Raw genomic sequence first — 128,576 nt, forward strand, 5'->3', positions numbered from 1 at the left:
GGGGGAAGCCCATTCCTCTGGTAAAAGTCCTGGGGTGTCAGGAAAGCACCCAGCTTCTGGTGTCCATTCTCCCAGATGGCTCGGTGTATGCGGGCAGGTCAGTGACTCTCTCACCTTGGCTTTTTATGCAGATTTGAGGGAGGATGGGGAAAAGCTGGGGAGGGTAATCCCTGGGAATGTTGTGGGTCTGGAGACCCTGGCAGGGCGGGCGTGGGTGCTAGAGAGCCCAGCAGGCAGTGCTGAGGTGGCTCAGGCCGAGGGCCTCAGCTCCGTGCGCGGCCCCGCGATACCTGCTGCCTTTGTGCGGCCTGAGCAGGCTCTTGACGCTGACTTTTCCTTGTATGTTCTGACGTGTGTAGCTCATCAGGCTGCCTGCTTCCAGTGCTCTCAGCATCCCTAAAGACGGGCCTCCTTTGCTTTGCCGAGGGAAGGGCACCTCTTCGTATTCGTTTCCTCTACTGCCGTGTCCGCCAGCACTACTTACTACAACAGTAGTAAGAAGTCTTCCCTGGTGTTGGGAAGGCATTCCAGTCTGAGGCAAGAGCAGCCTAGCCTCACTGTGACATGTCTCTCTTGGTCATTTTTATTGTTAAATGAAAACGTGTTTTCAATTCAGAAGTGTATATTTTAAGAGGCTGAATGGCACTCTCCCACTTAAAACCTGAGATGATGCCCCATTTTCAGCACGGTAAATTCCTCGGTATGAAATTGCCAACTCTTCGCAGTCTGGCCCAAGCCCTGCTTTCCCGTGTAATCTCTGTCACGCTCTCCCACTCCTAGTTTCCCGGGCTCCTTCAGAGGTCCTTGAACATGCTAGGTACTCCCATGCCTCTGTATTTCTGCTAACGTCGCCATTCCCCCTCTCTCCTCTGCCTGTAAAGTACACCACCACCATAGGTTTGGCAGCATTCCCTTGTTACCCCTCCAACCTCTCTCCTCCTCGAAAGGCACCTGTCCTCCCTGCTCCAGGCTCCCCAAATCCTACTCCATTTATTCTCATTTAACTTTGAAATATATCTCATCTTCCCAACTGCTCAAGGATTTAGGGCAATAGGGACAGTTCCTAACATTTCTTTTATACTTCTCATGGTGCTGGACATAGTACAAACGTGTAGCTGTTCAATAAATGTTGAAGTAAAATATAGAAAAATAAAACATACCAACCACCCCTTTGGTGATGTGCCACTCTTAGATTCTAAACCTGCCACATTTCATCTCTTGACCAAGCACTTTCCCACTGCCTTCACTGCCTTCACGGACAAGTCAATGGGCTGATGCATGTTCAACTCGTAGGCAAGAGACAAATGAAGCCAGTTTTCCAGTTGTGTACCAAGGAGAGCAAGATCTCCTGAACACTGTTTTCAGGACGACAATCTGTCCCACAGACGTTAAACTAGAATGTCATAAAAGAAAAACATGAGTGGCCTATAGAGAAGCTATGCCTATAGAGAATGTAGTCAAGACTTAGAATCTGTCTAGTTGTTAGTCTTTTAGATAAATGGTATTATTTAAAGCTTAAAATGGAGTTTTTGAGAAGGTTGACAAAGGAGATAGTTCAAATTCAAATTCACCTTTATTGTTTCTAGATGTCTTTTAAGTGACAAACTATGTCTTAGAAGTCTTAGTTCACCTACCTACTTGAAAAAAATCTAGAGTTTTCTCTCCCGTGGTTTCCCTCAGGAATAAGAGATGAGAGGGATAATGGGTAATTGAAGAATTGAAAGCCCAGTGATTTTTAAACGATAAAGGAAGCTACTGATAGCATTTGAGGCCATTCTTACCAACTATTCCCAGAACATATAAATTTTTACATAATATAGGTAGTAGTGTACATCAGAATATAAACATGTAGTGTTTGCCCTTAAATTGAAATGAATGCTGTACTTCTCTTGAACAAAGAAAACCTTTAATCCCAAGCCACAAAATTCTAAAAAATAATTAGCATTGTACTGGAGTAACCTTTACTCATGTTCTTTCCTGGCACTCCTCAATCTTTCAAAGCAGGACAAAAAAAAAACTGTCCTAGTTAGGGTAAGTTCAGTTTGCTGAGAAATACAAGTTTTTCCAAAGAAAAAATAAGCCATGAACTCAATCACTCATCAAGATGTGGGGATTATGAAGATTCCTGGCTCTTGGGTTATTACTTGTTTCCCAGAAATATCAAAAGACATGAGTTTTCATTATTCTTAGCATAAATAAAACCTATTTGATACAAAAACACTTTGAGAGGTAGTAATGCACATGATAATCAAATCTTAAATCTCTTCTGTTCTGGGAAGACACTGGACAGGATTGCAGAAATAGTCCATAACAGGTTTTAATCCTGAAGTCAAGTTACATTGAATAAAATTATCAAGAGGACTTCCAATTTTAAATTCCATCTGATTTTTTTATCTTATTGGCATATGATTTCCAAAAATGTGGACATTGAAGTATAGCATATGTTTTCTTATCATTTTACCCATAAAACTCTCATACCTACTCTCCCTAATTCTCTGTCTCTTACAGTCACTCTGTTCTCCACAATGCAGGCCAAAGTTTGTCTCTAAAATGCAAATCTGATCATGTCACTTCCCTATTTAAATCCCTCAGAGGTCTTCCATTGCTCTTAGGATGAAGTCCAAATTCCTAATCTTGGTTTACAGAGCCTGCTTGATTGGCCACAGCTCATCTCTCCAGTTTTCTGTCTTTTGCCCCTATTACCCTTGCAGTCACCTCACATCTCTGCTTTCCAGTTATATTGAAAATCTCTTAATCGTCTAGGCTCTCGTCTCTTTGGCATTTTGTTCCCTCCTGGTCCTGCTCCTATCTCACTACATATTCCTTTAGACTTGACTTCATATATACGTGTTTGCACAAACACATGGAAGAATGAATGAATATGTTGGGTTGTGTGAAGAACGAAATTTAATTCTTAACTGTTGCACACTACCAATTCTGTAGTGATTTTATGGACAAACATGCAACTGCCATATTTTTGGCTTGAGCTTTATCCCCACTCCACCAAGTCATTTTAAATGTTTGACATATTAGGAAATAAGTTCTGTTTTAGGTTGAAAGCAGCTCTAATATGTAGAGTGTCCTGGCCATCTCTGTATGCCTTTAATTGTACCCTAATGAGATTGGACGTGGTCACTCCATCTGTCTGTGTTTGATTTGGCTTGGTCTCGACTATGCCAAACATTATACAGTAACAGTAGCAAGATATTTAATTCATGGAAGAAGTCATTAGTTTTCTCATTTGCTAAATTAACAGGAAGGTAGTCTAGGGGAATAATGAAATGCAACTCACCTGCCTGATTTTTAATAGATTTCACAGTTTCCACAAATCTTTAGAAGTATCACAGCACTTTCTGTAGGTCTATAGGAAAATAATTTTGCATCTGGACACATTATCCTTCAACTTCTAAGCTATTGCTTTCAACTCTTGAAATTCAAGATCATATGTAGTAAGAATTCTGAACTTTTCTGGTTCTTGGTTATTGTCGGAATATCTGGTCAGTGGTCTGCATTCTTCAATTTTCAGTTGTTTTAATGCCAAGAAAACATACCCTTATATAACTCAACTTTAGTCCAGTAAGCTTTTCCTAAGCATTTACTATATTTCAAGACTTTGGTCCTTGGAAGAGCCCTTCTTTATATTGACCTATAAAAGTGATTATTATGTGTGCCCAGTATATAGAGGAGCAAATGTTCAAACACTGGCATTGACTCTAGGACACCCCTGGGTGACTGGCTCTCTAAAGGGTGGGCTTTCCCAAGCCTCCTGATGTTCTGTGTAATGCTGGCCCCCCTTCCTGGTGCTCATTCTTCAGAGGATGCATGCTTATGCCCAATAGCTGACATCATTTGTCCTACAACGGTTTCATAGACATACTGTCAGGATGCATCATGAAACTGAGGCTGAAAGGGGCTGATTAAATTGCCCAAGTTCATATACCTCACTAAGTGCTGGGACCAGGATATAAACCAGGGACTTCAGTGTTATATATGCATTGTGCAATTGTGTTCTACTCATCCTGAAGGAAGAGAAACAAAACGTATGGCTTCAGAGTGAAATTCCTTACCAAGGGCAGAAAAGAATTCAGTACTCAGTAGCCTAGGCTTAAGTCTGACATGGGCTAAAACTACAAAGAATTTATCCCAGTTTTGAAAGTTGTTTCCACTTAAAAGCTTGCTTCCTGGTCACATAACCCAAACCCACTCAAGATTGCTTTTCCATTTACCTTTGACCCTTCCAGTGCTCCCTGTAGATGGCCTTGTTCACACTTGGTTGCCTTTTGCGATTTCCTTGTAAGCTGTGATTTTAAATAAATATGTATTTCAAATAAAAATACATCAAATGAAAAATTCTAGAAGACAAACACACTGTTTCGTGTGTAGAGCCAATAACATGGCCTTGTTAAAGCTGCCAGGAGAGGGTCCCTTAATGGATACTTGGTGCCCTTGGAAGCATTTTTATTCTACCTCCGACTTCTTCTCACTAGTCTTGGCCACCAGAGCTAGAGTGTGCCCAAGCAGGAGTACTTCCCTGAACCCTGTGCCATTCCGGGCTACAGAGGGCTGCAGGCGGGGGTCACAAAGTAGGGCAATCATAGGAAACCCACTGTATTTTGAGCAGGAGTTAAGGTGGAGTGAATGCTTGGATAAGGAAAGGGGAAGGCCTTGGGATTTAAGTATTTTAAAAGTCTCTGTTGAAAACAAAATTAACCGTTCACCTTCCGACAAAGTGTCAGTGGATTCCATTTTCTTGTGATAGAATGAAAAACCCACAGGATCACCAAATAGCCCAAATGTCACACCCAATCCCTTCACCTCATGCCTGCAGGGGAAGTCCATGGCATTCAGGGACGAAGCTCACCCTCAGGAGAGGGGGGCAGGGGTGGAACCCGCCCCCTGCACAGACTTTTCTGACATGTGGGATCCTCTATGATCATTTTCCCTCCCTTGTCCCTTTGACAACTGGAGCCGCTGCGGGGAACCTGGGGAAAACTAGAGCCTCATCCCACCTTTTTCTGAAGTTCTGTTGTATCGTGGACCAGAGCCTCACTTTTCCTTTCCTGTTGAGAGAAAGCAGCAGCGCATAGGTGCGGAGCTCCCTGCTACCACCCATCTTTATTCAGCTGCTTGTTCTCCCTTTCACCGGGTGCTATTTCCCTGCAGTGACTCTACGTCGCTGCGTATTGTCAGGTAAAGGACCTGTGGTTTGATTTCCACATACGTATCTGTACCAACTCACCAGGATAGACATGCCCACATGCAGGGCTTCCCAATATGAAATATTACCAAAGAAACTGTGCCCTCAACACATATTGTACCATGTCTTTTGACTATTCTTTGCATGTGAAAAAGAGGAGACTAGCTTATCTGATGACTGACGAGAGACAAGCTGAGGAGTAACACCTGTCAGATGGCTCTTCCCAGCTTTTTGCTTACAAGTCTGGCTATGTCTTCCTCCTATGTGAAAGAAACACATCTTTCAAGAATACAAAAATCTTTTTTGAAGTGAATTTGAATGTAATAATGGTAACACCTCAGTGGTTTAGAAGGGTACCTGGCAAATGGGAAGCTGTCAATACCTTTTTCTTTTTGTTGCCTGTCCATTAATTTGTTTCTCTTTGAAGAGATTAACTGGGAATAAAGTGTGAGGGAGAGGTCTTTTGAAGTCTAACCAGAACTACATCGTTCTTTCCCTTCCCACGGTGGAGCTATTCTGCTGCTCCCACTCCTCATCATCTGTCAGGTCTTGCGGCTGAGTAATCTCACTTTCCAGCCTGAATGTCACAAGCACATGGTGTGAGGAACAGACCGCTTCAGAACTGAGAAAAACACATCTGTCAATTTTAAGGGTACTTCAGTGTCAATAAATATGGCTCTCAAGTCGGAAGCCCATCTTTCCTGGGTTCTTACCATCATAATCACTTCAAAGGCAGAAAAAAAATCACTTCAAAGTTTGACCTGATTCTCAAGTCAAACACCCTAGTGTTCTTTCAGCTCAGGTGAATATCATCCAATCTTTTAAGAATCTCTTTGAAACTTGCTATAATTCAGGGTTTGAGCCACAGGAAATGCCAAAGATTGAGGAAGAAACTGCTACATAAGATAAAGGTCTCTAGAGCAGGTAGGAAAATTGAGGTTTGTCTCTCCTCCTCTATCCCATCCCTTGGATTGGGAACTTCCCTCAAGAAACCCCAGCACTTACCTCTGTATTTCATCTTCTTTCTGGTGGATTTTGAGAAGAAGTTCCTGATTTGCTTCATCTATTCTTTGCAGATCTCATTCAAGGTCTCTGTTCAAACTGTCAATGTTCCTGTTTGACTGGGCCAGTCTTAAGATCTCCACCTCCTCTGACCTACAGATTCAGCCCCCGAAAGGAACAAGGGCCAGTTATCTCAGGGTCAGGGATCTTTGGGCCAGAAGGGGTATCTAGGAGACGTGTCATTCAGCAACCTGGCTGTTTCTGGGCGCACACCTTTCCTTTTTCATAGGAAATTGTATTTCTTAATCATGCCCTACTATTTGTTTCTGTAATTCTCAACTCAGGCAGCAAGAGAGGATTTTCCCAGGCTTTCTTGATCAAAGTGCTGAATATAATAGTACACCTCTTCCCTGGTTCCAGAAGAAGTTTGCTTCCTTAATAGCCTCTTGTATTGGAGAGAATGGTTTCTCAGCAAATGGTGCACAAAATCTGCTCATGAAATACACTCCCATTGAGTATTTTCATCCAGGCACCTGGCACATCACTTAGAGTTGGTTCCTGCCTTATGCCGCAAGAGCTCTCCACCAGCACACGGGGCTTCTGCTGTTCCCTCCCTCCTCGCATCTCAGAACTTCTCCATTGCCTGCTCCAAAGCTTGAGAATCTACCATGGGAGATACTCCACCGAGTACACACACATATGATCCAGGCATTCACTTTCAAGAATACAAACATCTTTTTTGAAGTGAATTTGAATGTAATAATGGTAACACCTCAGTGGTTTAGAAGGGTACCTGGCAAATGGGAAGCTGTCAATACCTTTTTCTTTTTGTTGCCTGTCCATTAATTTGTTTCTCTTTGAAGAGATTAACTGGGAATAAAGTGTGAGGGAGAGGTCTTTTGAAGTCTAACCAGAACTACAAGCCCTTGAGAGGCTTGGATGTCAGGTCCCCTCAGGTCTACCCACAGCCTGCTGTCCTGTGGTAACAGGAGAGCGGCCCCTCCCAGGCCCACTTGCCTCTGGCACAGCCACACTTTCAATGTGTCACTGTGGCCAAACAAATCACACTGTCATGCTGTCCCCCATGATGAGTTTAGAGAAAGTTCATTTCATGCAATTGTGATCCAAGATGTGGTCTTGACAGCATACTTTAAGGAATGTGCTATCAAGATGTGCGTGACTAAATGTGATGATTTTAGTTGTTTATAAAAGTGTGTTTTGATTTGACATAATTAATGTTTCTGCTGGGTTGTATAAAGGACCATGCCTGAAATATACTATGGCTGGAAGAGTTTAAAGCACTTCTTGTATTTTTTTTTTTGAGAGGGCATCTCTCATATTTATTGATCAAATGGTTGTTAACAACAATAAAATTCTTTGTAGGGGACTCAATCCACAATCATTAATCAATCCCAAGCCTAACTCTCAACAGTCTCCAATCTTCTGAAGCATAAGGAACAAGTTCTTACATGGTGAATAAATTCTTACATGGTGAACAGTGCAAGGGCAGTCATATCACAGAAACTTTCGGTTTTGATCATGCATCATGAACTATAAACAATCAAGTCAGATCTGATTATTCATTTGATTTTTATACTTGATTTATATGTGAATCCCACATTTCTCCCTTATTTTTTTTTAATAAAATGCTGAAGTGGTAGGTAGATGCAAGATAAAGATAGAAAGCATAATTTAGTGCTGTAAGAAGGCTAGTGTTATGATATGAAAGAGAACTTCCAACATCAGCACTCTCTGGAAGACTCATGCCAGAAGATGATCATCAAAAAACCCCAACAAAGATCCACGCACTGCTACAGCTGTAGATGCACTCATCCCACCAGCTCCTGGACTTGCCATGGGAATGAAGGAGATATCTAAGCTGGCCTGTGCATACAGTAAAACAACAAATTTGACTGGATCTATACTGTTGGAACTCAACCAAGAATTAGGAGAAGTGCAAATTGTAGCGCTCCAAAATCTTACAACTACAGACTATTTACTGTTAAAAGAACATAAGGGATGTGAAAATTCCCCAGGAATGGGTTGTTTTAATTTGTCTGATTTCTCTCAGACTGTTCAAGTTCAGTTGGACAATATCCACCATATCATAGACAAGTTTTCACAAATGCCTAAGGTGCCTAACTGGTTTTCTTGGTTTCACTGGAGATGGCTGGTAATTACAGGTATGCTCTGGTTATGTAACTATACTCGTATTATGTTAATGTATGTGCACAATTTAAGTAGTAGCTTAAAACCTATACATGCTGAAGTTACTCTCCAAGAAGGTATGTCAAAGAAATAATCAATCTTCCCAGGTTTTCTGCCACCTGCTACTTCTATAGCTTTTCTTCTTCCTTCCTAATTACAACCCTTAAATAGAATTCGTGCCTCATATCAAATTTACCGAGTATCATAATTCTTCCAAGTGGTAAAGATACCTCAAGACAAATGCTGGGCATAGAAGCCACAGGGCATAAATATGCAAAGAAGTAAAAAGCTAACCTTTTCAAACAATAAGGCTTCCCTCTCACTTACCAACTTCACACTTCCTTGTATGGCCCCGGACGATGACTGGTTAGCCAGAGACGGGTAAGATTCCTCAAGGGAGGAACAACCTAAGACAGGCACAGTCGCAGGGGGGTCATCAGGTGAGAAATTGGGGATCAACAGAGGTGAGGCTTAGAACCTCACCCCCCCATTCTGAGAGAAATCTTCTGCATACGTGGATGTTTTATTGCCCTTGTCTAGCTTGGATTAACATATAGTCTACAGGCACGCACCTGATCATCTACATTTGCTCTCTTACAACACTAAACTATGTTTTCTACCTTTATCTTATATCTACCTACCACTTCAGCATTTTATTAAAAAGAATAATAATAAAGAGAGAAATGTGGTATCCACATATAAATCAAGTATAAAAACCAAATGAGTATTCATATTTGAACTGACTGTTTATAGTTCATAATGCATGAGCAAAACTGAAAGTTTCTGTGATGACTGCCCTTGTACTGTTCACTATTTAACTTATTCATTATGTAAGAATTTGTTCTCCATGTAAGAACTTGATTGTTATGCCTCAGAAGATTGGAGACTGACGAAAATTAGGCTTGGGGTGGATTAATGATTGTGCATTGAGCATTGACTCCCCTATACAGAATTTTATTGTTGTTAACAACCATTTGATCAATAAATATGAGAGATTCCCTCACAAAAAAAAAAAAGGACAGACTTCCAATGGTAAAATAAATAAGTAACCAGGATGTAATGTATAGCATAAGGAATATAGTGAAGATATTGTAACAGCTTGGTAGGGTGATAGCTGGAACCTAGAATTATGTATATAAATGTTTTATCACTGTGTTGTACACTTGAAACTAATGTAATGTAATACTGTGCGTCAACTATCCTTCAATAAAAAATAATTATCTTAAAAAAAAAAAAAGAATGATCAGTTGTTGATCTGAAATTTAAAAAAAAAAAAGAAGGCTAGTGTAGATGATCATGTCTGTGCCTATAGACTAAGTATTAATCCAAGCTAGACAAGGGCAACAAAACATCCATGGATGCAGAAGATTTCTCTCAAAAGGGGGGGGGGTGAGGTTCTAAGCCTCACCTCTGTTGTTCCCCAATTTCTCACCTGATGGCCCCCCTGCAACTGTGCGTGTCTTAGGTTGTTCCTCCCTTGAGGAATCTTACCCGTCTCTGGCTAACCAGCCGTCTTCCGGGACTTTGTGTATTTTTTAAAATTTTTATTAAAGGATGTATCAAATTATGGATCCACAGTTGACTCCCTCTGTTGTCCCAGGTCCGGCCTGTGGCTCTAAGTGATTCACCAGTCAACCCCCCAAGTCCCCATATAGCATTCCCTAAGGAGCAGTAGCCTGATCAGTCCCTGGGGTCTGGGGATCCCAGGAGCGGCAGCTGGCAGGGCCGAGTCCTCCCCATGTGGGAAAATGAGTCAGCACATGGGGACCCAAGACTATTGAGCCATTTCTATGTTAAGTGACTCGTGGAAGGTGGGCAAAGGCATTGTAGCTGGGCATGGGGTTCAGGCTCAGAACTATGGGGACGTGGGTGATGGCCAAGCTCATGGGTCTTGTGGAAATGGTTACTCCACAGTCTCATCTGGTTCCCCAAACCCACTCTGCTCATAACCCTGGTAGTATAACGCCATTCCCACATTTCCCCAGAAAAGGGGTGCTTAGGTCTGAATATGAGTGGCAGAAGGTTGAGGGGATGATTCAAAAGCCACTAGATAATATGTGTATATTTTCCTGAAGAGTTCAATTGAACATTGTTAAAACTGCAGGATTGTTCCTATAGCCTGATTCTAAGAGGCCCCTGGATGTCTGAGCTGTGTTTGAAATCTCAGCTCTAAGGTCAGGAAATACTTGAGGCAGTGTTAGCCTGAAGAGGTCACACCAAGTGTGCGGTACTGGCCCCTCCTCCTGTGTCTGTCTGGTGTGACGCTGAAGGCGGCAGCATGAGCAGGGCCCCCAGCATGCGCCACCCGTCTGCAAGGCCAGGCTTGAGGGGGATGGTGTGTGGGCACTGAGTACCTGCTCCTGACCCACACTGGGGTCTGGAAGCTCAGACTGCCCCCCGTCACGGGGCATGTAGCTGTTCTCTGCTGCCTACCCTATTTGCCCAGACCCCTCTGTCCTTCAGAGAAGCAGACCTGTACGATAGGCCTGTGCCCAGTCTATCAACCTGACTCGCAATATGGGGGGAGGACAGAAATAAATATAGATATATCTTGAGGTTGCAAAATGTCCTGAATTTTAAGACAAAACATGGGGTTTCAAAAACAGAACCACTGCTTTGGAGCAGCTTTGGGCTGGCCTACTGTGAGATTCGGGAGAGTATGGCCAGGACCATGTATGGCAAGATGATATAAACTCATTCTTCTCTGCCCTCAGGCACGTTTTGGTGCAAAAACTTGAAAAGTAGTCCCCCAAGTCCAAGCTGAGAGCTCGCTCTCTCCGGAACAAATGATTGGGGCAAGCTCCTTGTGGGCCACAGTGCTGCACAGTCATGGAAGGCGGGCATGGGATTGCCATGGGGTTCAGACCAAGAGCTGCAGCTCCTCCTGCAGGGTTTAGGTCCCAACTCAGCTTTGTACTCTGTTAGCTCAGGCAAATTACATCGAGCAAATGGAGATAACAGTACCGGCTCCTGCCTCACAGAGTTGTTGTGAAGATTATATAGGTTAATTGTGTAAGGCTCTTAGAAAGTGTCTGGCAGACAGTAAGCGCTCAGTCACTGTTACCTAGTGGCCAGAATAAAAGCAGAAGCAGAAGTACAAACCACCATGCTTTCCAGAGACTTCAGCCTGCTTCCCAGGGAAGACGACAGTTGCCTTGCCAGAAATCCTCCTCTCCAGTGTGTCCTCCGTTTGCTTTCAGTGGTTTGTAGCATTATTATCCATGTCTTTAATCCATGAGCAATTGCAGGGACTTCCTGAGAGAAATACTTCCCAGCTCCCCTGGACCGTATGTGACAGCTGCTTCTCTTTCTCCTCCTCACAGGAGCACTTGATGCCCCTATTCATCTTCCCCATGTCAACAGAGCAGACACGAGGCTGAAAGGGGAAAAGCTGGCCTCTAAACACCACTTGATGTCATTTTCCATTATGTTCCCTTTCATCCAGATCCACAGCTCAAAGGCTTTCCGATACTAAATAGAAAAGAGAGAGAGAGAGGGGGGAGAGAAACAGAGAGGGAGAGAGAAAATTAAGACAGAAAAAGGGAGAGAAAACAAATTTAGCTTTTTGACTGGATCCCAAAATGGTCTCTTTAGATGCTGGGCAGGCTACATAGTCCTGGTTCAACAGGTAACCAGACATTGAAGGTCAAGAGTAGAAAACACATTCCTCCTAAGATAAGATTTTACATATGCTTTTCAAGTACACTCCTCATTTAGCATGTTAGTATGAGCCTTTGGAAGCAATAAAGGGCCAGCGTGCTGTAGAGCCCCAGCCACACGGGCTTCTGGTCTGCATTAGGGCCATCCCTCCCTCACCTCCTGCAGGCGGCCCACTGCCTCGGCAGTGTGACCCAGTGTTGCCAGGCAGCTGCCTCAGGGGAGGTGTGTCTCTGTGCACCAGGTAAAACCTCAACCTGGACGGCAGAGGGTTCTTGACTGAGCAAGAAAGAATTCTCGAGCTTGTGGGACAAGTGTAGGTAAGAAAGGAATTCATTAAAGAGAATAGAAATGAATGGTAGCTGCTGTGCAGGCCCTGAGAGCAGGGAAGTGGGCCTAAAGCCAGGGTCACTGGCCTCCCGGGTCCACTCACATCTGCAAAGTGTGGGGACTAGTCCCTACCACCCCAGAACTTGAGGGAGCTGTGGAGCACAGGATGGAGTGAGATTATGTTCTGAGAACTTCCCAAAGAAAGGAGATTGTCAGGCAGGTTACTAAACAGCAGATCACACAGCTGCAGTTCCATCCAGGTCACCCAGACAACAGGAACTTGAACTTGCAGGCCCAAATCAGAGCTGTCAGCAGCCCCTCCCTACTTAACAGGAGTAACAGAGACAGTGAAAACTTGGAAATAGAATGAAATGGCAAAGAGAGAAAGACACTTACCATTGGAAGAGCACAGAGACGAAATGCATTAAGCTGAGCAGTGAGAAAGCTTTGTTTAAAAGTATGCACTTGAAAGGGGAGAGTGGGTGACCTCAGGAGGCACACTAAAAGGCTGGGCATTCTGTCTTGAAAGAATTTTCAAGAATGTGACAAAGGGCCACGGGTGTAGACTTGTAAAGCGATCTCAAGATGCTAATTTCCAGTGAGAGACATTATGTCTCTTCTCCTCTATTATCAGCCCCCCAAGTAATTCTGCAAAATTAACACAAGATATTGATCAGTTCCTCTCTCCAGGATACAGGCTTCCCACTGAGAACTTATCACTCAGGACAACCTGCCCTGCACCCGAGGTGGGTGGAGCAGTTGTCTGTTTCTCAAAGAATATTTTAGGAATCTTACCTCCTAACTTCCTGGTTTTTGAAATAGGATCGTAACCTTAAAAGCAAATCCCTCCTGTTCTTACTATATTGTTTATATCTTGGCTTTTTTGGAAAATTAATCATGATGCTTATCTCCTGTCTCTGCCCTACATCAAAAGCACTCAGCAAAGAGAAGTGACCTCAGATTGCTGAGGGGAAAAGTGTCTTCCTGCCTTTTGAGTTTCAAAAGCCTAGACCTTTATGGGAATAGAAGTCTTTGGCTTTTAAATATTTGGGAGAAACCATGGTTGGTAAGGGCAAGATTCCGGCTCTCCTTCATGGCCCCAGTGATAGAAGAAGACACCTCTCAATGGGGTGGAAGAGAGAGGAAAGGACATGCAGGTTGGTGTTGGTGGGTCTCTGAAAGACAACCTCCTCTCTTTCAGAGAGGTCAAGCCCTGGGAGGCTTGTGGACACCATACACAGAAGGACCCTGTGCCCTATTACCCACGGCAATCCAGACAATTGGCAATACTCCAAAACACAGATGCATAAAGGGAGTGTCCAGAAATATGGAGCCTTTGACGGCCTCCAAAAACTTCCTTTATAGCTGCATATCTGAAGCTGGTTGGTTGTTCCACATTTGGGGCATGGTGTATCAGTGGAACCAAAAGGGGGCCAGAAAAGGGACTGCGGAGCATCCCTGCAGCACCCTCTGGGGGCCAACAGCTGTGGGTCCAATACAATAGTGGACAGCACAGTGGACAGCAGAGAGGTGACAGAGAGGACTGGTGGCCCTTCTGATCCTTTTGTAAAGTGCCTGGAACTTAGCCACGATCCTGAGCCAAAAGCATGAGAATCCCTGATTTAACTGGGATGATTTTCAAATAGCCCAATCAGACTGACAGCTACAAAGACATAATTCTGAAGTGTGTAGAAATTTAGACACATACATCCTAAATGTATAGAAAGTAGTATCTAACCATTGAGCCTGGGTTATCACTGCCGAAGACATCTCTTCAAGTGAAAAATTTGTAAGCCAGTAGAAAAGAAGTGAAGTTTGTTGAGGGTTGGTTATTCTGAGAGCTCATCCCACGTTGGTGTGGTTCTGCGCAGAGAGCAGAGAAGGGGGAGGAGCCACAGCAATTGCCAAGCTGCAGAACCTCACAGGGCACCCACCAACGGTTGCACAGAAAGTCAAGTAAACGCTCCCAGATCTTGGAGCAGACTTCGGCATTCTGAGAGGAAGAGTGGGCTAGAAGGGGCCTGAGGTCTGGAAGAGAATGTTACAGAGGAAAATGGTCAGGACTTTGGTCATCAGCAGAGGCTGGAGAGCCATGCCCGGATGGATCCCAGCCTCAGAACCTGATGCCCAGGTGTGGGTAAAATTGCAGTATTTGCAGAATCTCTCACCTGACCTTAACCATCTCCATATCAATAGGTGTTTACAAAGGGTGGAGAAAAGTAGTCTGTCTCCATATCAATAGGTGCTTACAAGGGACTGGGGAAGAGGGGAGCAGACATTGCACCAGAGAGTTAGTTTTTGTTTCTTCCCAGCCAGGATGGGGAGAGACACAAGCAAGCGGGAGTAGACAAATGGAGCCAGGGTTCTTGTAAGCAATAAATGGCCTTCTCCCAATTTATTTTTCCCTCTGATTGGTTTCTGCTTCCCAGGTTTCCCTGGTTTATTTTCCCGGGGCTGGAGCACACATTCCCCCCAGAGTCACAGCAGGTCACTGAACCACGCTCAGCAGATCCTGCAGGGACAGGCAGCCATGCCCACTGGAGATAAAATACCCCTTTCCAATGCCGGAAACTACTTTAACCGCCTTCCCTCAGGACCTTGATACTACCTCCAAAAAGAAGGCAGGTGAAGGTGGAGAGAAAAAATCCTGGGTAACAGTACATTTACCCCACAGTGATCCAGTTTGAACTTTGCAGTGATTGAGAAGATAACATTTGAGTGCAGCTGAAAAAAATCCCTGGATTAGATTGAACATGCCAAAATGGGAACGAATGAGCTCTGTGTTCTCAAGAGAGAAGTTGAGTTCAGTATTCAAAATAGTGTCATGTTTGCTCGCATTCAAATTCATCAGGTCTGATGTAGACGTGCAAGGCATGCCAAGGGAAGTAGAAGAGAAGAATTACTAGAAGGGTACTCTTGCAAGTGGGAAAGCAGCAGGCGATTGTAGTCATGGGAGGATATGTGGTCATGCAGGCAAGGTTTATAGCAGGGAAACATTGCCCTTCACTAGAAAGCCACTTTTCACAAAAGCAGCATTAAAAATAGTGCAGAGCATGTGATATTAGAGGTAGGCATCCAGAAAGGAGGCTGACTTTTACCAGCCCAGGAGGCAGGGGTAACTAGGTTGAGAAGAAGGGATAGATTTCAGAGAGGTTTAGGGCGTAAAAGCAAAAGAACTCCCTGTTTCATACTTGACTAAGTAGAGGGCAAAGGAAGGTGAAGGATGCAGGGTAACTTGTAGCCAGCATCTACAGACAACTGAATGCATGGGAGTGACATTCAGTAGTTTGAGCAGAAAAGGCAGGGGCTGAGGGGGCTGCCTTCTGGGTGATGAGAGGAAGCGAGATGCTGCATGGGAAGCGCCTGTGGAAGTGCCGTTGGATGGTTCTGCGGCCCCGGGATTCAGAACAGAGATCTCGAAGGGAACAGATATTTGGGAGTTAACATAGAGATGGTAGCTGAAGTCATGCTCTGTGTGAGATTGTCCAGGAGCCAAGCATAGAGGGAAAAGAGGAAAAGGGCCTGGGGACAGAGACGTAGGGAGGATGGACGCTGTGCAGAGTACGGAGAGAGCCCATGTCGGTGAGAAGCAGCCAGAGGGGTGGAGAGGGACTAAAACATGACCGTTTCAGGTTCAGCAGAATGACAGAGGGTTTCAGGAGGGAGTGGGCAGTGGGACCAGGCTCTCAGAGGAGCCTGATAAGCCTACCACTTCGGAGTCATAGGCTCTGCCTTACAACATGTCAGAATTTCTCCTCTTTTCCGTGGTTGCTTGAGTTTAGATGACCTCAAGGGTGCTGTGGACTGCCTGCCTGAACCACTGTATGTTTTTTCTTCCTCTGCTTCATTGAGTTTAGCTAATGACAGATAAATTAGCCTGACGGCGGCTGCAGAATGGCCAGAATGATGTGAGGGGCCCCAGCGCCCCTATCCCTGTGAGACGTTCACCTTGTCGTTGTCGCCCCTGAACTGCGGGTGCTGACTTCTCCAAGAGTCCGAGACACTCTAGGGGAATACGGGCAACACAGGGGCTCTCTGAGTGCCCTGGGAGTTATGCCCAGGCCGAGGGCCCTTTCCGTACGGTGTGCCCACCCCCACCCCCCAGACAGGGTACATCATGCTCTGAATTGTCTTCAAACACCTTCCGTGGCTGTTTGTCTCCTTAGGAGTCCGATAGCATTCAGTACTAACTTTATTTTGTTTTCTAAACTTGGGTAAATTTCTGTCCCCTTTCTTTCCCACTATACATTTCCCATTAAAAGGATGCCCAGTTGCTTAGTTTTCCAGTCACAAATGGAAACAAAATGAGTCAATCAAACTCTCCTTTGTGCAGTTTTCCTAGGGGATGTGTGTCTGGAGAGGCCTCCGAGACTCCTGTCCTCACTGCTGGTCTCCTCCAGCGCCCCAGATGCAAACACTGAAGGCCCCCAAGCTGTGAGCCCGGCTCCATGCCATTCCCGATCCCTCCATCCCCCTTAGCATGGTACTTGATGTCTGTTGGGCACTCTGAGATGCCCAGTGGCCCGCCAAATCTTTCTTTCATCTCTGCATGTTACTAGTCAGTGCTCCTTCGCCACGCCAGGCTGGGGACTCTCATCAACCAGACTCATCCCCACCTTGTCTCACAGCTTTGCCCGCTCATGGCCTCCTCCTTTTTTGTTCTCAGGAGACCCGCAAGAGGCACTGAACCCACATGGCTCTCCTACATGGAATCTAATGGTTCATCCATTCAACAAATATTTTCATGCCAGATACTGGGATCTAATGAGTCATAAAACACAGTCCTTGCCCCCTCGGGACTTGCACCCTTGCACGTACATATAACAGCGGGCTACAGTATAACAATGTGTATGACCTTGCCCTGGAAGTCAAGGAAGGTTTCCTGAAGGACGTCTAAGTTGTATAGTGAAAAAGAAGTGGTGGAAGGGAGTGAGGAGCAGAGAACGGTATGCGAAAAGCCCTGACCTGGTGCCTTGAGTGAGTGGGGTCCGTCGGGAGAGTCCAAGATCTCGGTCACCTGGTGTGACACAGAGTGGGGGCAGGGAGCAGGGACAGATGGTGAAAGGCAGACCTGTCGGGAGAGTGTGGACCTCATCCGGTAGGCAGTGAGAAGCTGTGAGAGAGTCGGCTGAAGAAAGGCAGTGAGCTTTTGCTTTAAGAGATCTGCGGATGACCCTGGTTCTCCTTCATGCAGGGTCATGGCAGGGAAGGGCGTGCCCCAGGGGCAGACTATAAAACCATCTCTTTGGGATGTCAGGCATGGACACTATGTTTTTTAAATGAACTTTACCTGCACTTTTGGATTCCTAGACTTGAAATTAAAATAATTACATTTCATTCTCCTAGGTAGAAAAAGTATGAATTCTGATTTATTTTTTTGCAAGTCACTTCATGTTCTCTGTCCTTCATTTTGAAACATTTATATGCATCACTTGTTATGCCCCCTGCATATCCTCATAGAAATCTAACAGTTATTAACTTCCTACTTTGAAACTTTCCAGTTTTTTACTTGGACTCAGGCCCCACATGGATTAGAATAAATGCATCTTGCACCGCGGCAGGGCCAGTGCCCGGGAAAAGAAGAATATCCAGAGACCTTAATGCAACTTGAACTCCAGCTGTGTGTACTCTGCTAGAAGGATATGAGGATGCTTGTGGTGGTCCTTCTTTGGTGCTGGAACTCCCTTCCCCAAGTGACCCATACCATACCCCTGTTTCATGAAAAATGTTCCCTCAGAAGGACTGGAAGATGGTAGAAATGGGTGCCGAGCCGTGAGGTCAGGGCCCTGCTGCACATGCTAGAGGGGCTGGCACGTAGGGACTGTAGTCAAGGAGCAAAGCCTTGCCAGAGTAACAGAGGGAGACTGTCCCTGGGTGTTAAAGCACACCCCCCCCCCCCTTGATTTGCACACACTGCCAAAAACTCTGTTGTGTGAGGTGGATGAAGGGGTCAGGTCAGCTGGAGGAGATGATACAGAAAGCTCTGAGTGTGTCCACATTCTGCTCTCATATTCAGGATATTAAAGAACATTTTCTAAAAGGGTAATGTTTCACACATTGTTTTTAAGAACAAAGTTTTAACTCTTGCCGATGTTACAGAATAAACAAAAATTCTCAATCTGATAAAAACAATGAACTGCAACAAAATATTCCAGCTCTCTGTGATACGTATGGTGTACCAGAATCACTCACTTCTCACATTCCTCTCATGCTAACCCACATGGAACCAAAGGTAAAGAGTCCTCTCAAAAGTCCGGGAATGCTATTTAGAAAAACAGTTGCAAAACAATGTATCTAAATCCAAAATAAGTGTAACAAGTAGAAGAAGCCAATGATCCTCTCTTTTTAAGAAAATGAACACCATTTTCAGGTATTCATGAAATAATTTGGTGTGACAGTACAGTCCTTTGGACTATAGCAAAGGTAAAAACAGTGACGTGGGAAGAAACACCGGCCTGAGCTTCTCCTACAGAGACAGTTATTTTGCTGGCCCATCTGGGTGCTCCCTAGAACGGGTAGTGGCGCTAGCCAGAAGGTTCCATGCACCATTAACAAAGTTAGTCGGAAGCATACCTGACTCTCGATCCACCTGATTGACCGTCTGTGGAGATGCGCATGCGCTTCATCGTGGCGGTCGTGGCCAGGGAAGCAGTGGGAAGGAAAAGCGGTGACTTGAGAGCTGGGGAGAGGTGGGGGAGGGTGATGGGAAAGGACGGGGGTGTCCAAGGAAGGACAGGGCATCGCAGAGGAGAGATTTGAGGCTGTGATGGAAGTGGGGGTTATAGAAGGTCATATGGAAGCTTCGAAGGTGGTGATTAAAGAGAGAATTTTTTAAAAAGAACCTCATAAAGTACATGACTATTCCTGGTAGACATCTCAGGCATGGCCTTCTAAATAACATGTGCATATCATCTTTGAAGCAGGCACCTGATACTCTTGAATCTGGTTTGTAAGTATTCAAAAGACAATAGAAACATTTTTAAAATTCTAAAATTATTCCTCTAACATTCCTCTATTACTAATTTTTTAGGAAAACTACATAAACATTGTAATGGATATGGATGTAGAAGCACTAAAGGTATCCAATAATCAGGAAACTCAGAGCACTGATATTTTCATCACTTGCAGCCTAGCATGCCATTGTTTTATGTCCCCAAATATTTCATAAAGGCTATGTTTGTGTCTAGGTTTCTTACAGCTGCAATACAGAGAAATCCTACATAGTCAGACAACTTGCTTTTAGCTTTATCAGCAGAAGCAGCCAAAAGCACAAATGGTTTTCTAATCATTCCACATAGAACTCCTTGATGTTGATTTCCCTAGGAGAGAAACAGCTGTTTGGAAATAAATTCCAATTAAAAAAGCAAGGAAATATGAATAGGACAATATCTGTCCTGGAAAGATCAGATTCAAATCTTAGTTCTTAAGATAGTTCCAAAATAACATCTCCAATTTGTTATATAATAAAATCAATAATGGTTTTATAGACTTTGTATAAATATGTCTTCGGTCTGATGGAATTTTTCAATTAAAAGGATAGCTTTTTATTAATTTTTCTCTCTCAACACTGTATTTGCTGAGCTGCCAACTTTTTTCTCTGTTTTCATTGATTCCTCACCCCTCCCAGTCTAGGTTGGACTAATGAATACATTTGAGAAATTAGAAACTTAGGCAAAGAGCTTTTATTTGTGGTTAGGCTTACACAGTTCCAAAGAGTAAACATAATTAACAAAACACCTAAAAGTACCAGAGGAGATGCTCCAGTATCAGTAGAAGGCACTGATTGATGGTAACACAGAAGAAAGCTTCATGTGGGTCCTAATGTACAGATGCTGCCTTGATGCCATCAAGCAACTACACTGTATTCTGAGTGTGACCCTTAGTAGGAAAGAACAGCAGGAACTGACCACTCCTTCTGGGGTTAGGCAGCTAGACCCTCTGGGGTGTTGCTGTAGACGACATGAAGGGGTGCCTGATCCATCCACGCCTGGAGAGGACACAAAATTCACTTTCACAAAAATGACTCCAATGCATTCAGTTTCACTGAAAACATACCAGTCCTGGTATTTGCTAACTTGGAAACATGATAAAAATACTATTTCATCATTTTGGAAATGAGTCAAACCTCAGCTACAAGGAAAATACATTACTAAAAACACTAATGGGTACTTCTGGTGGTATGGCTTCAAAACCCTGGGCTTGGCTATAAAAGCATTACAGGCAAAGCTAATGAATAGCAATTTTTATTTAAAAAAAGAGGAAAATATTTTACTATACGAAAATTAGTTTAAGACATACCAAAATCAAATTTTATGCAAATACCTTTAAGAAAACTGAATTACATGATTAAAACATTAACAGAACTTTTTACAAATCAATAATGAATGTGTTAAATTACTATACATTAAAGACATGATTTGAAAATTAGAGCTGCTTCAAAACACTACATTCGAATTTAATTCCTTAAGAACCCTGGGAAATGCCAGGTGACCATGCCGGCCTTCCACAAGGATTTCAGGGTACCCTGTGGGGGGTCTATTCTGAGTCAAGAGAAAATCATTAAGTAACATTCAAAGAAAAATGGGAGTAAAACATCGGGTATATATTAATTTAATTCACTTCCTGAGACTTACACAGAGCCCACCGACTTGACTGAGACACAACGACATTGTCTTTGACTGTTGAGAAGGCCATTTCCTGGCAGCGTCCTGTGCACACCCGTGCTAGGACCAGGCCATAAAGATCGGGCTTCAGAGGGAAATAGAACACAGACGGACCTCTAAAGAAACAGAAAGCTCTTGCAGAAGAGTTCTTATTCTCTTTTTATGAGGCCCAAACAGAAAAACAGATAAAACTGAAGAGCCCTGATTACAGACTACAGGGGAATTCGTATCTAGACTTTTATGATGTTTTACGAATGACACTCAAGATAGCATTATTCCTACCGAATTACCAGGAAATCGTTTTTTATCATCAATAACATGGTTAAAAAATTCACGTCATCATAATATCCATGTCAACAGACTTTCCCTCGTCTTTATATAGACGTCTGTCTGTCCAGTCTCATGCCCATATGAAACTTTCACTATAATGAAGAGAGAAAACAGGAAGGAGACGTCTGCACCACTTAGCTGTCTCTGGGGGTAATAAAGCTGCTGTATCACAGCCTGAAAAATACACGGTAACCAGGATGTACTTCAATGACTGCATAATGCCAAAGCAGGTTTTCTTTGATTTTTCTCAGAAAAAAAATGTTTCTCCTGTGACTCCATATTGTCCCTCCTCAAGAAATACCATGTACATAATTTCCACCTAAAGTCTGGAAGATCCCAGTGCCCCGTGGCACCCAGCAGGACAGGCCGGCTCTGCTTCCGACTCCTGCCCAAACCGTGCCCACTGTCCGCCACGCTTCACAACTCTTCTTTAAAGCCTTTCTGCGCCTCCTGCCTGGCTTTGTCTTCCTCGCTGGGTGCCAACCATGTGAAATACACCTTTACTGGGTCGATGTTCCAGTGTTTGTGGAATGAGACGGGAACTTGGTGAGAAAGGTAGTCCTTCGGGTAATCCATGGGACGAGCCTGCAGGAAGGAGGTCAGAATTATGCTCTCTTACTTAGGGAAAACAGTTTTGCTTCAGAATGGCATTCGAATCAAGCAGCTGCTTTCCTCCAAAAAGCAAAAAAAGGAAAAAATTTTCACTATCTTCCCTTTAATTGTAGGCTCTCTGATTTTGCATCTCCAATTACTTCAATATCCCAAATGCATCATTGTTTGCCTCTGTGTGCCATAGTTATGACTCTGGGAGATTCTTCAACCACAGTAGTAAGCATAAAAAGCTTTCTTTGGCAAGTCGTTTAAGTTACTATTATGACTTCTACAAAAAGAGAACTCATTATTTCCTGGGTCCCTCTGAAGAAATTCTGGTGTGTGGTGGGCAAGGACTTTGGGGGCTCCCTTTGTCCACTGCTCTCATGTGTAATTAGGTGCACGTCTTTCAAAGTGGAAAAGGTAGAACAGCCATCAGGGAGAAGGGTAGGGTAACTCACGCTCTCTTCCTACCACCTTGCCTGGCTCCAAAAGTGCCAGTGGCAATTTTCAGTGACCTGAAACAGTTTGCAAGAGAGGCCAAAAAGTTTTTGCATTATCACCATTTCAAAATTTTCTGGAACTTAAAGAAAGGAACTAAGCAGAGTCAGTGTAGAAAGAAGCTATTGAAGAAGTAACCCACAGGGTGTAGGAGAAAGCTTGCAATCAGATACTATTTTGTTTACCCTAAAGAAAGTATCCATCTTCTCTTGGTGTTCACTTTGTTTACAAATTTACATAGCCCATCTATGTTATGTAATAACTGGCCGGGTTATTAAAATAGTCTTCTGACTTTATTAAAACTAGTTGGATACATTTCAAAAACAAGTCTTCTCCAGGCTAATAACTCATTATATTCTGCTTAAGTTTTTTATGTGAATACTTAAATAAACTCACTTCAATGGTTTATAGAATACCTTCATTAAATTTTAGCTCACTCAATCCTTGAGACAACTTTGCAAGATAAGAGTAACAAGATTCATCCCCAATTTATAGATGAGCAAACCAGAGCTCACAGAGGTTAGGACTTTACTGGGGAAATGTGACCAGCATATGTTGGAACGGGGTGAGAGCAGGTGCCCCGATCCCATTCCAGGGTCCCGCCAGGACACCTGCAGCTGGGCCTCTGCCATGCCACAGGCCAGGCTCTGCAGCAGGGCCTCAACTGCCCTGGCCTCCCTGGGAGGCTTTATCCAGCCACCCAGCAAATGTCTTGCTCAGATGAGTGTTTAAACAATATGTGTGAGGGAGACTTCAAAATAACATAGCAGAGAGCTTTCTTACTGGCCATTTTATTGCCCTTAAAAAGTGCCCATGGAGTTAAAAACCTAAGAAAGAAATTTTAAAGGAAAAGACAGTGAGACATAGACCAAAAATAAATACTAGAATAAATTGAATTTAGTTGGGAGAGGTCTGAACATAAGCAGAGGGAGTACATATATTATGTGATGTTTATCTGCAAGCCGTCTGAGTTTACTGGCAGGACAGAACACCCAGGAGACACACGCTGACGTCAGTCCTCAGAACATTCCATGGTGGTCCCAGAAGGAAAGAAAGAAAACCAGTGGGAACAAAGCTTTGCCTGGATTTCACATTTAAAAATGAACTGTTGAGATACAAATGCATCTAACAGGAAAAAAACACATCCATACATCTCTCCCTCTGTCACAGCAGATTGCAGAAATGATCAACTGCATCTCAGGCGCCATGTATGCAAGCCAAGAGCTGGCTTAGGAAGCATTAGAATGTGCTAATCGTTTCTGATAAATGCAGTCACGGAAAAGAACAAGACAGAAGTAGAGAAGTGGAAAGTATCCACAGAGGCACCCGTGACACCAGGAAGTCTATCCAGCCTCCAGTAATGACAGCTGTGTGCCCAAAACGCCACAAGGGAGTCCCCGACGGGCAGGGCCAGGGCAAGGAAGGAGGCACAGGAGCAGCTGTGGAGCGTGCTGGGAGGCTGTCCAGGAAATGAGGTGGCTTACGTAGACCACAGGAGGACATACATTGGGTAAACGGTAAAGCCTTCGTATCTGTAAATATTACAGCACTGAGAAGGGCAGCAAATGGAGATTAAAACTGTATTTCCTTAGACATACACATTTTTTACAGCTGTATTGACATCTGATTTACATACATACAATTTATGTACAGTAACAGTATTTTGAAAAATTTTTAGTTAATACCCAGAGTCAGGCACCCACAAATCCAGTTCTAGAATATTATAGTTACTCCCCTAGAGTCCCTTCCATGCATCCCCTATAATCCCCACCCCCACTGGCAGACAAAGAAAACCACTGATTTGCTTTTTCTCTACACTGTAACTTTTCTAGAAATTCTTATCAGTGGAATCACATGATATGAATATTTTGTGCCTGGCGTCCTTCACTTAGCATTGCTGCATACATCAGCCTTCAATTGCTGAGCAGGGGTGTGTTGTATGGATACACCACACAAACAATACACAGCTTTCAGGGCTCAGGAGTCTGGGCACTACTTAACAAGGACTTCTGCACCGCAGTCTCTCACGGTGCAACCAGGACGTCAGCCCAGGCTCTGGTGGTCCCGTCTGGAAGCTCAGCTAGGAGCAGGTCCACTTCTGAGCTCACTCGGTAGCTACAGGTAGCATTGATTCCCTGGGGGCCACAGGCCTGAGCGCCTCCCTTCCCTGCCTCCAGGGCAGCTTGCTCCATCTGAATGGACAGGCCAGCAAGGCAACGGGGAGAGTCTGAGAGGAAGTCAGATGTCACAGTCCTTTGTGACTGATTACAGAGACGTCCCGTGGCCTCTGCCATATCCTATTGGCCACATTTGAGAGGACGGTATGAAAACCTGTAATCCCCACTCAAATTTTAGTTCTCATTTTTATTTTTTGGCTGGACTTGCTATAAGTCACCCTGGGACTGAAATGCTAATTGGTTAACTTAGGATCTAGGCAGAGGCTGTGCTCAAACACTGGGAGCCCAGAAGGCTCGCCCTGTGTGGGGGCCGGAAAGCACAGCGGAAGCTTTGGTGCATTCCCAGCATGCCTTGGCTTTTCCTTGCAGCGAGGCTCATCCCCTGCATGCACGTGGTTTCTCAGCGGCCAGATGGTTGTGAGCTATCCTAGCCCTACTCTTGCTGCCTTGCTTCCAGGGTACTAGGGGTTACGTTTCTGGTTAACACACCCTTCTCCTAATCCGAGACTGCAGCCTCAGGCCAGGAAAGGTACAGGCTGTTCTTGTTTGTTTCCTACAAAGTTTGACAATTTTAGCTGACATATCTGTACGTTTTCAGTTCTTGCTCACTGTGTCAAGCCCATTCCCTCTGAGAGCAGAGCTGCCAGGCCCACCTGGTGAAAGTGCCCTGGCCTCTCCAAGCGCGCTGGGCAAGGCAGGCAGGTGGGGCTGGGCTTCAGGTGGAAGGGCCTCACACAGCCACAGGCACTGTGGTTGTGACCCAAAACCACAGCGGACTTTTAGGAATAAATGCTTCTCAATGCTTTCGGCTGATCTCCAGAGACCTGAAATGGTGGTTCTGACAGTTCTGTTCACTGGCCAGTGCATACTGCCATACCCATTAGTGGGACATAATTTTGGAAGAAGAGAAACCCACATGCTTGGGTACTTTGTTTTTGGCAAAGAGATACACTAGACATTCTCTGAGGCCCCTTCTGAACCATGACTTCACAAGAACATGCTGACTAAAAAGAGGTAAGTGGCCAGGCAACATTGTGTCTGAGACTCAGTGCCCATTCTATATCCAACTAATGAGGAATCTTAGATTTTCTCTCTTGGCCTCGAGATCTCTCTTTCTCAGCATGAGTGAATATACTGTTTGGATCCATATTCAAGCGTTACAAATGGAAAGTAATGTCCACATCTTAGCAAACCCTCTAAAAGAGGCTTAATCACTGGAAGATAGAGCAGCATCTCTTGGGGAGGATAAGCTTTAAGCGTATTTTATGGTTTTGGAAAGGTTTAACATTTATTATGTGAATTAGACAAATCAAGAGTTTTAAAGCGCAGGAAACAACTTTTTCATGTTTAAGTTATCCTAAAAGACCTTTTGCTTAAGGATTGTACATATTCTTTCCCAGGCGAAAAAGGCTGCTATAAAATCTAAGACTGTCATATTAACAATGATAAACTATTTCCGTTATACACCAACAGTTTTAATCGCCCTTCGTTTTCTTTGAGTCAAACGGTGTGAGATACAGCAGGAGAGTGAGCAAGAAGAAAGTAACTTCCTTTCTAAGTCATCACAACACAGCACATAGGCATAGAGCGGGAAAGACCTCTCGAGGTGGTGGATAAGTGCCAGTCAGACTGGTACTTTTCTCATACATTTCTTGACATTAAAGGTCTCTTTCTATCCTGCCTTGCTGTCCTTAAGAATGCAGAAATGGATTCTGCCTTTCGTGATAATGCAACAACTTTCTTTGCCTTGTTCAAGTTATTTTCTATCATGCTGTTGCTGTCGTGCTGATAGTGTTTGCCACTGGTTACTAAACAAAGCGTGAATATGTATTTCACAATAAGGAAGGGTACTTAAAATACACAATGCATTATACATTTCAGTTTCAAAGTTTTGAGTTTCTTGAAGGAGAGCATTAAAAGAGTGTGGGCTATGGTTATTTTTAGGGCAAGTCTATCTGCTATTATTATTACAATATCAGAACATTCACTGACCTGATTCTTCAAAAAAACTCCCAGAAGTAATGCAGAAGGATTCCCTTCTCCAACTCCAAACTGGAGTATGGTGCAGCTGTGAGACAGCGTGCCCCAAAGCACCATCTCATCTCTTCCTTCCTACAACCCCCAGAATATATGCTTATTGACATAACTATGTTGAAGTTTAATAAAATGAAGCCACTCAGTGTAGTAGCAACCAATGGGGAAAAGCCCCAAAAAGCCCCCCACCCCCAAAAAAACATGGATAGTGTAAAAACTGAGGACAGTGTAGAATTATATATACTTGGTGGCTGATAGGACAATATTAGGTCAGTCCTGTATAATTTCTAGATAGAATCTACACATCTAATCATTTTTAAATACCATCAGTTTTTTAACTCAGAAAGGAAAAGAAAAACCAGCTTTTCCATGGTCCTATATGCAAGGAAATTGGCCAGACATTATTTCATTTTCTAGGTGTTTCTGTTTCCTACCTGCATGCTGTTCGTGGTACAGCTTCAACCCTCTGCTGTTAAGGATGCCCCAAAGCCTGTCCACATAATTCTTAATATTGCTTATAGAAAAATATGTGAAGGGCAAGAAGCAGGATTCTAAGTGAGAAAAAAGTGCCCCCCTCCCTCAGGGGGTAGGAATAAGACCATTTTGCTCACCTGATGGAAGAGGGGGCTGTGTGTCGCAGGGATGCCCAGCCCACTAAAGCACATTCCCAGGACCATGTCATCCGGAGCATCGTGGCTGTAGCAGCGACACTGACTGGCGAGAAGTCTTCTGATTGCCTCTCTGCTGAAGACCATTCTAGAAGCCAGAGGAGAGAAGGGGGTAAGGGGAGCTCCTCGAAACTGTTCATCTGAATAACGAACTGTATAGTTCAGAGGCCACATTTCTAAGGAAGATAAAAGATCTGGACATCAGTGTCTAATATTTAATCTTAGTTTTGGGGGAATACTGTCTTTCTGCTTTCTATGAAAGGAAAGTCACTTTGAAGAGATGTTTACCTATCAAATAGGCAATTGTATTTCTTCATATATGCAGCGCTCTTTCTCTACTATGCCATCAGAAAATCAGAAGAGTTCTTTAGTTCTGACACACTCGATGAGATTAGTAACAAAATCTACCTTTCCGGGAGGTAGATGGTCTCAGAAATCCTGGGCACCTCATCCATACAGGTGATGAGGTGCCAACGAGATCAAATCTAATTAAAAAAAAAAGGATTGTCCAAGTGGCTGTGCCAATCCCCAGCATTATCCAAGTGGTGCCAGTTTGTAGGAGCTTCCTTAAGGTGGTTTTGAGAAATAGAAAGAAAAAAAAGAGGGAGAAAGAGAGATTGATTTGCCTCAAATACTGTTACGATGCTACTATGCTACTTGACCAGGTAGGTATGTTGGCGAGTTCCTGGTGGAACTCACCCCCACAGCTGCCCTTCTGTGCTCTCTTCAGCATTGCAGGGGATTTAAACAATTGAAAGCAGTATCTTCCAGAGCCCTTGCCAGCCAAGTCCTGGCTTCCTTCTGACAACAGGGCACAGCACTGAGGGAGGCTGTGTGCCTCTGCCTCTGGCAGTCTCCGTGGCCGAGGCAGGCGGCAGTGGCTGTCACAGGCTCCAGCAGGGCCAGTGTCGATGGCAGGGCTTCAGTGGCAGTCCCATGGCAACCCGCGGCAGTGGGCTCCAGAGACCACCACCTGCTTCCCTCCTGCAGCTCGGGGGCAGAGCAGCTCTCTGTGGTGAGTGAGCTCCGAGTGAGGCCAGCTGCTCCCGTTGCTTCCTCGGGCCCTTGCCACCACTTTGATACCAAGTTCTGCAAGAAATTACCTGCTTTTTAAAATATAGGTTGGTTTCTAGTTTCCATTCCAATTGTGGGGTTGTAAGGGTCTTCTCATATCATGAATAACCCAGTAGCTATGGGGCAAAAGGGACTAATACGATTCACAAGTTCATTCCCAATAAGGGACGGCGTCTTGTAGGCAAAACTCTTTGAACTGAATCCATATATTCCCATAGCCAAACACAGGGCCTCACACATGCTCAGGAGAAGTCGGATGCATCAGACAAATGAGAACGAAACTGCCTTTGCAAAATATTCTTCCCAGGAGAGGAAGGGCTCTGTCAAGTCAGTCTAGTAGGAAGGGACAGAGGACAAGGAGCTTGAACACAGTCCCTGGTGCACAGATGCTGATGCCACACCCAGGGGGCTCTGGTCAGTGTATTTACTAACACTAGTGACCTCACGCTGGCACCACAGCAGCGTGGAAGGCACTGTCCCTGCCCTGCTAAGATGGCAGAAGGCAGATGAACTAGAAGCTGTATGAGGATGTACACTGTACAAGATGAGCAAAAAAAGTTCTTGTGAACTATACAGAAAAGAAAACTGCAAGATTGAAAACTCACCAGGAATCTGCCTCTCAGGAAGACTAGTGTCCACCTGTGACGCTGGGCCTCACACCTACAGGCCAAGCCAAACGCCTACTCATCCAACAGACGCCCCAGTATGGGCCTCTCTGAGGGGACACGCACCACCTGTAAACGGACATTTCCCTTACAGCGCCCACCTGAGGCACGTCGGGGAAAATTTCCTGCAGAGCCGTGATCTTGCTCATCCCAATTTAAATAAAAATACTCTTTTTTTCTTTTGTCAGCATCTAGTAGGATGAGAAAGAAAAGGAAGGCCTTTTACTTTGGCCACTCTAAAAAATTGATTTTACAGGAAGATAAAATATAAGCATGGAATTTCTATTAGTAATTTTTTTTTCTATTTTTGCCTATTCACACAGGACAGTCTTATATGAATTATTCACATAAACTAAGCACACACAGGCCTTTCATAACACTGTTTATTAGTATCCTGATGAGTTCCTTCAAAATGAAGTCGCCCCCAAAATGGAAAATTACCAGTCGTTTCATGGCCTCTCTGCTCTGTCTGCCAACTTTTAAATATTAAAAAGATTCTGAAAAGCTGTAAGACGAAAATGTGATTCCCTTTTATATAGTAATTTTTTAACTAAGAAACACTGACAGGGGAGTCAGGGACTTGCCCAAGGGCACTGTGCACACTGGGAGCACATGCAGGAGATAAAGCAAGGGAGGATAACATGCCCGCCCTCCAGCTGGCCCGCCAGCTGGTGAGGTCACGGCTGTCTCGGGGGAAACACCATCCAAGAGGACTCCCAAGAGAACGAGGACACCTGATCACAACACCCCACCCAAACATACGTGAATAAATATTTGCAAAAAAGAAAATGGTTGCGGAACCAATTGTCATCTAACACCCAAACTGTTGAGGAGTAAGCAACAAAGTAAACAAGACACCCAGATGCCAATAGTGTGCAGGTCTCTTTGGCCAGACGACACAGAAGAGCTACGTGAGTCCCTGGAGGCCACCCTCTCCACTTAGCTCTGAGGAGCGGGGCATGGGAGGGACGGTTTCAGGCAATGGTTTTAAAGACTTACTTGACTCTAAAGCAAATGTGAGAAAACAAGAAACATTTCCTCTTGCAGCTATTTCTGCATGCAGTACATGTGTGTCTAAACCTGAAACAGTCTCACAAAACAGTCCTGGCTGTATACCTTGGTGGGCGCTTAGTGGTGCAGACAGCTGCCAATCCACTCTGCTGTACATCAGAGACCGGTGTAATATTGTACATCAATGGTAGCACAATAACAAAATTAAAATAAGTAAAATAAATTATTACCTGGTAACTTTTTAAAAAAATTTACAAAGCAGTACTTGCCCTTATTACTTGTGATCCACTATATTTCTACTTTGTTCTATTCCATTCTATATTTCCTTATTTTAAAATAATGGTTTTGACCCATTAATTGTTTCTATAAGCCATTAACTAATCCTGACTTGTTTAAAAAAACACATTGGTTCTTCAGCTGGGTCATCAGAACAGTCTCCTGTCGTACTCGAGAGCCTGACCAACAGGACATCTGCAGCTTTTGTCAAAGGCCGATAGGAGCCAACCTCAGTGTGCGTGTTTCCGCATCTTTTAAAGGTGCTATTAAAACAGACTACTACACTGGTCATTAGTTCTAGAAAGATCAGTGCCCAGTGTTCACTCATTGTTTATTCATTTATTCACTGCACCTTGTAAAAAAATGAGTCCCTATCCTAAGAAGTGCGGCCACAACGTGCCATGAGACACAGGTGATGCCTTCAAATAACTCATAATTTAGGTGCAAAACAGAACTCTAAACAGGCAATTAAATGATAAAGGTTTGCATAACATGCTGTGAAGGTACATTAGAAAGGCATCAGACCCAGACTTGAGAGGCTGCAGGCTCCTTGGAATGAATACATCACAGCTATATGGCGTCCGAAAGAATGAGGATGAGCCAGCAGACAGCAGCAGGAGGCTGAGCGGAACGGGGCGACGCAGAGACCAGCAGATGCTGTATCTTAGGGGAGGAGAGAGAAAATAGTGCCTCTGAGGAACCGCGGTGCATTCAGCTGGAATTGTTTAAGACGAAGGTGCCAGGGAATGAGGCCCAAAAGGTAAAGCATAATGTGCCAAGATCATGAGCACCTTGGAAGCCTTGCTGAGGAACGTGGACGTTATCCTAAAGGCAATGGGAGCTTATAAAAGGCAGCAGGGGACACCCACTCTCGTGGTAAGGCAGAGAAACCCCCCCAAACTAAAGACCACATTTGCCTATAGACCTGTTGACACAATGGACAATGCTGAGATGAGCTCATTTCCCAAGAGAGGAATCTTTCACAGGGACAAGCTGGGCCTGGGGGCAGGAGGGCAGATGACCTGCTGGGATTTCAGCCCAAGGCAGCAGGGGAGGCTGGGATGAGGCAAACCAGAGGCCCAGTCCCAGAGAATCTGGTTCTTGTTGAAGTCTGAACACTTAGCTCCTTGTCTCCAGGCCAGGAGTGGGAAAGAGCCATGCTCCAAGGGAGAGACAATGCAGGGAGGCCAGTGACAACCTGCGGCTGGTGAGCAGCGGGATCAGATGTGCTTTTAGAAACGGATAGAATAAAACAGAAATATCAGTGCATCACATGGAGAGAGTAAGTACGGTCTGTGAAATGTTTGTTTCTGTTTTACACACACACACCAGTGTGGCTGATGTCAGGGAGTGAAGGAAGAGAGAAGCGGGGACACCAGGAGGCTGTGGCAGGAACCCACTGTGCAGGAGACGGCATGACGGAGACTAGGATGTTAGAGGTGGAGACCAGGAGGGGCACCCAGAGAAGAGACACTTAGGAGATACGACTGACGAGACGGAGCAGCTGACTCCATTGGAGGGCAGTGGGGAGAGAGGGAGCTGGCTGAGACGTTTCTGGAGCAGGAGCTCGCCTGTGCTGGTGTCTTCCCAGACGAGGACCCTGGGAGACCACCACCGCTGGGCTAGGCAGAAATGAAGAGGTCAGTGTGAGAGGTGCTGAGTTTGATGTGCCTGTGATTCATCCCAGTGGCCATGCCCTTTGGTAAGTGGACACGTGCATCAGGAGGTCAGGAGAAGCTGTAGGCTGGGGACAGAGATTCGGGTGCATTGAACATAAAGCCACCTGGGTGGAGAATATCACTCAATGAGAACAGAGTGAGAGGAGAAGGGAAACAAGAGAAGATGCCTGGGAGACAGCCACGTAAGGGATAGAAGAAAGGCACTGAGAGGTAAGATCAGAAAGGCAGGAATAAACAAGGGAAGGATGATGTTCCGGAAAGTAAGAGAAAGGAGTGTTTCAAGACATCAACAGCCAACTTTGTCAAAGGCAGCTGAGAGTTTAAGATAAAGATTGGAATTGATCCATTTCATTTGGCCACTTGAAGCTCACCAGGGACCTTAGCAAGGTAGTTTAGGTAGAGGGGCCAGTGAAGGTGGGCGTGGGGAGGCAGAGACGGTGGGAGTTGTGAATCCCTAGGCTTCTGAAGGGGAGAAGAGAGATGGTGTGACGGCAGAAGAAGCTTTAAGATGGGAAGGCTGGAGCTGGTAGGAAATACACAGCAGCAAGGGGGAGGCTGAACACGTGAGAGGTTAAGGCGCCCCTCGGTGGGTGAGCAAGGCCTGCCCCAGGCCCGGGAGGGCGGAGCAGTGACCCCTGGGCAGTGTGTTTGCCACTCGAGCAGTAGCCCTGAGCCCCCACTGCATTCCCAGTGCTCGCCCGCAGCCTGGGCACACCGGCTTGCCGAGTGAACGCACTCCGACTGCAGCAGTGAAAGGAAATGCTGGTAGGCCAGGGAACGCCTTCTGCTTTCAGAAGGCCTCGAGTGCCAGTCACAGAAATAACAGCTAACAACAAACAGTTTTCTTGCGGAAAGCACACAAAGTCACTTCCATGTTAAAAGCATATTAACACGTGCTACAAAATATATAAGCTCATACACAAATAACAGGTCCCCTTTCAAAAACAGAAAGTTCTGGTTAAATGGGTGCCATGACCTGATCCTTAATTGACCCCAAAACCTCACCCAGAAACTGGATGCATTACCATAAAGCCGCAAATAACTTGGACCTTTTTTTGACGATAAGGTCAGTACTCCTTGACCTTAGCCTTTATCTTTTCAAAGGCCTACCTGGGCCTCCATCTCCTGCCGCTAGTGACCCCAGGCAGATGCAGGACACAGCTCAAAAAAGATCAGTACTCCTGCCCAGGCTTGGTTACCGCCATAAAGGGCTGCGTGCATGACCATTAATAGTCACCACTGAGTCGGCTACACCACACCACAACACCTGGGATATGATTCTTGAGGTTCTGCAGTTAGAACCGTTTGAATCTAGGAGATTGCAAAGAACATAAAGTCCTAGCTCTTCAGAAGTCCATAATCCAGTGCCTCAAATGTTGTTCAGCCTACAGTAGATACCCAGCAGACACTGACTGAGTGAATTTAAATGCCTGAATTGATAAGTTAAAATTCTTCCTAAATATCCCAACTGCAAAAACTATAGAAATGATAGAATAGACTCACTGCTCACTTAACTTACCCAAATAAACCAAATTAAAATCTTCCCCTATAATAGATTAGGCATATGCTTCATTTTAAAACATTAATTTTTAACTTATTTAAAACCTGTAAACCCTGCACAAATACCACTGAATTGCTTAAGTCTAAACTTCTATGCTACTCCTTCCTCAAAGGTGATGTATAAGCACTCAATAATTTACAAGTCTGACTTATTTTCTGAAAATAAAATCTATATCCAAATTTTTTTCATTCATTCAAACTCACCAGCTACCTAGAAGCAATCATTTTAGGGTATTTCTACCAAGTCCCTCAGCATACATTTATATATTGCCTCCTCAAGGGGCAAATTTTCTTTACTGTGGGTTCTTGTCATATTTAGCAAATTGGATGTTCATTTTTATTACTGTAACAGCTACCAGTTCCGGAGCACACAGGCGCCAGTGCAGACCCCCAGTGCCACAGACCCACCTCCACACTGTGCAATGGAAGTTAGCGTTGAGAGTGTCTGCAGAAAGCCATGCTCATAGTTACCCTCCTCCTCCTGTGACGTAGCTGTAGCCGCCGGTGCCCAGGCCGTAGCCGTAGCGCTCCCCCAGAAATACAGGTTCACTGGAGTCGTAACAGCTAAGCAGGTGCCGGAGCCTGGAGATGCTAAGATTAGGGACAGAAACGGTCATTGTTAAATAAAAATGTGTTTTCAGAGTAAATATTTTCTGGTTCGCACATCCCACTGGTTATATTACATAATGTATATGCTGAAATCATTTAGAGATGAAGTTTAAGTGATCTAGAGAAGACATGCCTTTTTTGAAAAAAAAATGAAGAAGTGATGAACACTGTCTATTACCGCAAATGAGAGAAATTGAGAAGCAAGGGGCTTAGCCCCCAGTTTTAAGGAGCCCCTGCCAGAACACGGCTGCCCTTTGGGTGGGTAGGGGGCCCCTCAGTGGAGGAAGGGCGGCCATACACAGCCCACTCCAACCAGCCAGTCCTGTTTCCCAGTGAGTGTGAATTAATCATCACATTTGTTCAGATGGACTTTGTGTTTTTTTAAATGTTCAGTGGCCAAGAAAGGAACTTTTAAAAGAAGAAAATGAGGTTCCTATCAAGCACGTGGCTGGTAGATGGGGAAGGGAATTTGGGAAGTGAGGCTTTCTAGAAAACCTTCAGTTCTGATATGCTACACTTGGTTTCCTTCAAGGAAGGCCACTCCGGTCTGAGGTCTTCTCATGCATGTCAAGGTATTTTTTCCATATCCCCAAATTCTTGTTGATTGTGTTTCAGTTGGACTCAAAGCTCCAAGTTCTGATGGTAACAGAAAAACTGCTATTGCTGTTCATGCTCTACACGGAGAGGAGAGACTGGCTCTGAATCTTACAAATATTTGGCCTCATGAATTAAGAAAAGTTAGAGTTCACTGTGATCAAAGATGATGTCACAGTTTTGAAAAGGTGACAAGGCTTAAACTGAAATCACATTTAAGACATCATTGAGCAGTTAGATATTACTGCAAATAAATATTTTAAAAAATGAACATTTAGAAAAGGCTTCAGGTGGAGTAACTAGTGAACACCGATAGTGCAAGATTGCAGTTTCTTTCAGATGCAGTAAATGCTACACGAGATGCTGTTGAAAAGGCATCATTCTTGGGGGTGGTTGTGACCTGCAAGGTGTGCTGCAGGTTCACCAGGCTTCCTGGATCTGTGAGCTTATAGTTGCCATTAAATTTGGAAAATATGTCCTTAGATATTTCTCATGTTCTCCTTCTCTTCAGAAGGCTCCCATGACACATGGACAAGGCTGCTGAAAATTTCCCCCAGTTTGGTGATGCTTTGTTCATTTTTTAAAATTATTTTTTATCTTTGTGTTTCACTACTGTTGCAAGGTTCTGAAGTACCCTGATATTTTCTTATGCAGTATCTAATTTGCTGTTATTCTCACCCAGTGGAATTTCTACCTCAGACAATGTAGTTTTCATCTTTAGAAGTTCAGTTTCATTCTTAAACACTCCGTGTACTTTTATTGGAATAGAGTTATAATTACTATTAGTTTAATACTTGCTAATTCTAACACTGCCTTATTTCTGGGACAATGTCAATCTATTGATTCTTCTCCTCATTATGGGTGAATTCTGCTGCTTTGCACACCTGGTTACTTCTGATCAGGTGCCAGACACTGAATCTTATGTTGCTGAATGCTGGATGCTTTGGTGTGTCAGTACATCTTAAGCTTTGTTCCTGGATGCAGGTAGATGCTTGGGAACAGTTGCTCTTTGTGGGTCCAGGCAGGACTGGAGCAGTGCTTGGTCCCGGGTTAGCCATTTCCCACTATTAAAGCAAGGTGCATCTATCTACTGTACCCGATATACCTTGAGAATCGAGGGTTTTCCAGTCTGGCTGGTGGGAACAGGAACTGCACTCTGACCTGTGTGAATGCTGGGCACCATTCCCACTAACCGTCCAGGCTGGGTCTTCCCCCAGCCTCCAGGAGTCTCCTTACACACACACACCCATCAGTACTCCACTGAATACTTGCAGGGGTCTGCACAGGTCTCCAGTGCTCTCTCCGAGCAGCTGTCTCCTCTCCACTGGTCTGTCCTGCAAACTTTAGTGGCCTCAGTCTCCCCGGACTCTCCACTTCGGCCCTTCAACCCAAGGAGATGGGAAGTTGCCACCCGGGCTCCCCGCCCTGAGCAGTGACTTGGATACCCTCTGAGGGCAGCTGCGTCGGTCATTAGGACTCACCTCATTTGCTGGGTGCGTCTCATGGATTACTGTCTTTTGTTGCCTACTGGCTAGTGTCTTAAAGACCCTCATTTTGTATATTTTGTTCTTTTTCGGGGTTGTTTCAGATGTGAGGGTAAATCTAGTCCCTTTTACTCCACATTGGCCAGAGCAGAGTGCCCATCATAGTTTCTGAAGACAAATATATTTAAGTCTACTTAAATAATTGTCTGTTTAAAGCCACCTGAAGATGAGAGTGACCCCTTACCTTATCAATGTATCATCATCCACAATAACTAACCATGCAATTTTGTCATGGCTGTGATTCAGAAATCTTTCCAAAATGGCAAATGTCTTTCCACAGTGACCTAGGAGAGGTGAGAAGAAAACTTACAATGCATTATTTTCTTTAAAATGTATATTAATTCATTTTAAAGCTTTTTTTTGGTTGTAAAGTTTTAAAGGTAAAAGCTTAAATGCTGACATGCACCTTAATAATTTGAAAAACTTTTAAAGTTAGCCTTTTCTAATTTTCATAGGCAGAGTGAACCAGTGGGAACTTGAGAATCAAAGTCTAAGTCATTTATTTCACACTTGAGGAAACAGGGATCTAGAGAGAGGAGAGGAGTCACACAAGGTCACAGAGATAATGTGAGGCAGATAAAACTAGTGTCTTCACTCCAAACAAGAAAGGTGTAAGCCTCACAGAAATTACAGAAGCCCTGGTATCTTTCCTTAGATACACTTATGCTGAAGGAACTGTTACAACTCTGAGCATCACAACCATGGAGAAACAGTGGGGCGAAAGTGGAATTCTACATCTTCATTCATTTTATAAACACTTGCTATTGAGTTTCTAATATACCAGATCCTGTGGCGCGTTCTAAGTACACACTAAAGATAGAGTGCTAAGACAGTTCTTAATCTGAAAGAATCGGTCCATATCCATGAGTAAAGATGTTGGGAGGGAAGAAGGGAAAGACTTCCATACGGCAAAAATTATAGTACTTATTATTTCACTTTTATCCTAATCTACTATATTTACAGAATGAACATTCAGAATAAGAGGAATGGTAAGAATTAAGGACTCACCTCTGTCTGTATTAGGAATCCCCAGATCCACTGTAGGGATGGAACTTTCTGCATGATCACTGTAGAATTCAATGAGACGTGCCTGCCCTGCCCACGTCTGCTTTACGATGGGTACTGAAAAAATAAGAGAGAGACAGCCGTCACTGGCGGTTATGTAGGGAAGCCTAGGCTCTCCAGAGGGCCGCCTGATCAGCTGCAAGGCAGGAGAGCCACTACCCGTTCTTCAGGTGTTCCAAGACTCAGAGGTGGCTTCTGTACCCTGAGAAATGCCAAGGCTGCTTGTTGATGGCAGCACATGAAGAAAACCCTCTTCTTGAGGGATCATTGTCATTCTTGGTGATAAATACACTTGCTTCCATATACTGATAAATTTTGTTGTGATTATACTGTTGTGTTTAAATCAGTTTTAACTAATTTTTCTCTTTTCCTAATAGGCTATTTCACTTCAAATTCACAAATGGTTTTTTGGGGGGGTAGGGAATATAATTTCTACTAAGGATTGGAATATTCTGTGTGATTCTGGCTGAGATGCAAAGTTTTCTTTATTACAATGACTTGGGGCAGTGGCGGGGGAAGAGGGGGTATCTTTCCAGATTACACACATCCCCAACCGAAGATTCTAACAAAACTGTCCAGCCCTATAAGGGGCATGGCCCTACTATTGAGAATCACTTCATATGATGACTGATAATGATCATGTTGCCCTTTTTAAAAATGTGGAAGAAATAAAATTGAGAACCAATGCAGGCTTTAAAACTCTATCATTAAGAGATGAATTGTTTTTAATAAACATGAACAACAGAAAACTTCCCTGGAATTCTACCTGACACTGACAGTAATGTACCTAACCAACTACCCAAGTAATTGTTTTCTCCTAGACTCTTATTTAAAGTTAATGTCTGTGCATCTGTCCATTTTAAGGGTAAGAAGGGGTTCCTGTTGTTTCAGTAGGAGAGGTCTTCCTATCTAGATTTTACACCCTGTTCATTTAAGAATCTCAACTCTGATGAATGAAATCTTCAGGTCAATATTTTGAGACTTTATCAGATCGTTTATCTTTTCCTTTTTCTGAGACCAAATAAAAACAAAGTATATGCACAAACTGCCAATGCAGCACCATATTTAAGTGTTTACTTATGCAGGTCAACAAAAAACTCAGACATCCCTTGCATATAAAATACAAAAGTACACTATTTTTATAGTCTATTATCTACCAGTGTTAAGAAAGAGAAAGACATATGAGTTCTGGACATTTGCTATTAAATCTCCCAATTAGCTATTTTAACCCACTCAGTTTTATTTTAATGCATTAAAATATAGTTTTTCTGCAATCATAAAAAGACAGACATAAAGATTTCTCCATATCAAAACAGACGAAGATGCTCTAAATAATAGATAAGGCAGCTGGGGAAGAAAAAAAGAAAAAGAGAAATCCTCACTGTCCTTGCATCCAAACTGCAGCGCAACAAAAACTGACCTGGGCACTGCAGGGGTGGATTGCTTTGCATAGAATGAGCAGGAAGACTCACCCCGGGAAGGGCTCCCTGCAGCATGCAGCCACTAAATGTCCGCACCCTTGGGTGCAAGGTCCTCCACAGAGGAAGGCTGGAGAAGCTGTGAGGAAAGGTCAGCATTCTTCTTCAGGCCCCAGCACCGGGTGCTACAAGCTGTGCCAACTCGGCTTTTCCCTTCTCAGCCTGCAGCCTGCAGCCCCGGTTTACTCCAGCAGCTTTGCTAAACAGCATGGCTTGGCTTTCCCAATAGCTCACTTAAATGAAATTAAAATCACAATCATGCGTGAGTTACACCTAACTACTTGCTCTCAGTTTTCTTCTGAAACAACACCAGGCACAGTGCCTGGGACAGAGTAGGCGCTCAATAAATAGTCGAATGAGGACTGAGTTTTGTAGGAAGTGCAATGAAAGGCTTGGGGATATATCTGGAACTAGTTTAAAAGGAGGTTCTATTCATGTCAGTTTGTCCTTTGGTACAAGGCTGGCATCACTCATCGCCAATCATCTAAAAATAGAGCAACCATTTTCATATATAGGTGCTAGGATTTATAACACTGAAAGCATTCAGCAGCTTGTATCACTGTCCCTCATCACTGTAACTCTTGAGCATTTGTCATATCTGTCAGCTGGAAAGACTGTAAAACTCAGGCTAAGTCTATTGTAACAGCAGGTGAAGGCTTTATTTTCAACCAGGGTTGATTCTAAATGACTTAAAACTTTTAAAATATTGTTCTATTTTATTAGTAATGTTTGAATTCTAAATTGAATTAACTATTATTTGTAGAATATTTTATTGAGGCACTGTATTCCTAAAGATACTAAATTTTGAGAAAATATTTCAATAGCTACATGATCTGTTATCTCATTTTCAGTAAAGAGAAGCATACTTTCTACCACTGAATAAAACAATAGCGAATGCCTCTTTCAGGGTTTGCCACAAGATAACTTAAAATTGGAGCAAAATAAAAATCAGACTATAAAAATCCCCTGTGCACAGATGGCATAAATCTTCCACATGGCTTCACAGACGTGAAGCAGGAGGAGGTGTGTCTCCCTGGGAGACAACAGAACACACACTTTTTACCCCAAGTGAATTTACTGCAAAACTTTGATTAAAAATAAAAGTGAACTTACTGCTTGAACACTGCACAAAAACTGCCTGTGGATAAAATGAAGGTCCCTGTGGCCAGGATTCCCACCTAGCCCTGGTTGGCTAGCTCACTGCACCCGTGTGGACAATGCGTCGTTACTGACTCTGTATAGAGAGCCCTGCCCAGGGCTCTGGGCAACACGGTGGCAGGGCTGCAAGGCTGCAGGGCAGCACAGCAGCAGCTGGAGTGGTGGCAGCACCGAGGACAGAGGCCCAGAGGAGGGCTGTGCGGGCAGAGAGGCCCAGAGGCAGAGACTGGCTTGCTGCGTGCACACTTGCTCTGAGTGAACGGGATTCTAGTGATTGACCTGCCACCATGGAAATAAAGTTGGGTATAACTCTTTCACCCCAAAAACGTTCTACTGTCTTTTCTTTGGTCACATTGAATCCATAGTGAACTTGCTCAAGGCTGAACCCCATTGGCAAGACACCACCACACAATCAAATGTGAATGACTCTCTGGATTTTGAGGAATCTGCTATTTTTCATTGGCAAGTGGGCCTTCTGTCTCAGTATGCAAGTCAGTGCGCACAAAATAAAACCCTGGTTGCTCTTCTCTTCTGAGGAGAGGGTTTAGAGACACACCCCAAAGGGTGTGCTGTGACTCCTGATTGCAAAGGCAAGGTGTCCTTAAGGCTAACAACATCCCACTCGGCTGATCTAAAACCTGTATGGCAATCTGGGACGCCTTCAGCTGTTCATCGGCCAAGGGGGAACCGAAGCCAGTGGAACCGGAGTCCTGCCCTCCCTTTAAGGACTGATCGACTCACTTCACTGAACCCAGGGCGCAGCCTTCCATCTGGCTGCATCTTAATTCAAACCTCCACATTTCAAGTAAGCAGATCAGACCACAGTGCCTGTAAGCCTCTCCAATCAGAAGGAACACAGCGACTTCACACTTCTTTTATTAAGTTTATTCAGATTTGCTTCTTCTAGAAAAGATCACTGAAGTAAAAATATCAAACAGGATTTTTTTTCTTTTTCAAATCTGAAAAGAATAATGTATTTTTAGGAGCTCAGGAAACTGTAAAAAGGACCTAAGGGCTGAGCAAATAGCAATTTAACCTCTTTCATTGGAGGGAAACTGCAGGAGGAGAACAGCTAACAACCCACCACTTGATAAGCAAGAACAGTGGCTACCATGAAACACGTGGCACGCGCACAGGGACGCGTGGCGAAATGATGCAAAGGGCATTCTTAACGTTTTCTGACAGCTCACGTCACGCAATGAAAAACATAACCTGAGAGGAAGTGACCAAGCTGAATGTTAAAAACTCCAGAGACCTTTGCCTTGCTTAAGTATCATTTCACATGCTAAGCCCAATTCATCACTTCATGATACTTTTAAAGCTTCTTTAAAACTGTCCTAGCTGCGTGCATCTCAGAGAGCGTGGCTATTTCAGTGTTGCCAATGTGTATTTCTTTCTCAAGCCAAAAGATAGAATCTATTTTTGCTGTGTCAAAGAAGGCTTTATTTCATTTAAATCAGAATCCAGACACAAGTGGTTATATAAATGCTTGTTTCACTGTTAGACCAAAAAAGTACAAGATGCAAAATAACTGTGTTTTTTTTTTTTAATTTGGGGACTTGGCTTTATTACCAGTTCTTCCATGAGGGTCTAAAACTGAGTTTAACATGTATCTTCCCTTGCCTTGACTAGAGCCTGGAACAGAATGTTCCCGCCCTCACCCTCACCCTGGAGTTGGCCACATTGGAAGGAGCCAGCAGTGGGGCCTCTGCCAGTGTCTCCCTCTGCTCAGCCCCTGGGGCGGTGCACCACGGGTGAGACCCTCCCGGCAGGTGAGTCACAGACAGCGCGACTGACTCTCAGTGTTTCAGAGATGAATACAGTCTTGCCTGTATTCTTTTTCCCTTCATTGTTATTTGGCCTTTGTGATTTCAGCTGCTTCTACCACAGAGTGCACAAGGACAGAAAAGAAAAACACTCTAGTCCATGTATTCTGCTTGAGTATATGGCAATAATATGCTTGGACAGGGCTGGCGGGCTAAATTCCCACCTCGATGTATTCTTTAGATCATCTGGTGATTTCAATTGCTGGCTATCCCCATTGCTACGGAAAATAAAAAGCTTATTTCCACAGCTTCCGCCCAAGTCCAAACTGACCTTGAGCACAGCAGAGCATCAGCATGAATAGCAAATACTATTTGTCAACTGTTAGGTTTGAAACACATCCAAGGAGAGCACAGGATAGCTGCGCTGTGGCAGAACGAATCTGGGACTGGGAGCCAGAGAAACCAGGTCCCAGCTCTACAAGAACGTGGGCCTGTGTGTCTCGTCCCATACTCAGTTTTCTCTGCAATATCAAGTGATAACATTAACTATCACATCACAAGGAATTGTCGGCATGCAATGAGATGACAGAATGAATGTGAAAACACCCCAGAAAGTGTAAAAAACAGATCAGCAGTTAGAAGCAGTCAGTGTGGTATTGTCACTGTAGCTAATATGGTTACTGGATAGGTCTTGGAGGCCAAGTGGTGGCTTGACTAGACTTCCAAAAGGAGAGTAGAGCACAGTGGCCCAGCAGGCGGCATTCCATCAAGCAGAATGGACACCAAAGTCCTGGAAAGTTGCTGCCTTAGACTCTTTCCAAACAAACATGTCCAAGTTTAAAGACGGCTTACACAGACACCAACTGTGAGAGCCTCACAATGTCCTTGAGGTGAGGTATTAAGACTTCAGTGACCCCAGATGCAAATTAATAGCAGCAAACCAATGCATCTGGCTTCGGGAGGGGTTGGTTTTAATGCCCCCAACAGGCTTTTAAGACTAAGTTTTGAAGATCTTTGACTTCAAAATATAATTTAAATTCAAATATAAAATTCATTTGATGGGCTTCTGAACAGATGATCTCAGTCTTATGCAAATAAGAAAACTAGATAACTCAAAATTACTAAATTAAAATTAGCAGACTTTTCTCCATGTCTACAGAATATAAAAAATACAACAGGGATTGTCCCTAATTTTACTGCTCTACTGTCACTTGAACAATGTGTTTCAAAAGAGAAAATACCACCCACCTCCACCACCATTATTAACATTAATATAAATGCAATCACTGCTCCAAGTGTAGCTTCAAGATCAAATCTGAACACTTCTGCTTGCTGTAAAAAACAAAACAAAAAAGCCCAGCCTAGTTCATTCCCCCTGAAAATCTTTTGTAAAAGATACTTATAAAAAAAATCAACCCACAAAGCTCTTCCAGATTATGAAAAAAGCAAAAGGATATTCAATCTAGAGTAATTTGTGATAAATGAAGATTATTTTTAATGCTATACTGATAATTAGTATTTTAGGACTCCTTGTACAAAGAGTGCATATCTTCATTTCCTAATTTAATAGGACTCGGCACTTACTGTGGCTATTAGGTAAGCATGAAGTTTATAGGTCATGTACTTTTAAGATACTGTTGATTACAACCAGATTTTAATTGATGTCAATGTCTTAGTCATTTATCTTAGACTTTAGACATTAATCTTAGATTATAATGCCAAACAATTTCTTTTTGTTGTTTTGGAAAATACGTTCCCCTTTAAAATAATTTGTAAGTATCACCTTATCATATAAATTATATAAATGAACTTCCTTCAGAGCTCCAAAATGACAGCTGGTTTAGAAATCTCTCTTATATAAATATCACACGCTTGGTGAAATCGACAGTCTTTTCATGGAAAAAATTAAAATATGTGCTAAACTTAGAAAATGTAAAAGACTGTCTAATTTTCAATCTCAGAAAAGTGCTACTTGAAATAAGGTGAGAAAAGAGAAATTATGTCTATTATTATTTAGGATGGCTTTTATTTAAACACTATCACCACAGTAGAATTTTGTAATGACACCAAAAACTTGAATAAAAACAACATCCATGTGCATGCCAGGATTTCCTTTAGAAGGGACCACTGCTTATAAGGCATCTTTTTTTCTTTTTCTCTAATACATCTACTCAGAAGCAAATACATAACTTTTTTTTGAAGTTCCCATGTGTGCCTTTTAAGTAAATGTAAAAAGAAGGAACAGTCTTTGCAGTTCTTTTTTGGCTTCCTGTCACCTTGAAATCCCCTCTAATATTCTCCAGACAGTTCACACAGCATGGACATAATAGGACATTGTTTTGCAAAATTGTTATTCACATATTGTCTCCGAGATTGCCCAGCTGAGCTTTTCCATTTCCAATTTAAAACACTGCTCTAAATCGCATTTAGAGGGGCTGGGAGCACTCATGTTTCAATAGAAAACTGTCCTTTCTAATTGATCTTGGTGATTGAAGTGGTATGAGGAGGAATACTGATTAAATAACTGCTTTCCCTTCATCAATGTACGTGTCATTATCCCTTTCTTGAGTGTACAGCTGTTTTGTACTTTGTTGTTAAAGGCAGCTTGGATTTTCAAAGTTCGGTAAAAATGAGTAACGCAAAACATACTTCTATCACCGTGAAACTTCTTGCATGTTTTCACTGCAACAAAAATATCCTCCTTCTTCACTGGTTTTCCCTAAACACAAGAAAAAATATGGAATTATATGAGTCCACGTTATCTTAATTTCACACCCACATCCAATTTCAACACACTCTGGAGTTTGTGACCAGTGTCAGGGGTATCAAACCTGTTCCCAAGAGTAAGTTTCAGGGGAAAGTGGAACTGTAGCTCAGCTGACAGTGAAGCCCTGGGGACAACCAGATCTGAACCGGAATCCCAGCTCGGCACGTGCACACTGCGGCACCGGGCCCAGTTTCTTCAGCTCTCTGAACTCAAGTCTGCTCATTTACAAAATGGGAATAATGGCCACCAGGCAAGCCGCTTTCATTACCACTATTTACTTAGCAAAGCAAGGTGCCCTACCTGTGAGGTACCTTCTCTTTCCTTTTTCCAGGTACTGAAGATTGTGACAAAAGGAAATAACCAGGAGATGTTTTAGGGTAAAATAAGAGACGCCTCCCTTTTGTAGGCCTGGTCTTTCTTTGATGTTTAAGGTATCTCTTGTCTGCTCACGTCCAGGTTACAGTGATGTTCTGTCCAGAGGTGGGCTTACTCCAAACACCTGGGGGCGGCAGGTCTGAGGCCCTGAGCTGACTCCAACCAACTGGTCACTCAGATAGAAGCGGGCACACAGAGCGAACCGGGGAACGACCCGCATCCCCGGCCATGCTTCAGGGGGTGTTCAGACCCCTTTATCACCTGTCCTAGGCCTGTAATAATACTCAGTCATGACTCCTACATCTTTTGGGGCTGGTTCAGAGTGACATCTAGCCACAGCTTGGTCATGTCACTCGAGGCACCAGGAGGTCGACCCCTCCAGACTCCCTAGAAAAGCATTACAGGCCAAGCAAGCACAACGTGTAGGAAGACATATTCCCCCTCTGGAACTGAGCACACCTTACAGATTCTCTCCCAGTGCTGCGGTGGCGGGGGGTGGAGGTGGGGGGTGGTATTCATCTTTGAAAATTCAACACACAGACTTCTCAGGGACTGACTCGAGAAAAACAACATTTCAGGGTGGTGAATATATTTTCCCTTATGAGGAAGGACTGTTAACCTAGTGAGTTCAGGGGACCTCAGCCTCAACCCGGGGACCGGACCAAGGGGCTGCCACAACAAGCAGGTTCACTCTCAACGTTCTGGCAACCTCAGGTAACATCAAGGCAAGGGCACAGCTGAGAGGGTAAAGAGGTGGGCATGAGAAGAAGATTAAGGTGTAAGAGAAATGTCTGAAGTTGCCCTTCTGGGAAGTGGAACAGATATTCCAGCCGACACATGCTGCATCATCAGGAGAAATGCCTCCGGCACACTGGCACTGAGCGCGGTGGTGCCCGCACAGCACAGGGGCCCTGTGGAGCCCCTGCTGGCCGTGACCTTGCTGCCCTCCCTCCTGGCCCTGTAGCCTCTCTCTTCCCATGGATAAGTTAGGGTACGAGTGCTTGCCTTGCAGGGTTGTTATTAGCAGAAACATGATGTATGGTTCTTACCTGGCACAGAGCAAATGTTGATATTTTTTCAATTCGTAAAGTTTCAGGACAATATTATGCTCAGCATGGACATTTCCCTTTGACGTGCAAGGCAGCTTTTCTGTTACTTACACAAAGTGGTAGAAAAGAATGGAACATGGTGGCACAGTGGGCGTCTACACCGTCTGTACAGAACTCCGGCACTGGAGTGAGGGGAGGCCCGTCGCCCTTGTCCCAGATGTAGAGGGCGATCTGTCAGGGGACAGGAGACAGGAAAGGAAGGGAAGAACTCCATCAGTACCGTTAAGTGTAAGGAAGTATGAACTATCTCCAGGGAAAGCAGATAGTATTAGACTAAACCTTGTACAGACAGTATTAGATTGAACCATATCAATCTGTCAGTATTCAACAGGTTTGGGTTTTTTTTACTTAGAAAAATAGTAACTCTGTGTGCATCTATCTAATCTGTTATTAACAATTAACAATGAACTAAGAATCAACATTCTGACCTCCAGAAAATTCCAAAGTTGTCATAAGCAATTTTAGGGGAGCTATTTTCAGGATTCTAAAACAACACAGAGAAAGAAAATATCATGACTCTGCTTTCCTGCAGGATCGTAATTACATACCCTCACCAGCTTGCTGAAAACATCTAAAAATGTTGGAGAAAATATCTTCAAAATCATTTCAGATTCAGTATCACTGACTTGCTCAGAAGTGTGGAAGTTGTGAGGACCAAAATGCAGAAGGAAGCTGGTGGGGAGGAAGGGGACTGGGGACAGCTTCCCAAAAAGGAGTCAGAGGCCCAGGGATGCCACGCTTCTGTAGATGCTAAGGGAATACAGTGGGGGGTCCAGCAGCAAGCCCCCTTCTGAAGCTGGGCTTTGCATCTAGACAGGGGGAAAAATCATCTCCAAATCTCTGAGTTTTTGCCACCAAAAGCCAGGCCTCCCTAATTTGTGCCACCTGTTTTGTCCCAAACACTTCAAACAGAGTAGTAACCCCAGTGGCCCCAAGTCGGTGCTGCCCTCTGCAAGCAGACAAAAGCAAAGGTGCTTCTAGATCACAGGGAGGTGCTCGCTGACTCTGGGGCTCGGAGGGCGCCGCTGATATGTTTCCCTGAAAAGTCACCAAAGCCTGAGGGAGTGAGCCGGCCAAGAGCCAGCAGGCATGGCCGGGGTGGACCCAGGAGACTTCTGCCACTGAAGTGATCAAACACAGACTGTGAAGTTACTGTGGTTAATGGGTCTTTATAAAGAAAAGCACTTTAAAACATCAGGAAGACTTTTTTAGAAGAAGAATACATAAGAAAACAAATTTGAAAAACAAATGATTAGAACTTTTAAAAATGAAAAACATAGTAATTAACAAGAAAATGTAATGATGAGGATAAACAGCAGATTAAGACACAGCTGAATAAAAAATTAGGGAGCTGAAAGATGAAGCCCCCCACCCCCAAAGTATCTGAAACGTAGCACAGCAAGAAACAGAGATGGCAAAGTCTAAGAGCTCAGACTGCTAGCAGTCATCTAAAGTTCCAGAAGGTAACAGAGCTCGGGGATAGGAACTAACTGGAAAGACAGTGGCTGGGCATTTCCAAGAACGGCATAACAGTCCTACTGTAGGAAGTGCTGGTGAATCCCGAGCAGGATAGAAAAAAGAGTCTAAATCTAGCCATCCCTTAGTGAAACTACAGAAAACCAAAGGCAAACAATCTTAAAATCAGGCTGAGGGAAATGCCAGATTACCTACCAAGGAACCACAGCCAGAGGTGGTTGACTGCCCAGCCCGACAGCAATGACCGAAGTCAGAACACAGCAGAACAAGGCCACTGCAGTGAGAGGAAATGACTGACAACCTGGAACGGCACGCACGGTGAAACTACTTTTCAAGAACAAAGTTGGAATAATATTTTTAAAGGAAAAAAAAAAAAAACCCTGAGAACTGACTACTTTGGTAAAGGAAATTCTACAGGATGTACTTCAGGAAGAATAAAAATGATCCCACGTGGCAGGTCTTAGAAGCAACATGGAATAGTGCGCAAAGACACTGGCCAGTACACGGTTAAACGTATACAAGTGCTGACTGCAAAAACAATGGCAGCATCTCAGTTGCAGGGTTTAAAAAAGAACGAACAAAAATACTGGACAAGAGCATATAAACTGGGAGTCGGATAACCAGAGTTAAACTATTGGGGGCCCGAGAATTTTCAGAACACTGATTAATTAGCCATTGTTAGGTTAAGAAGGCATGTTAAAATATTTAAAATAACCAATAAGGTACAAACATAAGAACTCAACTTCCAAAATAGCAGAGGAGGGAAAAACCTGGAATAAAAAAAAAAAATCTAAAAGAAAGCAAGGAAGTGTTAAAAAGAAAAATGCAGGAAAAGGATGAAACAAAGTGTTAGAAATAAAGTCAAATATATTACTTATCATGATCAAAGGAAATGCAAATTTGCTATCTGGTTAAAAGACACAGATGGTTAAACTGGGAGAAAAAAAAGTTCTGTCCTCTAAGAGATGTGGACCCAGGCAGGTTGAAAGAAAAAGATGGCAAATGATTATGAAGCAAACACAAAAGAAAGCTAGGAGAGAAATTTTCATATCAAACAAAATAAACACTAAGGCAAAGAGATAAATTCACTAAGAAAAGGTACCGATTCTAAAGTTTTACGCATCTAATCAACACAGTCTCAGCATATAAAAAGCCAGCATTGGCAGTTCCACATCGTCAGGTCCCCGTTATTAGGGAGGGTTTCCACATTCCTCCCTTAGGAAACGACACGTGAGGCCCACAGAACACAAGAGGCAGAAGGGAGGGAAGAAGGAGCCAGGAAGGAGAGGCGAGGAGGGGAGTAAAATATCTGAAAAGCACATGAATTACGCTTTAACAGATGAACCCATTCAGTTAGCTCTATACAGAGAATATATCCACCAAATTGAGCATATACATCCTTTTCTCTATTTATAGAAAGTGAACATGGGCCAGGCCCATAAAGCAAGCCAAAAAATATTTCAAATTACTATTGCATAAACCACAATAATACTAAGTTAGAAATCAATAACAACATTTACAAATATACTGGGTCACATAGAAAAATGTATTTTTTACTGTGGGTCATGGTCAAAAGACAGTTTAAAGCTTGGAGAAACTCTTCCAAGTGATCACTACATGCACCAATATGTTCATAGAAGCAAATGATTACAATAGCAAAAACCTATAGCAACCCAGAGGCCCACCACCAGGAAAATGAATGAATGAATTGTACAGTCACATGAGAAACTATAGAAAATTAAAATAAGTTCATTGGAACTGCACATATCAACATGGATGAGCTCCAAATTAGAACAATATTCATGGTGCAATTCTGTATATAAAGTCCAGAAGGAAACAAAACTACTTCACATATTATTCAGAGATACATGCATATGTTATAAAATACGAAGAAAAAGAGAATCTGAGGAAGTGTTCACTCTGATGGAGGACGGGGAACGTCCTGTCTCTTAAACCAGGTGGTGACTACATAGATATTTTGACTGATCCTTATACCCTTTGCATATGTTGGAAGTATTCTTTTGTAGGTATTCAACGTCTAATACATTCCTGAACCTGAATGTCTAGACCAGAGCTGATTTTTCAGTAAAAATAACTAGGCTTTCTACTAGTCATTCTTTCCCTTCTGTGGAAGAGAAGAATGATTTTTTTACATGAATATTTCTCCTCAAACAAGCTACTTCATCATTTAAAACTACCCAAGAAGTCAGTCTCGCATGCACCATCTCACTCAGGACGGGCTGCCGGCACCGCTGGATCAGCCCCGAGGGGCTAAGACATAGGTGCCTGCAGAGGGAAATGCAGTCAGATGTGCCCATGAGTGAGACGTACAGAGACCTTCTTAACATGATGCAGGAAGGACTAGAGATGGGACCCCCTGGCACCTGCCTCTAGGGTGACTGGTCACAGTTGTCCGCCGACTGCCAGGGGGCTGGGGGCCCAGGCATGCCGTAGCTGCCTGCGTAGGACCAACTGGCTCAGTTCTGCTCCAGGGGCATCACACACAGAGATGTGACAATGCCACACATATAACCAAAGCACCAAGTAAGACCAGAGGTACCTTTGATGACATTTGTGCATGTTTTTAGAAATCTGTCTCTGGACCCATCCACCTAGCTTTAAAAAAAAATAATCAGGAATCCCAAGATGCAATCATATTCACTGCCCCTTCTCCACCAACCTGACCCAGATGAGCATACAGAGAAGGCCCTAAGTCACTGGAGTGGAACCCCAGTGGGGAGAAGATGCATGTGGAGGGCAGGGATATGCACTGACAGGGAACACAAAAGACTTTTTATATCAAAAGACATGACTTCTTGATCACTAAGACTTTTAACCAAACTATGACATACCTCATGTTTTAAATCTATTGTAAAGTCAGATTTCAGGGATTCACTCTTTAATCTCTTGGTAAGCCTAGAAAAGAGAGACAATTTAAGTTTTTTAAACTGGAAGCATCAAACAAGACTAACACACCTGTAGTTAACACTAAAACACTTTCTGTTTGAAAATAGATAAAAGTACTAATTTTAAGATAAAAATAAGAGTTTAATTTCCTTGAGGCAAAAGACTGAAAATGCAGTTATTCCTTGACCAGGAAATGAATGCAAGACTTTTTGCTAATGTAGCATTCATTATTTCAACATCTGGCAAATTATGTAAAATTAAATACAATACAATAAAACAAACGAAATACTTTATCAAAACAAGAGCCATGAAGTTTGTTGACTCCTAATAATCCTTACACTAAAAAAGGACAAAGAGAAAGAAAAAGAAAAAAAAGGAAAAAAGCTTTAATGGCTGAGAAGCACAAGTTGCTGTTTTCCAGTCTCCCAAAGGAGTTACATTCGGTGGAGTTTTTAGGGGAGAGAGCGTGTGGTTTCAGGAAAGAAGAACAGTTTCATTTCAAGTCATTTTCTTAAATAACTTCAGTGGCTCCTTTCCATGCAGAGTAAAGCCGGAGCCCCTGCGTGCACTGGGCTGGATGGTGTCAGGGCTCCGTCCAGCCCACCCAGGCTCTCAGCACTCACCCACTGGGCCCGGAGCACGCTCCTGCCCGCTCTTCTCTTCGGCGGTTTGGCTACCTAGGATGCCCCTGCCCAACTTTATTTGGCATATTCTTCCTCAAGACCAAACTCAAGGGCGCCTTCTGTGTGAAACTTCTCCAGACTTACCCATCAGAATAAGTGGAAACATCCTTTGCTCCCAGAGTAGGAGGCACAGTCCCATTAGCTGGATCACATGTGTTACAGTCTGTGTGTACAGGTCTCTCTGTGCTAACCTTCTTATCGCCAGCAGCGCCTGCGTGCCTGGCCACATGTGCATGCAGGGAGCAGCCTGAATGCATGAGGGCAATACATTCTTTGATTCCTAGCTGAGGGAGGTAGAATTACATACCTACCAAGACCACTGAAACATCAAATGGTTCTTCTACTTTTGTTACAGGACTAGCGACTGGACTGTCAGTTTCAGTCACAAACCTCCAATATATATTTTAAAAAGGGAAGTAGTAATAAGTTTCAAAAATCTTTACTGAGTTTTTAGCCTGGATGAACCACATGAGTTCTTTAAAAATTTACTTTAGAGGGCAGATAAAGAACGAGGGTGCCAGTTATACTTTGATTAGTTATAAAGCATTTGTCTTATGGTTGGTATTCACGTAGCTCCACAAGAAGCGTCATGTAATCTCTGTTACATCCTTGCTCAGTATCTACCCCCAGATTTGTGAGCGGGGGTGGGTAAGAATAAAGAGACTCTGATCTCAGATATATCCCCATTACATTAAGAGAAAAAAATCTGCCCTGGCATGGAATCTTGTCTAGTTTCAATTCTGCTCAGCTGGAGACCGTTTTTATTAACAAACGCTACTAGGATAACTTTGGAATTTGGACACAAGTGCCTTCAAAATCTAATCACACCGCATTCAGGTTCCAAAAACCGAAAAAAGTCATAGCTGGGCTCATTGCCACAGACAAGAGATGCAAAGCTGTGATCAGAATCCAGTAGCACGTGACACCCACTGTCAGGTGGCCGTGCTCCACATGCGCCATCTTAATACACAATAAACACTTTTGAATTGTTACTCTACACATACTCTCTTCTTTTTTAAGTTTCTTTCTCATTCAGTTCTTGTAAATTTTTCTTTGGGAGAAACCTCCGAGAGGAAAACAGTAAAGACTACTGATAGAATTTCTTGAAGATGGAACATGACTGATTTGAGGACATATAAATATATACCACTCACATCTGGAAGTGGCCATGTCTAGCGGCCCATGGAGTCTGCCATAAACAAGTGATGGTCATCTCAGCTTCATGAACTTCATGTTTGTAAGCCAGCCTCATGGACACCCCAAACCTAAGTCAGTCACCTTGAAAACATGTTCAAGTTCTAAAAGTGCACAGGGCACTCACCTAACTTAAAAGGCAACTCCTAGACGTGGAAACAAGGTTTCATTTTTCTACATCCCAAGCAGGACAGAACAAGGGTTTCTCAAAGGCTAACTTCAATAACCAACAATGCTAAAAACCAGTGACGGCCAGAAATTCCAATTACTCAAATAAAATATTTCCTCATTAAATATTCAGTTCCTGGCAAATATGACATTTGATATTCAGCTTCCTTATTTTTAGATGGCATTATGTCCTATCCCAATAACACAGTTCTGATGACACAACCAGCCAGACTGGAAACTTGCAAAAGATGGAAGGCCCCTTCAACTCCATCCCAGGAACACTTCCTAGCTGACTTTTCGAGTCCTTTCAAGCCAGTCAACAGAGCAGGATATTGAAGAAAATCTAGATAAGGTTTGCTGGTGGAAAAACCACAGAGAAAAAGAGTAACAGTGTCCACAATAACACCTGTTTGAAGAAATCCTCTTACTGAGAATTAGAGCTCCTTCCAACATGCAAATGTGTATTTTTATTGATGCCATTAGAAGACCACATAGATGGATCGCCAGGAAATGTGGGGCAGTGTCCATTCAAAACTCATGCTGTGGGATTGCTTAGTGCAAACAATATTTTTGGTGGGAAATAGTCTAAGAAAGTATGTGTTACAAAATGTCTTTAAGTAAGCAGTTCTTCAAGGGACTCAGCAGGAGAAATACCTAAGTACCTACACATTGTTGCCCCGCCTACCAAGTGGGCGGTTAGGTCAAGGAAAGGAGACAAAGGGCATCAACAGGGCTGTGTGGGCACTCACTGCTGACTGCCTGCACGTCCTGCAGAGCTTCCCCTTCATGCGTCCTGAGAGGATTCTGATTCTGATTGATTAAGCCCAAGAAAAGGGCTCCCGTGTCAGAATCAGTTAGATCCCAAACAAAGCACTGAAATTCCCTGGCAAGTGCTAAGGTCCAGGGCTTGGTACTTGGCCAGAAGTTCACCCGAACAACTTCGACTGGAGAGCGAGAGGCACTGCTTGCCCGTCACTCTGACCACCTTGAAACCATAAAGGAAACCAGATTTAGGCTGAATTGACACTATGGTCCAAGCAGGAGAGACGGAAGCAGCAGCCACAAACCGTCGCTGCTCCTGCATCAGCCGACACAGACCCCGCCTTCCAGTTGCAGCGTTGCCCTCATCCCGCCGAATGGGAGGAAACAAAGGCAGCACATTAGCTTCGGAACTGGGAAAAACCGACCAGGAAAAGCCAATTTTGCAGTGGACAGGCTAATTGATAACTTTATGCCTCCTTTAGCTCTAGATATAGTATCAGTTTCTTGGAAGAATAAATAATATATCCTATCAGAAAATCACTTAAACATATATCTTGGCCACAAGATAATTGCTCTGCTAGATGGGTTACATCATTTTGTTTGTCTGATTACTTGTCTGCATCATGAGAAAAAGGAAATATGGTCTAAGACAAGTAGAGTTTTGAATTTGGTACTTTGGTATAGTCTACGTTTTTATTTTGTTGTGTTCTTGCCGGCAGCGGAAAGGGAGGGGAGGCAGCGAGAAGACCATGGATATTAATGAACTACAAATGTTCTGCAGTTTCCTGGTAATTATTCAGTGTCCTGAAAGCAGATGACACTGACTGCAGAAGGTTAACTGGAGACTTGTTCTCTGTCACGTCAGAGTTATGGAAGAAGTGCTGGAATTTTCTGCACTTGTACAAAATAGTAGTCTTTCGGTCTCAGTTCCCTTATGTGTAGTTCCTGTGTACCGCGTACAGTGACATAAGGCCCTTAGTTCCTGCCCAGATCTCAGCAGGAAATAATAACCTTGGCCAAAAAGGGAGTAAGTGTCAAAGATGTTTTCAGTGACCTCATAAACACTTAAACAGAAATCATGTGCCTGTGGGACCACCTCTAACAGAATGCCAGGTCATTCATAACATAAAGTCTCCCGAGACTGCTATCTGGGCTAGTGCTGACCCTGCAGCCCCCGTTCACAAGGCCCCTGGCAGGTGCTGGTCATGAGATGAACGTAAACCAGAGTCAGTAGGACCTGCCAGGACTCTGGTCGCCCCTACACCTTATGAGCAGTGAGGCCAGAGGGCAGAGTTCATAGACCCAAGAGGTTCTGTATACTGGGTTATGCTTTAGTGCCGGCAGGCCAAGCAGCAAGTTAGCCTAAGCTGTTCCTTACAAGGAAGGTCCAAGATACGTTCACGGCAGATCATTTCCATCCACCAAGAGTAAAAAATAAGTAAAAAACAAAGCAAGAATTAACAGTTACTTGTGCCTCACCAACTGCCTTCAGCATCAAGGGCCTCCGAGAAGGTCCTCGCTAGTTGGGGAAACTGGGGGGAGGAGGGAGAAAGCAAACCCTCTAGACCTGCCTGCAGGGAGAAAGGCCTCCTGGGTCTCTGGTCCGGGGAAGGGATGAAGAAAGGGGGTTGTACTGGCCTCAGAGGAGAGTCCCAGCTGCAGGCGTGCTGTGGAGGGTCCCTGCAGGGCACTGGTCTCCTGTTCCCCAGGGAAGGAGACACCGTCTGCTCGGGGCACGTCACAGACAGGCTGTCCCTGTCCCTGTCCCTCTCAAGCAGCTTAGCTGGTTCTCCAGGGAACGGGAGGAAAACAGACCTATGTCATGAAAAGCTTATGCCTGCAAGTCGGAGAGACGGCAGCCACGCCGAGAAGTCAGCCCCAGCAACGCCATGCTGCGAAGCAGAGCAGAGAGTGAGCACGAAGCGGAGGAAGCAGCCTGCTGCCCCCAGGGTGGGAAGGGACTCACAGGGACAAGGATAGCACCCCAGCCCGGGAAGGGCCGCTGCAGCTTCGATGAGTGCAGGCCAAACAGGCAGGTGAAGAAAGGGCCCCCGGCACAAGGCTGACCGACACAGCGGAGAGGGGTGTCCTGGGGGTGCCTGCTCATCAGGCCGCAGTGAATTGAAGCTTGATTAACTTGAAAATAAGTAAGACCCTGGGCTGCTGAGGGGGAACATGCCCGCGCCTACAGAAAGCACAGCCCTTTGCCCCGAGAGACAGCAGGGCCAGGCAGGCCGGGAGGGGTGAGAAGGCGACGACGACTCTCTGCCTCGTCTCCCCTCCCCTCCCACCCCAGCCCTTCCAGAAGGGAACAGGGGAGATGCGGAGATCCTCCAGGGGGGCGCTTGGGTCAAGGGCTTTACTTGGAGACAAAAGCATCCACTCCAGCCAGGTGAGGCACACAGTGCATTTGTGAAGGCACATAGATGGCTCCAAATTACTGGGAAATCTGAATAAAGAGACTCTAGGCTGAGATTCTAAGACCTGCCCTCAGATTCCTAACACAGAAATCAGTAGTCAAGGAGCTGCAGGCCCTGCTACACCAGGAAGCCGCTAGCCCCCAAATGACCGCTCTGTCATGACCTCTCAGGCCAACAGACCCCTGCATATTGTTTCCTTCCCCCGTACAATTTAGTTCCCGAAAAGAACTTTCCATAGTACAACTACCTAAGAGGACCCACCTCAGCCAGCAAAGCAGGCGAGACAACACGGGGTTTTGTGGTTGTCATGTTTTTGGATTCTGCATAGGGAAGGAGGGCGTTATACTGTAAGGAACTTGACAGCTTAACAATTTTAAAACATGAAGGGAGTGGTCAGGAAGTCGTGGCCAGCCACAGATGACAAGGTGTCTTATCCACTACCTTGGATATCTACACTGAGCTATAAAGTTTTTCAAGACTCCACACCTTAGAAACAGAACACTTAATGTAAGAAAGAATAGAAACAGGCCACAATTGTTTTATCAACTTTCCATTCTCTAAAGAACAAAAACACATAATAATAAATCTGAAGTATTCAGATTAAGAGAGGGTTTGTCAATAACCCTATTTCTCCTGAATTACAACTTAATTATCTTTACTTTCCACATCTAAAAAAGCATTATAGTGATTATACACACAAGCAATGAGGCAGGAATATCCACAGCGCCTTCCGGGAGCCATCCCTCCTGCCTGGCTCATGTTTAAGCCTGTACAACCATGTACATGATTAGTCATGTGCACTCAACTCCAGGCATGTTACGGATTCATTTTCTTAGGATCAAAGCCACACCTACAGCTAACCAAGTCCATTAACAATAGGAATAACACTTCTGGGTGTTGAGTCCTCAGGACACTATGCGCCCTCACAATTATCATTCTCACAATTTATTAGTCACCTCATTTTGCAGGTGAGTAAGATGAAGTTCAGAAAGGTTGAGTGGTTACTCTGAGGGGCTAGTAAGTGACAGAGCAGACACGAGAACCCTCAGGGGCATGGCTCCTGCCCCAGGGCTTTCCACTCCACCACACACTGCCTCTGGCTGGAAAACCCATTTGAGATCCATCAGTGACAATACTCAGCAAAATGAAAGTCGGCCCACACACCAAAAAAATAATAAGTCTAATATATTCTTACTTGTTTACAAGTGGAATACTAAGGGCCCAGCCAGCAGCAAAGTCTGGATATTTAAAAATGGTAGGATTTTCAGAAAAGGCATAATGGTGAATTATTGTAGATTCTTCATCATGTAATGCTTTTCCTAAAAACCATTCCTGTTAAACAAAGATATAAAATGTCATTTCTCTAAAATGCCATTTCACATAAGACCAAAAACAAAGTCATATCATTAGTTTTAATTAAATAGTCTGGGTGATAGAGAATTAACACAAATTATATATATTTAAAGAATTTAACAACAATATAATTAATACTTGCGATAATATGAACAAGCATAATCTGTCTAGTAAGAGAATAATTTAATGTCATATCATCAAGATGAACAAAATGTTAGCAATCATTATACCATAAATAAATAAAAGTTGTGTGTTTTATAGAATATTCCATATCAAAATACTATTAAGGCAAAGAAAATAGTGTTCCTTTACAATGAGGTAATAATTTGGAAAGTTCCTTTCAAATCTGTGCCTACCTTATTCATTCATTCATTCAATTAACATTTATTATTAATTGCTATCAGTTAACATTTAACATTTATTCCAAACCAGTAGGGGATAGCTTATACAACAGTGGACAGACAGAAAAAAAGCAAGTGAATAAAATAAGTGCAGATAGTGATTGCAATGTACTATGACAAAAAATAAAACAGGATGTTGGGGGGCCATCCTGGAAAGAGAGAGAAAGCTCTAGTGAGGTAACGATTATATTGAGAGTAAATAATATTCAAGCAGCTCGCTATGTACAGGAGCAGTCACAGCAGTTAATACAGAGTCCCTGAGGTGGGAAAGGCCTGGCACCCTGAATGGGGCAAGCAGCCACTGGGTGTGGGGAAACATGAAAGAGAGGTAGGAGACAGATCAGAGTGGGTTTCAGATGCCAGTGGAAAGCAACATAGATTATACCTACTCCCCCACTAAGAACAAGTATAAAAACTAGAGAAAAATACTTAAGAAAAATGATAGAGGACATCAGAAAACAACAGAGACAGAAAGGATGTGAGGGCTGGTGTCCTTGAAAGAAGGGAAGCCCATCCATGGGAACCCATATTCACCTCCTTGTACCCTCAAGGAATTTGCTGGTCCCCAGAGCCCAGAATAGCACAGGACAAAGCAGTGGTTGGGGACTTCCGCACCCTCATCGGACTGACACAGAGGTTGGAGCTGGAGACTCCAAGAAGGCAGAAATTTAAGAGGATGCCAGGAAAGTGAGCTCAAAATTTTGCAGGTAATTTCGCTTTAACTCCTGAGCCTGTACAAAAACCAGGGGAAAATCCAAGAACAAGTGGAAAGCAGAAGTGGAGAGGCTACAAACCTGACCTCAGACTTCAGCAGTGGTGCCGGGAACCAGAGGCTGAAGTGTAAGATCTGCCAGGGGAGAGGGAAGAGGGTGGCTGTGAACAGAGCCACCCAAACAAGGCCTACAGCCCGGAACTGTAAACCCTCCTCTTGGCAGGAGTATCACCCACAGCCCCTTCAACTTTTCACACAAAATATCTGATATTTACTGGAAAAGTGCCAGGCATACCAAGAAACAAGGCCAGATCAAAAACAAAGAAAAATGAGAACTAGAGATGCACAGTTAAATCATATTTTTTGTAGATCAAATTTTTAAAAAGAACAAAACAAATAACTATGACTCATATATTTAAGGAAATAGATGAAAAGATGAAGAACTTTACCAAAGAACTGGAATATATAAATAAGAGTCAAACAGAAATGCTAAAACCGAGTAACACAATAACCGAAGTTAAGAATTCAAGAGGATGTTAGACACAAGAGAATATTAGTGACCTGCAAGGTAAGTCAGTAAAAAATATTCTGATGGATGTATAAAAAAGAAAAGGAGGAAAATAAAGAAAAAAAGCAGAAGAGCAATAGTGGACCCGGCGAAAAAGTCTCAAATACATGAAATTGGAAACCCAGGATAGGAGGAGGGAGAGAATGAACGGCAGCACTCTTTGAAGAAAGGCAGGCTTAGAATCTTCTAGAACTAACAGAAGTCTCCACGCCGGGGATTCCAGAAGTCCTATAAATTCCAGTCAAGACAAAGACAAAGACAAAGAAAACCACACAAAGGTATATGTTCATTGAAAAACCAGATATAGAGAAAATCTTAAAAGTAGCTTGGCAGGGAGGGAGGTACACATTTATTTCAACGAAGCAGAAACAGACATACAGTTGACTTTGCTACAGAAATAATAGAATGTGAAGACAGTGGAATAATATCTTTATGGTAACAGAAGACAATTACTGCCAACCTGAAATGCACTATCTAGTGAAACTATCTTAGGTGGAACAGGAAGCCACTGGAAGTGTTTGAGCAGGGGAGTGATATGATCCAAATCACAAAGAGGCTAAATTATTAGGATGGCAAGAATAGAGAACAGGAGATCAGCGAGGGCACTCCAGCAATGGTCACGGCAAGAGAGGATGGCAGCCTGGACCAGAGTGGTGCTATTAAATGGGGAGAGAAGATGGACGAGAGGTTTATTTTGGAGGTAGACTCAAGTGGATATGCCAACATGGGGTTGAGGATAAAACAGGAATCCAATCATGAGTGTCAGGTTTTTGGGCAACTGGGTAGATGGTCATACCATTTCTGAGATGAGGAAAATGGAAAATGGAAGAGATTTTAAAGGGGCATTAAGAGTTCAGTTTTGAACATGTTGAATATGAGGTTCCCATTAGACAGGTAAGTGGAAGAATTATCAGATTAGGCAGTTTGGTAAAGGAGTGGGGGCTCGTGGTTCACGCCCTCGGTTCCTGGTCTGCTCAGATGTAACCTTTGAGTGGGGTATGGCCTGGGCACCCCTGAGAGAATAGTAAGCCCACCCCCAATGGTCCCCTGTCCCTCCAATTTTGCTCTATTTTTTCCCACAGCACTTCTCATCACCTGACACATCACTTTCAACTTTGCCTATTGTCCATCTTGCAGGCAAGAAACAAGAGTGTCCCCTCCTTGTAGGCAGGAAAGCTGTCCATTTGCTCCCTGCTATATTTCCCCAGAATACCTAACATGTAATAGGTACTCACTAGTTTTTTGAGAAATGAATGGAGCGAGCCCAGGAGAGCTTTAACAGGCAACTACCCTGTTAAGCATGTAATTTAAATCAAGTACCCTAACTTCTGAAAGTTTTGTATCTTTTCTCTCTTACCCAACCGTCACCACTTCAATCCCTATTCCTTATCAGAAAATAAGAGCAAGAGGGGTACTGTCTCTTAAGGGCCCTCTTCTGCTTGCGGTTGCATCCCAAATACCCACAAAGTCTTGGCTTTGGTCAGTTCAGCAGCAGGTTGGACCTGAACGTGTGTGAAAGTCGTCAGGAGAACTGCCTGCTTAGGCTCACAAAGCCGACTCATGATTTGCTTCTTGATACTTTATCTATGGATAAACTGAGTCATCACCGAGCAGAAGAAATAATTATAAGGCAATAGCTTTGGACTGAGATACAAAATTTGACATCTTTAAAAAAACCCAATAACATAGGACTTAATCAAACTAGTAAACATTAGCCAATCTGAGTATCATCACAGTTAACCTAACATGTCAATATTGTTTGTTTAAGGAAAAATAAACACTATAGCACCTTTCTCACTAATCTTTCACTGTTACCATCTCCTGCTCCAAACATAATTTTCTACAGAACATGTTTTTATTCCTAATGGCTGTGTTCAGCTATTATCTAGTATTTGAGATTGTTTTTCAGTATTTTAGTGGAAGGTTATACCATAAACAACCTTAAAGGAGATATTAATATGGAATCTATGGTAAGAGGCACTCTCTCATCTTTCTTAATGATTTCCTTAATAGCTTCATAATAAAAATAATTATAATCAAGATAAACTATAAAACAGTAACTTAGACAATGTTCTATTAATATCACAGAATTGTTCTTTACCAGCAGCCATATTTCACCTCTATTCAAAATTTAAAAGTCAAGACATTTCAGCAAATGCACACCTATATTAAAAGCATACGATAGGGAAGAAAAAGACTTCAGCAAGATATGGAAATTTATAGAAATCACCTAGACTAGCAATTTAACAAAGATTAATTACTTTAATAAAGATTAAGTTTTTCCATTTAAAGTACTGTATAACAGCATAAGTTTGCATTAGTAAGAATGACAGAAAGATATTAAAGAGGAAAAATGTCAGAATCAAAGAAATGATACTAACACACTACATAATTATTATTTTACTATAGTTTATTTGTGTTAAATATCAAAGCCAGGTTTGCTTTATATTTTTGCCCTAAAATTTCAAGTGGTGGGGAAAAAAACACCCTGGTTTGAGCTAACTTGAACACTGTATAACCTTTCATCCCTAATGCGAGCTTTGAAAGAAAGAAAGCAGCCTACATGTTTTTTTTTTACATGGCAGAGTTCGGAAAAGAGAGGAGAAACATCTCATTTTACCTCCGTTCAGTACTTGCTTTTCATGAACTTGCTTTGAACTTTTAAATTTATCATTCCAGTTTTCATTAAAAAGCACAGTGAGTCACCATCTTCTGTATGAATTTAGAGCTATAGATAATGGAAAAATAATCTCCAGGTGAAACGAACACTGGGAAGAGATTAAAACTCCTACGGCCTAAAAAGATCTGGGAGTTTTTCTCAAGTCAAAAGGAAACATAAAAGCCTAACCAATGTTTTACAGAATACATGGCAAAAAGCAGTAGACGCTGGCTAGCATCATCTGAAAAGATGGGGTGAGACACATTCATAATTCTTTTCTCCTTTGAAGGTATTATTTTTTTAGCCTAACAACCTTCTCATTCAATTACATATGAATCTTCCCAGAAAGCAAAAGCATGATGAAAAATTATAGGATCCCTGCAGCATATAAAGAACATCAAAACTAATGGCTTTGTTGCGGTAACAAGCCAGCTTGCCAGTGTCTGAGAGATCACCCCAGTGGTCACTGATGCCCAGCTTCCTGTGTCTACATCAACAACCACGCAGGCACCCGGGGGCCACCTCTCCTTCCCCACATCCTCATTCAGCCTGATTCAGTTCTGGAGTGGGCTTCAGACTATGGGTAGGGCTGCCGTCCATTGGTACAGAAAGGCCCCCGTTCTTCTTGTTCCAAGATTAAAGAATTCCGTAACATCCAGGATGTATCTGACGTTCAGGACGTGATCAGGGTGTAGCCTGGGCTTCTCCACGAGAGCTCAGTAGCCTGAGTTACTCCTCGCATGTGTCTCCGAGGCACCTCCTGAGACACTGAACACAGCCCAGCAGGAAAGCTGATTGGGGGGTGACTCAGTTGTCACATTTATTTACTGACCACCTACTATGTGTTCAAAACTCTGCTAAGTGCTAGGCTTTTAGAGGTAAACATGATCTGATTGCTACATCATGTGCAAAAGTAAAATATAAAATCATGAAAGTAGCGGTGACCTTCTGAGCAAGGTGCACCTCTTCTCACTGCCAGACCTTCTCAAGGAGCATTCCGTCTTCTTAGAACACTCTCCTGTCAACTCCTACTCATCCTAAGGACTCAGAGCAAAGGGAACTTCTGTCGGGATCCCCCCAGATTCAGTCTGGTGCCCTGCTGTGTGCGTCCTACAGCACCCAAGGGTTCCCTCATTATTAAATGTCTCACTTTTAACAGTAATTGCCTCTTTAACGGCCCATCCTCTCACTGCTATTCCACACCATCCGCGTGGTCAGGATCCCCCCTGTTTGCCCTAGGCCCTGCTGTTATAACGCTTGATACACAGTCAGTACGCAAAAGATGCTTCCTATTTAAAATAATATGTGGTCATTGTTGATAAAGAGAAATACCCAATCTAAACTTATTTCTTAATTCTGAGTTACAGTGTTTTCAACTCTCTGAAATTGCTAACATAGATTTCATCATTTAAAAACAGCTCATTATAGGTTTCCTCCCTCTGAAAGCTAGAGACTTCAAAGAGGATTATTTAACATTGCCTTCAGATATTCAACTATTCTTTCACTCTTTTTAATTTTACATTGTTTTTATTAAATTGAGAAATCTCATTAAAATTAAACCTTCTTTTAAGAATTTTACTCAAAAGATAAAAACTAGTATTGAAATAGTATTCACCTTTGATGGGACGTATCTCCGGAGTGTTTCTAAGAGTTCTGGAATTCGAATTCTCGTCTCTTCTTCACAGAAGAAAATCCATGATGCATTTCTGCCATAAGTTACAGAAAAGCTGACAGAAAGAAACAGGTTATAGTAATCACCTCTCCACAGAGGGTTTATAATAAGGTTTAAAACTGATCATCAAGAAATGGATGGACATAGAAAATGACAAGAAATCTAGTTTCCCCTAAATTTTTCTTCAGCAGATAGTTTCAGCTTATAGAAAACTCAGATACTAGTGGTCTGTAAAACAGCCAGAGTTTTTATTAAAGTTAATTCTGTCCGTAACAAGTTTAGAAGACAGATTATTTTCAAATATAAATACGAAATATATCAACATTTTATCTTTTAAGAAAAAAACACTTGAAAATAAAAGTCGTTCATTACTAAGAATCAACTATCAAGAAATTTGGTTAATGTAGTAGTCATAGAAAGTAGAGTTTAAATTTACTTACTACCTCTGAGGAAAAACATTCCCTTTTAATGAGAAAATGAGGGAGAATACAAGTGCTAATGGAAATGTCATTAATTTGCACATTTTGAGTTAAACCTACTGCGGCAATAGTGGGAGTACGGTCCATGCACCTTCCTGCTCAGACAGCTGATGAAGAAGGAGGACTCTGGGCAGTTCCTGAAGAAATAGGAACAAAGGAAGAGAAAGAAAAGAAAACACAACAATCACTCCAATTAAAAAAAAGGACTCAGTTTTAAAATGCAGGTATGTTTAGAAATCTGACGTTTTACTCTTCCTATTACTCTTTTTCTTCTCGTCAGGAGCTATTAAAAATGGAGGATTTGGGCTGAATGCACACAGCCTGTCCGGTGCCCTAGCACCAGGCAGTGCTGCTGACCTCCGAGAAGGGTCTGCAGGGATACCTGAAGCTGACCTGAAATTTGCAGATTTGCAAAGATGACTGGAAGGGAAGTGCCCAGGAGAAATATGCAGGATAACTCAAGAGGCATAAAAACAATTTTTACTGATACACAACACAGGTAGCATATAGAAAATAAAACACCTTAGCTAAACAAGACGATGTAATATCCAATTTACCACAAAAAAAATTTAAGTGCCCTAAAAAATGCTAAAACACCATGGTAATGAAGAGTTCTGGGTCTAAATACTAGAATTACAGTCCTTAAGTACTTAGGCAATAGCATAATGACAGGATTTCCAAATTCATAAACATACAAGGAACTAAGATTTAGGAATAAGACACAGCTCTGATTAAGTAAGCATGCATAAAAGAGATTAATATTTTTAAGGCTATGAATGTTAGCTTTGAAGTAAAGCACTATTCAGAATATTTTTAGTTATTAAAAACCAAAAGTCAGACATCTTATATGTTTTAACAGCTCCCCACCAAGAAACTTGAGTACATTCTGTTTTATACTGTTTTCTGGTAAATTACTACAGATAAAACTTTAAGAATAAATGCCTAAATATTTGAACTATTGCTGCAATTTTCAATGTCTTTTTAAAAATTGCAATATATAAGAATTGCAAGTCATTCAAAAATGAATATATAGATACATATTCATGAGGAAGCATATAAGAACAAAAATCATGTGTGAAAAAAACTAGTAACACGATCTGCCTAAAACTTTCAAATAATAGGGGAGCATACTAATATGACTAGCTAGAAAAGAAACATAGCAAATGCTTCAAAAAGTATTATGAGAAAATAAGTAGCAAATGAGCTATCAGGTAGCACTCAAATTATAATAAAACCTTTTAACAATGGAAAAGCCTTTATGCTAAAAGGAAAACAGACATGATTCCTACTATGTAAAACAAATTTATATGTTAACAGAGAATGGAAAGGAACCAGAAAAGTGAAAACATCAGTGTCAAGATGACAAAACTGTTACGTATATGCTTTAAAAATCCTTTAATATAGTTAAAACAGTTGAGTCAAAAAACTTTCTTGAGGGAAAGAAAAAACGTGCCTCAAAATTTTTTCTCTATTATCCTTCCTAGATTATAGAAAATATATGTGATGTGAAGGTATTAGGTTGGACGGGCACTGTCCCCAGAAAGGCTGTGAGTGTACGTCCCTGGCGCAGCTGCAGATGGGTTTCCAAGAACTTCTGTCATGCAAGGGCAGCAGGCAAAGGCTTAGTCAGCACAAAGGAGGAGTGGGGCTCTAGACTGAAATAAACTCTGGATTATAACCATTTCTCTCTCCCTTACTTTGTCTTTACTAAATCATATGCTAGGATTTCATATGTGTTTCAGTTGGTGAACAAAACGGCCATCAAGTTTTCTGTATCCCTAATATCCCCAAATAGACACATTTCAAAAAGCAGCGTGCTGTGTTGTAACTGTCCCCAAAGGTGAATACCTTTGTCACAAAAATACAAAGGAGGTTTTGTATTTTGTATTTCCTGACACTCAGAAACCTGGTCTTAACTCTTGATTAAGCCAAAGTCACTTTAATTATAAATAAAACCATCAATAGGGCCCAAGAGCTTTCTTCTTGTTTTGTATATATATATGTATCCATACATATATATATCCTGTATGTGAACACACACACACACACAGATACACATATACTCATATGCATTAGTACTCCTAATATAAGATAATTTAAAAGTTTACAATAAGACTTACCATAAAATAATCCTATCTCAGTTCTTACTATTTAGAATTTTAAGAATATATGTTCTTTTCATCTGTTTGAACACAAGATTTAGACCTCCTTAAAGGTGCGTATCACCAGCTTGCAGCACTTTGTAGGCACAAAGCAAATTGTTAAATATGTAATTGGACAGATAACTGAGAAAGTTTTCAAGTGAAAAATCAAGAGAAAGTAAGAAAATGTTATATCAGCAGAGCCATTTGGAATAAAATTCTAGTATAAAGGCACTCATTTATGCAGACCTGTTATCAGTCTAAATGGCACCTATTCACCAAACCATGCAACTATTCCAACCTAAAACGTAAGGCGAAATCCTGTCAATAATGAGGTGATGCCGTAACAGAGGCAAGCATAAGGGAGCTCAAAATACAAATGACCAAATGTGAGCAAAGGACAGAGGGGGAAGGACAATAAAACAGTGGGTCACAGTAATTCAGACTTCTTACTTGGCTCCACTGAACCGACTACCCTTCTGTGAACATTTTCTTATCAAGGCACATATTCCCATTTAAAGCCGCTAATAATTACGGAGAACAACCAAATTCAACACCAACGCTCTGTTCAATTCCTGGCTTTTACACATATCCACCATCTTTATTTGGGAAGTGATTTGATCCCGGAGCTGAGCATTCTAGAAATGCTTTGAGAATGGAGAAAGCCCATTATTCTTGGTATGAAGGAAAATCATTGAAAATTCATCTCTAGAAATATTAATAGCATGAAGGAATAAGTCAACATTTGAACATGGATTAAAACATTAATATTTTAAATGTCATAACTAACTAATTATCAGGCAAATTTGGCTTGAATCACTTTAGTCTTTCTCCCTGTCTGGGAAGAATTCAACTCATTTAACTCCATGTTGCTGACCTTTTCCCTTGTCAATAGACTGTTTCCCAATATTTAACCTGTCCACACCTTAATTTAAAATATACGGCTAGAAGTACATGAGTTTATGGTCTAATTCAATCTCTTATTCAGACCTAGTATTAAAATACAAAGCAAAGGCCAACACATTTGTATTGGGCAAAGGTTCTAAAAGACTGAATCCTGTTTTAAGACTGATTCCAGTTCAGCTGTATTTCCAAATTCTATTATACAGTTCTTTGGCATGAGACTGAACTTTTAGACCAACAAATAAATTATGATAATTAACATCTGTTTATTATTATAAATTCTAACATAAGAAGTAGGTTTTTCTTACAAGAATAATATTAGAGACGTATAATATACTGTTTGGAATACAAATCAGACAGATTTACTAGCCTTTAAAAGCCAGTATTCATTTATGGACCAGATTGCATGTGATGCTATGATAACATATCTTCCAGGAATCTGGGCCTATATTTAAAAAAAAAAAAAGATTTTTCCAGGTACCGGTCTTAAGTATTAACTATTTTTTCCTAACAAGAGAAAAATATTACCTCATTATTTATAAAATTTATTTTTATAAACTATTGACTTTGAAATACATTACTAAGTACACTTTTATAGCTCATATAAATCTGTTTTAGCTAATCATTCATTCAGTCATGAAAGGCAGTAAAGCTTCACATTTACAGGCCTGATTTCTAGAGCCAAGGTACTTACATCAGAATCCTCACTCTGTCTCTGCTGAGCTGTGCAGCCTTAAGCAAGTTCCTTAACCTCTCTGTGACTGTTATGACTCATCTCTAATATGAGGATAACAATAGTTCTGGGCATCAAGTGAGTTAGTATATGCCAGGCACTGGACAGTGCTATGTATGTGATGTTATTAATATTATTATTGATTTTACAGTATTTGCTGAGCAGGTACTATGTGCCAGGCACTATTCTAGGAACATAGTACACAGTTGTGAAAAGCTAGGGCCACATCTCTGCCCTCTTGGACCTCACATTCTCATGAAGAAGACAGGCAAAAGGCAAATCGATCTGGAACATAATGATGTCAGGGATAAATGGTATCCCAGGTAATGGGGTACAGTGAATAGGACACTGCTGACTACCAGCATGGGAGCTGCCCCGGGGAGCAGAGACCGCTCTGCACATCAGCAGGTGGCGGAGCAGAGAAAAGAGGCCTTGGAACCAGTCAGGGCTGGACGCAGGCATGACTGCATAACTGTTAGCAACGCGAGTTTGGGCTAGTTATGCTCCAAACCACAGCTTTCTCTCTGCAGAATGGGGGCAGTAACAACCTCCTTCGTAGAGTTCTATAAGCTGAAGCTTGACAACAGCCTAGCACAGTGCACTAAGAGCCCTAAATAAGGTAACTGATGGTGCACCCTCAACCAGTCAGTGGTGATCACTACTGTAGTTCACAACTCCCTGTCTCTCCTCCAGACCCAGGCCCCAGGTATTCGATGTCTCTGGTCCCTCCAGCTCTGCCCTCCCAAACGTAAATTCATCATTTGAGCTCACAGAGGAGCAACCTTCCTTCCCTTGACCTGCTCACCGCTGCCCAGCGAGACCCACGACTGCCTGCCTCCATCAGAGCAAGTCCCCAGCGCGGATCCAGTGGGGGGTGCAGCAAACTGGTACTGCTTCTTCCGGGTTCGGTTCAAATGCCCTAACGAAGCCCTGCTGACATTGCCAGGCAGGGCTGCTGCCTCTCTGCCTGTGTCCTCACGGTGCCAAGCCGAGGTCGCTTCGACATGCAGGGCTTCGCTGTCTAGGATGAGCCTCCCGGGAAGGGCCCCCAGCAGCGCTGTCTCCAAGGAGCACTTGCACTGCGCCAGCCCTTAACGTGGCCCAGTGTCACCTCTACACACTGGGCAGCGATGTCACCTCCAGGGAAGTCAAGTTCCAAAGTGTCTGGCTTCTTTGGGCCCTTGACTTCCAGGCTCAAAACCCTGAGTGGCAACATCTGGCCACGCGTGGTCCCAGGCCGCCCTCCCCTGAGCCTGGGCAGACCCAGCATCTGGCCTCTGGCTTTTGTAGTGGGCCAAGCCCAGCTCCCCCTGGACTCATGTAGGGCGGGGCTCTTCCCCACAGGGCAGAGGCTCAAGGTTGAGCGGCCAAATGAGACAAATGTTCACCACGTGGCCTTCGGCACGGTGTGAAGAACTCAGGATTGCTGAGCAACCCCCTGAACAAGTGGGGTCCGTCTTAAAGTTCTATTTTGTCCTGGGGAACCTTGCCCAGGTTCTTGCACTAACTAAATATTCAGTAAAGATCTATTAAATGAATGGATGAATAAATTCTTATTCAACAGCAATATAATAAAGTTCCCAGTTTAATAAATAATTGAATGTGATTACTTATCACCTATCAAGTACTAAAAAAAGAAAACTAACTTCTGGTAAGTATCCAGTTGCTTTCACCTAAAAAGAAAAGTTTGGTGATAGACAGTGACAGACTCTCAGAGCTCACCTTTTAATGAAAAGCCTCACACCATCTTCTTGCAATAAAAAAATCTCTAAAAATAGGAAATACAGGTCATCTTTCTCAGGCTTCTTCACACTAGTCTATGAAAGACTTTGCTCATGGGTTCCTCACTTATTTTATGGAAATGCAGGGTTTTTGTGGGTTTTTTTTTAACTAATGAGCCAAGTCCTGACTAACTCAAGAAAACAGTGATTTCCAAAATTCCTGTGAACAAGCAAAAGAATCATTTATTTGTAAGGCTGAGATTCTGCCAGGTTTGAAGTAAAGTTCATACCACAAAAGAAGGTAATATAATTAGAAGTGTCCGTTCTCTTCTAAAGCTGTCTAGCTGGGGGTGGGGTGGGGTGAGGGGGAAGGATTCTAAGCAACCAGTCTGGCTCCTTTGGCCAAGGCAGAAAATATCCCATATCTGCCACAAAATGTCATTTAAAAAGGCATCGTTCCAACTGCAACCCCAAAATAAAAACCCTATAAGCATATCGCACTTCTGAATTTTCTCTTCTGCATGTGCAGGTTGCCTTAAAAATGGAGCCATCGTTTACCTGCAGTCCTGCCTTCACCCTAAAGTCTGTCCTCCCCTCTTTCCCAGTGCTCCTCACTCCCATGGTGTCTTAATTCCCTGCACCCCATTCTAAGCGATTCCCCAACTAGGTATGAACGTTGCCCTGTGCGAAGGTTGAAGTTCACCCTTTATAGAGTCTTTACAGTGGTGCCTGACTGCTTGTTTTACTAGAACCTACCGAAAAAAAAAAAAAAAAACAGGTTGTTTTCTTTCTCTTCTATATTGTTTCCAATGTAATCTTATTTTGAAATTCCTTTGGAAAACAATGATTTCCATACATTAGGCAAGTGTTAATCCTTACTACCCCCTGAAGCTAGAGTCAAATTATCTCAGTCTAGGATCTCCTTGGTTACTGGATCCCAGGTTCCAAAAGAGGAAAAAAAGATCTCAGATGACAGCCTGTCCATCACCAACACAACCACGAGATACTCCAATAGCGTCTCCACCAGAAACTGAGCTGTTTGCTCCCACTTCATGTAACAAAGAAACAAAAGAATTTCCACACAAACATCCACTCAAGATCTTTAAGTTCAAAAAACAGAAGTCAAATCGTAATTGACACACAGATGCTAGACACATTTAACCGAAATACACTGAAGTGCCCGATTAATCCACAGATCATCGCACCAACTCTCACCAGTTTTTCCATTAGCTTCACCTCCACCTGGCTTTTCATGCACCTTTTTAAATACTCAATCTTTATAACTTCCTCTTCCATCTGTCATGCAGGGGAGAAAGAAGAAAACAAATAGGACTTCATCAAAATCTATATTCTTGTATCTCACAGGTTTGCACTTAGGAGCCCCATATCCATCAACCGTATCTCCCCACATCACCAACTTTTCTTCCCATCCATTCCTGTTGAAAAAGATGACTATTCCATCACTAACATACGCCCGACTCACCCCACCAACTGCACCTCCGCAAACTCCAGCTCTCACCCGGCACGCCAGCAGCAGACCTTCGCGACCATCCGTGTCTTCACCTTCCCGCTCGGGTTCCCTGTTCTCAACCAGCATCCCTCCGGCTACTCTTGTCTGTCTCCCCTGCCTGATGGGACAGAAGTCTTCTTCCCTCGTCCTCTTCGGCTTCACATGCCCAAGTAACACTATATTGACTCATGCTGTTTACATATTGCTCTGATTCTTCAAAGGCTTCAAATACACATTGTCTTTCATAAGGACCCCATGTATTGTCTAAAGATGTCCTTTCACATTTTGAAAAGTAGTTAACATAACTATAGCCATCCAATTGACATTTGAAAATATTTTAATATGCTTATTTGGATATCTAATTTCTACTGAATAATACAGTCATTTCTATTATGATAGAGTTACTATCTACCTTATATACTTACAAATAGTTCAAAGAATATCATTTCTAATTCCTTTTTCTAACCCTGTGCTCCACAGCAACCTGGAATGGCTCTCTGCACACAGAAGAGCATTTGGTAAAGTCTGCTCTTTACCAAGCAGACCCTCTTCTTAGAAGAAACATAACTATAAACTTCAAAACCATTATAAGCTTCAAAACTAGAGACAGCAATGACAACTTACAGTGACCCAGTTATTTTAGATAACAAGGGAAATAGTTCCACCACTCTAGTGACAACTCCAAGTATGTACTAAATTCCAGATAAAAAATTAGTTTAGGCTCCTGTTTTTATATTTGCATTAAGAAGATGAAAAATGTTTGCATTTTTAATAAGACCGCATTTTAGTGCCTTGAGGCAAAACAGGCATGGGAATGACTTGCCACAGCAAAGAGAACAGTCAGAAGCAGATGCATAATCACAGAAGCCATTACATTTCTGCACCTTAATTTTTTGGCAGATTTCATAGGCAACTGAAACTTGACAGGAGTAATGAAAAAATAAACAGCAGTTCTAGACATCTGGTAGTGTGGGAGGAATAGATATTTTGGGCTATCAGATAAATATTCAAACAATAAAACTTACTGCTCTTCCTCCCTAAGCAACTTTGGTGAATGCTCATGGGAAGTAAATCCTTGGAGAAAACCGAAATTACAACCTGACAATGTCACGGTTCAGGCCCGAGGTATATGCGGGCCCAGCACACACCTGCCAAGCCAAGTTCCCTGCCTCAGTGCCGGGGGCACCCTTTCTCGGCTTCCATGGCTGATAACTGAGCTGTCTATGCTTTCTTAAGGATATGTTCACGTATGTAGCATAAAAACTGTATAGAAAGAAAAAAATGAGCCAGTCATCAAGTACAGTTGCAAAATCCTGAAACCTTTCGGGACATTTCAACTAGCAGCAGACTTGTTAATCCAAATACGAGACTATCTGAATCCTAACAGTACACTCTGGGTCTTGTGAGCAAATTAGATCCAAGTGTTGAGTTCCACTGTCACAACTTCAGTACTCATGGCTGGCTTCCTAAGAAATCCATCCTAAGAAAGGATTTCAGAATAAGAAAAATAGCCTATCTTATCATTAAAGGGAAGTTTCCTTACTACTTTGGTGTAGATTCCATTTATCATCACAAAAACCAAGTGCTGGGAGAGAGAAATTTGCTTAATGATAATGCTTAATTATGTGTCTTTAAATGTAAAACCAATACTGCCATCTAGCGGCAATCTAAGGCACCTACTAAACATGCTGTCTAAACTGCAAACGGCAAATGTACAAGACAGTAAAAATTAAGCATTAAGCATACTGAAAATAAAAGCATAGAATAAAGTGCTAGAGAAGTTAAAATTCTCAGAGAAATGTAACTTTTCTAAGTTTTAAATGCTGAGAAAAATGCGTCTGAAAATAGTTTCTAATGTGTGTATGAGACATTACAATAGGTGCCATGGGGGATACAAAATCTCACCTCCCTCTGGATTCTGGGGGCAGGAGAGATGCCCTAGTGGACAAAGGGCACTGCAGAATACCCAGCGGGATGCCAAATGGGCAGCCCAAACGGTAGCACCTAGAGATGAAAACATCCTCCTGGTAGACCAAGGCTCCCATCACAGACGCAGAGGACAGTCGGCCAGAACAGCAATAGCACCACCACCACTCAGGCCTTAAAAGGACGGAGCTCCTGGCATGTGCTGCACACACCGTGGATGAACCCGGAAGACATTACGCTAAGTGAAATCTTAGTCACTCACAAGAAAGACTTACACCGTATGATTCCACGTCCATGAGGCCCCTGGAGTAGTCAGACCCCCAGAGGCACAGAGCAGCGCCCGGCGGCTGCCAGAGGCTGAGGAAGGGGAAGCTGGAGTAAGTGTTCAGTGGTTATGCAGTTGCAGCTGGGAAGATACAGAGTTCAGGAAATTGGTTGCACAACATGAATGCACTTTGCAGCACTTATACTTACAAGTGGTTAAGACGGCAAACCATGTTACGTGGTTTTACCACAAGTAAAAGTAAAAATAAGAATAAGCATAACAGCCACAGCGGCGCCTTCTCTCTGTGTCTCCACACACTGCTGTCTGCCAAGAGGGCTGCTCCTGCTCTGCCCAGCCCCCAAACACTGGTTTCCCAGGGTTCCCCTGCTCCCCTGGAGTAGCACCTTCAAGCTGTCAGCCACCGCCAAGTCCTGACTTGCAGACCCACAACCGTCTGGCCAAACCCCTCTCCGGAGCCTGAAACGAACGTCCAGCCTCCAGCCGTGACGGCCCCACCTCAGACTTCATCACATTTTCTCAACACCAACTCATAATACTGTACTCTACTGTCTGTCTAAACTCTGTGATGTCACTGGGCAAAGTAAAAATGGCTGCTATATTTAATATGAAGGCAGTTGACCATTATCAATTTAAGAATTAATAATAAATGTTTTAAATAGACAAAATATTTACTTAAATGTTCATTTTCTCAATTTCATCTGGATTCAATTCAACTGCCATATGTTGAATACCCTCTAGGGAGGAATCAAAAGCAGAACAAGCCCGAGACTCTGCCTTCAGAGAACTTGTCATTTCATAAAGGGGTATGTGTGGTGTAAAAGGTGAACATACTGTAAGAGAAATACACAGAAGCTTCTATTGCCATAGAAGAGAGTAAGTAAGGGAAAATGAGATAATGGATTTCAGGGATCTGGCTCAGTTACCATTTATGGAGGACTTGGGCTCAGTACACACAAAGTACTGTGCTTGGTTCTGAGGAATCAGAAACTAAGACACATTCTCTGCTCTCAAAATTCATAAGAGACAGGCAGGGATATAACCAATAATATCAATACAAAGTGAGAAGTATACAATAAAAGTTTGTGTAAAACAGAGAAGTGGAACCGAAGAGGAAGGGGGTCAAGAAAGGCTTCCTAGGACTACAGGAACTTGTCAAGGAAGGGAGGGTCAACATGTGCAAAGCCACAGGCACGGCAGAGCAAGGCGATCCCAGGAACCATAAGAAGTTTGACATTACTAGAAAATAAAGTGCAAAGGGAGAAGTGGTGAGAAATGAAGCTGGGATCCAGAGCAGAGACTTTACTTAGCAAGCTCTGGTGCAACCATCTTGGCAAAAGGCGCCAAGCCCTGGAGGGCCCCACTGCTCTGCCGGATCCATACCCTCTCAGCTGCCTGCCATCTTGCCTCAACTCCTGAGAGACACGGAGGAGAAGCTCCAGCCAACATACACTCTCCATTCCTAACCACAATGGCCAAGTGCAGCTTAGATGAGAACCTGTAACCTTCCGCCCTGAGCCTAAAGCCAGTTTTAAGCATCCAGTGCTCTTGCACCCGGACCCCATCTTCTGCAGAGCCCCAGGGCCTCCTGAGGAAGCTGGATATAACCAGCCCTAAGCAGCACCCTCCCAAGCCTTGTTCTTCCTAAGGAGAAGAAAAGAAGAAGGAATATCTTATAATTTAAATTGCTTCTCAGCAGAAGGTATCCAAAGGTCTTGTCCCCCCTGTAAGCCCAGTCCTGGGAGCCCTGTCCTCCCCAGGGTGCCGCAGAAGCTGCTGCTCCTGAAAGGAGCATAATTTGTGGGAAAAAAAAGTCCAAAAATAAAAGAGTGAGTAAAGGTAGAAGTACGGGTGTAGACTCGATCAACTGGCCTCAGTCAGCAAAGGATGTATTTATCCACATTATCTGTCAAGGACCAGTAGTATGGATTAAATGGAGAAGATACATAACCTGAAACACATGGATCTACCTTTAAACGATGAAAGGCATGTCTGAGAGCAGAGACACACATGCCCTTAATTCCTTATGAGTTAACTGACGCCTGACTGCCAGGATGTCATCACTGATCACACAGAAGGGGGACCGCCAGGGCCCAAGTGGGCTGAATCGCATTAACGCCCGCCTGGACCCGACCGAGAGGTGTTTGGGCTGCTGATCCCCCCTCCTTCCTGCAACAGCCTCCATGTGGCCGCTCCGCCAGAGCCTCTACCTCAGCCAATGGAAGAGGCCCAACCAGACAAGGTTGCTGCCTGTCTGCCCACCTGATGAAATCAGGAAAGGCTGAGTAGAAGAAAATCTCCAAAAGTTGGGTTTCCAGACAAAGAGGAACTTTTAACTCATCAAGCTGCTCCTATTCCAATTATCAAAACAAGCGATCCGCCTATACTGTCCACAGCACACAATTCTCTCCTCTCCCTTGGGAAGCTGACGCTCCACGTGGGAGAAGCAGGGCCAGTCCTCGCAGGGATGCAGGGAGGTGGGATGGATTTTATCTGTAATGCATTTAAAGATGAAGCACAGTAAACCTTACTCTCAACAGTGCCTTAGCCTTGAATACTGTTAAGGCTGCTAATTTTTCCATTGATACTTCCAACCCTTTATTTCCCAGCACCCATCAACAGAAAGAAAGCAATCCATCAAACACACACATCTCCTGTCAGAGCTCTTGCTGAGGGAACCAAGAGATGGTATTTCTCTACAGACAAGCGCTTCTGTCTTGAAGGCCACAGCAGTGTAGTGTAGCAGGCCTGGAGGATTTTGGGGGGTTTTTTTGGCTTGGCTAATGAAGAAAGCATTTACATGGCAGTGCAGGAAGGGGGACCTTCCTCTGCTCCAAACCTCCAGCATCGTTCAAAGTAGCTTGAGACTCAGTTCACACCTGTTTTAAACATTATTAAAACATACCTGTATGTGTCGATCTTCCTCCCCATAATCCTTCTTGAATATTACATTATAAATCAAATCAAAAGTGCAATTAATAACATCCAATTAAAAAACAGATTAAGAGACTCTTAGAGGAAACACAGCACTAAGGTTAATGGAAATGTTATTTCAACATGAAAATTGCCTTAGAACTTGTTACCAAAATTTTGAACATTAATTATCTTGGTTATTTTAAGCCCTCCTTTTAAAACGTTATTTCTTAACATAATATTGTATGTCAGTTATACTTCAATTTTAAAAAGCTAAAAAAATTTATAAATTGATGCTAGTCATTAATATGGAAAAGGAAAGTTTAAAAATAAATAACAAAACCAGAAAACCATTTCTTCCATTTCTTTTTATCATACTTTATGCCAAAAACCTCAATAGTCCTACACAATTGTATAATTCTCTTAAATTAAAAAATATATATAATAATTTAGAATATGATACTTTGAGCATTAGGAATGAACTAGAACATTTTAAACAGTAGTCAATACTAAATAAGTAGAATAAGTCAGAAGAGTGTTTCTCATCTAAATAACACTGATTCTCTATAGACCAAGTACTTTGGAAAGCATAAATGTATCAATAAATAAATAATCTGCAGACATCGCAAGCCAGCGCCACATACCTGTGTAAGATTTGCAGCTTGCTTTAAGATGCTTTGTTTTAACTGTTCTGCTCTCTCTGCATGAAAAGAATTACTTTGACTCTGGATGACAAATACAATTCCTTTTAAATCTAGAACCAAAAAAATTTAAAAAGTTTTCAGGTACATTTTTCAACAACTGAAATAAACTTGAAAACAAGTAAAAACAAAAATCCAGCTACAAGGTAAAGCTTCAGGGAAAAAAGACAATTTATATGTAATTCTAGTGACAAAATCACTCTGTTTAAACTGATCTCTAAACTTTCCTCCTGGAAGTTAGCCAGCACTAGGCTCACTGACCAGGCCAAACCCATGGTAATAACAGTGAATCTGCTCCTGCATCTGTCGGAAAAAAGGCCTGTAAATGTGTGAAAGGATGAAAGCGTCTGGGCCACTAACCTGCCCAGCAGCTGAAATCGTGATTGGCAAGTAGCCCTTTAACAATTCACATGTGACCCCCATACTGTGCTGATATTTGTTAGGGGCTGAAATGTGCCCCCCCAAACTTCATATGCTGAAGTCCAAACCCCCAGTACCTCCGAACAGGACCTTACTGGGAATTGGGTCTTTACAAAGGCCATCAAGTTAAAGTGAGTCACCAGCGTGGGCCCTAATCCAGTATATCTGGTGTCCTTACAGAAAGAGTACAGAGGGAAGAGGCTGTGAGCACGCAGCGGGGAGACAGGCGTGTACAAGCCAAGGAGAGAGGCCTCCGAAGAAGGCAACCTTGCTGACATCTTGATCTTAGACATCCAGCCTCCAGAACTGAGACAAACTTCCTTCCATGGTTTAAATCACAGCAATTGTAGCACTTTGTTCCAGCAGCCGTAGCAACCTAATGCACTACCTCAAGAATGTTCTGGATGCCCCTTTAAGGTAAGACTCAACCATAACTGCTTACGTCCCCTGAGTTCACGAGAACCTGCAGGAATATAAATCAGTAGTGCTCACCCCACCTCACAAGGCACCTAGCCAGGATTAAGTGCCAGCTCCGGGCAAGCAGCCTCGGTTCCACAGCAGCTAAAATCGTATTGCACCAGCAAGAAGTATTGCATAGAAGCCCATCTACAATACCACTGGTGGCAGATCTGCCCGCCCGCCAGAGACCTACTCAAAGCAGCCAGTTTTACAACATCTGGCAGAGAGGGAACCCTTGTGTGTCACACCCGCCTGACCAGGAAGTCTATCAGAAGTCTTACCAGGGGAGGAGGTTGCTCAGGCCCCACACATGAGGCCTCCCTAGATTCTGAGCTTGTTACAGAGAAATGGATAGAAACAGCCATTGTATCGGCACCCTGCCACCAGACAGGGATTTGGCAGAAAGCAGATGTCACATAAACTGTAGCCTCCGGCCAGGCTTTCAGCAGCCGATCTGTGGGGACCTTCCCCTGACCGTGCACCTTTTCTGGTAACACCTTGACTCAGGGACGCTAATTTGGTTCTAATTTTCTTCGTTTCTACTTTACTGTTCTTATATCAGTTCTATAGTCCCATTCATTTGTTCACTCACTCAAATATTTATTCAACAAATAGCCCCACAGTGAGCCATCCAGATCCTAAAAATAATCCAAAATGCTCTTTGGTTAAAACTTAATAAAAAATTTAGAAGGAAATGCTGAACCACCTGCTGAATCTGACCTAATTCCTTTTCTGTAGGAGTTTATATAAATATGAACATTCCAGATACCTACACCTATTTTAAATCAGCTTCTTGGCTCTATAAAGTGGGCACACAAATAAGGCTTCAATAAGTGTCTTATATTTCAGCTGAAATGCAATGTCTGATCTACTACATCTAAAACATTAACATAACTGACATATCAAAAGAGGAGTTAGAAAGATTTCTTTTCATTAATAATTGAGTAAATAAACTTCAGAGAATAATTTTGCAAAAATTTAATAAAGTTGGAGGTGCACATTCCCAATGACCCAGGGCTCCCACTCAGATTTAATCATCCTTGAGAAACTTTCATATGTGTGTACAGAATATATAGTAAGAGAGCTCACATCTGGACTGTGTAAAGGGGAAACTCTGGAGCTACGCAAATGCACACTAACAAGATGTACAGATTGGAATATTATACAGCAATAAAAATTAGCACTACATTTATCAATTCAGATGGATATTGCAGGTAAATACTACAGCCACAATGCTGGGAGAAAAAAGGAAGTTGCAAAGAAGTAACTGTAAGTCAGTGGTTTGCAAAAATATAAACACAAATATATATGCATGCATATATACTATATATGATGTGAAAGTATAAAAGATTACATGAGAATGGAAAACACCAAGATACTGGTTGAAAGGCTTCAGTTGCGTTCATCGTGTTTTATTTCTTTAGCAGGGTGGTAGCTACGTGAATGCTCGTTAGATTACTTGTGGCAATCCTGCAGTCATCAGCTCCCACCACATCTACCAGTTCTACAAAGTTCCCACTCTTCTCACAAGACAACAGCTCTTCTGTGCAGGGAAGAGGCTTTACAAGAGGAGAAAAGGTGAAATATTCCACTTTTCATACACTTGGGTCATGTGCCATTAGTCATATTTGCTCTTCTGCTAAGAAATCAGCACCTTCCTTTTATACGTGCTTCAATCTCGCGTTCTATGCGTACGCATTCGGCAAACTTCTCAGAGTCTCTATTAGGTACAAGGCTCTGGGATACAAAGGTGAGTGGGTGCAGACCCAGCACAAAGTGCTGAGTCCATTCAGGAGACAGCCGCTGCCACCCAAGCCTACGTGTGACCCCACATGAGCACAGGGCTCTAGGAGCACAAGTCCAGGGAGCGCTCCCAGCAAGCTGCTCCCCAAGCTTCCTTTCAAGAGCAGCAGTTGTCTGCAGACTCAGCCACAGAAGGTAGCACACTGATGGCAGAGAAAGATGTGGGGTCATCCCAGAGCCCACAGCATCCCTGAGTAGGGGACCAGGGAGTTGGCCAGGCATTTCTGAGAAAGGATGAAGGGACAGTCAGTGACAAGGTCAGAGAGGGAGGCCAGGTCAGCCCGATCAGATGGGAACGAGGATTTCAGTGCCACACTAAGAAGCCAGGTTTATAGACTACAGCGCTCAAACAGGGGCAGGGCCTCGGCGCCATCTGGGGCCCCAGAGAGTGGGGGCACCAGGCGGGGGGGGAGGATCTGCCCAACAGAGAGAACAGTGAAGGTCTGAGACAGCAAGTAGGTTTAGGGCCCTGGAAATATTAGTAGTTAGGTAATGGAACGTGTAATGGGTGGTGACCAGTGACACGGCAAAAAAGGAAGGGTGTTCCTAAAGCCCTGATAACACCGAATGACAGAAATCCTTTACATGTCCTTCAGCCACACCCCCAGTCTAGAAAAGAGCCATATCCGCAGAGGTTGGTGCTGAAAACAGCTCATGTGCTTGAATCCCTGCTGGCTGCTCCATCTTTCTGAAATGCTTTCTGACGTACACCCTAAGCCCTCCCAACTGGATCACGTTCTGGTTCAGTCCAGATCGCAGGGCTCACCTCGATGGCTGTCTTCTGTTCATGCCTGTTAAGCTCTGCCCAGTCACTGGAGCCGAGCAAGACAAGGCGCTACCTCCTTACCGCTTCGTTGCGCTTCTCTAAACTCAGATTTGCCTTCAGCAAACATGTCACAACTCGAGACAGACTGCCGCTGTTTCTCGTCCAGGAATGTGTGACAAATGGGTTGTACACTAAGTGCCTGATAATAATGATGAGGCAGAGACAGGGAAGACAGGTTAGAGAGGGAAAATACAAAATAGTCAAGGACATGGAAAGGCCTGCGTGGTTCTGAAGCCCGCGGTGGGTGCAGAGAGCCCTCAGGAGAGACCACGGGACCGAGACACGGTTAGAAAAGGACCCCGAAGGAGAAACGATTCCTCTTTGAAGATAAAAGAAATGAAAGGTTCTCTGTTCCGTCAGTTGCTGAGCACTTGCATCATGCGCCGAACACTCCATGAAATGCTAATCTTTCCTGGTCAGATTCCTCCAGAAACATGGGTCTCATCGTGCTGGTGTTCTTCTGACAAGGCAGAAAGGCAAGCAGCCTGGGTCTTGAGGCTGAGGGATGAATATGCACACGTCCACGCAACTCAGAGCCACCCTGGATGTTTTACCTGGTCAGGATAAGCGGCACTAGTGACTACAGATGAGGTAGGAAGCCCAAGGGGAAGAAGCTGCCCTGCCCTTGGAGTCTGTCACCCAGCCCTGCTGTGTGACCCCATGACCTAGGCACCCGGATTCCACTGGGCAGGGGGGCTGCTTCGGTGACCCCCCTGCTCCTGCAGAGTCATGTTAGGATTACGGCAAACACTGATACCAAGTTAAATATCAATAGACTTTCCATTTGCAATCACAAGGATGTAGATTTACGTAGCCAGGTACCTTCCCCTTGGTACTTTCAAGCCCATCTTCCAGAACTAGGGTCATTAGTTCATTGATAATCATTTGCTATGCGGAGACCTGTCAGTCAGCTCCCATAAAATAAGCACACAAATGCCCAAGCCGCAAGGATTGGCAGCAGACAGAAAGTCTCTGGGGGAGCATGCTATGACACAGAGAAACAGCAACGACCGGTGTGGCTCCTGTGACACAGCTGCTCGCAGAGCCCCTGCCCCTGCGGTCCCCTGCACACCCAGGCCCCATCGCAGGCCGCGCCGCCCTCACCGCAGGTTTCTAGACTCCTCAGGATCCAGCCCAGGAGGGGAAGGCCTAGAAAGCCAAGTGTGCGCTTTCCCTCCTGCCCACAGGCCACCTTCCAGGTCTCCAAGGCCGACCTTGGGGTGACCCACGCTGACAAAGTCCACACCCTGTGGGAAGAGGCCCAACACACCCTCTTAGCTTCCTGTCAACCCTCTGGGGCCTGCTTCCCACGGAGTACAAAACACAAGTAACTCGCGGTCACAGCCAGGAAGGTGCTTACAGTATCCTGGAGGGAGAAAGAAGCGTTTAAAAGGGAGAGGAAAGAAGAGTGCGTACGGGCTGTAGGACGAGAACAGTGTGTCTGCACAGATGCAAGCAGCTGCCCTGCAGCCGGGTTCTCAGAAGACTTTGCCGGATGTGGCTGGCAGCCTGAATGGAAAGCGGGTTTTGCAGGTCAGCCAGTGGGGAGCCTGGCCCCAGGCAGAGGAGGACATGAGCACAGGCCACGGCCTGTCCTTCCTCCCACTCGGTGTAGGGTCCCTGAGAAGAGAGTCTGTCTTATTCATCTCTGCAGCCCCCACAGTGACCACGGGCACAGTAATCTGCCCTCATTGGAAACTCAGTAACTGATGGCCAAGGGAATGAAAGCTAACTGTGAGCTGTTACTTCCAAGACATATCACCTGCCAATACATCAGGCTGGAAAGGGCTCTCCCCATGTCTTCACGAGGTAAATGCAGGGCTGGGTATCTGCACAACAGTACTCCACGATAAAATCAGAAAGAAAAATGCACTTCTCTGAAACAGCATTTACAAGAAATACACCTGGGCACATACTCTTAAGGTAAAAAAATCATTACTTACCTATGTCATATTTCCTGGACATACCATTTTCCTCCAAATTCTGTATTTTAAATAAAAGAGAAAAAGATAAATTTCTTCATGCAACAAAGCTAGCAAAACACCAAATAAATATGTGTGTCACACAGTTACATTTTGGGGGAAGACACCAAAGATGAGAGCCTGAAATGCTTCCCTAAAGGAACAGACCAAATCTTAAGGGGAGAAAGGCAACAAGGAGGTCCTTCTGCATCGTGACAGGCCCCTGTGGGGCTCCCCTTTCCTCTGTGATCTGGGCAAGTCACTTGGCTGAGCTGAGGCTCCTTCCTCCTGCGTAAGATGGAGTTAACGCTTAACTGGTTCACAGTGGTCTTGGGAGGGTTCATTTAAAAGCCTTGCAAACTAAAGCACTGCAGACCCATCAGAGGGACTATCAGTTGTGATGGCGTGTGCCTCTTGAAGGTGAGCTCGACTAATTACTGTATTTGTCATCTTTTGGACTCAGACATGGTGTCATCAAGAATGTTACCCCAGGGTTCTCTCCTACAGCAGCCCTGGGGGCCTAAACATGGCCCTGGAGAGGGCCAGCCTGTGGCACATGAGAATTCATGAGCACAGAAGGGGTGACTTGGAGCGACAGAGCTCTCGACACAGAAACCTGGGTGTTGGCCGCTAAATCTGCCATTTTCATTGTCTTCTCCAGCAGACAAGGAAAGAATTTTCTCTCTAATTGTCCTTTGCTGCATCCAACTGCCATATACTATAATCACGACAAGTGGACAGTGGCAAATATCCTTCAGTTTTCTTTACAAACTGCAAAAATAAATGCAGTCAACCTTTACCAACAGACCTGGGAACAGCTTAAAAGCCAAGACACAGCCACACAGCTTAAATACCCTCTCAGAATGCCAGAGGGACTGTGACAACAAGATGAGGAGGAGAGAGGGCGAAGCACAGGGGAGCATCTGCCTTTGGTAATGTTTTCTGAAATTATCTTTGTCTCAGGAATCCAGTGACAGAGAACCCCATAGTGATGGACTGATTTGTTATATGTCACGATCAAGTGACACTTTCCTTAATGCTGATGCAGCACATACTTTTTGGAAACACCCAATAAAAATTACTGGGAAGCTTAAGCCACTTCTCTAAACATGCTGAACCAAAGGCAGGTTATGGTCGTAAGTTAGCAGGTGTCTTCCACACTCTAAATGCCAGTGTTGCCCAGGAAGGCAGCCTGCTCTCAGGGATGGGGGTTCAGCTCTCACCATGAATGTGCTGCCCACCCCAGGGCTAAGCGGCCTTCTTCCTGAGAGGCCACAGCTTTGGCAGCCAGGTGAGCACCAGGGAAAATTAGAAATTTCAGATCTAAAAATAGCATCAGAGTAGATAAAGAAAAGGTGGTGACACATACAGTGGAATATTATTCAGCCTTAAAAAGGAAGGAAATTCTGACATGGGATACAACATGGATGAACCCTGGGGACATTATGCTAAGTGACATAAGCCAGTCACAAAAAGACAGATGCTGTATGATCCCCTGTAAAGAGGTCCCTAGAGCTGTCAAATCCACAAAGACAGAAAGTGGAAGGGCGGTTGTCAGGGGCTGGGGGAAGGGGGCGTGGGAGTAGTTTAACGGGGACAGTGTTCCACTTCTGCCAGATGAAAAGAGAACATCGTAACCATTTTTAAGTGTCTGGTTCAGTGGTGTCAAGTACATTCGTACACTTGAACATGGTTAAGATATTATGTGTATTTTACCACAAAAAAATTTTTAGAAAACAGCACTAGAGATGATCCAACCTAATACTCCCCCTTGTACAAATGGGACAGAGGAGGCTCAGGAAAGATACAGGATTTTCCAAGGCCCAACAGTCATTTCAGCCACAGAAGCAGGACTGAAGTCCAGGCCTTCTGACTTCTCTCCAATGCTCCCTCTCACACATGACAGGGCAGGCCCGGCCCTCTTCCAGGGCGCTCTTCAGGAAGCACGCGCCCCGAGGTGCAAACATACTGAGGAAGCTAAAAGTAATCTCTACAACAAAAGCCACCTTTACCAGTAAGTAAACAAAAGCCACCTTTACCAGATAAAACACATCTTGAACTCGGTGTCTCCAGACTGAGTAACTTATGCTGGAACACCAACTGGACTTCCTACCAGATAACTCTGTGAAACCAAAGAAAATGAATCAAAATCAGACTTCTCTCTCTGTGGCATTAAGCACTGTAGTTCCACTGGCCGACACAATAGCTAGGAAATGATTAGCCATTTCCAATGGCTCGATTTGTAAACTGCAAAAATAAAATATCCAAGGAATGGTTGGCTTAAGTGAACTAAAACCAAACCAAATGGTCTGGCATAATTTCCCCTTTGGGAAAGAAAAACCAGACTAAGTGAAGGAATTGACAGAACATTTAAAATTCTGTCTCCAGCTTCCCTTGTGAAAGGGCTTAGCTCTTCCTACGGAGTGACACATGGTTTGTGTTATCATCTCTGCTGCCACGTTTCTTACCCTGACTTTCAGTATCAATCAAAATGTACACACTTGTCAAAGTTTTGTAAGTCAACCGAAATTGCTATTCAGACGGGAAAGAGATTTCTTGCTAACGCATGTACCCACCGACAGCATCTCCCCCAGCCGGGGAAAGGCAAATGCTAGTCACCCTTTTATACAGGTTTTCTTTTTTAAGGCACATTAGATGTGAACACTTTCAATCCATATAAGTAATGCTCAGTTTATAAGTCCTTCAGGAAAAGAAGAGAAAACATCCTCAAAAGAATTTGATGTGAGATCTTTTAAGAAGAGAAGCAAAATGACATCTACCAAGTCACCACCAACCACCCCCACCCCTAGATTTTGCGCACATTGAATTAATCAAGATCTGCTCATCAGTGCACCCAGCTGGAGGCTGGTCCTGTGTTTTAATGCTGCCTCCACCACTTACTAGCTTAGGCCTCGGTTTCTTATCTGTAAAATAGGAATAATAGTGACAACACCTACTTCACAGGGTCCTTGTGGGTGTTTAACTGGATGACATAACATTGAGCATAGTGTTCCTAAAACCAACATTCAATAATCGTTAGCGCCTAACCTTTTTATCATCACCATCACCACCATCTACTTCATATGAAGTCAACTACTGCCATAAAAAAAAAAAAACTAAGTGGTAAAAGTAGTAAAGTCTAGGGTTACTCTTTTTACTTTGATTTGTTTAGGTTCCTCTTGAAGGTTGCCTGAGACATTGCTTGCTGTCATCAGGCACACATTTCAGTAGGTCCTGGCACTAAGCAGCATACACACAAAAACACACACGGAAGCACTGAATCTTGAGAACAGCTGTTTGATATAGTCCTGTAACCCCACTTTACAGACGAGGCAGCTGAGGCAAGTGAGGATCAGAAAGCCCCACAGCAGGTAAGTGATGGAGAAGGGATGTGATCCGCAGCAGCTCAGCTCCCATGTGTGGCTCTAGCCCAGGACACCATGAGGATGTGAGGCCAGGCAAAACTGCAGGCTGAGGACAGCTATGTGGCCATGGCTGAGGCCACACCCATGGCCTGGCAGGTGCTGGGGTAGGTCAGCAGCTGGGACGGGACCAGAGACCAGGCACCCAGAAGAGGATCCCAAGCCTGACGGGCAGGCCCAGGCAGTGAGACAGGACAGTCAGCACTCGGGACTTTGAAGTGAAGCCACCAGGCAGCCAGCGAGTCCATGCCCTGGGGAGGGGCCCCAGCCCTGAGCAGGGCTGCTCCTGCTCTCGAGAGACCCCTGCCCAGGGCCTGGACTACAGCGAGCAGCCGGGTCACACAGATGGAAGATGGCTGCTTTGGGGGGCAGTGGCCAGGCAGACCCTCACCACTTCTGCAGCAGGTGAGGAATGATAACCCCAAGCCACAGTGGGCAGTGTTAAGAGCCTTAACTCCTACCCCGGGTTCATTACAGACTTTGAACGACCTTGGACAAACTGATTCTTCTCCGTCCCTCAGCCTCGGGAAAGGTCTGCAGTAGACATTTCATCGCTGCCTCTCTTCAGGGATTAAAAGCTTTTTCGGCTCCATGGCCTAAGCAAGGTGGGGTTAGGGACATTCTTCAAAGGCTTTTGTACCTTTGCGTGGAAAATGACACTAAAATATAGGACTCACCTTATCTCTATCTATATTTACATTCACATATGTATTTAACCTTATCTCTATCTATATATTCATATATGCATTTAAGACAAAAAATACATATTTTCCTCATTTGGAAAGATAAGCTAAAGCCTGTATTTGAAAGTAGGTGCTGTACCTTCTATATTTATTATACAAAATTCTAATTCCCTATTAATAACTCATAGGTAGCACTTTAAATGCTTTATAAATGAGCCTCATTATTGCCAAACATACACGTTATAATGCCTGTGGCTATATGATATAAAATTACAGTGTGAAAAATGCAAGGATTCAGAATATTTAGATTTGGACTTCACTTTTAACAGTCATGTGACCTCAGTCTAATCTCTTAGATAAATTTTCTCTGCTATACAAGCAGATCTCTCATTTTATCATGCTTCACTGCTATGCTTCAAAAGCATTGCAATTTTTACATATTGAAGGTTTGTGGCAACCCTGCACTGAGCAAGTCTATCAGCACCTTTTTCCAACAGTATTTGTTCACTTAGTGTCTCTGGGTCACATTTTGGTAATTCTTGCAATATTTCCAACTTTCTCATTATTACTATATTTATTACGGTGATCTGTGATCAGTGATCTTTGATGCAACTTTTTAATTGTTTGGGGCTCCCCAAACCACGCTGATTAACGTGAACTTAATAGGTAAATGTGTGTGTTGGGACTGCTCTACCAACAGGCTGCTCCCCATCTCTTACCCTCCCCTTGGGCCTACCTAATTCCTGAGACTTAATATTGAAACCAGGCCAATTAATAACCTGTAATGGCCTCTAAGCATTCAAGTGGAAGGAAGAGTCACACATCTCTCACTTTAAAGCAAAAGCTAGAAATGATCAAGTTTAGGGAGGAAGGCACGTTGAAAACTGGGACAGGCAGAAAACCAGGCCTCTTACACCAGACAGCCGAGTTGTGAACGCAAAGGAAAACTTCTCCGAGGACACTTAAAGCGCTGTTCTTGCGAAATGTTCTTGCAAATGATGAGAAACAAAACAGCCTTTCTGCTGGCATAGGGAACGCTGTCGCGGTCTGGATGGGGGAGCCAACCAGCCACGACGTTCCCTTGAGCCAAAGCCTAACCCCGAGCAAGGCCCTGACTCTTCTCAGTTCTCTGGAGGCTGAGAGAGGTGAGGAAGCCGCAGAGGAAAAGGCGGAGGCGACCAGAGGTTGGTTCATGAGCTTTAAGGGAAGAAGCTGTTTCCATAACAGAAAAATACAAAGGGGAAGCAGCAGGTGCTGACGGAGAAGCTGCCGCAAGTCGTCCAGATCCAGCGCAGGTCATTCACGGAGGGGGCTGCACCGAACAACAGATTTCTGGTGCAGACAAAACAGCCTTCCATGGGGCAGAAGATGCCATCTAGATTTGCAAAACTAGAGAGAAGTCAAAACCTGGCTCAAAGGACGGGCTGACTGAGTCGTTAGGGGCTGATGCCGCTGATGACATTCAGTTGAAGCCAATGCTCATTGGCCATTCTGAAAACCCTGAGCCCTTTAGAATTATACTCAGTCTACTCTGCCTGTGCTCTATAAATGGGACAACAAAGTCTACATGGCAGCACATCCATTTACAAGGTTTACTGACCATTTTAAGCCCACTGTCGAGACGCACTATTCAGAAAAAAGGATTCCTTTCAAAATATTCCTAAACCTAGAAATACTGCCAGTGCACTGGTCACCCAAGAGCTCTGATGGAGATGTACAAAGAGATGAATATTGTCTTCACGCCTGCTAACACAGCATCCATTCTGCAGTCCATGGATCAAGGGGTAATTCGACTTTCAAGCCTTACTTCTTAAGAAATACATTTCCTAAGGCTATAGCTGCCATAGATAGTGATTCAGCTTATGGATCTGAGCAAAGCAAATTGAAAACCTCTGGAAAGAATTCACCATTCTAGGTGTCATTAAGAGCTTTCATGATTCATGGGAAGAGGTCAGAATATCAATATCAACAGGAGTTTGGGAGAAGGTGATTCCAAGCCTCATGGATGGCTTGGGGGGGTTCAAAACTCCATGTAGGAAGTATCTGCAGGTACAGTGGAAACAGCAAAAGAACTGGAATTAGGAGTGGAGTCTGAAGACATGACTGAATCAATGCATCTCAAGATCAAACTTAAACAGATGAGGAGTTGCTTCTTAAGGATGAGCAAAGAAAGTAGTTTCTTGAGAGGAATCTACTTCTGGTGAAGATGCTACAAAGATTGTTAAAATGATAACAAAGGACTTAGAATATGACAAACTTTGTGGGATAAAGCAGTGACAGGTTTGAGAGAACTGACTCCAATTTTGAAAGAAGTTCTATGGGTAAAATGCTACCAAACAGAGCGGGGAGCCAAGATGGCAGCATGAGTAGAGCAGCGGAAATCTCCCAAAACCACACATATTTTTGAAAATACAACAAAGACAACTCTTCCTAAAAGAGAGACCAGAAGACACAGGACAACATCCAGACCACATCCACACCCACGAGAACCCAGCGCCTCATGAAGGGGATAAGATACAAGCCGTGGCCTGGTGGGACCCGAGCACCCCACACCCCAGCTCCCAGCGGGAGGAGAGGAGTCGGAGCTGGGAGGGAGAGGGAGCCCAGGACTGCTGAACACCCAGCACCAGCCATCCGGGCCAGAGCACAGACATAGTACATGCATGGGGTGCTGGAAACTAGGGAAACAGGACAGGAAGACCTGGAGTGGGTCCCGAAGCCAGCGCCCTGGGGACAAAGAAAAGCGAGTGCGTTTTGAAAGTCTTAAAGGGACAGGGACCCCACCACTGGACGGAAGTTACCCGGGACACTTAGCCCAGCAGCTGTGAATCCTGGGGAACTCCGGGCACCCTAACCCCCTGGGCAACAGGACAGCTCGGAGGCCCCTCATGGAGATAAGCAGCCTCCCGGCCGTTTCCCCTCTGACACGGCTCCACCATATCGGAGCAGCAGCCCGAGGCAGGCCACGCCCACAGCAACAGCGGAGATTAACTCCATAGCAGCCGGGCAGGAAGCCCAGGCTCCGTCTGCGCGCAGCTGCGCAGCACAAGCCACTAGAGGCCGCTGTTCTCCCAGGAGAGGAGGGCCACAAACCAACAAGAAGGGAAGTTCTTCCAGCCGTCACTCGTCCCAGCTATGCAAACTATCTCTATCGCCATGAAAAGGCAGAAAAATTTGATACAGAGCAAAATCACAACCCCTGAGAAGGAGATACACCGAACCAGTCTTCCTGAAAAAGAATTCAAAATAAAAATCATAAACATGCTGACAGAGATGCAGAGAAATATACAAGAGCTAAGTAGGATGATGTCCGGAGGGAGATCACAGAAGTGAAACAATCTCTGGAAGGATTTATAAGCAGAATGGATGAGATGCAAGAGGCCATTGATGGAATAGAAACCAGAGAACAGGAACGCACAGAAGCTGATGCAGAGAGAGAGAAAAGGATCTCCAGGAATGAAACAATATTAAGAGAACTGTGTGACCAATCCAAAAGGAACAATATCCGCATTATAGGGGTACCAGAAGAAGAAGAGAGAGAAAAATGGATCGAAAGTGTCTTTGAAGAAATAATTGCTGAGAACTTCCCCAAACTGGGGGAGGAAATAGTTGCTCAGACTACGGAGGCACACAGAACTCCCGAGAGACGGGATCCAAAGAGGACAACACCAAGACACATAATAATTAAAATGGCAAAGATCAAGGACAAGGACAGAGTATTAAAGGCAGCCAGAGAGAGAAAAAAGTCACCTACAAAGGAAAACCCATCAGGCTATCATCAGACCTCTCAACAGAAACCCTACAGGCCAGAAGAGAATGGCATGATATATTTAATGCAATGAGGCAGAGGGCCTTGAACCAAGGATACTGTATCCAGCACGACTATCATTTAAATATGAAGGAGGGATTAAACAATTCCCAGACAAGCAAAAGTTGAGGGAATTTGCCTCCCACAAACCACCTCTACAGGGTATGTTAGAGGGACTGCTCTAGATGGGAGCACTCCTAAAAAGAGCACAGAACAAAACGCCCAACATATGAAGAATGGAGGAGGAGGAAAAAGAAGGGAAAGAAATAATCATCAGACTGTGTTTATAACAGCTCAATAAGCAAGTTAAGTCAGACAGTAAGGTAGTAAGCAAGCTAACCTTGAACCTTTGGTAACCAGGAATCTAAAGCCTGCAATGGCAATAAGTACATATCTTTTGATAATCACCCTAAATGTAAATGGACTGAATGCACCAATTAAAAGACACAGAGTAACAGAATGGATAAAAAAGCAAGACCCATCTATATGCTGCTTACAAGAGACTCACCTCAAACCCAAAGACATGCATAGATTAAAAGTCAAGGGATGGAAAAAGATATTTCATGCAAACAACAGGGAGAAAAAAGCAGGTGTTGCAATACTAGTATCAGACAAAATAGACTTCAAAACAAAGAAAGTAACAAGAGATAAAGAAGGACACTACATAATGATAAAGGGCTCAGTCCAACAAGAGGATATAACCATTATAAATATATATGCACCCAACACAGGAGCACCAGCATATGTGAAACAAATACTAACAGAATTAAAAGAGGAAATATAATGCAATGCATTCATTTTGGGAGACTTCAACACACCACTCACTCCAAAGGACAGATCCACCAGACAGAAAATAAGTAAGGACACAGAGGCACTGAACAACACACTAGAACAGATGGACCTAATAGCATCTATAGAACTCTGCATCCAAAAGCAACAGGATACACATTATTCTCAAGTGCACATGGAACATTCTCCAGAATAGACCACATACTAGGCCACAAAAAGAGCCTCAGTAAATTCCAAAAGATTGAAATTCTACCAACCAACTTTTCAGACCACAAAGGTATAAAACTAGAAATAAATTGTAAAAAGAAAGCAAAAAGGCTCACAAACATATGGAGGCTTAACAACATGCTCCTAAATAATCAATGGATCAATGACCAAATTAAAATAGAGATCCAGCAATATATGGAAACAAATGACAACAATCACACAAAGCCCCAACTTCTGTGGGACGCAGCAAAAGCAGTCTTAAGAGGAAAGTATATAGCGATCCAGGCATATTTAAAGAAGGAAGAACAATCCCAAATGAATAGTCTAATGTCACAATTATTAAAATTGGAAAAAGAAGAACAAATGAGGCCTAAGGTCAGCAGAAGGAGGGACATAATAAAGATCAGAGAAGAAATAAATAAAATTGAGAAGAATAAAACAATAGCAAAAATCAATGAAACCAAGAGCTGGTTCTTCAAGAAAACAAACAAAATAGATAAGCCTCTAGCCAGACTTAATTAAGAAGAAAAGAGAGTCAACACACATCAACAGAATCAGAAACGAGAAAGGAAAAATCATGACGGATGCAACAGAAATACAAAGAATTATTAGAGAGTACTATGAAAACCTATATGCTAACAAGCTGGAAAACCTAGGAGAAATGGACAACTTCCTAGAAAAATACAACCTTCCAAGACTGACCCAGAAAGAAACAGAAAATCTAAACAGACCAATTACCAGCAACGAAATTGAATCGGTAATAAAAAAACTACCCAAGACAAAACCCCCGGGCCAGACGGATTTACCTCGGAATTTTATCATACAGAGAAGACATAATACCCATTCTCCTTAAAGTTTTCCAAAAAATAGAAGAGGAGAAAAATGCTACCAAACAGCATCACATGCTACAGAGAAATCTTTCATGAAAGGAAGAGTCAATTGATGGGGCAAACTTCATTGTTGTCTTATTTTAAGAAATGGCCACAGCCACCCCAACCTTCAGCACCCACCACCCTGCTCAGTCAGCAGCCGTCCACCACGAGCCAAGACCCTCCCCCAGCAAAATGGTTACGCTTGCTGAAGGCTCAGAGAATGGTTTACATTCTTTAGCAATAAAATATTTTTAATTAAGGTATATACATTGACTTTTTTAGACATAAAGCTATTGCACACTTAAAAGAGTATGTTATAATGTAAACATAACTTTTATATGTACTGGGAAACCAAAAAATTGATCTGACTCATTTTATTGGACTATTTGCTTTATGGCTGTGTTCTGGAACCAAATCCACAGTATCTCTAAGGTACGTCTGGAAATACCTGCTTTCCTTAGAAATAACAGGATCACTGAGATTACATTAAATGGAATGTCTAAAATGGCTTTTATAACCATGAGGACCTTAAAACCATAAGGAATTATTATCATTTCCCCTGCGTAGGAATCCCAAAATACAGTTAGAACAGATAATACTCTGTTGATAAAAGGAACATTCTATTAAAAAATGCTTTTATACTAATTGTGGGGTAAAAAAATAATCAGCTGAGCCTTAATTAATATGACAAAGACTACTCATTTTTTTAAATATTGCTTCTCTTTCTTACATGCTACACTGATCTGATGCAGAGCTCAGACGGTGAAATCTAGATGACGCTCTTGAAGGCAGCCAGCGGTGAAGCAGCAACAGCTCTGAGATTTGGGTAAGTGCTGGCCCCTCCCCACTGGTCCCCCAGGCCTTGGTTTCTGGCAGTCACTGTGGGGGTCTCTCGGCCAGTCCCCAATATGCCCTGTCATGTGGTGCGACCTTCAAGGTGAAGGACCCGCAGGACACCTCTCCACAAGTGCTCCTGGGTGACCAGGCGCATTGCTAGTGAGCAGTCATATTTTTAAAGGGATCTTTTTTTCTGAGTAGTGGGTCTCAGCAATGGGCTTAAAGTAGTAAACTGCGTTGTAACCCCTCGAGGCATAGTATAATCCTTCCTTCCTTGACTGGGAAAATTAAGTCCAAGGTTAAGATGTGGTAAGACTGGAGATGTGGTATCCAAAAAAGGCTATTAAAATATGATATATCTAGTTTCATATCAAAATACCTTTTTTCTTAAAGTGAAATTTGAAACCTAGTGGGTCTTTTAACAAGTAAGGGATATTTTTTTAAAACAAGCCTTTTAAGGTTGCTGCTATGGATTCAAAATGTATGTTGACCAACAAGTTATTAATTCATAAAAAGAAAGAAATGTAACTATTGGAAGATGAAATCATTACAGCTCCCATGAAAAAATAACCAAGCACATCTCAAATGGGAAGAATAAGTTTGATTATTAGAATTAGTACCTTAGACTGCTTGACCTCTTTCTTTATATCTTCAGAAACGAAAGCAAAAACTGGAAAAAAAAAAAAAGGAAACATTTTTACATTAAAATTAGCAATTAAGATTCATTCTCAAATTCCACAGGTTTGCTTAAAAGAAGAGAAACAATGAAACTTTAACAAGACATATTTTGCTCGTTTTTGAAAGCAGCTGCATTGTTGCAAACTCATACCACCGGCCACTTCCACCTCCGAACCTAAAATTATTCATCAGTGTGAGGCCGACATGCTTGGGCTACCAAGCTAAAGAAACACTACATCAAAGAAATTATAATCAGCATAAAACGTTGGTGTCTACAGTTATAAACTGCAAAATAGATGCATACAAATATAACTTCTCAAAGCCTCAATTCTGGTGCTTTCTTAAGCAAAGGGGAATTCCTAAGAATTCCAGAGGGAAGGACAAATCCCCACTCTCAGAATCACTGCCAGAGTGTGAAGGGCAACTGAGTTAAATCTGAAGCAAGCTTTCTGTCTCGGGGGTTGTGAGGCTGGAAATGTGGCGCAGGACCTGCTGTGGACGTGCAGGAGTTACCAGAGTCCCGATAGAGCGGTGGGGCCAGGAGAGCGAGAGGAACCAAGTATCCCCATTTAGGGTGGTTGAATGCTGTGAGTCAGAGCCCATAAACAGACAAGGATATCCCGGGAGGCACATCCAGGCTCTATATTTAAAATAATAATACTATTAATAACATGACAGTAACACTTTGAAAATATAAAGCAAAATGATAAACAAAATAGTCAGGAAAGTTAACCAGACAAAAAAATAATACCTTAGTTTTACAGTGCATTTCTCCTGAACAGCTAAGAGGAAAGCATTTCATGGAGTTTGTTGTCCCTGGTTAAGCATTCCCAGGAGAAAATGGGCAATACTGTAGAGCCAAAACGCCCTGAAAAGGCTGGACAGGCAATTTCATGGCAGCACAAGGCGCGTGAGTGGCAGGCTCCCCGGGTAACAGAGGAGACCTACTCAGCAAGAGCCGACCTGCCCGCTGGAGGCCTCCGATCCCTCCCCACCTCCACCCCCAGGCATCCGAGGCCTCAGATTCTCTCTCCATTAACATTTGCTCAAAGGAAGCAATCTAAAACAACCACACTAAGAAGCAAAAGACTAACATGGTTTAATCATTTCCATTTCCAGGATGACATTTCAAAAAGGCAGGGAGAAACTGAAATGTAAGCTAAATGGACCTCTATGTGCGCAGTTTAGATAATAGCAGGTATCCTGACGCCTCCCTGATACCACCTCATATAAATCGCAAACCCCACCTTCTCCAGAGCATGTACCACCCCTGGCATAATATATATTTATTTGCTTGTTTGTCTTCTATGTTAGTTTACTGTAAGATCCACAAAGGCAGGAATGTGGTTGTATTTACTTTTGCCCTGAAACCTAGAACACAGGCAGCACACAGAAAAAGAGCGATCAACATTGATCCAATGAATGAATGAATGCCAAGTGTTCAGGATGGCCCGAGCCTCCCCCATTTATTTTCACTAGGATCTGCTCTACTTTCTCATTTTTACACACACACACACACACACACACACACACACACACACACACACACACACACACACCAGGGCAAATGCAAAGCCCAAGTCTTTCACTAAGTTCAAAGAAGAAAAGAGTGATTTAACTCCAAACACCATTTAAGCTCTGCTTCTAGGTACTTAATTTTGTTTCTTTTGTTTCATTTACCTCAAAGCTAACATGCACATTTAAAACAGTCAAGAAGATAACAAAAATAGGATTATCAGTAAATATTACACAGGGAGGTCACAACATGTTAACACCACTCACTATCACAGAATTCCAGAAAACAGAACATTTTGACAACTTGGAGAATATAAAAACTGTGGCCAATGTAATACAGGGCTTTGGTTCCAAAATCCATCTCTGCCAACCCCATCAATTCCTAATTCCAGACACAGACAGTCAAAACTCTCTGGGTTGGCATTTCCTCTTCTATCAAGAAAAATAACCTTCTCAATTTTAATATGTTCAGTGACTCATCACCTAATAACCAGCTTTTAGCCATACCTGACTCTTTTGCAAGGCCAGGTGGCTATGTGAAAAAAATAGAGCGTGTCAACACAGAAAGTCCCTGGCCCTTTAGGATGTAAGCTCTATACTAAAGAAAACGTGCCTTTTTTGGTATTGGTTCTGAAAACCACCAACACATCACCTTTCATGAATAAGCAGCTAGAATTATTTGACAGTGTTACTGTTTAAAGTAAGAATTACATAGAGAGAAAATGTTCCCAATGAATCAAGTCATTTCCACAAATCCTATTTGTCATAATCAAGATACCATACCTTGATTCAGATAAGATTTAAGTAAAGTAAGGTAAACTAGATTTTCATTCCTTCCAAAAACACACAATCCTGGAGTTAAAATATCCTTAAAAAAAACAAAACTATCATTTCTCTCCATCACTCTGATGTGAAATTAAGAACTCCTTTTTCCCATGATTGAAATAAATTATTATATAATATTAAAGCAATAACATAAAAAATGCATTAGAGTTACTGTCAGGCATAAGAGCAAATCACATGGCAAGATAATCCCCATTAGATGAATATTTTGTTAAAAAATACCACTTGGTATAACTTATATTTCCATAATCTCAATAAAACAAAACAAATCGCCAAGAAACCAAACGTATTTTGAAAGCACAGCATATGCTATAGCACTAGTAAATCCGACCTTAAAACAATGAATCACTTACAAAATTCTTATCAACAAATTCCCAGCTTTTACAGTTTGTGGAAATGAAGAAGAAATGGTGGAAAAAGAGGAGGGAAGTGAGAAAAGTAAGGTAAGAAATTACCTGTCACCTTCAACAACTCTTAACAAGCACATGCATCTCAAGCCTGGGAGAGGGGGGAGGGAGAAGACCCCCACACCCCCAAAGGAAGTGGCCACCAGCTCCGTGTTTGCTGTTTGCTTCATACTAATTTCCAGATTCAGTAGGGAAAAAATATCCTTGAAAGCTCAGTGCTAATGTGCAGTTGGGGAAATATTCCAAGGTAAATCGTGCTCTGATACGCCAAACTGCTGTTTAAAAGTAATTTTCCCTTTTCTATTTTCAACATGAATTCCTGTGAATTGCTGCAGGGAACTATATTTAAAGTGCAAATCAGGCCAGGCAATAGAAATAAGACCTTTCTCATGATATCTTTAAATAATTCAAGCCAACAAAAGTGTTAGCACACCTATTCTGAGAGAGAAATCAAGATTTTACAACTAACCTGGGACTAAGATTTATAGGCTAGCCTAAGCCCTAGAGCGCAAGAAAACTGGCAAGAAATTAATTGCAGCGCATTTAAGCAACACTAATCAACTACCTTTCCTCGTTCCTGTGGGGTGCAAGGGTCCCCACGCCCGGACAGGAAAGATGACTGCACCTACCAACTCCTAACTGTTTTGCTCCTGTGCCCTGATGCGTCCTCCCAAACTCTCCTAGCAAGAAGCCAAATTAAATACAAAGCAGCAGAAACCATGAAGATGCTAAATAGCCCCACCTCAGAGGGGTGCTGCCAGAGTCGGTGAGGTAAGGCACGAAGCGCCCAGCGGGGGGGTTCCCCGCAGTGAGAGCTCAGGGGCAGGTTACAGGGCGCTGCCTGGGTGAAGATCATCCCTGTCAGTCCCGGCAGGGTCGGGGTCCTGTGCTCCAGAGGGGAGGGAGCAAAGCCATAGGCGCCTGCTCTGGCTTCCAGGACAAAGCGCTCAGCACAGACCCTGGAATCCTGTGGCTGGGCACCACCATGGCTCAGGGTGGCAGGCCCTCACCCATCTCATGCACGTAGGAGCCTTTGGGGCCTCACTTTCTTTCCTGTGACCTACTTACAACATGTTTCACCCAGCACAGCTCCGCCCCAAGTGGTTCTGCTTCCTGGAGCTCTTCAGGTCTAATTCCAGGTCCTCCGCAGGGGGCCGTCAGCTCCAGGATGCACAGCCCGCTGCCGACTTCCTTGGCTCCTATTACCTGCTTTGAAGATAATCCGTAGCAGCAGCGGGAACAGAAAGAAACCCGCGCGGCCCAGCAACAAGGCAGAGCCTGCCCTCCCTTTGTCCTCCTTACACAGATCCACTGCCTGCGGCTGTGCACGTGCTGAGTGGCAGCTCCATCCACCCTGGGGCCCCACGGCCCAGCCTCAGGATGGAGGCCCCGTCACCCCACGCGGTCCGAGAACAGAACCGGCCCAGGCAGCAGCTGAGGGGGGAACAGTTTGGCACGCGTAATGTTCCCAGAACGGCCTGGCACATGCCGAGGGCTCCGGGTGTTAGCAGCTATTGTCAGTAGGATGATTAATTTATATTTTCATTTGTTCAACAGAAAAATCAAAGAGTGGCTGAAGGTAACAGGTGCCCCACGTTATGCTAGGAGCAGCTTCCCAGGGAGCTTGTGAGACCTCGGCCAACAGCCCATTGCATTGGCGCGTGCTCTGAGGGCCCAGGGGTCTAGCAGCAGTTGTGGGGCACCTGGGGTGGGGAGGAAGGGCCTCGCACCCAGGCAGGGCAGCAGAGGGAAGGGGAGGCGCCCAGAGAGGGAAGCTCTGCTCAGTGCTTGAAGAAGTCCGGTCCAGGCACCGGGGCCGTCAAGGACAAGAGCACAGGGGCCTGGAAAAGCTGCGCCCAGGCTCTGCGCACAAAGCAGGGAACAGTTCAGGGTGCCCAGAGCCCAGACACCCGGGGGTAGGGAGACGGGGCACGGACACCCGGGGGGAGGGAGAGGGGGCACGGTCACCCAGGGGGAGGGAGAGAGGGCACGGTCACCCGGGCTGAGGGAGAAGGGGCAGGGACACCCCACCCGGAGGGAGGGAGATGGGGCACGGACACCTGGAGGTGAGGACCTGGGCACGGGAACCCAGGGAAGGGGAGGGAGACGGGGCGCAGACACCAGGGGAGGGGGAGGACGGGGCGCAGACACCCGGGGGGAGGGGACCAAGCTAGAGATGGGGTTGGCAATGACGGGGGCTGTATTCAAGACAGGGGTTATGTTAGGGGGTGTGGTTTTTATTCTGAGTGCATGAAAAGCTTTGGAGGCTTGAGGAAGGGGCGCTCCGTGTTGACATGTGTGCCTTAGGTTTCTAGCGGTAGCGTGGGGAGTGGGCTGCGGAGGGACAGGAAAAGACACATCAGCCCAGACGCTTCCGGAGCCCTGCAGTGAGATAGGGACCGAGCCCAGCTGAGGCCGTGCGCAGCGCAGGGGGTGGACATCCCAGAGGCCGGACCTCAGGCTGTGGGGCAGACCCGACAGGAGGATGCGGGCAGGGGGCACAGGGGACTCACACGGGAGTGGCCGCGTGGACTAGGGTGCCATTCACAACTGGAGAACTGTGGACACGGGAAAACGCGCATGGTTCCCAGTACCCTGCGCAGCCTGGTCTCTGGGGAGAGCTCAGCACAGCTGGGCGAGGAGGGCTCCCACCTCGGGGCCTCCACAGTGGCCCTGAAGCCACAAGACTGCATGGGAAAGACAGCAGCAAGGGAACCCCAGCGTTTCGGAGACAAAACTGCAAAGGAGTCTAAAAGAAATGGCCGGGCAGAGAGGAGAAGCCAGAGAGCTCGCAGCTGCTGGAGGAGCTCTGAAGCCGCAGTTGAGGGAGGTCTCCCCTTAGAGCGTCACGGTGCATGGGGAGGTGCCACGAACGGCAGGGCTCCAGGCCCCGCTGGACTGGGAGGGGTCGCTCAGAGCGCCGGTCACACGCACAGAGCGTAGGCTGTCACCATGCGGCACTAAGCCAGGCCCTGCCGCGAAGAGTGCGACCCCGGGCCTGGCCTCTTGGAGCCTCTGCCTCCCTGTCTGTAAAGCAGGGAAATTAAACAAGAAGGAAACAAGTCAACACACATACAGGTTCAGGACAGCACCTGCCCATGGGAAGAGCGACGACAGGACCTTTTGCTCAGGGGCCAAATATCAAACTCTTAGAAAAAGATGCTGCCTGGGGGAGGATGCCGGCACAGTTCTTCTATCACAGCGAGCAGAGAGCTGGACCTTTAGGGCCAGGGGGCCCTCTGCCCGGTTCCATGGCTTCTACGACACTCAACGTGATTCTGCCAGAGGAGGGAAGTAATGACACAGGGTAGCCTGGTGCCCCCAACCCGAGTGTGGCAGTGAGCATGGTACAGACGTGACCATGGGATCCTCTTTTGAACCCACTACCTGCCCAAACCTGACTTTGCTCCATACAAAACACATCTCCTGTTTTATCATAGAAGTCAATGGGAAAATGCAATTTGGAATACAGATTTCTCTTCACTTGGTTATAGTTTGCCAGGACCAATATATTCTATGTGCTAGAGGGAAAACATATTTATAGGAAGGATAGGGAATGGGGGAAAAAAATAGGAAATAACCATATATTTCAGGAAGAAAAAGATCATTTCCTTCTTTAATTCATATTTCATTTGAACAAATGATAGGAAAACCTATATGCCCCTCAGGATATGGAAACAGGAAAATTCCAAGTCAAAGTTTAGGGGGACAGATTCAAAACAGCACCCTCCTAGGCATGTTCTGTAGGCTAAGTCACAGGTTAGGCGCAGAGGATTCCGTGGCACACACCCAGTCACGGAGGGACGCTGCAGGGGCCCTGGAGAGCGGTACGCCAACACGAAGGGCTCAGGGCTCGGCACAGCTCCTTCACAGGGCAAGATTATTAGTGAACAGTTATCTCCCAGGCTAGTTTACAAAAATGCCATTTATGCTTAACCTTTCGCTATCTCGTTTTTGTAATATAAAGGCAGGTTTTAAAAACACTCCTGTCCGTACCACTGAATCCATGGCATCCCCAGGCTGAGACATTCTAACACCTTCAGGGACTCACTTGTCTATTGTGCAAAAACCTTTGCCCTAACAACCCATCAGCTCAAGTAATTGAGACTCACACTCCCCACACTACAGTCCCTCCAGTGGCATCTGAAAATCTGCCAAACGATGCCGGAATCAGAGAAAGACTTCTTAGTTTGAATTCTGGGGTTTCTGGTTCCTTTCCCAAGTAGACACAACATCAGACTGCTGAGTATAAGGCCTCAATTCCACGCTTTGCTCTCTCCAAAACAGCTCTGCATTTCATTTTAAAAACAAAGCAACCAGCAATCACCTTTATGCTGTGCAGATGTGCATGAAAATCACCCAGAAATAGTCCCAGTTTATACCTGGGCCTAGAGCGGCCCAGGCAGGGCTCCTGCCACCGCCAGCACAGACAGCTCACCTGGGGCCTGGTTACAGCTGCGAATCCAGGCACCTCATGGCCCCTCTTTTGAATCAGAAGAATCTGGGGCTGGAGTCTGCACTTTAACAAAGAGGACCTGAACAAAGGAGCTGTTTCAGACACTGGGCTGATTCTCAGGGTGTGCTCTATTGCTCGCGTCCCTCATGCCCAGCGAGACAGACACCCCAGGAACAGCATGGGGCTACTTTCCTAACCGTCCTTGGCCATTTGCCTTCCTTTACTCCCTTCATCTTGTAGGTGAAGAACAAGCCCCACATATACTCTCAAGGATCTAGAGAAGATAAATTCAATGCGATGTAGAAAGAGCCTTGAGCTTCTTACAGGAAGCAGTGATGTAAACTAAGACATAATCACCTTTACAGACCGTAAAATATTCTTTTAGAGCTGAAAATAAGTCATAGCCCTTGGAGAAAATGGCATTGCTCTAACTGAGCTACATTCAACTCCTATTTGATGATACCTCTACTCATTTTTTTTTTTGTCTAAACCTGTAGCTTTATATCATACAGATCAAGACTGTTTTCTTCCCCAACTTCTCCCAAATCTTTGGTATACATACATTTTGAGAAAAAGCTTAAATGAATTAATTTTGTCAGTCAAGGCTCTCTTCTTTAAAAAAGAAAAAGTTACTCAAATTATCCCCAAATCCCTCTCCAGCCAAACTCTCCTCTGAGTTCCAGACCCACAGATCTAAGTGCCCATCCGACAGGGAACCTGAAGACCTCATATGCACTGCAAACCAGTTTGTCCAAAGGGTACTCACCATCACCACCTCCCCTAAAATTTAGAAAACTGGGTACTTAATGCTACAGAACTGTACATTTAAGAAATGGTGAAATAATAAGTTGTGTTACATATACCTCACCACAGTTTTTGTTTAAATCTGGGCCTTCTGCATAGTGTCTATACTGTAAACAGCACCACTAACCGCCCACCCCTGATGACAAATACCTGAGATTCACCCTTGACCCCACCCTTCCTCTCAGCTCACTGGCCCTACCAGTCCCTGGGCCTTAGGCATTCTTAGTCATCTCTCTGGGAGGTGACTCTAGCAGCCTCCTCACTGGCCACCCATGTCCACATTGGCCCCCTCCAATCCCTTTTACAGGACAACCAGAGTGAGCTGCTTAAAAGGAAGTCAAATCCCGTCACTCCTGTCACAGCCTTCATCAGCTTTCACTGCTCGGGGAAAAAGGCCGAAACCCGTTCCCCAGTCTGCAAGGCCCCCCCGTTCACCTGGCCTGCTGACCCTCCCAGCCCCTCTCTCACTCTCTCCTGTCCTGTCTGCCCCCCACCTGATTCCTGCGGTGCCCTGCTCTCTCCCCTTCCGGGTGTGCTCCCTCCCTCCCTCTCTCCACTGAACTGATTTCTGCTTCCCCTTCAGGTTTGGGGTCTGATGTCCCTTCCTCTGGGAAGCCTTCCTTGAGCCCCCACTCCAGAGTTTCTCAACTCAGCACCTCTGACACTTTGGACCAGCTCACTGGTCATGATTCTTTGGCGCAGGGGCAAGGGGGACAGGCCAGGGGAAGGGGGTGTTGTCCTGTGCACTGGATGCTCAGAAGCACCCGTGGCTCTAGACACCAGCAGCACTCCCTGTCAGCCGCCCTCCCCCTTAAACCCCCTCCTCCTTGCCAACCAAAATGTCTCTTGATTTTCAGATATGGCCCCTGTTGAGAAGCCCTGCTTCAGACTCCAGTCCAAAGCCGTAGGTCTCCCTACAACACGTTCTCAGCACCCCGAATGCCTCTGCCACAGCCCTACCCACAGCTGCAGTTCGTTTCTGGTATAGTTAGTATTTACTGTCACCTTCCTTTCAAGACTGCAAGGTCCGCAGAAGTACACACAGACTAAATCCATCTTCTTCATGCACTGACCCCGATGCTTGACACACAGCAGATACTCAACACTTTTTGAATAAATGAAACAGACTTTGCATACAGCTTTCCCTTTTAAAATTATTTAGATCTGATGAAACCCACACTCACCATAACTTCTCCTTTTTGTTGGGAAGGATGGAATTAAGACTCCTGCACCCTTGTTCTTAAGCAAGAATCTGCACACCAAAGACAGATTACACGTAATGCTACAAGGAGGCAAAACACATAACATTTGCAAATTCCTCATAAGCCCTTGTGCCTAGAAGTTGTGCCTATTTTATAATGTTTCTAATGAAAAGCAAACAATCTGGTCCTTAGTGCTCCAAATGAGGTCATTTATGAAGACTTGCTGAATTCTGGGCCCACGGTGTTTGCCTCAGAGGAAGTTAACAAGAGGGTCAGGGCGTCCTTCCCGCTCCCCACCACTCGTGACACGGGGGCTCTTTCCCCTTCCCACCCCACACTCCCCAAAAGAGCTTGACAACTGGAAACAGGCAGACCCCCTTGGGTCAAGTCCATGAACAAAGGGCCATCCAATGTGGGGGTCCTGGACTACCTTGGTGACAAAGAACCATCCAGATGGTCAAAATCTGGAGTCAGGTCTGACTTGTTACAATGAAAAAAATCTAAGCAAGATCTGGCTCAGAATGAAAAACCATTCCTAATTCTGGTAGGTGCTAAAAAATACAATCTTGACTCATACAGAGTAGAAATGGGGATAATAAAGATAAGTTAATATCCATTATTTTACCCCTGGTTCAAATAAGCTTCTTCAGAGAGGTGTCAATTAGGATTAGGTTTGGCTGCATGTAATAAAAAACTTAAACAGTTGAGGGTTAAACAATACAGAGGTTTATCTTTAATCTCACACAATACAAGTCCGGAAATAGGTGCTCTGGGGCGAACGTGGTGCCCCACTTCGGGCAGCCAGGTGGTGCTATCTTTCTGCTCTACCATCCTTACTACTGGCTTCCATCTTCAAGGTCACCTCATGGTCACAAGATGACCACCATGGCTCCTGCCATCATAGGCAGTGGGAAGGAGGATGAAACAATGGCAAACAGTGGCCTGAAGCCCAGCTGGGTCAGCCACATTTAATGAGCTTTGCCAAGAGAACCACCCCAAAGTCTCTACAGATAGCTCATGGCACCCCTATCTGCAAGGCCCCCTGAGGAATGTCTTCTCACCCGACGCGCTGCTGCTGCCACCATCACCATGCCTCCATTCTTCCCCTCACCCCCTGAATTACTGGTCTGCTAGAGCCTCCAAAACAGAAACCACAGACTGGGTGACTTCAACGGAAATGTATTTCTTACAGTTGTGGAGGCTGCGAGTCCAAGATCAAGGTGCCAGCAGGGCTGGTTTCTGCTGAGACCTCTCTCCCTGGCATGTAGATAGATGTCCTCACAGGGCTTTTTCTTTGTGTGCATCCCTGGTGTCTCTTCCTCTTCTTATAAGGACACCGATCCTATTAGATTGGGGCTTCAATCTTATAAACTTATTAACCTTAATTGCCACATTAAAGGTCCTATCTCCAAACACCATCACATTAGGGTCAAGGCTTCAACAGATGAACTAGAAGGACACAATTCCGTCCATGACACCCCTGATTATTTAAGAGGTTTTTTAGTCAGGAAAAGGGCAACTAAGAGTTATTGGGTAGGCAGACAGCAGTCTCTGCTACAATACAATCAGTATGTTAAAACTGTAAGAGAAGGCAAAGTTCTAGTACGCTATCTCGTCCATACCTCCCATTTTATATGAGAAAAGTGAGGCTCAAATGCACAAGAAGCCATACACTGGCTGACCGAGAGGCACGAATAAACCTTCTGATTCTAGAACTGGCACCAGACTTTAGAACTGAGGTTGCAGTGAATTTTATCTGTATAATCACCCAGGTTCAAAATAAAATCTCTCTACTGACTCTTCTCTACAAACCCAAATGCATATGCCACCGTTTATGAGAAAACTAAGCTAGACACAGTCAGGCCAACCTTATAAAGGAATATTGAAGGTGTTTTTTAAACTATGGGTATTCACATGCCTCAGAACTCCTATTATATTCTCTACTTCAGCAAGATTCCAAGAATCTTGGTTTCAAGATATATAAAGAGTGGTGACCACATCTTTTTTACATCTCGGTGCCTCCCCAACACAACATCAAAGCAGAGCTCAAAAAAATGAAATCATGATTTACTTCAGACCTGGACGGATACAGCTTCCTGTCTGGTCTAACACATGAAAGCCAGTTCACAAAGTTCAGTGTCTCACAGGGACCCTTTTAATGGGCTTTATGTCTTATTTATTGTGCTATTCTGACAACTTCACAATGTTAATAGACATCTCTAAAAACGTGTTGACATTTTAGTTCATTCCGAATGTCCTTTAATGTAGTACGGAGTTTGGACAGTGTACACGTTCCCTTCAGTACAGTAAAAAATACATACACATAATAATACAAATATACATTTCAGCCCATATATTGAATACAGTATATACAAATATTATATCCCCAGTACAGCATTCTAAAATGCAGTGCTATAAATAGGATGCCTGTGTCAGTTACCACCCACCCCATTTGGTTAGGTGCAAAACTCCCAGGCAGCAAGCCAACCGAGGCAGCCAGGAGTCACCCAGTCCATCTCCCAGCGCTGCAGCAGCCCCTTCTGCCAGCCGCTCCCCGCCCCCGCCCCCAGCAATACACTTTCTTCCACTAAGACATCCGCGAAGTTCAGATGCTCCCCACCATCAATTGCAGCCTTCTCTGTCCAAGGTGCCCGAACATTTTAAGTTACCTTGTTGCTTATTTAATCATGCATGTGAACAATTAATTACCAATAAATCTCGCTCGGCTTTCCCACACTTACTGAGCATCTATATAAATGCCGGGGGTACCCAAATAAGGTCCTTAAATCCAAATAAAAACGGGCTGTAGAGGTTCCGGTGGGCTACCACAAAGCCAAGTGCAATCCGCTACGCCTTTCCCTAAACTGCACCGTCTGCCATTTCTAAACATTCGAAGTCGCTGCGTCTTCACGGGATGGAAACACGAGAGTCCGGGTGAGAGGACAACCCCGAGAACACCGGCCGCGGCACCATTTTTCCACCAAGCTTTCAAACTTGAACAGATGTCATCGTGAAAGTCAGTTACAATGACCTCTTTAAAACTTTTGGCACATCATTTCTGATAAAAGGGGGAGAATGCTGTCGTGAGAATGGGAGAAAAACGGGAAGCGGCGCTCCGGCAGCAGCGGACCCGACTGGCGCTGCTTCCAGAAGTAGGCTCGGATCCCCCCGCCGAAGAGGCGGCGGGGGCTCCCCGCGGCCCCCCTCCCCACCCGCCGCGCGCCTTCGCGGGCGAGGACAGGAGGCCCCGCGGCCGGGCCCGAGGGCGGGGAGGCGCGGCGCGCGGGCGGAAGGCGCGGGGCGGGACCGCGGCCGCCGCCTCCCTCCTCGCGAAGTTTGTTCCAGCCGCGCATCAGCTCCGCGCTCCCTGGGGGTGAGCGGCGCGGCCAGCCGCCGGCTCCCGGCGGAGAGAGGCGGGCAGGAGGCGGCACCGCGCGCCCCGGGGTCCCGGAGAGCCAGGCTCCCCCTTGGGCGCCGCGAGAGGGCGCTGCGGCCGGCGCGGCGGGGACGGGACGGCGGGGAGCGGGCCCGCGGGGCAGGGCGGGGCCGCCCGGCACCTCCCTCCGGGCGCGGGGGCAGCGCCGGGGCGCCCACGCCTCCCCGGGGCCCGGCCCGGCCGCCCGCTACTTACCCGCGGGGCAGACGAGGAGCCAGAGCAGGGCCGGCGGCGCGAGGCAGGGGGAGGGCGGCCGCATGGCGGCAGCGGGGCGCGGAGACGGAGGAGGCGCGCGGAGCGGAGCGGGCTGCGCCGCCGCCGCCCCTGCTGCCGCGGCTGACCCTTCGCCGGCTCCCCTCCTCCTTCCGCCGCTCCGCCGCGCCGGCCCCGGCCGCGCCCTCTGGCGGCCGCCATCGGGAGCGCCCCTGTCCTGTGCGCGCGGCCCGCGCCCGCCAGGCTCGCGGCTGCTGCCCGGGTCGCTCCGCCGCCGGGACGGCGCCCCCCTTCCAGGCGTCCGACCTCTGCTCGCCCCGGCCGCTCGTCTCCCCTCCTTCCTCTCCCTCCCTTAGGCCCCATCCCACCTTCACGCCCTCCCGCTTGCTGCCCCTCCCTCCCCTGGACCTCCGGCTGTGGGTCACTAGTTCCCCTTCTTACCCCCGAAGTGAAGGGGGGGCAGCGGGCAGAGCCAGGGAACGGAAGGCACTTTCCTCCCTGCTGATGTACCATCTGCTATTAAAAAAAAAAAAATCAGTAACTCTTAATATTGTTGGCACCAATGTTCTATTTTGATGAAGGTGTTTTTAATCAGCTCAACTAATTTACTTAATATCCTCTTTTTAAATGGAATGTGGCCAATAGCTTGGGCCTGGAATTTGGCTTTTAATAGAAGTCTGTGTAAATATAATTTCATATAAATGTGATTTTAAGTAGTCACCATACTGGAAGAGCCAGGCCCTAGAATACAAGTCAGACGTGGGGAGGATAGCAAAGCAGGTGCTGAATGTTTATCGTCTTGAACCCTGTAAATGTGGATGCCATTGGGGGGGGTTAACCTCAAATACATTAGGACAGTATTGTCATTTGTCACTGTAACAGCTGCTGCAAGCTTTTTAAACAGGAAGCCTGGAGACAGTGCTTTTTCTCTTACATTGACTTCTTAAAACCAGGAATTAGATATTCTGTGTGAATGCAAATAGTGCCATTTTGTTCCACTGAGCCAGATTTGTGGCTACATGTCAATACCATTTTTTTTTATGGAATGTTTGAATCCTTCCTTCCATTTTTTAGGGAGGCTTTTCAAATGTATGGTTGACTGCATTGATCCCTTTTATCCTTCTAAAACTTACCTGCCTGGTTGAGAGTTCTAGAAGATTTCCAATTTCCAAAGCTGTTTAGTTTCCTTCCAATAAAATAGTCCTCAGGTATGTTAGATAGTAAATATTAAACCAAGGTGTGTTTAAATAGACACAGAAGCCTAATAATTAAGCAGCTTGCTTACCAGGTATAGTTCAAATGCCTACTCCACACTCGGTAACAAGCAACTCTAGGTGCTTAATCAATGTTTTCATCACAATTCATCATGTTAGAATATTACTGTGTTGGGGAACAGGGTGTGAGAAATGGAGCCCTAAAGACAACTTAGAGCACATTCGATTTAAATAATAAACTTGCCCTGGTGTTCTTTCTTTCCACAGGAGACATAGATAAACGGCACATTACGAAGCTCCATAACTCACATTTTAAAAAGGATTACCTTTCACGTACTTGAGTCATATAATAAATGGGCTTGCTGGGAGTTCTCCCAATCACAAGTTGAGAATTTCCTGGAATAAAATGTGCTCATGGGGATGCTAACAGATTCACGGTGAGGCACCGCTTGCCTCGGTGTATCTTTTGCCCCCTGAAACACCAACCATTAAGGGGACAGTTTTCAATAGGAAAAAAATAAATCTCATTAAACTCCAAGATGGTGGGAGGACAACAGAGCCGGCCACAGCGCTGTCTTCCTGGAGTCCCTCGCTTTAATTCCAGATGCTTACATGCTAGCCCCTGGAAGCATGCCCTTCTGCTGGGGTGCAGCAAGGAGTTACTCTTTTGGGGGGATCTTTTCCCATGTGATTAAAACAGCCTGTGAATTTTTAAAAGAACTGTCTAAATACTAAAGGAGAACATAAAGACTGAAGTTCAAAACCATAGCTAGCCTAATCATCTGATAAGCAAATTCCAAACAAATGGTTTCTGATCTTGTGACTATACTGTAGGTCCAAAAGGGTAGACTCTATCCATTCATTCACTCGATAGTGAACGCATTCCAGCCGACCTGCCCAATGCTAGGCCCTGGAGCAGATACAAAGAAGCACAAAACGGCATGGGGTGCAAGACGCACACTGTAGTTAGAAAGGCAGAAATGTTCATGAGTAATTTTCCCACTGTGTATAAAAGCTGCAGCACAGTAGATGGAAACCCTTGGGAACATACAGAAGGAAAAACAAAATCGGGACCATGGGAATCTGCAGAAAGTTGGAAGTGACTTTTGTGCAGGGTCTTAAAGGAAAAGTAGATGGTTCCTGGGCTGAGAAAAAAAAGGAAAGACACCCCCAGCTGTCGCAGAGATGCAGCATGCATAAAGCACACCAAGGCGTGGGGGGTTGGGGAGTGGCGGGAAGGTGGCATGGGCTTCTCTCCCAGCTCCTCCCAGTCGGTGCCTTATTCCTATTCCAGCAAAGGCCAAGGGACAGATTCCAACTCCACCTCTCAGGCCCCTCTTCCGTGGCTTTAGGAGGGCCGTTCTCTTAGCACACAGACAAGTGGCCGTATGAATTATGAGTGGTCTTAGGGCTTATTTTCCAAACCTAAAATCAGGCCTAGGGTCTGAGAGTGGCCTGGAATGTCTGAACCTGGATCTCTAGGACATAAGGTCATTGTGATCATCAGACCCACAACTTAATGACTGCTAACCATGCCCCACACCCCCAGAATCAGTGTAGACTGGTAACAGAGCAACCAATCACTTCACCTCATGCATCTGATTCTTTAACCTTTAGGGAAGCAAGAGACTATCCCCTCTGGGAGAAGAGTGAGACAGGAAGAAAAGACACACAGCAAACACCTTCACTGCTCAGACTAGATCCAGTGGCCACAACTGCGCCCACAGTAGGTGCTCAGAAGAATTCCGATGACACACGCAGGGTGGCCTCCCAGGTGCCTTAGAGGGACTCGCCTCGCTTTGCTTCCAAAGCTATTCAAAAATGAGAGGTGAAACCCATTCTATGAAGCTAGACTTTCAACCAAGATTTTTACCCAAAGAGGCTTAACCAGACTAACATCCCTGAACTCCAAATCCAGGAAATACAACAGAGGCCACCATCTGGGCCAGCCCTCAGGACAAGCCTGGAAACCCCAAGCTCTTGCCATTTGATGTCCTGTTCTTTCGTAAAGGCTCTGCTACAGAAAAAAGCTGCCTCCTGGCAACTTCTGGTTAGAGGATCACCCACCTGGCTGTTCCATTCCCCTTTCTCAAATCACATATCCCGCAACATTCAGGAGCCACTCCTCACCACGTGTCAATAGGAGCGACAGGAAGTGCTGCGCTGGACTTCCGTTTTAAGCAATTTGAGTACATTTTATTTCACCTCCATGATCCATTTTTTTATTATTCCATTTATTTAAACTAAAAAAAATTCACCCATTGCTCCCACTCTCCACCTCCTGCCTCTGGCAACCACCAATCTATTCTCTGCACCTATGAGCTTACATATATATATAATATATTGTGTATTTTTTTAACTTTGATATATGAGAGATCATAGGGAATTTGTCTTTCTGACTTATTTTGCTTAGCACAATATCCTCTAGGTCTATCCATGTTATCACAAATGGCAAGATTTCATTATTTTTATGGCTGAAAAATATTCCAGTGTGTGTGTATGTGTATCACAATTTACCCATTCATCCATCAGTGGCCACTTAGGTTATTTCTGTGTCTCGGCTATTGTAAATAATACTACAATGAACAGAGGGCTGCAGATATCTTTTCAAATTAGCTTTTATTTGAAAGAAGTGGATTTGCTGGCTCATACGGCAGTTCTATTTTTAATTTTTTGAGGACCATCCATACTGTGTTCCACAGTGACAAAGAAGCCAGGAGCTATGAGTTCAGAGACTGAAGAAATCGGTTGGGCCAGCACATAGGAAATATGGAGGGGAGGGATGCCAGTTCAGGCTGCTTTAGAGGGACCTTGAATGCCACCCTAAAGAGACTTACTGTTCATTGAGAGTGGCAGTGAGGCCCCCAGACAGATGGGAAGGGTGTTTTCAGCAGGGGATGACAAAAACTCCACCCTGACACTGTAACTCATAAGGCCTATCTGTGTCCCACGTCTGCAGACTCTACCGGAGAGTCCAGGACATAATGAATCCCAGCCCAGGGTTGCTGGGCACTGATTTAATGAATAAGCTGTGCTGTGAGAAGATTAATTCAACAGTAACGACCTGAATAGAAAGAAAAGAAGAGAGAGTGATTAAGAAAACAAAACAAAACCGTGGGAAAGAAAGTGTAACTAAACGTGCTGAACACAGGCTAGCTAGGCACTCTGCCAAGTCCTTTCAAATATATTATTTAACCCTCAACAAAAAAATACATAGAAGAACTATCTTAACTCCCGCTTTATAGATTGGTAAACCGAGTCTCATGCAGGGCTCATACCAATAGCCAGAACTACCTAAATGGCAGTTTCCTTCCACAAAATCATGTTCTTCGTCCATTGTGGTAGCAGCAGGACTAGAAGGGAAGGGGTCACCCTGGAGGCATAACAGAGTTCCGGTCAATAGTACAGTACTTGGGAGCGAGCAAAGACAGACCGCAGGAGGAGACAAACGGAGCAGCAACTGAAATGGACATCTGCCAGAGGAATGTGTTTGTGGAGAAAAATGAACAATGGCTAGTAGTGCTATTATAATTGGGAAGTGTACCCTCACAGTGTCGATAGAGTAACAGTAATAGCTCTCATTTAGTAAACACTTATTATATACCAGGCACTGTACTAAGGCCTTTGCACACATTATTTGTTGATAAATAAGATTTCATTCTCGAAGTGGCTTTACTCCTATTTTAAAGAGGTTAAGTAGCAATAATTCTCACAATGAGGCCCTGAGACTCTTTCAGATGCCCAGATTAACAAGGTCCAAACTTTACATGCGGATGCTCAAACATTTGCTCTTTTTCTCTATGTTGCAGGCGCCATAGTGAGTAAAGGTGGGGAAGCGCCTTAGCGCACATCAAGGCCGTGGCAACACACTGGACCTGTGGTGCCAGTGATAACAGAAAGCCAAGCTCTCTTAAGAGGCTCCCTGATGGAGCAGAGCGAATAACTAATTTTATTAAATTATGGCCATTGAGTACACATCTTTCCGATATTCTGTGTCAAACTGAGGCTATGCCTCAGTATATCAAACAAGTACCACAGTATATCAAACTATGATGCTGTCTGAAGGAAAAGCACCTGTGTGATTGCTTGAGTTACAAGCTAAATTAGCTGCTTTTTTCACAGAACATCATTTTCAGTTGAATGACTGACAAACTACAGTTATTTGACTTTAGGAACTGGGCCAACATTTCTTAAGGGAAAACACAAAATGAGCTTGTCACATCAAGGAAAACGACTGATACTCTTTGTTGCCAGCAATAACTTGAATCTTGGAAAATTTGTATCTGCTACCATGAGCTTCTAAATAAATGGCTTCCCAATCCTTGAAGACTTTCACGTGAGGCCAGTGGTGGTGTTCAGTGTGATTTTATGATGTTGTATAACAATACATGTCAACATGCAGAAGACCTGCATACTTCTGAACAAAATATTCTCCAAATGACCTACGTATAATGTTACAAAATCATGAATGGGATTTTTTTAAGTTCCATTCAAAGTAAAAGACAGACCAATGGGTTTTAATGTAACACAGTACAAAAGTTCACTGACATGGCTTCAGATTCCATGTTTCAACTACCTGTTAAGAAATTTCCAGTTGTCTCACGTTTTGGTGTAGTATCAGAGAATGTCCACAATTATATGAAAAGGATAAAAATCCCTCCCTTTTCCAACTGTGTATCCAGGAAGCTGGATTTTCTTTATTTACTTCATTCAAAACAGTGTACCCCAACAGAGAACATGCAAAAGCAAATATGAGCATAATCTAATCATCTCCTACTAAACCAGATATTAAAGAATTTACAAAAGTGTGAAATAATGACACTTCTCACTACCTTTTTTCTTTTAGAAAATAGAGGTGTTTCTTACAAAAATGTATTAACATGTGATGGGTTAAGTATTGTTATTTAAATAAATAAACACATTTAAATTTCTTGTCTTATATGTAACAACAAATACTCATAGATGTGACCCACATAAACAAAAGTTCTTTGGGATTCTCAGTGAGCTTTAAGACGAAAAAGTGGTCCTAAACTAAAGAATTTTAAAGCATCCAGTTCAGGACATGTACGTTATAGGAAGCTGACTCAAGTGCTAGGCAGTCCGACTCCAAAACCCTCCCACTCACCCTGAATCACTCCCTGTTTGGTTTTAGATGTGTTGCATTTGAGGCGCCACATTTCCAAGAATCCCACCGTGGCTCTTATTCACCTAATTAGGCTCCTAATCTAAGGATTTAAAATAATAAGCATCAGCTAGATGGGCAAAGTTAGGCTGTGGTAACAAACAGCCCGAAAACTTCAGTGGCTCAGAATTACAAAGTCCTCCCTGGCGGTGCCAGCCGTGCTGTGGTGCCGGTGGCCCTCCGGGCCAGCTGTCCTCCACTGTCAGTGACCTCCCGGCTGGCTGCCTGCTCAACTCAAACCCTCCCTCAGCGTCCTTGCACAGCACAGGCTGGAACACACGCACCAGCAGATAAATGCTTCCAGCGACAGTGACACAGTCATACCGTGCTCGGCTTTCACCGCAGGGTGGGGAAGGCGCAGTTCTCATGCCCAGAACAGAGAACTGGAAAGTGCCCAACCCAGAGCTGCCAACCTTTTACCCGCCCTCTGTGCTCCATCCTGTAAGACCCCCAAGGTCTGCTCTGAAGAGGTGCTGTGCTAGATGCCAGGGAGTAGGAACAAGGCTCAGTTTTCAGCCCTTCAGAAACTCACCAAGTATCCAGGAAGAAAAACTCACCCTGCAAATATGTCACCTTGCCTTGGTACAGCTCTTTACTATTTACCAACTAATCACAAGAGCTGAACTAGGCGGTTAGTGAAGCCCAGAGGAACACAACAGTTTTGAGAGTTCTTGGGAGAGAGAAAATTCCGGCTTGGATAATCAAGAACAGTTCTGGGAGAAGGTGGGATTCGAATATCAGGTGATATAATCAGGGAAGAACCCCCAGCTGGTAGAAAGGAAAGGGGTCAGGGGAATGAAGAAAGACATGAAGTCAGGGACGTAGGAGAAGTGGGAATAGACCAGTGTGGCTCCAGTTAATCATGTCAGAAATGTGCTGCCAGCAGCAAAGAGTGCATCAGGGGTGAGAAGACAGCAAGCTGTCTGGGACGCCAGCAGCAAGCCCAGAAGTGGGGCTCTGGCACCGGTGAGGGCTTAAGGCCCTGCGGGGAGAGGGTGCAGCTAACCAGGCCCCTGTGAAGGAGGCTGTGGGGCCCCAAGGACTTGGCATTAAATTGACAGGACAAATGTTTACCTTAGAGTTACATCACTAATTATAATTGGAGAAGCTAGACACAAAATATGATTTATGTCTCTTTTTTCCTAAAAATGTATTTCCTTTGTAAATCCCCAACTCAGTAACAATAAAATAGCTGTGGCATGATAATGCCTTACACAGATGAAAATACAATTTTCAGAAATAGCATTTTCCTAGTTTTATGTCAAGAGGATGTTGGAATATCCTGCTTTAAATTAAATTGTCATGTTCTTTGGCCTTCCAGAGTAGGCAAATCCTGTTTTTGTACTTCCCTGCTTTGTACACGGACAACTACTTTTGGAAGGGTGTAAAATGAAAGAGAAGAAATAAGGAAACCTGAACCTTGGGATGCATGTTACAGCTCTGCTCAGGGAAGCTGCCGTGACTCGCTAAAGCACCCGGGGAGTTGTTTGAGAACAGGAAGAAACTAAGTTGGGGCAACTAATGGAAGAGAAGTTTCCGAGGGGGAACACTGCGGCATGGCATTTAAAGGCCTCTGAATGATTGCGATCAGCATACTCTTCTTTCTATGTGTCCTACAAGGTAACACCCCTTCATCTGTCTAAATGTGTGAGGTGAAATCAGAGACTATTTAATGCTAGAACAGAGTAAGGGAATCAAGGCAAGCCAGTGGAGGTACTGAATGGCAGCTTACGAAGCTGGACTTTCTCCAGCATTCAATGGGGATCCATTGTGTTGTTGCGTGGCTGACACTCACCGAAGCAGCCCATTAGGGAGACAGCCCATCCGGGATGCCCTGGAGAATAAGCCAGATGGCAGTGAGGTGGCTTGAAGACTGTTCCAAGAGTCTAGGCAGAAGCCAGTAAGGAGCTGAACTAGAACCGTGGCTGCAGAATTAGAAAAGAAAATGAATGCAAGAGTAATCATGAAGGTAGATCAAAAAGGCGGAGGAGTAACCAGAAGGCATGAACATGATTCTGAAGTTTGGAATCTGAGTAGCTAACCACCAGGGTGAGAAAAGTGGGTGAACAGGTTAAGGGATAAGATTTCGGGTTCCTGCATTAGACAAAAAGAGGTAAAGGTGGGCCACGTAAATAGAAACTCAGTAAGCAGTAGACACAAGGACAGGAACTTAGAGAAGGGTCCACGACTACAGCTCAGACTTTAGGTGATCCACTAGAGAACTCGAAGAAAGGTTCCCGGGAGGCATTAAGGGGAGACAGAGAGAGGCCAATGGCAGAACGCCAACTTAGGGATACCTAAGTAAAGTGCCCTCCTGAGTTCTGTGAGCTGTTCTAGCAAATTCTTGAACCTGGAGAGAAGGCTGTGGAAACCTCTGACTTATAGCCCATTGGTCAGAAGCATGGGAAGTCCAGGACTTGGCAACTGGCGTCTAAAGTGGGGGCAGCCTGTGGAACTGAGCCCTTCACCCATGGGGTCTGACACCAACTCCAGGCAGATGGTGTCAGCCCTGTATTGAATTGTTGGACACTCAGCTGGTGTCAGAGAGTTGGAGAAGTGGTGTTGGAGAAGACACTACAGGTGTCAAGAGGGAAGAAACCTAACTGCCCCCAAGATGGTATCCCTAAGTTGGCTTCACTGAAACTCGCGACGTCAAGCTCTGTTAGCTTTTCTCTTCCATCCGTGTTGGAGCTACGCTTTAGGGCACAAATGCATCACAATCCAGGCCCAGGTCTGGGGCTATTAAAAATTCCAGACCTGGGTTTGTTTTTGAAATGAAGTATTTGGCCACAGCCATCTCAGCTAAAACCGGACCTGGGTTTGTTTTTGAAATGAAGTATTTGGCCACAGCCATCTCAGCTAAAACCGGGTCGTTCATTTGCACATGTGATAGCCCCCCCAAACAAGCTCACAGCCCAGGCATTCACACACACCTTCAATCAGAAAAAAGAAGAGTAGTGGGAATAGACTTTACATAGTCACAGTTTCCATTTCTGGAAATTCTGTTCATTTTGGGCATTCAAGCCTCAGTGCTTTTTCTTATGAGCATTATTTGACTGTGGAATACTTGTTAAAAAAAGTGTTTCTTTTAAAAATACTGTTATGTTGCGGTCCTCTGGTTGTTCAAATCATACGGCTGATGGCTGGGCTACACAGGCCACAACATATTAACATGTTAATAAGCGTGAGTCCCGCGAGGAGAGCCTGTCTACAGCTCCCTGATGGGAAGGCGGCTCAGTGAGTGTGCGTTGACTTTACATGATGTTCCAGGACTTCATTTCCTGGCACCCTGATAAGCACAAAGTGTTTACAAAACATACAACTTAAAAAAAAAGTTAGTTTGACATAGGAAACAAGATATGGGCAAGCTGTTGCAAATGCTGCTTTTGTTTGGGAAATCCTACAGATAAGGAAATTGGTATAGGAATCTAGGCCACTAAAGGAGTTGCTTAGTGTTTGCGTCGGTGTGTGGGGCACTAGACCACTCATTCATCCTTCCCTCTGGGCACTTACTCCTCCATCCTATCCTTAAGTACAGTAGTTGAAGTATGGGGGGTTTGAGCAATAACCCCCATTGCAGGGTGATAGTTAAACTGGGTGCGTGTGGCTGAGGCTGTATTCATGGTGAATATGGCCGAATATAGTTGAGACCTGGAGGTTCACGTGAAGCCTCTTGCTTACTACTCCTTCCTTCTGAATCGAAGATGGTCTGCAGAACACAGCGGGTCTACTGGCCCAGGCAATCGGATGGACACGAATGACATATTCCCTTGGGAACGAGGCCCTATGGAGGCAGAACATAAAAGAGGAAGTACCTTTAAGACCAGGAACACAGCCCACACCGAAGTCAGACAGGGTGTTGGATTCTAGCCTGTCAGATCAGCAAGTCCTCCAGCTACGGATGCACCAATAAAGTGGAATTGAACAGAAGGATAAATGTGGGCTAACGTCATCCATCCACTGTGGAGAAGGAGGCCTAAAATGATGGCAAGGTCTGAAAAATTGCTCTTCCCCGATAAGGGCAATATTCGGTTCTATGATTTGCCAGGTTTTCTAAATTTCATGGCTTTGAGGTTATGTACCTGTCAGGTCAGGCTATGCTTTGCTGCAGTAAAAGTGACCTGGAAACTCTCAGAGGCTTTCATGATCTAATGTTACCTCTATCTCACACTATGTGTCTAGTCAGTGTCAACTGTAGCTCTGCTTGATGTCATTTTGACTCCAGGACCCAAGATGACAGAGCAGCCTTTGTCCGGGACATTGGCCATGGCTGTAACAGAAAGGGGGAAAAAGAAAACAAACCATACGTCATTTTTGCCCATATTTCATTGGGCAAAGTTACGTGGCCACACAGTGGGGAGAGGATGCATTATCCTTTCTAAGAAAGGTTGCAACAAGCAAGACGCTGAATATAGTCACACCGTTCCTGGGTGGCAGATTGTGGAATTCCTTGGTTCTTAACTTCCCAAACGAAAGTATTCATTTGATAGACCTGATAGAGAGTTAAAGCTGCAAGGGGTGTTTATTTAGCGAAGTGAAAGGTAAGTGTGCTGCAGAGACAGAGGAGCAGCTGCCCCCGGGAGAGGGAGGCCAGCTCTCTGGGTTTACACTGTGTCTTCTCTGGGGTGTATTTGGTTTCTCCCCTCCCACTGTGTCATTCCGACCCTATCTTTCGGATCATCTCGCTCCCTCCCCGTCAGCCTCAGTGCAAGTTTGCATCCCTCATTCTTCCCATGAGCATCTAAGAGAAATCCACGGTGGGGTCAAAACCCTAAAGTACATGATATCATGATGACATTACAATGGCCTCAGGGTCATTAGACAAGGTCTTCCTTAAGCGTCTATGCTCTAAAATTGGGAGCGTCTCAGTGACCTGTGTCTTTCGCTTATCAGTTTGTGTTGAACTGCAAAAGGGGTCAGTCTGACGGAGACAGAGCTGTCTCTGGGGGGAGACTGGGTGGCCCGCTGTCCTAAGATCTCCCCTCCTGCTCCTGTCCGTCTAACTGCTACTCACACAATCTAACGCATGCTGCTATATCTTTATGTTTATACTGACCCCAGAGAACTTTAGAAAAGTGAGACTCAAAAGAGACCTGGAACTGGTCAAATATAAGTATGGAAGTGTTCTAGTCTCCATTATGCTTCATTGTCAAATAGCTACATCTTAAATGCACATGTACATACTCTTATTTTTGTTCACAATACATGTCCATCTTGGGGGCTGTCTCTGTGGCGTCCTCACTCAGAGACACTATTATCTGTAACACATGTGGTGGACCCACAGCAGCGAGAGAGAACGTGGTAATTTGCACACTCTCTCTCAGAGCCTTTCATCAGGAGGTAATATGTGGCACCACTCTCATCAGTTGACCAAAACAGGTCATGTGGTGTCTTGCCAATGGGTTTCAGCCCCAGACAAGTTCACTGGGGATTCAGTGAGACCAAGGAATGACAATGGAACGTTCTTGGGGTGAAAGGTTTATACCCAACTTAATTCCCACGGTGGCAGGTCAATCACTGGAATCCCATGTGCCTCAGAGCGAGTCTGCATGCAGCAAGCTGGTCTCTGCCTCGGGGCCTCTCTGTCCCTGTAGCCGTCTCAGTCTCTGTCCTTGGCGCTGCCACCACTCCAGTCTCTGCTAGCTGACCAGGGCCAGCTGAGAATCCTGGCCACGGGGACCTTCTCTTTACCCACAGCAAGGCTTCCTCTGGCTCCAGCTTTCATCTGCCTCCAGGTCCTACGTGCTTCGGACATAACCTCGTTTCCCATTACTTAGCTCACTCCTGAACAGTCTCCTCAACAAAAGGAGAAACTGGAATGTCGGCTTTTCTTTTCACAAACCCTTGCTTCTGGAAACCTCCAGCTCACAGTTCATTGTCACTCCAAACGCAGTTGATCCCCACTTCTTCCATTCTCCCCCCTCTCCCACTGGCTTTGAGATTCACCTCTGAGGACTGTTCCCATCCCTGCTGGACTTAGGGCATCCCCTCCGGCAAGGCTTAGTAGCTTGGCCTTCACAGGGAAACGGAGCGCTTGAAGGCTGAGGAGCCCAGACAGCAGGAGAGTCTCTCGGAACTCAGCCCCCGTCTGAAAGCAGCTTCCAGACTGCGGGGCAGTTGGGGCTCCTATGGCCAGGATCCTCACTGAACTCAAACCACCTGATGATGTAACTGGGCTGTTGCTAGGCTACCGCCTCCACACCTTTAGGCAATAAACTATTATTGCGCTGTATGGAGAGCCCAGTCCAGTGCTCTGGGCGGAGGCAGAGACGCTAGTGCTCACCTACCGCAGGGAGAACAAGCCAGGTAACAAACCCTTTCACCCCAAAGAACATTTGCTGTCAATTTATTTGGTCACATTGAATTCATAGCGAACTTGCCCGGGGCTGAAACCCATTGGCAAGACAGGACCCTTGTGCCCCTTCCCCAGGGGAGGGTTAGGATCTGCTCTGAGTGAGATCAGGCCGGAGCACCGCCCCGCCTGTATTCCTGAAGCCTCACCCACAAAGTGCCCAGCACCAGCTAGTCACCTGTGCCTCCAACAGGACAGAAATTCTGTTCCATTCTTTGGGACTTGCCTGTTAGGGATTCTGTGGCTTAGGCTGTGCTTGAAGAAAGGGAAAGAGTTCATTAAAAACACTTTGTTCTGTGTTCCCACATTGCCTGTGCCCACTCCCACCATCTCTATCACTCCCAGCTGGCCAACACCCCCGTGTGCCCTTGCCCTTGATCAAACAAGGACTTTGGTATCTAACACTTGGCCCCGTCACTTATCGGCTCTCCTTTGGGAAATCATTTGATCCAGCTGAGCCTCACTCTCATTTGTGAAATGAGGATGAAATGGAACCCCCCCAAAGGGACCTTGGGAGTTTATCTGGAAAACATGCGTGATGCCCTCATGCGCTCTGCTTCCCAGCTCTAAGTACTATCTCAGCCTGGAGCTGCAGGGCCTCACCTGGCCCCCAGGGGCGGAAGGCCCAGGACAGGAGGAAGACAACATGCAGCAGAGCTCAACTGAGAGATGCAGAAAGACAGAGCAAGTCCTGATGAGCCCACGTGAGCCCCGGCATATGGCTGAGCCTAAATCAGGTGTACCGCAAGACGTCCAAGGTATGTGAATCAATAAATTCCCTTGTTTGGCTGGTTGTTTTTTTGTCACCTGCAAATGCAAAACCCCCGAATACTGGGGTTTTTTAAATACTGCTTTTCCCCAGCTCTTAACTTTGGCAGGTTTGTGCATGATTTTCGTGAGTCTCTGGCTCCCCTGGGTGGCAAAGAAAATAAATTCGCATTTCTAGAATTTCTATTCTCTGCTGAAGCTTTCTCATTTCTACAGTTTATTTACACACAGACTCCTCGGTCTCAGATATATGTGGGCTTACTCTTAGCCCACAGATGCTTGGACAGATTTCTTTTTCATGATCCCCCTGCTCTGTTAGCTGTGGTGCTATTTGCAATGAGCTGGCCCATTGCCCTCACTGGTTGTGTTTTGGGGTGGCTGCTGGGTTTGGGTCGGTAGTATGATGAGTGACCAGAGTCTGGGGCAGAGGGTCACCCTCCTCCAGAAGCCGCCAGAGCCCAAAGTACCACTTTGGTGTTATCAGAAGATTTTGCCAAACAACTGTATAAACCAGTCAGACTGCACCGTGCTTTTAAAAGCCCCGAGTCATGGAAACTGGGCTCTGCCAGATTACTCTGGATGAGGAAATTGCAGAATTGAAAAAAATTCAAGATTATAGGCATTTTCATTATGTAATTTGTATGGACATATTTAAAAACACAAAGGCTTTGGCCAAGCTGGTTTCATTTGATCAGGATCAATTTCCTGGAGAGCCATTGCTGCTGCAAAAGTCAACGAGGTCCTTGGACCCCTTCCCAACCCACTGGTACTCTGAGATAATCTGGAAACATAGCATTAGTATGTACCACTCTATTGTACTTACAGTTTTGTATAATTGTTGCTCATTCCTTATTTGACCTGTGTACTTTGGAAGCACTAACTGGCTTGTCTTATAGGTATAGTTTATTGGCTGTGACTTTGCATATTCTGGCAGAGAAATGGAGCCTTCCCTCACCCTTTCACCTCGGCTCAGGTGCCAGCTACCTTATTACCACATCCCATGCCTCTCGTCCAGCCTGGGCTAGGTGTCCACTTCTGTTTCCAATAATGTTCTATGCACAGAGCTGTCATTACAGCGATTGCATTGGGTAACCATCTGTTTATGGGTTGTGTCCCCACCTACACTGAGAGGCTTGAGGTGTGGCCTTTAGCTCTTCTTTCTTTAAACCAAGTACCTCCTAGTACAGGGCTTGGTCCAAAGTTTATTATATGAATATATGAATTTGAAAGAGAGGAGAAGACGAAATAGCATTTGTTCAGGCTAGATGCCTTCTAGCACTGTGGTAAGAATTTAACAGGAGAGCAGAGTAAATGACCTGTCGGTGTACCTAGCACAAAGTGGACATGTTTGTTGAGTGAATAATGGTGGATTCACAATCTGAAAATGAAAATGCTGAGACTCAGAGAACTTAACCTGCTTCCAGAGTCACACAGTCACAGTGGGAGGGTTGCGATTTGAGCATAGCTCTCTCTGCTCCCTAAGCCTTTGTCTTCACCTACACCTCTCTGAAGCCTTCCACTAACACCTGCCTACATCTCTTGCCCTAGCAGGTAGGAAAACTTTTTTTTGATAATGATCTTTGAATCAACTGTAACGTTTTCACATAATGGCTTTCTATTGGAGGAATTCCAAAAATATTTGTTGGATGAATGGAGAATGACTAGACTTGGGAAACTTCCAGTGCTGAACAAAGGTGGCCAATTAGTCCAGTGAGTGCATGGGGTGAAGTTATTCCTCTTGAGAATGTTCCGTCACTATGGTGAGCTACTAAGCAAAAACATAATGTCTTGTAAAATAACCGCTGGGGAAAAGGCTTTAGCAACAATGTAATAGAAATAAAGGTGAAGAAAACAAAGTTACTCTTTCCAGGACAGTAACCAAGTTAAAATCTGTGGTATTCAGAATAGTCTTAAGAATCTCTTAAAAGCCCTCTTCTTAAAGGAGCCAATTTCCCCTGCTGTTAAAATTTGACTCTCTGATTTTGAATTATCTGCAAAGATGTTAACATAGTTCTACCTAACTTTCTGAAATCTGGGGACTACTGATTGTCTAAGCAGTCATGCACTGTAAGTAGTACACGGTGAGAGACGAGGGTAAGTGAGCAGTTTCAGGCTGTCTTACTGGCAGAGGATTATGAGGGGAGTGAAGTTAACTGGAGCCGTCTTAGGTGACCAGGAGATTAAGCAAGCAAGGTGCTAACCACCATACTGCTGTTGATTATGCTGCTTGTGTGTGGCAGGCACTTTGCTTATATTATTTACTTAACTGGTTCCCACAAAACTACGATGTGGTAGGATTTCTTACCCACCTTTGACAGGCATGATTTCAGAGAGGTTAGGCAATTTACCCAAGAGAGGTTGCAGATGTCAGGATTTATGCCCAGGTCCATCTGACCGCACACACAGAGTCTAGCGCATTGTCCTGTAACTCTCACTGGAACACCGAATCCACAGCCCAGCTGGCCAGCCCCCTGAACTTTGCCCTATGATTATAGGGCTGCTTCCCCTTCAGTTACCTGCGGACGGGGACATGGCTGACCATCATCACATCCCCAAAACAAAGCTAAGGCCTTGCACGCTGAAGGCGCTCATCCATGCTACATGGGGCCGCGGAGCTACTTGGTCTAAGCAAAGTGCAGAGTTGACTAGTTAGAAAATAATTTTCAAGCTGAAGACTAATAGGCATTTTCATTATGTAACCTGTAAAGACATATGTAAAAGCACAAAGCTTTGGCCATACTGGTTTTATTTTATCGTGATAAATTTCCCAGAGACCCACTGCTGTTGAGAAAACTCAACAAGGTCTTTGCAACTCTTCTTGGAAATAGACCACGGCTCCCCAACAATCCCCTCCCAACTACCGCGGCCAAGCACCCCCACCTTTCCTATGCCAGATACACTTTCGTTTGCCCCAAGGAAGTGTTCTGTTCAAGGACAAATGTGATCCTCAAGGTCATGTCAGAGGTCACAATAGTAAGGCTGGGATTGCCTGTTCTCCCACACAACAGAGTCCATTTCTTTCATCTCTTCTCGTGAAGATAATGAGCCTAGGTGTACTTCCTCCTTAGGAGATGTCCTCACCATTGGAAGATCGAACAAACCCAGTGCAGGGCCAGAGGGAACACAGTGGTTGATTCTAGGAGAGAGGGGTGCTTTTTTCCTGCCTTGCAGCTGATGATGTAAGACAGGACTGGGCTGCCTTTTGCTGCTTAGGCCTCTGAGCCCTTGGAAGACCAAAGTGAAATCTGATAGGTACAGAACATGCACATATTGCCTAAGGACCTCAGCAGAGGTAGGCCAGGTATTTGCATCCTGGGACATTTAGGAGATACAACCAATAGTAAATAGGATCAGGTATAGAAAGGCTGGAGTCAGGAACTAAAAACAGACTTCCTTGACTTTTTGCATTGGTCTGACCCTGTTCCCTCCCTTCAGAGGTAAAGGGGAAGAATTTATATTGTTAAAAAATAAGTTGATAAATGGTGAACTTCTCAGAAGAGAGTCTCTACAGGCTTAACATAAAGTGCACTAACATATTCGTGAAGTGTACCTTTTTTTAAATGAAAAATAACAATTTCCAAACTTAAGATAAAACAGATTCTACATTTTACATTTTAAATAGCTGGTTTCAAAGTCATTAGTCAGCAGTACTACCAGCTTCGTAACAGTAACTGTGTTTTTCCCTCTTTAGGAGGTTGGAGGGTTGTATCTCCCAGGCTTTACTCATTCCAAACATACCTTAAATCTTACGTTGACTGACGTAGCAAGTGGTTGGTAGGCATCTACAATTATTTTGGAGCACCTCATCATTCAGAGTTGGCAAGGAATATACCCTTTTTGCTGTTTTTCCTTTATGTTGGGGAATTAAATAAGGCAACTTTAATTTGCATGACTCCATTCTGATGTCTCTCTCTTCTCCACATGATCCTAGTTGCTCAACACTAGACAATGGAGCCTTTGTGATTATGTCCATCCTTGCCAAGACTGGACTTTGTAATCAGGTAGCCAGCTTTCTGGAAGTGTCTAGAAGGAGGGATTTCATTTTACTTGGCACAAATGAAATAAGATCAATCTGACTTGCCCAGTAAAAATGAATCCTGAAAATGTTATTTAAATTCCACCATTCCCACCCCACTGAGTATGTTATTATTTCACTTGGGGAACTGAATACACTCCTCATTCCAAGAACTTAATGTGCCACCCAACGATGGTATCCATAATAATGCTAATGTCTCTGTAACTCAGACACATCCTGGTTTCAGAATCTATCTGACTCATAAAAAAGATACCAACACTTTGCTGGTGGTTTCCCCATTAAAATGGAGGTGTTTCCTTTCAAAAGGGCAAATCCACATAGTCTGTACTGAAATGATTCATCTTTTAGGTACAAGGACTTTGAATTGACACCATTATAATAGTTCAGGTTAGAGAAGACACAGGATGCTAACTCTTCTTTTCTGTCCTCTCTCTCACATGTGCTGAAAAAAAGAGAGAACAAAAGAGAAATCTATTTCTGGCATATGTATTTATTTTGCAGGGTGAAAATCTGAATTTACACAGGGCAACAATGATTTTGGCCATCCAAATACTACTTTTTTTCGATTCTAATAGAATGGTTAAGGTAACTATAAATGTAAGTAAGACTTGTTAATGATTTTTAGTAACTGTGCAGCCTAATGATTAGTTCTTAAGTATGGAAATAAAGGCAAAGAAAAGTGGTTACTATATTTATATATGTGTATATATATGTATATGTATATATACATATATAAATTATGCCCATATATATATATATATATATATATGGGCATAATTTATTTCTCAACCAGTCAAAATCATCTTCTTGGAAAGGGTAGGGCACGTTTTCACAACAGCAGGCCTGTCCTGTTGCTGATGGGAGGCGCGCATCCCTACCTACTGGAATGCATGCAGGCTGGAGTGGTCTGACTCACTCACAGATCAGCTATTGTTCTTCCATTCCCTTAGCCTCTGTGGTTCAGAAATCAAACGAATTACTCTATTTTCTCTCCAAAACAAGTACAAAGAACCTTTTGTGTCAGTTAAGCTTAAGGAAAAGTCTTATAGATGTTACAGTAGTGGTTCTCAATAAGGGCAATTTTTTTCTTTTCTGCTATTGGCATCAGGTGGGTGCTGGGGTGTTCCTAGACATCCTACACACAGCTCCCCACCCCAACAAAGAGTCATCCAGCCTAAGATGCCAACAGTGCCAAGGTTGAGAAACCCTGTGTTAGAGGAAAGCAGTAAATGTCCCTTTTCCCCGATAAATGTATGATATACTTTTATCTTTCAATCATTCACCAAATTTTTACTGAGCACCTATACGGCAGCGTGAAGAGGAAAAAACAAGGTCACTGGTTTCCTAAGTCATCCAATTCAAAAAAAGGAAATAAGTAAATAAATAAATGAATAAATCAACAAATAAACAAGATAATTGCAGACTGTGCTATATACTATAAAGGAAATAAATGGAGCCTCGTAATAGAGTAACCGGGAGATGCTTTAGATAATGTGGGAACACCTACCTTACTAAGAAAATTAAGATGTTTTTAGCAGCAAATTAAGAGACTTCCAATTCAAGCTGGCTTAAAGAGTAAGGAAATGGTTCACATAACTTAAATCCAGAGGCAGGGCGGGTCTCAGGATTGGCTTAACGCCTGGGCTCCAACTGCTATCCGACTCTTTATGCCAGCTTCCTTCGCAGAACGGTGGAGAGGTTGCTGTGATCATTCTTGGTCTCATGACTGCACATGGCAGTGCCTGGGGGAGGGCAGGGGAGATGGAGTAGGGGAGAGAGGTAAGCGCACATCCCAATATGAGTCATCTGATTGGGTAGCATAGGTCACGTGTTCACTCCTGAACCAATGACTATGAGCAAGGGAGTGGAATGTGCTGATTGGCTTAAGTCAAACAGTGACCACCCTTGGCACCAGGCCTGGCACCAACTTCTCTTTAGTAACTCGACAAACATTGGGTATTCCTTGGGGAATGGTGATGTGCTTAGCGGGTTTAAGAAACTTTCTCTGTGGGAGATGAGATATAAACTGAACCTCGAAGGATGAGAGGGAGCTGGTCTAGTCAAGAGCCCTATGAAGAGCTTTCTAGATTGGCTAGAACAAGCACAGAAGTCCCGAGGTGGGAGAAGAGGCCATGGTGCGCCAGGGGGAAAGTGGCTCACCATGAGCTTAAAGGGGCAGATATAAACATCATCCTATTAATTTGAGATTTTGCTAACCACTTTGTTATAAAATAGAGTCCATTTTTAGTTTATAAGAAGCAGCATATATACAATAGCCAAGATATGGAAGCAACCTAAGTGTCCATCAGTAGATGAATGGATAAAGAAGAGGTGGTATATACACAATGGAATATTATTCAGCCCTAAGAAGAAAACAAATCCTACCATTTGCAACAATATGGTTGGAGCTAGCGGGTATTATGCTCAGTGAAATAAGCCAGGTGGAGAAGGACAAGTACCAAATGATTTCACTCATCTGTGGAGTATAAAAACAAAGCAAAAACTGAAGGAACAAAACAGCAGTAGACTCACAGAACCCAAGAATGGACTAACAGTTACCAAAGGGAAAGGGACTGGGGGTAGGGGAGTGAATGGAAAGGGAGGGAGAAGGGGATTAGGGGGCCTTATGATTAGCTCACATAACGTAGGGGGCAGGCATGGGGAAGGCAGTATAGCACAGAGAAGACAAGTAGTGACTCGAGCATCTTACTACACTGATGGACAGTGACTGTTATGGGGTATGTAGTGGGGATTTGATAATGGGGGAAATCTGGTAACCACAATGTTGCTTATGTGATTTTATATTAATGATACCAAATTAAAAAAAATTTAAATAAAAGAAGCAGCATATACTCTTTCCTTCCAGATTTTTCCATGCATTCCTATTTTTAGGTGATCATTCTTTCTAATGTAACTTGAAATCAGGACAAAATAGGTTTTATTGGAACCATTTAACTTTTAAAGAATAAATTTCAAGTTAATATATAAGAAGAAAACATCCTTTAAAAAGCAAATATTGGGAGATGCTCAAGTGGATAAGATTTCGGATATTTGAGCATTCGGATGTGCTGGCTTCATAGAGAAGCTATATGAAATGCATCTTGATTTGGACCAAGTTTTACACTGCTTCTATGATCTCCTGCACCTGGCACCGTGTGTGGCTACAAAGATACTGGTTCACACCAGAAGTTGAAGGTCATGAGCGTTTTCATGTTTATTATTCTATCTACTTTTCTACTCTTTTACCCAACTCTTCCCTCCTTTCAAGGAGGCCTATCATTGCTTTGTATATATATACTTCACCTTATCTTTTTGAACAAATCACATTTTTGTTTAGTTTTTTGTCTTGCCAATGGGTTTCAGCCCTGGGCAAGTTCACTATGGATTCAATGAGACTGAAAAATGACAATGGAATGTTCTTGGGGTGAAAGGGTTATACCCAACTTTATTCCCACGGTGGCAGGTCAATCACTGGAATTCTGTCCACTCAGAGGGAGTGTGCATGCAGCAAGCCAGTCTCTGCCTCCAGGCCTCTCTGCCCCCACAGCCTCTGTCCTCAGCAGTGCCACCACTCCAGTCTCTGCTCTCCTGCTGCCGTGCCACCTTGTCGCCCAGAGAACTGGGCAGAGCTCTTTATATAGTCAATAAGAACGTATTGCCTACATGTGTGTAGTGAGCAAGCCGACCAGGGCCAGGTGAGAATCCTGGCCATAGGAACCTTCAGTTTATCCAGTTTTCTTCTTTTATTTTTGCATTTTGATGTTGTTTGGGAGCCGTCTCTGCTTCCAGTTTTGAGAACTCTCTTATTTTCTTAAGATATACATGGGAAAAGAAACCTGGTAGCAATGGTGGCTGCTAGCTGACTTAGGAGAAAGGTGCCTTAATTCCCTGCATACCTTTGGATCCATAATTAGATAATAACTATATGTTGGGATTATTATTATTATTTTTTGGTCTTAGTTGCACTCTAAAATTTTTGACATTATGACAGACATAGTGTGAGAAATTATGTGCATATTAAATGTGTAATAAATCAAAATAAAGTAATAGAGTAATAAAAATACAAGGCTCTAATTAAATAATAAATGTACTGGGTAATAAATGTAGTATTATCTAACTAGAGAGTAACTGTAGTAGTTCATAGGATCCCTACTCACTCACCTGTTTCAAAAATGAAATAAGGTAGACTGATTAAAGGAGGCTACAAAAATGTTCAACTCAGAGTCCACAGCAGTATGAGTTGAGATAGAAGTTCTATTCCTGGCTTTTCTTGAAAAAACGTCACTACTATTACTACATGCATTGAATGCCTACTATGATACTAAATGTTTTATTTATAGCTAATCCTTCCAAACTCCTAGCAAGATAGATATTATCTCCATTTTATTACGGATGAGAAAACTGAGGCCCAAAGAATTTGAAGATTACAGATATCACATAATGACACTTAGTGCTTTCCGTACATTTCCAATCATTGCATATGCCCTATGCGGTGGAACACAGGAAGGCTTAGTAATTACCTCCAGGTCTCACAGCTGGCAAGTTCGTAACTAGTCTATGTAGCCAGGATTAAAGCCCATGAACTCTTACTCCGGGAGGGCTGGTGCTCTTACAAGCGTACTATAAGGTACCTTAGTATTGCCCAGGAGTTGAACCTGGTCCGTATCTGTCTAGGTCCCAAGACCCAAGACTGTTCTTTCCCCTTTCTACAAAGTGGTTTTCTCATCTGAAATGTGGGAAGCAGACCAAACGAACAAAAAACTCCAACAAAGTTCTATTTCTATTTTTTTAAATGCAAAGATTCCAGGGGTTTTAATATAAAGTTGTGATATGCAAAAAAGTGGGGACCAGGGCAAGTTTTTCTAAGGGTAAACAAAAATAATTTTAGCCAACTATAGTTTCAAATTTACGATTTTACCTTTAGATAGCTATTATTGCCCCCATTTTAAAGGCGAGTTAACTGAAGCATTTAAAGGTTAAGTATTTTGTCTAAGTGTCAGGCTAACCATC

General features: G+C 44.1%; 1 protein-coding gene across 3 annotated transcripts; it reads right to left on the reverse strand.

The window, feature by feature from the left end:
- Window positions 1–20,060: 20,060 nt before the first annotated feature.
- Window positions 20,061–106,365, reverse strand: B3GLCT (beta 3-glucosyltransferase). Of its 3 annotated transcripts, none has more exons than XR_005031161.2 (16): window positions 105,997–106,179; window positions 93,081–93,130; window positions 81,825–81,864; window positions 76,317–76,426; window positions 63,603–63,679; window positions 63,007–63,118; window positions 56,894–57,030; window positions 50,417–50,480; window positions 46,140–46,259; window positions 44,487–44,556; window positions 37,379–37,492; window positions 36,555–36,654; window positions 34,095–34,214; window positions 27,302–27,446; window positions 21,707–21,972; window positions 20,061–20,381 (listed from the first exon to the last, which is right to left on the reverse strand). XR_005031161.2 is itself a non-coding variant. In XM_057489835.1 (16 exons), the coding sequence occupies exons 2-16, from the start codon at window positions 105,111–105,113 to the stop codon at window positions 21,805–21,807; spliced, it is 1,434 nt and encodes a 477-aa protein (XP_057345818.1). In that variant the 5' UTR covers window positions 105,114–105,423; window positions 105,997–106,135; the 3' UTR covers window positions 20,061–21,804. The 3 variants fall into 3 exon arrangements, 2 of the variants coding, with proteins under 2 accessions (XP_057345818.1, XP_036773200.2); XM_057489835.1 differs by adding an exon at window positions 105,107–105,423 and having other exon boundaries at window positions 20,061–21,972; window positions 105,997–106,135; XM_036917305.2 differs by having other exon boundaries at window positions 20,061–21,972; window positions 105,997–106,365.
- Window positions 106,366–128,576: the final 22,211 nt, after the last annotated feature.

Source organism: Manis pentadactyla, chromosome 2 (genome assembly GCF_030020395.1).
Source record: "Manis pentadactyla isolate mManPen7 chromosome 2, mManPen7.hap1, whole genome shotgun sequence".
Classification (NCBI taxonomy): Eukaryota; Metazoa; Chordata; class Mammalia; order Pholidota; family Manidae; genus Manis; species Manis pentadactyla.

What these genes read in the sequence shown, in the direction of transcription:
- B3GLCT (XM_036917305.2), bottom strand. Translation starts at nt 106,060, where the DNA reads ATGCGGCCGCCCTCCCCCTGCCTCGCGCCGCCGGCCCTGCTCTGGCTC. An exon ending in GTACTCCCACTATTGCCGCA is followed by an intron (nt 63,119 to 63,602) that starts GTAGGTTTAACT and finishes TCTTTCTGTCAG; the next exon opens with CTTTTCTGTAACTTATGGCA. An exon ending in GGAGATACGTCCCATCAAAG is followed by an intron (nt 57,031 to 63,006) that starts GTGAATACTATT and finishes TTTGTTTAACAG; the next exon opens with GAATGGTTTTTAGGAAAAGC.